Source organism: Strongylocentrotus purpuratus, unplaced genomic scaffold (assembly GCF_000002235.5).
Source record: "Strongylocentrotus purpuratus isolate Spur 01 unplaced genomic scaffold, Spur_5.0 spur5_scaffold_21, whole genome shotgun sequence".
Classification (NCBI taxonomy): Eukaryota; Metazoa; Echinodermata; class Echinoidea; order Camarodonta; family Strongylocentrotidae; genus Strongylocentrotus; species Strongylocentrotus purpuratus.
In genome coordinates, this window is record NW_022145607.1 from 12,284,803 (window position 1) to 12,428,981 (window position 144,179).

Below are 144,179 nucleotides of genomic sequence, written 5' to 3' on the forward strand. Positions count from 1 at the left end.
TGAATGCATTTCAATGAGCAATGAAGATGCTACATGTACATGTACTGTAGTTTTTAAAATTCATGCAGTTCCCAACCTGGCATCTTTGTTTGTGTGTTCTAAATAAATTAATAAATCATGACTAAAGCAGTAACAAGCACTGTCCAGCGCCACAGGTGTACTTGTTAAAGGCTTTCTCTGGCACTGTCATCCATTATTACAACTGTAGTTACCACGTAAATTCTTATCGAAATCGCAGAATACTCAGTTAGTTTCTTTGAAATTTATTTATTCTAGGACATTCTGAGGAAATGTGGTGTTTATTGATACATGTAGTCTAATCATGCAGTATATCAATTGTTTGGCTCAGAACAAATAAATAAATTATTCTTAAAATATTTTCATACTGAACAGGAAAAGCACAGAGGTTGTGATGAATGTAGAGCTGATCTTCCCTAAAGGCTAAATGTGTGTTTGTTGTTTATTGCACATTTTTGTTGTTGCTTTTTACATAACTTAAATGTATTTCCTAATGAAACAATCATGTTTGGCAAATAGAAGTAATAAGTACATTTACATACTGCCATTTGATGACGTTATTCATATTTTTATTCTTTATCATCGCTAGAACATTAGTTTACCTTTAACTGCACCAGCTGTCAATATCAATATAAAGGTACATTCACTAATGTGTTCTCTTGTGTGTAAGCATACAAAATACATGTATTGGTTGAAGCTAAAAGCTGTTTCTTTTTTGTGGTTCAGTACATGAAGGCAATGCAATTTATGCAAATGTTACCTCAGTAGGCGTTGTGACTAGCAGCCTTTTCACACACAGCTAAAATTCATTGTATCCAGAGATGATTAGTATAAACGTGTTTAACTCAACAGTTTTAAACATGTTTATAGAAAATTTTCCCAGTGTGAACATCGTTTATATACGATGTTGGGATAGATACGAAGTCGCGATTCATACGCCCCTAAAAGCAGGCTGCAGATACGAAGTTCGTATCTAGAGAGCTTGACATTTTGTGTGAAAGGTTATTCGTGTTTAAACGCGTTTCAGACGTGTTTAAACTGGATGGAGCGTGCACTTTGATTGATATGGCATGACCTTCAATGCGCAATGGCACTACTGCGCATTTTACGAGCAGTAGTTAATCACGAAACGATTAACGATCGCACCGAAATTTCTGTGTGTGAAAGGCTCGTGATTAGTTTAAACACGTTTCAAACACGTTTATAAATACTAATCATGTTTATAGAATTTTAGCTGTGTGTGAAAAGGCTGTAGTTGTGACACAATCACGATTAAGAAAATGCTCTTGCAGATTGTGGTTTGGTTGGATATTAAACTTACAGGTGTGTTTATAACATAATCAGAGAAATATGTGGTGTTGAGGCTGTGTGAACAGAACTTACATTGTAGTTGAAACTTGAAAATTCATGTGATAAATTACTGAAAATGACACATGTGTCCAAAACCTTTGAAGTATATTAAAGTTGCGTGACCCTCAGTGCAATACAGTATTGTAGGAAATATATCTAATGTTGAGTTTTCTTATCCTGTACATGTATAAAATAATCATGAAGGAATAATTTCAAGCTGAAGATATTGACTACAGGTGTATATGATCAGTGAGCATACATTGTTGATTCCAGGACCATTCTCAACATTGGAAGGGCGTAAAATATCACTCAACATGTATTGCAGGAAAATAGGAAATCCCTCAAAATTTTGTTTTGTTAGGCTGGTGTACATGTACCGGTATACAAATACTCATCAAGGAATGATTTCAAGTTGAGGGTCTGAATAATGAGTAACGATAGACTGCGGGTACATTGATAACAACAGGACGGAGGGTGTTAATTCAAATTAATCAATATGTCCTTGGGTTAGTCCAAGGTACATGTGTACTTGGTCTTTTTGTGTCCTGTACGTTACTACTGTTGGCCTTGTGTTGGTCTCAGCGGTGTATCTAGGGCATTAACGCCGGATAATACAATGTCATATTACAGGGCCTGATCACTTGACAGGAATGTGCATGTGAAACCAACCAACCCACCAATTTCACTGACCTCATTTTATTAAATCACACTTGTATAAGTTTAATAGTTTATGATCATTCCAAATGCTGTTTCCTCCTGAAGAAACTACATTGTTTATTAATTTCATTGTTTGACAAGTCAAGTGTCCAGGGATTCACTGTCTATGGTCAGAGCCCCAGAGCCTTGGGGCCCTTAGGGGTACCTGTAGCAATTGTATTTGTAATCAATTTGTATTAACAGAAACTTTTTTGTAATCATGTTTATAAATAGTGATTATCTAATCCAGATAGCTATGAGCAGTCTACCGGTATGTAAATAGTATAGAGGATAATGTCTTGTGCAAACCATGTTGTGAGTCATTGGTGGGATGTGGCCCTTACTCTTTGCTGTGCCACTCAAAACCGAAAATATAGACTCGACAGCTTTGATCAGGACTCTGCATCCAGCTCCTTAAAATGCTTCCAGCTTTGTGGAGTCCTGAGAAACAGTGGCAGAAATGAAGGGGGGGGGGGAGCACTTTAGTTCTGTAAAGCTCTAAATAGAGCTGCATACACTGTATATGTACATTACATTTACGGTAATTTGTGGTCCTTTTTCTGTGCATTCTGTAACCTCTTTGCTCAGAGATTGAAATCTAACTGTTATTTCTGTATTCTTCTTCTTGGTTTGCTTATTCCCCGTATTCAAACATGGAAAATGAAATCACAATACCAGTGAATTCATGCATGATTGTATTTTCTGTACATGTACATTGTAGTATGGCCTACTCTTTTTCTGTTAAAAAAAACTTGGAGGGGTGTAATAAACTAATAATTGACAGGAAGACTACCAATCTACCACAGAGGCCATGTACATCATATTCTGATTGATGTTATGCTCTAGAGATAACATTGTGCAATTGTCACCATTCTGAAAACTTATTTGCAAGTTGGTCTATTCAGAGCCAGAAGGTCATTACGATAAAATCACCTCTATGTTCAAGAGATTTAACACCCTTGTGGTTCCAGAGTCCGAACAGACAAATTGTAAGTTTGTGTAGTTTCTCTGCCCTACTAGGGCTACAACATGTAGGCTATACAATGTACATGTTCTTTGACCTTTACTGTAAAAAATAAAACATTCAACTTTGGTGAATACTTTATATGATACGTCTAAACTAAGATTTTTCACTCAGGAAGTACACGTACAGTGTGGTTTGCATTGGCAACTGAATTCCAGATCTTTGTTTTACATTTCAGAATAGATCCATCTGTATTCTCTTATTCTGCTTACTCTACATGTATATTTCATGGATCATATTGTGGCTTACCAGCATGTCGAGTGTTTTTTGAGAATGATTTCATGTACATTTTTATTTCCTATTTAATTATTATCATTAATATTATTATTTATCTTCTGTATGCATTGAATTATAGTAAGGGAGACTACATACAAAAATGTTTAGTGTCTCGAAAAGATGATACTTTCATTGGTATATTTCAAGAAGTTTCTAACATTATGTTTACACTAACTTAATAGACAAAGTTTTAAGAATTTACTCTGTAATGTCATACTGGTACATTTACAGGGTGTATGACATTCAAGCACTCTTTGATTTGGGTAATAATTGGTTGATAATGCGTGATTTTTTTTCTCTGAATCAAACTAACCAGTATTATTTACTTGCCAGGGATGCATGTAAACACTTAAAGAAGTTACTTTGCAGAGCCCTCAAAGAGAAGAGTAGGAACACTAAACATAGCTACTCTGGGTATAAAATAAGAATATATTGGTATTATTGTTATTATAATTTTGAAGATGCTGCAAAGTGTAGTTTAGTGCAATTGGAACAGGGACCTTTCTTTCCAAAGAAGAAACATGTACTTTGCTATACTAAAACCGAAAGCGATATAAAATCGCTTTGCCATTTACAGGAGTGCCGGCACGTTGGAGCCTACAATGTAGACCAGAATTTGATTAGATTTTAATAGCATCATGGTAGGATATTTGTCATGTAAATTATGAGTGATGATTTATGCCTTAAATGAGCTGGTTATTTCTTCCAAGGTTAAGGAGCATTGCCACAATTCTGTTTTTGCAATGCATGTTGTCAAGTGTAAATGGAATCCAGGGATGTAACATGTGTACTTTCATTGCATTAAAAACTTGGAATTTATAAATAAATTTGGCATATAGTACTGCTTGGTGTGTGGTAAGAGGAATGGTATTGCCAAAACAAATATTATTTTTGTGCACAATGATTTTTATCTTGTAACTACCTTCAAGAAAGGAAGAAATCAAAAGTTGTGATTATTGTGATTTGTAGTAATAAATGAACTAATTAGCCTAACGATTTGACTATGAGCATTCTTTTTTGTGTGTGTGTGTGTACTGTAATGTATGTATGTACATGTAGGGCACTGAAATCAATGAGGCCCTACATGTTTATATACAGTTGACTCTGCATAGAACTCAAAGTTGCACAAGTCGATTTCCCCCCAAGTCAAACTCAGCTAAATGTGTTGTTCTCACTTTGTAAGTCTGATTTTGCAGTCCCAATAGATTCAACTTATGCAGGGTTAACTGGGTGTATAGAAAGTGGATTGTAAAGATGGCATACAAAACAGCTTCTGAAAATGCAATACATTGTACTTCATTAATAGTAGATACAATCTTGAAAGCATGCAGCAACTTCATTATGGCAATGCATTGACCTGTATCACAAGTACATACCGGTAGACGTAAACACCGTCCCCTCCCTTTTCTCTCTCTCTCTCTCTCTCTCTCTTTCTCTTTGTCCTTGCATATCTCCCTCACCATATTGATATCCCTGTACATTTATAATAGAATGAACTCGACTGGTAAGAAATGAATACCAGAAGGTAATAAAGGCTCACACATATTCATCAAGGCATGACAAGTACCAATACACAGGTTCAGCATCAAATTTGGAATGGACAATGATACAGAGACACAAGTAACAAAGAACTATGCCCTGGAATGTCATTTGTTTGAAAACTATCCTTGCAGCTTATCATGTCTGCTTAATTCTAGTCCTTTTCACAACCACACTGAACAAACCAAGCCATTTAGTGCAGGAACATATGGCCAACTGGCCTGTGAGACCTGTAGGACACGATGGTGTATTATACTGTAGGATCCATAATTGCACAGTGGTTGTCCCATTTTATTAAAGGCAGGCTTTCACTATGAACATGACAGACAATGAAAGCGGACAAAATATACAGTTCCTCAGGTAGACAAAGGAACATCCCTTCACCGCTATTATGTAAAAATGTGTAGAACAGGTGAATATGCATGTGACACCTGTTCTACACATTTTGACATAATAGCTGTGAAGGGATGTCCCTTTGTCTACCTGAGGAACTGTATATTTTGTCCGCTTTCATTGTCTGTCATGTTCATAGTGTTTACTACTTCAGCCAGAAGGGATTAGACCACACAGCGAGCCAGCGAGGTTACTGTGACAGGTGGCTATCGATCTCATTAACTCAGCTCTCATTTAACATAAGAAAAAGAGGATCATGGGGGACCAACAGGCACCGATTGGGGAAGTTTTCTATATAGAGGGAGCAAGTAGCTACAAGTAGGACAGTGTGCCTTTAATACAGGGACATCTGACTGATGTGTGGGCATACAATACATTGCATTGTGGCAGCCATAAATGGCATACTGTAGTGTAGCGGGGGGGGGGGGGGGGGGGGGGGGGGGTGTGAAGAGGAGAGAGAGAGAAGAAAAAAAGGATGTGTGAAGAAGGAACGAGAAAAAGTTGCTCTACATTTGTAACTACACAGCACTTCTGATTCAGTGAATGTTAGTAATTCCTCTCTCCCTCTAAAAGATGAGAGAAAAAAATGCCCCTCCTGATCCTCAGAAAGCGAAAGATAGAAATGACACCTCTGTTTGCAGGAATAACTAGTCTGGTGTTATTTGACATTCAGTGATCCGCCCAAGTTCAACATTTCTTACAGAGACAAGGAAGTACATACTACATGTTTATATAGTCTTGTGTGCATACTTCCAGTCGAGTCGGGGAGAAAAATGATGGGATTTTTGTATCTACGTTTTATTGTACTTGGCTAAAACTCTAAAAATGTTAATACGTCAAATTAAATCATCAGTCTGATAAACAGACAGTTAATGACTAAATTATTCTTACACCTTGTAAAATTGAAGTATTTAATTTGTTTTTGTTACTCAGGAATGAAAGGTGAACTGTTTGAATTACAGCCTTTTTTTAATTTGTTAGATGTAAGCTTTCAAGAAACAAGTCGGAACAAATCACTTTTCATCTTACTTATAAATTTGCAAAACTTGGGAAAATTTTAGGTTATGAATAATTAATTCACTGTAACTATTCCTACTTGCATCAATTTCTCCTTTTTTTTCCTTTTTTTTTTGGGGGGGGGGGGGGGGGAGGGGGGGGAGGTCAATTGATCATTAAGAAAGATTAAAAAATTTACCTGCGGTCTGTCCCTGTAAGATAGCTTCCAATAGGAAAGTAAAAATATCACCAATTTTACCATCTTAATTAAGATGCTGTGTGAAAATTATGCTGTGTGAAAATTATGCTTTTAAACAATTATTCATTTCTATCCAAGCATATAGAAGTTTGAAGGACACAACATGTATCTGAAATACTTCATCATATTATGTACCTTTCAAATTCTTTGGGAATCATGATATATAGTATTGAGTTTATTGACCATCAGTAAACACTATCATCAAAATAAAACAAGAGGAACAACAAAAACACCTGCAATATTTCATAAAATTCACCACAGAGTTGTTATCACTCACTTTAATCAATTGATTGATAGATTTAAATAACTGTAAAAAAAAAATCAATTTCATTCTCCCTTCAAATAAGACATGAAAAGTATATAAAATATATAAATATGAACATGAATGTATATGATATTTACATTTTGATTAACTAACAAAATTTCTACATAACAATTACATGCAAGGCACGTATTAGATTAGGAATGCTAGCTTTATGAATACAATATTCTGGAATAATTCAATTACATTGTATATAATTTCTAGAAAATTCATTCTCGAACTCATTATACATGTACTGTCGAAACAAGACCTTGCTCATTTTGAATGATCGACATATGGATACATTATATACAGATACCCAATACAGTCAAATTTGTGCAAGTCGTATCGACTGGGACTTAATATCAAATTGCTTCTCCTTAGATAAGATTCAATTTACATGGGTAAAAAAAACACAGACGAGAAGTTTTGCGATTACCTTTAACATATGCGAGTTTGACTTTTGCATGGTTGACTGTATGTATAATGAGTAACATGTGATGGGAAGCAAGAATATACTTGAATATACAATATATTGTTCCAGTACTGATTTAATTATGATTGAGTACAATCTTGGTCTAAATACAGAAACTATGGGTAAACGAAATACATATGATATAGACAGCGTTTACTTGAAACATTCCCAAATATAACTTAGAAAATATATTCATAGTACTATAATTTTTGGATAAGTAGATTTTACATTAAATATTCACTACATTGCTCTTAATTTCATTGAGTAAATAAAGTTATAACTTAATTCGCAGAAGCAGCAAATGTCAACAGAGGCACATCGGGTACAGAATCACAATTATACATAAAGCACCATTTTTTTCCTTCATATATCCTATATAATACCTTTTAAAACAAAGTTCCAAATCAACACAGCCCATCTTTAATAAAAATGAACATCTGTAAAAATGTGTGAATATACAACTTTCTATAATTTCATAAAATGAAGTTGTATAGGTCATCAGAATACAAAGTTCATAGATAGAGATTTTATGTTTAATTTGACTATGTAAACAACCCCCGCCCCCAAGAAGAAAAAAATTGTATTACTAGTTTGCTTGCTTGTTTGCTTGCTTCTTTGTTTTGCTTCTTTGTTTTCTTCTAAAAGAAGATACTATTTTCTATCTCGGTAGCCTTGGCTATAGCTGGGTTACTATTAGAGCACCTAGAGCATCTTATATGATGAGTATGAATGCTGAAAGCATCATAGTAGCAGTTTTGAATAATACCATATCAGTCTGACCTGGGGTTCATTTTTTAGGTTTTCAGCTGTTTATTACCCTTTCAGAGTTCTTTTTTTTTGTGTGTCAGTAAATGAAAAGTACAAAGACAATGTTGAGAAAGTCGCAGGCATCACAATAATTTAATTTTGCATCAGTCTATCCATTCTAGTAGAATAAATGAGATCATTATATGTTATATCAATCCCGCATTTAGAGTAGATTTCATAAATGTATCTTCCTTCATTAAGTTCATTTCCTTTCCAACATTAAAGCGATTAATTTGCCTAATTCACAACTTTCAAATTTTGACAAACACTGCTTTCATTTATAAGGAGTTTCAATCCAATCTAAAATCAGTATCGATGGAAGATCAATCATTACAGTGAATTAAACCTGAAAAATAAAAATAAAAATAAAAATGCAACAAAAGTATGAAGAAATCTCTCTTTCTCTCGTTTAAATAAGCACTTGGAATCTCCTGGAAACTGTATCATTCATTAGTTTTAGATTTAGTGTGCGGTGATGTTATTTTATACAAAAATCTCTCTCTCTCTCTCTCTCTGTTTATCCTGAAAAATAATATCAAATGTATTAGAATAGTAAAACAATTCAAGACCTTTCTTACAAAAATTTAAGTAGAGGTAATTCTGTTATTTCCATTCAGTGCATTTTGCAGCTTCTACTCCATTTGCAAACCTTCGCTATTGGCAAACCAGAACGATAAGTACAAGAAATGAATGTTAAATGTATGTCCAGCATACCCTTATAAAAGTATCAATAAATGAAGAATAAAGTCTCCTAAAATGCAAGCGGTACAAAAGATCTACACTGCAGCATACACTCTAGACCTGAACGGCAAATAACAATATAAAATGAAACTAAAAGCACCAGAAATATACACATTTTTCCCAAAACGGAAATCATTTTAAAAACAAAAATATATATGACTATAAAATGGAACTAGAATGGAAATTAAATATCAAACCTTGTCTGGTAGTCATGTACAAGCATATTGTCTGTCTTGTCTAAATAAGCAAACATTATGAATTTGAGGGAATGCTGTGGGCAAAATGCTGTCATTATATATGTCAACAGGAATTTTATGCAAATATTCAAAAGATAAATAGACATCTTCTTTCTGCATTTCTCACAAGTTCCCCCTTGCCTCTTTAATAGGCTAGATCTGAACGGATGGAGCACACAAACATAGTAGTGATTCAATTCCAATTCATTCCCATTTAGAAGCTACGAAGATCAATTTCAACATTAAATATACACATCAATATTTCATCACTTCTTGATATTAAATATGGAAGGTCTGATAATTTTTTAAAGGCCTCTTCACTTAAATACGAGATGTTTCATTCAGCTGTCTAAGATACATTGCTGTATTCACTATAATAAAATTGAATTCATATTGGCATTTCATCACATTAGCATAGTTTAAATCATACACACACTATTTCGCTGGATGTATAGTTCAAAGTTTTATGTTATATCATTGAGAGATCAGCTCCTTCAGAAATTTTCTAGTCAACCCACTGAATACATAGCCATAAAAAACTGGGCCTGGGCACTATTAATTCAAAATGCACGTTATGCCAAAAATCAACATTCATTCAACAGAATAAGGTGAGCGTGGACAGCTTCTAACCTTGCATACGAGCTTCCTGCATTTCAAGGCATCCAAGAATCTTCACTTTTGATGTTGATGAAGATTATCTCAATGTGGTAGCCTCGAAAAACATGTCTAACACGGATATGATCAAAGAGTTTTGTGCTATAAATAGCTTGAGATGGCTATCAAGAAAGCGTTATACATTGGCATAGTCCGTTGCTGTGATATCCCCCGTAACAGAGATGCCTCCGGATGGCTTGGCTCCTCCTGATGCCTTAGCACCTGATGAAGCAAAGGAAAGATTATCGTACCCATCAAGCTCCTCCATTGAGTTGGCGCGAAACGGGTTTGGATGCCGCTTTCCCGCCTGCGCGTAATTTGACAGGTCAGTCCTGTTTGGGGCGTCACCATTCATGGTCGCGCCCGCGGAGTACCCAACCGCGCCTTCCGCACTGCCATCGTCCACAGCTGGGCCCGTTGCGCCCCCAACTGCTCCATCTGTTGCATTGGCCACGCCCGCTCCTGTTGCCTTGCTGACAGATCCTACAGGATACTTGAGGTATCTCTGATCATCAATGTCCCGCCCTCGCTCACGGTTGTTCTCTAGATCATGGAGCGCCGCCTCAAGGCGTGGCGTCGGATCTGCCGCGGACGCTCCACCGGGTAACCGCCCTCTAAGGCTGCCTTTCTTGCTGCCTTTCCTTTTCTCCTTCTTCTGTTCCTCTTTAAAGGATGCACTGGCGAGATCCTTCTCGGCGAGGTCGTAGTCAATGTCGGGCGGGAGCTCGATGTTGGGTTTGTCCTTGATGATGTCTCCCTTGCTATCAATCGGTAGCAGGTAGTCTTCCATCTCTGGAGGGATATCCTTGAGACGAGAGTAATCCACTTTGCCATCTCCTGCAGACAAAATTAAATATCATTACAGATTTCTATTTCCAACCAGCTCAAACACGTAATGTCACTGAAACAGCTCTTTGTCATTCCCAAACTTTCAATTTGAATAAAAATTAAACAAATATTATTATAGAGGAATCCTCGATTTTTCCAAATCACCAGATGTTACTCTCCATATTCTATGAAAGCATATGAAACATAATATCGAAGAGGATAGCACTATATATATGCTATGAACAATCTCATGTTATGTTAATATGCTATGTAGTTTAAAATTCATTGGTGCCCTGAATTCTATGTACTGAGCATTTATTTGTATCCATTTGTATGATAATCTTGAAGGACTGATATCTCATATACACTGCGTATCCAAGAATATGTACAATTCATGAAATAACAATGTGTCAATATTAAATAGCAACATGTTTTATTGTAATTACCTCTTACATCAAAACCTCATTTGTCACAATTTAAAACTGAAGGCAGTGTAGGTGCAACATCCCTACAAATTATTTCAATATACCAGTAACACAAAATATCCTCACCTTCAAATGCAAAGTTATCAGCTCCATTTGGTCCAACTGATTTCCTCCTGTAATCTTGGATCATCTCCTTCAGCATCTTGAAAGATGGCCGATCTTCAGTTGATCGCTCCCAGCATCGTCTCATCATCATGTAACTATAGCAACCAAAGATAACATTCAAATTAGTCAATTTATTCATATTCATGTAAATCCTCCTGAGTGCCTGATGCTCTAAAATAAAATATACATGAAATGGGAAGGTTGTATACTACTACAAAGTATACTTCTAGAGAAACTGTCTTTATATCACTAAACAAGATTCTCCATTTATTATCTCTGTCCAATGAGAACAGAAGTACATGTGCATGGTTGGTGAAGTTTTATACAACAGGGTCCTGTCTTTTATAGAGACAAGATTGATTAAAATCAATAGCAACTTGAAACGAATCGCAACTTCGTATCTCGTACCGGAGTGTTGGCTCAGTCAGTAGAGCGTCCGCCTCACAACCGGTAGGTCGTGGGTTCGGCCCTCGGCCGCGTCATACCAAAAGACGTTAAAAGATGGGAGTTGTTGCTACCTTGTTTGGCGTTCAACAATAAGGGATAGAGCAACGTCGATCTGGCGCTGCTCAGTGGCTGCCGGGCTCACGATCAATTGGGCAAAAAGAATTTCCGTTTCGGTTTAATAAAATTTGGAGTGGACTATTATTATTATTATTATTTCTTAAGTACACAGTTTGGGTCAATTTCAGGTTGTGATTTATTTGAATCTATCGCAATTCTTTATAACACAGGGCCAAGATAATAGTTTTCCTGTCACAAGCGTTGCAAGAAAGACTTAAAATAGAATACATCTATACATAAAACTCTACAGCCTAGTGGTGATACCCCATTTGAACATTGCAGAGTATTCATCATATGTGCCACCAAATTAACAAATATGTATCAAAGATTAAATCTCAAAAACAAGGTTTCAATCATGGCATCTGTTTTCAATGCTCAATTTGATGCAACACATTGTTCTGTGATACCATAAATTTGTAACTCATGAATTTGTTTTGAAATGTATTGGAATGAAAACTATAATTCACCATGAAAGGCAAGCTCTTCTTTCTCTGTTAAGATACTATTCAACATCAAATTGTCAGTGGTTCAATCTGCCTACAGCAGGGAAGGAGTTACCGGTGTCATGTACTTACATTTCATCAGGGCATTGATCCGGTTGACTCAGCCTTCCACCAGCCTCTACAAACCTTAGGACCTCTACGTTTGACCTGGCAGGATATGGTTGCTGACCTCTTGACATGACCTCCCACATCAAGATACCAAATGCCCTGCAGAACAACAACAAGGTATATAAACATTAGCAAGTTACATGTACATACATGTACTAATGTCCTTTGGCAAGACATTGATCTACATTTGCCACTCTCCACCCAGGTGTTAAATGGGTACCCGGTAGGATGCGAAAGCTAATGTGGTTAGATTAGCAAGTGTGCGCTTGTAAAAATGACGCCTGGCTGGAATGCTCCCCAGGGAGTGGAAAATGTGCATACATTGTGTGCGGGTAAGCCTGAATCCAATATGACCGGGGTAATAATATACTTATCTGTAAAGCGCTTTGAGAGGGCCTCCGGTCCTGAAAAGCGCTATATACATTAAGAACAAGCTATTATTATTATTATTATTATATAAATATGGAGAGCCAGAAGGGCATTGACCTCTATTTACTGTTGAGGAAGAATTAATCACTTCTGGTTCTTATCAGAAGACTCTTCAGAAATTGAAATTCAGTTACCAGATTCATTTTAAGACTCAAAACAACCCCACATCAACTGTGTCTGTTAAAACTCTTATAATGTTGCCCTGATTTCAAGATGAAGAAACTAATGAACCCTGTATGATGTGTTGTATACATATATAGAGTGGTGAAGTGTGACGTTATCAAAAGTGTATTTTTGGAATTTCAGAATTTTTTCTTCATTTTCCGAAAGAGCATAAAAAATAATATCCAAATGGCGAAAACCAATTTAATATGTTAAGTATTGGCTGAGATATGACCATCTGAATAAATAGATTTCCTATAGGAACACATAAAATTACGAAGTGAAGATGATGCACACATTACCTGGACCAGGGCACAAATACATCCAATGACCTTTATCATAGTTTTTAGTTAACAAATAGCACTTTTGCTACATAAAGCCCCAGTTATTACCATCATCATGATTTCAACTCTTTCAAAATAAAACAGATAAGACAATGTCATTCACTTACCAGACGTCAGACTGGACACTGAAGTAGCCGTCCATCAGGCCCTCTGGAGCCATCCAGCGGACAGGGAGGAGGCCCTCGCCCTCTTTGCGGTAGTAGTCATTCTTGTAGATGTCTCTGGCCAGGCCAAAGTCACCTATCTTGACCACTCGCTCGTGAGCTTCGTAAGACTTGGTGGACACGAGACAGTTCCTTGCTGCAAGATCCCTACAATAAAATCAAAACAAATTGTGTGCATGAATGTCAAGATCTTTACAATGTACAGCAAATTTTAATGATCCCTTGAAATAAATATATAAATACACTCCACGGTGACATTTGATTGCCAGTCGAATGCTCCACAGTCAATCCTACACTGGTCAAATTCATAACTTCAACCCTGGACCAAATACCATACATAACTCTTAGAGACTTTGGTGGAAAGAGCTTTATAAGATGAAGATGATGATGATGATGATGATGATAGTGATGATGATGATGATGATGATGATGATGATGATGATGATGATGATAATGATAATGATGATGATAATGATGATAGTGATGATGATAGTGATGATGATAGTGATGATGATGATGATGATGATGATGATGATTTATCATCATTACCCTTAAATCCTAACCCAGAACTTAAACTTACACCCAGGAGCAACATAACTCTAAACCATTTATCTCTGACAAAATAAAGTTTTGAGCAAAGGTCACTATAGAAAGTGTTGGGTCACCCTAGAAATAGCACAACCCCAAGTTTCAACACAAATTTGAAAGCCAATGTGAATTCTCATTGAAACATGTCAATGATAGTCTCCCATGAAATTGTCTTTTGTGCTCATTTATACAATAGGACACAAGTCAAATTGACTTTTTTCTCTGTCATTCCTTAATTCTTAAAATATTCAAAACAAGACATAAATGTACCAGGAGATAACGTAAGTTTACAAAGATGAAAACACATGAGAAGTAGTGCTCACCTATGCACAAAATGCAATTCTTCCAAATGCTCGCATCCTTTGACCGTATCCAGAATGATCTCAATTTGGTCCATGAGTGTAATCTTGCTATTGGTAGGAGCTGGCATCCTCGCTGCTCTGATGTAACAGAGAAGATCTCCGCCTTCCATCAGCTCTTGGATGATGTATTGTGGGTCATTGTCGAGGCACACACCCATCAGTAATACAATGTTGGGATGCTTGAATTTTCTGATAAAAATGGGGGAAAAAAGATGTTATAAATAATAACAATAATACATAAGATTTGTAAGGCGCCAAATCCACTCGACAATCAAATGCTCAAGGCGCAGCTTGTGCAAAATATGAAATACATGATAAATATATACAAAAGTGCAATAGGAAAGGTACGGACATGAAAGGTACCGGTAATGGTAATCGATTATAGGCTAAATCAAACAGATATTTCTTAAGAATATTTGTTAACACTTCACCAGAACTGCTACATGTATTTTTAATCAATGGAAAAACAAATCTCAATACAAGATAAATAAAAAGATAACAAAAATTTTGACTACGATTTTATTTTTACTTTTTAATACCAGATAAATATACTTTATCTTGAATTTCATATTTCATGGGTTGAGGAGTTTTGTCAAAAAAGGAAAAGATAATTATAACTGAAATGGTGGATGAGGGGGGTTACAGTTCTTGACATATGTGTGACTGCCGTTACTTTTATTTGTACCATTACCAGTCACAGTAATGGCTAATCTTGAAGATCATAAAAGACGATGTTGATGGCAAGATTTTGCATGAAAAAGAACAATGATTAACATTGTTTTGTACTTTTTCCTATCCATCACATACATGTACAGTATTTCCACATACTAGATGTGTACATTTTCAAGCCGTTTCAAAAAGGACTCTGATTTTCAGACAAGTATGCCAATAACCTTAAAATCAACCTTTTTATTTCTTAGTTACTATGCTTTACTTGTGACTCCTCTTATCATACCTAAGTTCAATCAGTGCAATATCAATCTAATTCCCATATCTGGAAATTATCTTGCTCAAAAATGGGTTATCACACAGCTACCGTCATTGAGTACACATTATGTCACGTCTCATTGTACTCCAAGCATATGAAGACATGACCTTAAGATAATGGGTCCTCTCGAGACTATCAAGTCCTTTGACAAACCGTTATGTCAACATTATGTCAGAGGGACCCGTTTGGTTCTGGTTGAAATCAGGAAAACAGGCGCTGCCATGATATTTATTCACTTTAAATTATCTGTTATATAAGTTCCAGGGAAAGAGTTAAAATATATAGAAACAAGGGAAGTATGAAATGCCTGCAACTAGTGCCCGAGGAAAGCCCAAAGTATCTTGTTCCTGTCATAGAGCCTTTCCTCAATAGTCAGTCGTTTACAAATGTATACATGTACAGTTATCATTGTTCCTCAGCAGAGAGGCACATACAGAAGCAAGAAATGTATACAGATATTTAAAGACTACCTGCACTATTTTGGCCAGGAGGGATTAGACCTCCCTGCGTGGTCACTAGCACATGGTTATCTCATCAAATCAGCTCTCAATTAACATAAGAAAAAGAGAACCATGGGGATCAATGGGTACCGCTTAGGCATTGTTGGCTATATAGAGGGCGCAAGTATAGCTACAAGTAGTTTAGTCCCGCATTTAGACAAAATCATAAAAAGCGGTTTATTTTGGGTCCTAACAAAGACATCTTGCACGCCCAAAGAAAGATAAAGCAGAGCTCCACACTATTGTTTTCGAAAGGGGTCCAAATTGAACTACGTACCCTGAACTTAGAGTCTGTATGCACAAGTGCTTTGTTAAAAATTCCAAATTTTGGGAGGTCCAGTCTTAGATTTGGGGCACCCATGTTTCCCAGGTATACAGTATGTTAGCTCTGTATAAAGGAAGGCTATATAACACACTTACCCCATAACAGTGGCTTCCTTCAAGAATTCCTGTTTATCTTCATCAGTAGCTCCCTTTCGTAAAGTCTATAAGAGGACAAGAAATATTTTTTAACAATAAAATAAGATAATAATATGTTTATACAGTGAAACCTGTCTGCTAAGACCATCCAAGGGAAACAGGAAAAGTGGCCGCTGTAGACAGGTGGCCTTTGCACACTGATCCTACAATACACATTTCTTCGTAGAAGGATGGAATATACATGCAGGTGGCTAAAAACCCTTTGATAAAGACGTAATGTACGTTAACAATTTGTAATGTTAACATTTAAATATAAACATATTAAGCAGGGTGTTTTTGGCGGTTTAATGCATCCAATCAGAATAAGCCTTTAGAGTGAGAAAGAGTGCTATGTCTTGATATGTCCGGACTTAATTCAACACATTTATTCTGAAAGGAAGATAATATTCATTTAGGTTAGAATTCATGCTTTTCTCTTCATACTGAACATATCCCTCAGAACAGAAGAATAAGAAAATATGCAATATATAAAATCTACTCATTTATTGCTTCCCAATAAACTAGACTGCAAATATCAAAGTGACTGTCACCCAATATGACCCAATACACTTTGGAGGTTGCTACTGAATTATTGACACCACTCGACCTTCGCACCCTGTTACGAGGGAAGAATATATTTGACTTTCTACGTACGTACCACACAGGTATTTATTTCTCGTTTTAAACCCATTTCACAATCTCGAAGAAAAGCAATGTCTATATTTGCTTTTCATAAATTCAGATTTAATATGATATGATATGGATTGATATTACAGCCATGAAAACTAATTCTGAGAAACATGTGTAACATGAATCACGATTAGAAAGAGCCAACCGTTAGTCATTGATGACATTTTTCTTGCCTTCTGTTTCGAAAGTATGAAAAAACTTTTGTACTGGGAATTATAGGAAAAATTGAGCTGTATTCAATTCATTTTTTTTTGTCTTAAAAATGCCTTTTGTTGTATAGTTGCTAGACATACTTCCTTGATAATCATAATTGTCATAAAAAAAAAGAAATATGAAGGTTGAAAAGGATATAAATACGCCCCAGGTCATTATATACCATGGACAATATAGGGTTATCATGTTACATCGTATAACGTGGAAAGAGATATGGTACAAAATGAAATCCTGTTTATGTACTGGGTTTTAGAAAGGTCAAATATATCCTCAATGTCAGTTGAGTACACTGTAGTTATACAAGCATCCAGTTTCTTTGTTACCTACATGTGGGTCTACAGGTCTACTTGCAATATCTACATTCTTTCTCTGCCATGACTTTGGCAATGACAACAACAAAAAGAGATTACTTTAATTGATGAATCGGCAAACTATTTGTTTTGTGGCATAACCGTCAACCTTCTATCTGTGTATGACACACTGTTGAAGATATTGAGATAATTTAACAATACGATAACGATATTAGTCTTAAACAAATCATTGAATTGTACTTCATATTGAAGATACTGATATTACTTAACAATATAATATCGGTTCTGAACAAATCATTGAAATGTACTTCAAATTTTATAATCACTGTCGAGGGTTCAAACTGATACCAATTAAATGACAAAGCCCTTGAGTACTGATATAACCAGTAGCCTTTATACACAGCAAACTCCTAGGTCAGGGGTTCTCAAACTTTTTTCTTGGCGGTCCAGATGTGATTTCCATGGAAGCTAAAAAGGTCCTAATCAATGGGCAAATTTAGTTTACTTGATCAATTATTTCCATTGATATAAGTTTACATACATGTCTTTACAAGAAAGAGAGTCAAAAGTGGAAGTTCTGGTGAACATGTAGAGTATATCAGTGAGAAAAATAGCACTGTTTTCCGGCAATAAGCTGCTTAAACATTGACACAAGTGGAGTGATTGCAAGACGAAGGCAATGATGCAAATGTTCAGACAATTGACTCCTAAAATTTACAGAAACGGCACTTGTGTACTGAAGAAAATGAGGCTGGTTTTTTTAGGCCCATATCTGATCTCAGCGACAAAGGGAAGGGTTGCCCCCTTCTAATTTTGGGCATGGCATGACAAAAAATGGGGGGTATTTCACAATCCAATCAATTACTCTGAATCTCTATGACATCCAATTTCTACCCCTGTAGACTAAAGTCACTGACAAGACACCAAAGCCTCCCCCCCCCCCCCCTCCCAAGAAGATGCCTTGAATGAGACTTACCTTCACCGCAACTCTAGCTTCGCCAGTCCCGTCTCCAAGGATATCAAGGGCAGATCCCTCAAACACCTCACCGAACGCACCACTCCCAAGGAAGGTGATCAACTTGAGTCTCTCTCTCTGGAATATAGGAAGAAGAACTTCCTTGCCATCATGTCTGTGTAAATAAAAAGAAAATAAAGGAAATAGTAATTTTTTTCACTTTGATGTAATGTGAATGTAAAATATAGCCTGAGAATATGAAGAGTGAGAGAGAGAGAGAGATACATATATATATATATATATATATATATATATAACCCTACATGGTACATTAAGTGGACATCATAAAAATCCTAACCCTAACCCTAACCCTAACCCTAACCCTAACCCTAAAGTCTACTTAATGACTCATTTTTTCACTCCCAATGTCCTTCCAATGACGCCTTTAGTAAAATTACATATATAGAGAGAGATATATAACAAAATTGGGCCTTCCACAACAAATAAAACGTAAAAAATGTTAAGAGGACACCAAATTGTCCTCCTAATCACAATGTCTACTTAATGACTCATTTTTCACTCCAAATGTCCCTCTAATGACGCCTTTAGTAAAATATATATACACCTGTATATATATATATATATATATATATATATATATTCAATGAAGAAGATAGAGAGATGGGAAAAAGAACAAAAAGAAATCCAATAAGACAAAGACAAAGGGCCATCTTTTATTGATCTCAAGGTGACCTATACAAATTCAGTATGTATTCAGTAGATGTATGTATCTCTCATAAGGAGCAATAAGTTCATGGGTACTTGTGGGGAAAAAAGTCCTTCACCTCATAAGCTTCTTGTCAAATTAAAAAGCTCACCATGAGCTGGAGAATTATCATATTCATCATCTCATAACTGCCATGCTCAGACATATGCTCCAGGGACAATTTCTCTGAGCTTTATATTGTCGAAAATATAGGGTTAGGGTTATGATTGTAATAGGGAATTTGGGTTAGGTTTAGGTTCAGGGCAAGTTATATCGTTTGGTCCAGAGGTGAGGTTAGGAATCTAGTGGAGTGTTTCACAAAGACTAAGCTCATGCCACTGTTTGCTCTCACCATTATGATCTTTAGATAATATTTTTTACTTAAATAATGAATTATCAAAAAATGTCAATTCTGTAGATTTGTGACCATGATTTGTACGTCCCTTGAGAGACCAATGCCAGTAAATGGTGAGAGCAAAAAGTGGCATGAACAGCCTGCCATAATTAGGTCTTAACACCCCCCCCCCCTCCAGTTAGTCATGATATAGAATGCAGCGATATTGGAGCATGTGCCATACAACCTTTCCTTACATGAAAAGCACTTTCAAACAACAATTTTTAAACTGGGAGAGACATATCGTCGGTGGGGTGACAAAACCTCATATCTCAATTTTTTTAGATTTTGATTTGTTTGCATAATATTGTACCTAATGGCCTACGACACCACCTGATAAATCCATGGAACGCCTCATGTCTCAGTTTTTTCACAAATTCCAAACAAAGGACGGTGTCACAGCACTAAATCTGTTGAGACAGGAAAGGTTTTTTGCGCTCTCCTGAAAATTCATGATTTTTGAGATACAAGGTTTTGTCACCCCACCGACGATATACATGTATACAGACACACACACAGAAATGTGTACACCAATAAGTTTTTTGACAAACAAGAAAAGGGTTCAAGTCAGGCAAATACGCAATCATTGAGTGACCTTCTACTTACATTTCAGTTCTTTTTTTCTCTCTCTCTCTCTCTCTCTCTCTCTCAGCCACCCTTTATCAAACAATATGTTCACTCATGAAAGATATGTTTGTTCTTCAGCTATTTGTTCATTCACAGAAAGTCGCTTTGTGATTGCTGCTCATAAACTCTTTGACATTGTTGACTGTGCGACGTTGTATTTGCGAAGACAGAACAAATTCCAGAGCATTCATTTTTACTATATTACAATCGGTTTAACAACAGATGTGATAAAGTACATCCACACCTTCATTTTGTCTGTTCATCATATTACTCTAGCAATATGACCTACTATATACAACTGTATGTTGCTGGTACATGGTGCATTTATAGATCTTGATACTTTACCCCAATACAGAGTTAATCTATATAAATATGCACAAGATACTGGATAATGCAGGTAGGTTGATATGAATTAGAACTAAACAGACCCTCCCCCCCCCCCCCCCCCCCCCCCCCCCCCAATTTGAAAAGATGAGTTTGAGGGATATGGGGTGATAGTCTTGCTGGTTCCAGACCCAAATCAAATCAAACAATTTTTTAATATCACAAGGAATGGAAAACCAAGTCAGCCAAGAATCTATGGCTATGCTACTGATAAGCCTGTGTTTTATCTCGGAACATTACAGAGTAGCCGCATGTTCACAAAAGTGTATCGACTTGTGTAGCTTTTGATTCATATTTACTTAATTACATGTGTATTCATCACAAACTAATGAACCCCTTGTACACACAAGTAATGATAAGAATTAAAGGATAAGATGATATTCACATGTGTAGTCATGTGCTATCAGCTGCTCATTCTACATTACTTATCCAAGGTGACTGGTTCTTTCTGGTTCATTCTGGCTCATGACACTAAAGTCTTGTATAGGCATATACAGTTAACAACTAAATTATTCATATCCTTATTAAGTTATGTAATTTGCTAAGTATTCATACAAGAGGATATGATATATAAAGTTCATGTGAAGAAACATCGTACCTAAACTAAATAAGCAAAAGGGGGATATGTACAATGTAGGAATGTCATAATTTTGGGAGGTCTTTCCTTCAACAGCATGAGATATGTGACTGCTAATATAGGCATTGCTCATTCAAATGATATAAAGGCTTCTCTCTCTCTCTCTCTCTCTCTCTCTCTCTCTCTCTCCCTAAATCTCTCAATGAATTTCACCATTGAAGCATACCGGTATGCAAGTATCAATATAGCCTTGAATATTACAGTGTACATGTACATACAGTACCTGTACACTTACTTGATTCCATGAGCCTTGAGCACATAAGTCGAGGTGGTAAATTATAAATACATTATATTATTATTATCATTATCATTGAAAAGAAAACTGATGATTATCATATTAGACTTACGTGACAGCATAGTTAGAGTTTCCCTGACGTATTGCCATGTTGGGATAATTCCTGAACTGAGTCAGCTCGTATCATTATGAGCTGATATTATCATTATCATTGAAAAGAAAATGAGGATTATCATATTAGACTTACGTGACAGCATAGTTAGAGTTTTCCTGACGTATCGCCATGTTGGGATAATTTCTGAGCTGAGCGAGCTCCACGTCTTCCTGGAACTGCGGCCACTTGCCCCCATCACTCTTCCGATGACGGCAAACTGATGAGAACAGAATTTAGAGAAATTATACATTGTAGCTCAACATTACCAATATCTAATTTCATATTTCATTATTAAAAATATACTGGGATTCATAATCATAAACAATAACTACCAGCCAACCTTCCACAGAAAATGAAACATACCTTCCACTAAAAAAATATATATACAGATGTATATATTAGTAAGTAAGTAAAGTTTTATTTAACCATAAAATGAAACATGTACATACAAATGAGTAACATAGTAAACATAATACGGTAAAGGACACCCTTAGAAGCAAATTGCTTGTGGTGGGGCCTTAACAAGAAAAAACAAACTACACATAAATTATACAGTTTAAAAAACTTTAAAATAACATGATACAAACACACAAGCACGCTCACACATATACATACACACATACATTCAAAATATCCTCCTCTGCTCAAACTTGTTTACATAAATCATTAAATAATAACTGTGTACATCGTACTTTAAATCGAGATAGAGTTGTACTTTCCTTAATATCATTACTCAAATTATTCCATTCCTTAATGCCATTTAAATAGAAAGAATTTTGTGCATTTGTCGTACGAACTTTAAATAAATGTAAATGATTTTTCTGACGAGTAGAATACGAGTGAATATCACTATTAATAACAAAGTTTATATTAGGAATTTCTGGCAATAGGCGATTTTGAAATTTAAACATAAATATGCGAATATTAAATTGAATCAATTCAAAAATTGAGACTACGTGTGTTTTAACAAGAAGTGGCCGTGATGGGGCTAAATAATCAGATTTAGTAATAATACGCACGGCTCGTTTCTGTAACAAATAAATCTTATCTATATATGATGCATAAGTATTTCCCCAAATAATATTACAATAATTTACATGTGGAAAAATCATACTATTATACAACATAAGCAAAATATTTGATGGTAAAACATGCTTTAGCTTTGACAAAACTCCAATACTTCGAGATAATTTCAACGAAATGCAATCAATATGAGGTTTCCAATTAAGTAATTCATCAATTATAATACCAAGAAACTGAACACATTCTTTCCTTTTTATAATATTTACATCAATTTGTATAGGCAATAAATCACTAGGGATCTTCCGATTTCGAGAATGAAATATTACATAATTTGTTTTATCATAATTGAGAAATAATTTATTACATTTGAACCAATTATCCAATTTTATCAATTCATTATTCATAATATCAACTGAAGTATATACACTACTATGTGATGTAATAACGGAAGTATCATCTGCAAAGAGTGTAAAATTTAATACATTTGAAGATTGTTTAATATCATTTATATAAATTAAAAACAAAAGGGGCCCTAGAACAGATCCTTGAGGAACACCACATATTACATCCCTTTTAGTCGAACAGACACCGTCAACCACCACATACTGCTTTCTATCACTCAAATAGTTTTCAATTGATTTCAATGGAAGGCCGCGAATACCATAATAATTTAATTTTTTGAGCAGTATGTGGTGGTCAATGGTGTCGAACGCTTTTGACAAATCCATAAACACACCCAATGAATAATTACCCTCATCCATATTCTTAATTACATAATCTGTTAAATGAAGTGCTCCCAAACATGTAGAATAAGTCTTCCTAAATCCAAATTGCTCATTTATCAATAAATTGTTTTTAACCAAAAAATCATAAATTCTTTTTTGCAGGATTTTTTCAAATAATTTTGAAAAAATTGATAAAAGAGCAATTGGTCTATAATTTTGTATATTTTCTTTTTCATTTTTCTTATAAATGGGTATAATTTTAGCTAATTTCAAACTGTCGGGGAATACTCCAGAAGAAATTGATTTATTAAATATATTACATAATGGATCAACAATAAAGTGTATACATTCTTTTACTACTCTGGGAGAAATACCATCTGGGCCACTTGCTTTATATGGTTTCAATGTTTTACTAAGTTCAATTATTTCAAATACTGTAGTAGGTTTTAAAAACAATGTAAAATCATTATGAGTTTTTAAATAATCATTAAATGAAGTATCTACAACAGGAATGCCACGAGCTAGATTACTCCCTACATTAACAAAGTATGAATTGAAACATTCAACAATCTCTTTTCTATTATTGTAACTAATATTTTCAAAATACATATTACATGGCAAATCATTCTTCTTGCTCTTTCCTAGTAATACATTAACTTGTGACCATGTTTTCTTGCAATCATGTTTATACTTAGCAAACATTTTATAATAGTACTGTTTCTTAGCTGTTCGTAATAAAGAAGTTAATTTATTTTTATATATAGTATACTTAGTTCTATTATTATCATTACGTTGTTTCAAGAACTGTTGATGTAATTTTTGTTTCTTTCGTACTGATATTAAAAGTCCTTTACTCATCCATAGTTGCTTGAATTTGCACTTCTTGTTCTTTTCAAAAATGGGTAACAATGGAAAACAATCATTGTACAATAATGATAATTTACATATAAATTCATTATAACAATAATTCACATTATCAACATTATACATATTTGACCAATCTATTTTTTTCAACTCATTCTTCAATCGAGATATCCCGTCTTTTGTAATTTTTCTTTTCTTCATACTAGCAAATTCAGAACGATGTCTATACTGATTATCTTTATTATTTTTACAAACATTAATACAATACACTGGAAAATGGTCAGAGAAGTCGGAGTATAACAAACCTGAATGTACATTATCATTTAAAGTATTTGTAAAAATGTTATCAATAAGTGTTGCAGTTTTTGTAGATACTCGAGTAGGTTTCGAAATTAGTGGAAGCATATAAAATGAAAGCATTTTTTCTAAAAAATCATTTGTTTTATCATGAGAAGCACAATTTAATAAATCAATATTAAAGTCGCCCATAATATATATTTCTTTTCGTTCACTATCCAATAATTCTAAAACAGAGTTCATCTTTTCTATAAAACATGGTATATCAGAGCTTGGTGGGCGATAAATACAAGTAATTACAATAGGTTTTTTTAAAGGTTCATTTGTTTCAATTGATACAATTTCATAATCAGGTGTAATGCATGTCAAATCATTGCGAATTTTATACTGGATATTGTGCTTAACATAAATTGCAACGCCCCCACCGTTTTTATTGTCTCTACATTGTTGTATCAAGGAATACCCCTGCATAGAATATATATCAAGATCAAGATTTGGGTGGAACCATGTCTCAGAAACAGCAATAATATCAAAATCAAATTTCACTGAACTGAGTAGTAACTGAAAATCATCAAAATTCTTTTTTAAACTTCTTGCATTTATATGTATTAAAGACAAAGATGGTGTACATAAGCTATATTTCTTTCCAAAATCTTCACAAAACATATAATCACATTTGAGTTGAGTTACATCATAATCATTATCCAAAAATGGTGTTTCACTGAATTTGAGTTCTTTATTCATAACAAATGGATTTATTTTCAAATTTTGGAGTCTTTCAATATTAATATTTTGATTCAATTGAAAGAAACTGAATACATTCCAATAAAAATCATTGTCACTAAGAAAATGATTAAAAGGTAATATACTTGAAATACATTGCGTACAGATGAATGATTGAGCAGAGGATAAAAAATCAGCACAGTTCACACACTTCATACACACTCACCCAGATAAGTCAAACAAGTTACAATAAAAAAAAATCACAAAATCACAAATTAAATCCCCTATTAGGGAATACTGAGTTCTATAATAAAAGTTCAAAGTAAAAATGTCTATTGAGAGGGTCGGGAACCTCCCAGGGAAATATTATAGTTCTGTCGTCTTACTTTCTCTTTCTCTCTCTAGCTGTCTATCAGTCTATGTGAGTTTTTCTTCACGTTCTATTCGTGTTAATGTGGTTACCTTAATTTTCTTGCCTCTTCTATGGTACCGATAACTTTCCTGACCGATTTGCCGTTTGTCGCAGGGAGTGCTACCAGGATGCGGCCATCTGACGACCAAGCTGCGGATACTCTTGGTGACGATCTTGCCACCTTGAGTATTTCGTAGTTATGGGAGGTCAGGTCCTCCGCTATAGTAATCCCGGAGTTTTTGAGCCGGCGTCTAACCGCCATCAGTGTCTGCTTCGCGCGGTAGGTAGCAAATTTGACGATGATCGGTCGGTGGTGAACCTGTTCCGACCTCCGCGTCGCCCTATCCGCCACAGCGGCCCACGATGTCGGTGTCGATGCGGCTGTGTTCTCCGGTCCACCCGGAGTCGAGGTCGGTGTCGCTGGTAGTCTCTGCTGGTGAACTGAGGCTCCTATGCCCTGAGTGTGTGGTCTCCAGATCGCCCCGATCCGGTGGCTTCGGTCGAGGTCCTTTAGTTGTAGCTCCACTCCTAGCTTCTCCTTGGCAATGTTCATGATGACGTTGTCGGTCTGTTCTCCTGTGCTTTCGGGGACTCCAAAAACTCGTATACAATTTCTCCTCGAGTACTGCTCGGCGTCGTTGCACTTGTTTTGTAGTCTGTTAGTTGAGTCTTCCTGTGTTTTGAGTCGTTTTTCAAGATCGTTTATTTGTTGGCTTTTACGTTCAGTCTCGATCTGAAGTGAGACAATATTTGACTCGTTTGACTCTACTTGCTTCGAGAGTTTGGCGAATTCTTGTTTTAGTTCTTGCATTTCCTCTCGTATTGTTTTCTTAATCGTTTTTTTGATCATGTCAAAGAAGTCTTTATTGTTGAGAAGTTCAGGGATCGGAATTTGCGTGATTTCGCTTGACTGTGAGTTTCGCGTTGCTCTCCCTGCCATAACTCGGGCTGATTTCCTTTCATTAGATCCACTGTTTAGACCCTCCATTGTGTGGAGGGGTACGGCGATACAAAGGAGGGGGGTAAACTGTATTGTTGTTCAAAAAATAGTTCGAAAGCTTTGAGTGGACTAGTGATCACGTCGCGATAGTGTCACTGAGATATATTTCGGCCGACTCTGGCCCGGTGTTGTGAACTGCGATGCCGTTTGAAGTTATATGTTTAGATATGAGAAACTGGCTCAATACTTTCAAGGCATATTTTGCCCTACAAAATGTCAGGAAACTCACTTATATGTCCTGGGAGGTCCTCATGGTATATGTAGACACAATCAATAAATCACATGTAGATGTAGATTGACGAAAAGGAAGAAATATCCGTGATATATATATATATATATATATATTTTTTTTTTTTTTTTTTTTTTTTTTATAAAAATCTCCCCACTCAAAATAACAAATACTGTGTCTTTTATGTTTCAACACTGAATTTTTCATAAAGAAAGTTATTTCAGGTTGATAACTTTAGTTTGAATGTCAGAGGACATCACTAATACAAATAAATGGCTAGCAGCTACATGTAGGTATAATGTACACACGGTACATGTCCAAAAGTTGTTTCAGGGCAAATGAAAACTAGTTATGGACCTTTAAACATGAAGCTTTTGCAATATACTGGGCAATCATTTGCCTGTGCAAATCTGCAAACATAGCACTTCAATGGTGTAGTGTTGTCGTTTCAGAGATACCATACATGTACATGTGTTCGAAATGATAACAAGAATACTGTTTGTCACTAATGCACACAAATTAACATATTAACATTGTGAGAGAGTGATAGGATTAAGAAAGGTTTGTAACTTTAACAAATTGGAGGTGTTTATACTAATTGATTTTACTGAAAGAAAAAGTATAACTTCTGTCAACATACTGATATTTCTTTATACTATTCACACAGAGTTTTATCTCTGTTAGATGTTGATATTTCCTCATTGCAAACTGACATTTCAAGTATGTTTTGCCGAACTAAATTACAGAATACATGGTTTGAATACAAGGCTCTTTGTTGAAACAAATAACCATTTACCTCTATGCCACTTTATCATGTTCGTCATATACTGTACAAGAATACAATGTAAGACGTTTCCCCTCATCAAAAGAAAGGGAGGGATGTAGTGTTGTGGCTTCAGAGATACCATACATGTAAATGTGTTCGATGGCGATAGGCAATAACTGAGTTATAGAATAAAACATGGAAAGTATAAAGTCCTAAGAATCGTGTCACCTTTTACTCATTTTTGTAAACCAGATTAAATGGATGCGATTAACATGCCTATTCAGAATACAAAGAGTCAAAAAACCTATTCTTTTTATTTTAAGGATGACAGGGCAGTAGGTACATGTAGTCTGCTAAGAGCCAATCAGGCAATAACTCTATGTGAAAGAGTTAACACAAGTCTATTAAACTGGCTCACAGCAGATAAACGATATTGTTTTTTCACTCACCTAGAACAATAATGATGATGGCTACAATGACCAGAACGCCTACCACGGCTCCTATGATGATATATACTGTACTGTCAGCTGTGGAGCAAATCAAAAAGAGATAACAGAATTAAATCAGTATCCAGTGTTTTCCATTTATAAATTGGCAGCTTCTCATAGAGTACCGAAGTGTGACGTCATATTAGCCAAGTTATCGAGGGAGCTGGTTCCAAACAATTTTGTGCTAAACAATGGCGTGGTTATCATACCAGCGACAAACAATGAGTTCGTTGCTTGAATTATGTTGCGGTGAACCTCATGTGCAGGCTCTGTTGTTTGGAACCAGTAACTGATTCGACGAAATTAGGAAATAAAGATCACTGTCTTTCTTGGGGGGTCTTCATAGACAGGTATCTCTGTAATAATAATAAGACTGTACATTCTTTGGTCGCTGAACTGGTTTATAAAGAAGCAGTCATTATTATTATTATTATTATAAGGATTCCCAATGCCATTTCATAACCACTAAAGCAAACTCTGACATAACTTATAATAATAACTTACTTGAAGGATTGGGTAAGACCGCAGCGTCGCTGGTAGGACTGTATGGTCCCTCATAGTCATTATTCCTGGCCTTGACCCGAAAGCTGTACGAGTCGCCCACCAGGAGGTCAACTATGATCCAATTGGTATTAAGACCGTCATAGACTTGGTTCCACTCTCCCGTAGACATAGCTCTGAAAAAGGAACAAGAATTGTTACGAAGAAATGACTATGTTGAGTAACAACACTGATTATGCAACAAAATTATTTCCCAAATTTAAAACAAGAGGTTAACTAAGACCAAGTAAAGGACTGGATCCTTGGTAGACTTGGTTCCATACTCCTGTACCCATACCAGTTCAGAAAAATGAAACATGAAACAACGATTATGCTACAAATGTACTTTGAAAGGCTGAGCAACAAAACCCTTGTATATTAATAGAGCAGTATTCAACTGGCAAAATAGACAAAATAAAGTATTCTCCTCAGCAAAGCCACCTTATTTCTCCTATCGATCCCTTCCTCCCCCTTCACAGCCCCAAACCTTCCCCAGGCATGCATTTCAATTGTCAATTGACATTGGTAAATTTCATTGCTCGGATCTGCAAGCGCAAGTACCGTGTTTCAAGTGTATATTGAAGACGTCCAGGTCCATTAGCTCTGTTCGGTTCTGTCCATCGAACCACGTAAGTTACTGGATCTGTTCCTGTCTCTGTTACTGTGGGGACCCCTGGGGCATCTGGGCTGTCAGCTGATCAACAAAGATAAAGAAAAACAAAAAATAATTAAATGAGCAACAAAACACAGGATTTTTGTTCAGTATTCTTGATAGGAATTCATGAAAAATTATTGTTCATGTATAAACACCAACAGTCCTTTTTCAGGACTACACACCCTCAAGAAAGATTACACAGAGCTCTTTTCAGGACTCCTCAATACTCCCTCTCTCTCTCTCTCTCTCACGTGGTGCATCCGCAAGCCTACTGTATTAACACAATAATGTTAAAGCTTTATAACAAATAGGCCATTTTCATAAAGTAACCAAATTTAATGCAAATGTCTTTGAGAAGTGCCTCAATATGAATACTTTCTCTCCCCTTTTACAAACACTTGTGTTTCATAGTCAGCCGCAAATTCAAACATTATGTGTTGCTCAGTTTCATGGGCCATTGATAAAAAAAAATCTACTTACCTTCAGTTCTTGATGATAATAAAAGATCTTCATTCCCAGTGTAGTCATACTCCTGACCAGATCTATAAAGAACCCTGGAGCGCACCTGATAGTCAGTGTAGGGGAGGAGGGGGTCTATCTCCCCCTCACCGATTGTTACGTTGTACCGGACCCCTGAGGTTGTGTTGCTTGTGAGAGCATCCTGCCATTCGGAAGAGGAATCCTGAAGAAAAAGAACAGATGTTTGTCATCATTGGACAGGTTATTGGACAGATGGTCAGATCTTTGTTTTTCTGTCATTTGTTGATAAGTCTAAAAAAATGATTACCTCTAAATATCAATATAGGAAACAATACTTAAATGTACAAGAATTTGAAATGAAAAATTTCTTTTCCAACTTTCAAAAAATATTTATGATTTGTGAAGTCAGATCAAAGAACAGACTAACATTTAAGAAGGGGGCACAGTGATTCTAAACTTGTCTCACACAATTATACATGTTACATATTTTAGTAAAATTGATAGCACTGTAATTATTAAGTAAGGTAAGACTGCATTATTAGTGCTATCTTGCGTCTTTCTCTACTGCTACTGTTTTTCATCTACATTACCTCTTTTTTTCAGGAACCTATATTATACAAGCATTGCTTTTTAATAGGTTCCTCACATTCTACTTAATCTATTATATGAATTGAGGATTATTGATATGTGCTCATTAATACTACAATTATATTGTATCATTTTTTATTTTATATGTATGTTTATATTTTCTGTAAAATATGGAACAAATAAATCTTGAAACTTGAATAGAACAGACAACATACCTCTCTATACTGGATCCAATGGAACATGACACTATCATCATCAGGAGCCAGCCAGGAGACTGACAGGGTGGTACTGGTCTTGGACGTCTCTTCCACCATGGCTGGCTCCTGGAAGGTCGTCTCTGTCTCTGGCTGACTCATGCTGAAGGAGTCTGAAGATATTGAGGCTTGGTAGGACTCAACCTGATGAAGAGAACGTAAAAGAGTTCCTTTAACCTGTTGACATCTGAATCCTCTCCTTGCCATAGGATTAATAGAGGGGCCATCAGGGGCCATCTGGACCCAGTAGGCTAGGCAATGGGTTCACTGCTATTTTACAGTTTGGTTGTACTTATCAAAGTGAATTTAAATATCTAACATGTTTATACCTGTAAGCTTGCAGAGAAGTTGGTAGTGCGTGACCTAAACTCATTCACACATGATTCAATAAACCGCCTCAAAATCAGCCAATGTTTTTACAAAAATATAAAAAACTATGTAAATATTTGGCAAGAGGGTGTAGAAAAAATTAGAAAAAGAGCACAGCTGTATGCAACAAAGGCCCCTATACTGACTCAGAGTCTATGATCTGTGTGTTATAACAAAGATATGTGAGAGGCATTCATGTACAATGATTATTTTACTTCAATTTGCCACAGCGTAAGTTTTCAATCCATGTACCAAGTCATGTCTGAATGAGGGTTTTTTTCTGTTTCAGTTTCTTAATATCATAATTTCACAGCCTGGGCTGAATTGCATGACAATTTACAATTAAAAACATATCATATTTGGTCTTTAATTTTGTTGGGAGAGAAAGAAAAAAAGTAATTGAATCACCTTGGGCACCCTCTTCTTCCAGAAAACCAGACTATCTGAAGATATCATCACATCATCTTAACCAGTTGACTACTGAATATTCTAATTCCCATAGACATAACTAAGGATCAACCCGGCTCCCATTGACAATGGGTTAAAGCCCCACTGCACTTCTTGTAGCTACTTCCGCCCTCTATACAGCCAACAATGCCTTAGCGGTAACCGTTGATCCCCCATGATGCCTTTTTTTTTAATGTTAATTTAGAGCTGATTTGATGATATAACCACCTAACAGTGACCTTGCAGGGAGGTCTAATCCCTCCATGCAAACTAGTGCAGAGGGGCTTTAAGATTCCCTATAAAGACTCAAAATCTATATATATCTCCAGCAACAAGACATCACAATCTCCTACATAAGGAGTATTTGTGTCATGAGAAATGCTTTCATTATTATTAAACTCACAATGAAAGTATACTCGGTGGCAGCAGCAAGCCCATCACTTATAATCAGTGAGTATTGACCATCTCCACCGACTGGACTATCAACATAGCCTGTCCTGAATTCTGTAGTTTCCGTAGAGATCTTGACCCTGAACCGAAGCTCCTCCAGCGGCCCGTTGACCTCTAGAGGTCGCGACCAGGTCACGTTTACTTCGGTCGGGGTGAGGACAGCAACAGCCACCATCAGTGCAGCAGTTGGCACTAGAGTCAAGAAAGAAGGCCATTAAGAATTATAAAACTAAACCAATTTACAATCAAATCTTGTTCTTTGCATGATTTCATCTGTCTTGAATAATCAAAGTATATACTGTTGATCCATAGATTTATATTTGTAAAAGAGTTGCAGTAATGAAATTTATTTCGGAATAAAACCTGAGGGATGTATTCCAATTGTGCTTCATATCAATGAGGGCAGGGGTGTGCAAACAAAATTGATTCTGTTTGGATCTTGCATGAATTTTATAATAGGGAATAAACGTTAGTGTAAATCAAAAAACAGTTATCTGGAATGTTCTCTGATCAGGGCTGAACATGGCTCTATAATATCCATGTACAGTATCTCAGAACAAACATTCAACCAAATGGGAGACAAAAGCTGATTCAGTCTGCCTTGGAAGATATGAAACAAGTCATTTTTACCTCCAGGACTTGTCCTATGGATAGCCACAGGTCCAAGGACAGGTGTTCCCATGGAGTAGAGGTTCCTTACAGAGACCTGGGTCACATAGAAGGTGTAGGGTTCCAGGCCATCCAGCATTGCCTGGTTTGATGTGGTCTCCTGGGTGAAGACGGGGTGAAATGATAAAAGTGAGGTTCAAATATATATCTCAATGCAAGTACAATCATTATCATATTCATTATCATTATATCTACATCTACATCATCATCATCACCATCATCATCATCACTATCATCATCATCGTCACTGTCATCATCATTATCACAATCATCATCATCATCACTATCATCATCACAATCACTACAATCATCATCATCACTATCATCATCATCATCACTATCATCATCATCATCACTATCATCATCATCATCACTATCATCATCATCATCACTATCATCATCATCATCACTATCATCATCATCATCACTATCATCATCACAATCATCATCACAATCACTACAATCATCATCATCATCATCATCATCATCATCACTATCACTACAATCATCATCATCATCATCATCATCACTATCACTACAATCATCATCATCACTATCATCATCACTATCATCATCATCATCATCATCACTATCATCATCATCATCACTATCATCATCATCATCACTATCATCATCATCATCACTACAATCATCATCATCACTATCATCATCATCATCACTATCATCATCATCATCACTATCATCATCATCATCACAATCACTACCATCATCACAATCACTATCATCATCACTATCATCATCATCACTATCACTATCATCACTATCACTATCATCATCATCACTATCACCATCATCATCATCACTATCACCATCATCATCACCATCACTACCATCATCATCATCACTATCATCATCATCATCATCACAATCACTATCATCATCATCACTATCATCATCATCATCACTATCACTATCATCATCATCACAATCACTATCATCATCACAATCACTACCATCATCATCATTTCTTCCTCCTCCTCCTTGACATCTATATCAACAGCAACAGCATCATCACAACAATGTAAACAACAGGCCTTTACCTCTGAAGAGCATGTAAGGTTGCTAGTAGTGCAGTTCAGATCAGAGCTCTCGCTTTCCACCATGGCATAGCTTACAGCATAGATAGCTGTCGCCGTACTCACTCCCTCGCATTCTGACACAGGGTCAAAGGTCACGGTCAAACTATCACTTCTTGCAGCTGATAGCTGTGTTGGGTCTGTGTAGTCGGACGGTGCAAGGCACTCAGGAGCTGCAAATTGTGGGAGGGATGAAAATAGAGACTAATGCAAGTAGCTTACAACTAGTAATCAAAAGCCTGACTTCAATTTCTTTGTTTTCAAACGAAAACCATCTATCATTCAAATGCAATGAATGATCGTTCTCAGTCTGTATACCATAAATATCACATGTAGTTTGGTGTAGTTTGGTGAAATTTATCTGCTGTTTAATCTTGCAACAATGGGAATTCAGCCTCTAAAGAATTGCAGGCTTTTATGAGATACTGTATAACACATTAAATGCACTTATATAAAGTCTATTGGAGGTAATACAAAAGTTAGGCAATGGCGATTTTGTTTACAAGAACTTCCTATCAATACGTCTTTACCAAGACAAACTGAATACCTGGATAAGGTTGAAGACTGGTACCATACGTCAGCACAAAATTCACATCAGTCTGGTCAGTCTGGCCCTGAAAATCTGCACCAGTCTGCTTGTCAATACTGGCCACCACACCCTGAGCTGTGTTGGACCAATAGACCCGGCTGCTGTCTACGGATAGAGAGTCTGGTGGGAGGCCTGTGGTAAACAGAACAGCAAGGAAAATATAAGTGTCAAGGTAGTGGTACAAAAATTGTTAAACTAAAAGGTATGGTGGAAACCAAAGTGGTACCAAGAGCCTGGCACATGGCAAAGTGATAATATATAAGTAACATTCATCAAAGTTAGATTAAATTCCTCAGGAAGCTTTGCATGTTTGGTCTCTAGTTTTCAGGACATTTACACTATATATGGCCATTTCCTAACAGTTCTCAAGTATTGCAATTAGCATCAAACTAATTGTTTCATCGACCTCAGTCCTCTGTTTTGTGGCTGCTCTAAAGCCATTCAAAATTCAATTCATGCATCAACTAAATCTATCTGAGAGTGCCTGGTTTCATGTAAACTAGACACCCTTCGAATGAAAAGTCTTATCTTCTTCCCATGAAGACCAAGACTTGTAAAAATAGATCAGGGAGGTGTTTGGAGCCAGAATGGCATTAACTCATATACTCTAACACAGAGTGAATGCCCTTATGACTCTGAACAGATGAAACATGAAATACTCCGATCTCTGAGGTCACTCTACCTGATTGGGCTTGTGACGCTGCCTCAAAGAGCCTTTCACACTGGCATCCAGCAAGGTCAGAGATCCAAAGGTCATCAGAGGTCGCATCAACAAAGAAGAGAGTTGGAGCATCCGCGTTTGAACTGTCAATGTACACCGCCGACCCAGGGGTCAAGGTGTCTGAGCATGTGCAGTTCTCTGTAGCCCGTCTTTTCCGCTGACTGTTGGTGGCACCAAACAATGGGGTGGGAACCCACTCGTTGAGGTCAGAGGTCATCAGTATTGATGTTGATTGGGTGTTCTCAGCCCATACCAGAGAGCTAATCATGCATCATGGACAAATAAGAAGAACATTTCATCAATTCATGTACATGTATGAAACACTTCTTGACAAAAAGCATGTTGTCATAAGACTCTACAGATACTGCAACATGTCTGCAGACATGTAGTACATGTATGTATTTGACATGTACACAAAAACAATATATGTTGTACCAAACGGTGAAGTGTAATTCAAAGACTAAAAACATTTATTGATTTTATTCCTGGCGATATTTTCAGCATAGATGATAACATCTAAGAATGTAAGGTGAATAAACACCATTACAAATAAATATAGGGGGAGAGACTGCTTGGATTGCAGTTGGGTTTGGGTTCTATAATACCACAATTGCAGTCTTACAACTGAATTGACATGGACTACAATCATATGATTAAAATAAAATGTACACAAAATAACCAAGAATGGAATACATTAAATTTATGTAAAATGGAAGTGGAGCGGTGTGTGCAGCGCTTTGTAACCGCAAGGAAAAGGCGCAATATCAAATATCTTTTAGATTGGATTGGATTGGATTTCTGCTCTACAAATGTGCACAAGGGAATAAAAATACATGAAATAAATGAATAAACTCTCACTTTCCATGCGGATTCACACTGATTCCCTCGACTGTGTTTCCCTCTGGTGCTTCGTACACCTCCTCCATAATTGCCATGGAAACAGGTAGAGTGGTATCGAAGCTATAGATGGCACTATTGTCACTCCAGTACAATATCTGTGAGACCCAGTCGATGACGAAACCTGCCTGGTATGGCTGCTGATTGCCCAGCTCCAGAAGCTAATTTGTAAAATAAATTTAATTAAGATAATAATGTTTGTGGTGTATTGATTATAAATACAGTTTCAAAGAAATTGAGAATGTTCTTCTTCTTAACATGACTGTATAAATGCACTTTGATCAAGTGTACCTTGAGTATCAACCCAAATTCTGTCAGACTCTTTCTTCAACAATTGGAAGACTGTACTTTGCTGGACAATGTAATATAGATTTGACAAACAAATTCTGCTTCAGTAGTATATTTTTGTGTAGATTAATTTAAGTATATACAGTTAACAAGTGATCATGAGTACCCTTACAAGTTCTGTAATTTTTTAGTAACTGGAAAATCAATTTGTGTTTCTTGAGAATGTAAACTATTGAAGCTTAATTCTCAAAGTATTCAACAATGGACCTAATTCAACCAGTCCACCTTTCATTCTTGAGTTATGAAAAACACCCAAAAATAAATAACTTACAAGGGATATGAATAATTTAGTTGTTAACTGTACATGTAAATGTACAGTCTGAGAAGGCTCCTCCAATATCCTCAGAAATTGTTCAGAAGGAACAGGTTTAATGGAAGGCTACAAACTCAACTGAACATCCTCAATAGACCATCTCACCTCCTCACGATCTGACCCATCCAGTTTGCTCCTGTAGATCTCTAGATCCCCTGAAGTCTCTACGAAGAAGACCTTATCCTCGCTAGCAACAAAGGCAACGACTGAGATGGCTATGCCTCCAAGCAGTGGGATCTCTTCTTTGGTGTCCGGATCAGTCAGAGTTACTCCTGCGTTTCCTTTGCTCACCACTATGGTCGGTGGGGGAGGAGACACTATGAATGAAAAAGGAATGGGAATTTGAAAAAAAATTGTATTACCTTGAATGAAAGGAAAATGAATTTGGATTTAAATTTGAATAGAATTGGAATGGAATCAGAATGGAATCATTCAAAGTCACTTCTTTATTTCCTTTGCTCACCACTATGGTCGGTGGGGGAGGAGATACTGCAAATAATAATAATAATAATTCCGCTTTTATATAGCGCTTAATACATCTATGATGTCTCTAAGTACTTTACAGATATACTATTACCCCGGTCATTGGATTCAACACTTGCCTGCACACACTGTGTGCACAATCTCTACTCCCTGGGGACCATTTCAGCAAGGCATTACCTGACGCTCAAAAACTGTTTGAACAACAATGACGGTCGCATCCTACCAGGTACCCATTTAACACCTGGGTGGAGAGTAGCAAGTTCAGGTTGATATCTTGCCAGAGGATATTAGTGCTGTGTCAGGATTCAAACCCTCGACCTTCACATCTCCAGTCAAGCGCCTTAAACCACTCAACCACGAAACTCCTACCTAGTTCATACTGTTCAGTAAAGGATATTGAAGGAGACGATGGCTTACCTCCTGTGGTGATACTGACAGGGTCTGTAGCTGGTCCACTACCTACAGATGTAAAGCCTTCCACCTGAAAGACAGAAACAATAGCAAAGAAATACATTGAGTAGATGTCCACCTCTTCTACCCCACGTTTTTTTCCGGCAGTCCATGACCAAGAGAAATGATTATTCACATGATTTTTCAAGGTTTTTTTTATCCTACATTACGTTATGATCCATATCATAGGCCATATTGCAAACTGGTATTCGTTTTTCAACATCATCCATCTCTCTCTCTCATTCTCTCTGTCTCTCTTTCTCTCTCTTTCTCTCTCTCTTTATCTCTATCTCTCTGTATCTCCATCTCTATCTCTCTCTCTCTTCAAATGTTGTTGAACTTTTGCATGCTCTAAGCAGCATTTATGTCATCTTATTGATGAATCCCATCTATTGAATCCCATGTATCACTTCAATATCTTTGGATATATCTTGCCAAATATATTGACAAAACTTTCTAGTTGAAAAATTGATTAGGGAAAGTTATCATCACCATCGTATCGTACTCATCATACATCATTATTCCATTTAGCTGAGGAACATTCAAATTAAAGTATACCATTAAATCTCAAGAACATTCCGGTCAATAGTCTACGGAGGATTAGAAGATGATGAAGCGGATCCTAATCAAATGATTGGTTGAGAGCATACACGTGACTAGGCATTTATTTTGCCTAACACGTAATTTTACTAATGACCAGTCATTAGTAAAATCATGTTATAAAACATAATTTTATAAGAGTATAATAATGCATGCTTCTGTACTCCATCTAAAAGCAAGTTTAGTCTTATCTTCTCACCTGAAAGAAGTATGTGGTGTTAGCTGTGAGGTTGGCGAATGAAAACACATCTACATCTACGCTGACATTGAACACCGTGAGCTGCTCCACGTCTGTTCCCCATGACACATTATACCCTTCAAAAACACCATTGATCTCTGCAGGCTCGGACCAGCGAAATTCAGCTGAATACATGGTGGTTCCTGTCATGATGTCTGTGGAGTCTATGGCGAAGGCTCTTGGGTTGAGAGGAACTGAGGGAACTGCAGAGAGATTTGAAGATTAAGTCCATAGTCAGAAATGTACAAGTAAATCGATGGAGATGACATCTACAGTTCTAGAAGAACAATTCTTCCTTTTTTTTTTGGGGGGGGGGGGTATTGCATTTGTTTCCTACATGTGTCGTTCTTAAATTCATGTATAATACAAAATTTGTCTGCTTTTCTAGCATTTGTTTTTCCTGTTAGCACTAAAACCCTGTGACATATCACTCAGGGTCTACAGAAGCACCTATTCAAACTAAAAGTTGACTTTCTATGTAATTTAATACTTGATTACAATGTCGAGTACAATGAATTTAAGACCAATGAGTGCATCTCATGTTTCACTCTGTACAAACTCAATTATTCTATTTCTCTCTCCCTTCTATAGAAAGTTTGATGCACTTCTTTCATCGTTGGAAGGAAAGGGTGTAGTTCTAAAGCAACAGCTCAAGCCCTATACCGTCTGTATTACAAACAATTCTCTATCTTTATGATACAACAGCACAATGCTATGACATATGGAGTTCTATGTGTACATGTATGTTCTTGACAAACCTGACATAGGTGACATCATCTGGGCAGCCGTTTCTGGCGTCGTGGCCCAGTAGGTGTAGGGACTGATCGTGATGTCAAGGGATTGAAACGGTGTCAGATTTTTGATGTTATAGGAAGCGCTCTGAAAGAGATATAAATGTACAAGGACATTATTTAAAATGAGTGGAAGGGGCATGAATATTGTAAACGTAATATATGTAAGTGTGTTCTTTGTAACATTGCTTTATATTCACAAGCAGTTTTGCTATCTAGCAGTGTCCTATTACCAAAGACTTGTATCTCTAAATCACTCATTCAAAACTCGTAGACATTTTCAACTGGAAATTCTTTTTTTACAGTTGAATAATGTCAATTTAAATTATTTAGACAGCTCAAGAATGACGAGCAACTTGATAAAGGTGGTTGTAAGTAATTTGCCTGGTTGGAATTGTGCACTTAGATTAAAGAAAGAAAACTTTTCAATTTAGAGTTAGTGGGCTCACTCATGTCTTATCCACACAACCCAGGCCTAGCAATCACAAGATAAAATAAAAGCCGATTTACAGAACAAGGTACAACATAATCACCTGTACAGTCTCTGTATACGTTTGTTCAGGAGCCGTCACAGCTATGGTGTAAAACACAATCCCGTAGTTGACCTCTGTGCTGGCCTGCCATGTGATGTTAAAGTCATCCCATGTACCTGTGACCTGGATGGAGGAGGGCGAGATTTCTTCGGCCACCACAGTTGGGCGCTCACTGTAACCCTCTGTGAATAAGGAAGGAAAATTTATCCATGAGTTGTCAAAAATGATGTAAACATGTATATGAAGATCAACCTACATGTACATGACAGAGACAAAGTAAATTCACTAACTGGATGCTTTTCTAACAAGGTATTATTTAGTCTGTAAATCCAACTGAAAATCAACTGCAATAATGGGGACTATTCTGAACACATTTCGATATTTCACATACATGTAATACTTTTTTCGATTTGTTTTCAATTTGTTTTTTTTTTTCTTTTTTTTCCATGACTTGCACAACTGCATTACATGTACATACATGTATTTGTGCTCATAGACAGCTGCAGCATTCTGGTCCTTTAAAATAAAAAAAAACAATACAGATGTTTTACACCAAGGTAAAAGTAATTTTCTGTCCATGTAAGTTCTTTTGCGATCTGTATTTCCTACAGCAAGTTCAATGTATTGTTTTGCTATTTTTTGAGAATTTGTTCTCTTGAAACCAGAGCTCTTACAGAGCTTTTCAAATTTAATGTATTGTTGATTTATTTTTATTATGACAGGTCTTTTTTAATTACCAAGAGCTCCCTTTGAGCTTTCCAAAGGTAAAGTACCTGAAGCTCTGACGCATCATTTCACTGATGTTCACTGTACATGTATGTCTATATTAACACAGGTACAGCTATTAAAACAAGCATCACATAGACTTCATTCATTCAAATACTACCGGTATACATCTTACCAGGTAAAGGTTTGAGTGTCTCCTGTACAATGGTCAATGCCTGGACATCGGTAGCCGGTAGCAAGGCTTGTCTCTGGCCACGGTCATCGCTGACCTCTACCCTCGACTGGCTGTTGATCCAGAAGAGTTTGGAGCTGTAGAAATGCAGCGCCAGGCTCCTGATAGAAAAGTCAAAGTGAAATTGATTGTAATGACGTGAAGCAGGGTATTAAAAGTCCTTTCATATGATTGGATGAAGTACCCGTAATGCCATTACTTGGTTTCAAGCACAGAACAATCTCAATCCATCTTATACATACATAACTTATTTACAAACACAATCCAGTATGTATTCTTTGATGATCATCACATGCGCTTCTGGCTGTTCACCCTGTAAACATGAATACATATAGGACCAGATCCTTCATGGCATCAGGTCCTGCTCTGTGGAACTCCCTTACCTTATTAAAACAATTAGGAATATATATCTTCCCTTGATACCTTTAAGAATGTCCTTAAGACCTATCTTTTCTTAGAGAAATGTTTGTATTTTCTGTATTATATGTATGATTTATAAAGTGTTATGTACTATAGTGTAAAGCACATAGAGAATTAAATTGAAATTTACAAATTTAACATTATTATCATTATTATTATTATTCCATCTACTTGTTTGTACTACAGCCAACAATTTTGCAAAAATTTCGTTATAAAAAAATATATAGTGGGAGGTACATCTACAATGTACAAAAAGAAATATCCTTTGCAGGAGGGTGTTCACTTGACAATTTCTCAACTTGGGGTGAATATCAAAGAAAGGGAGAAATTATATTATTGAAGCACAAGAATGTACATCATACCAACAAAAAACAGCCTTCAAACTACATCTGGTGATGAAGGGAAAAAAAATGAGAGCATTACTATTTTTAAATATATTTGACTAAACTCGAATCTAAATAAGCATCACGAGCAAGAAGACATAAGATTCTACTCACGTTGTCTCTGACAGCACTTCACCAATCTCCTCTGTCGTTGACATTGGATCAGGGCTGAGGGATCATGGGAAGGGGTAACCATGGAAACAAATACAAAACAGGAGGGAAATGGAGGTTCAGGTGAAAAACTCAAAATAAACTCAAAATATGAAATTGAAATGAGATAAGCATGCATGGCAGAATGTCAGTGCGTATATTGTAGAGATCAAACTTTGGGCTATGTTTAACGCAAAAGTGAATTGGGAATAAATACAGTGAACGAAAATCATAGAAAGTGCAAATAAGGGTAGGTAAAATGGGAGTAGAAAAGAGATAACAGGTTATAAATATGACTTACAGGATGAACAATACATAAATTTCATACTTATGTTTTTATCACATTCATATGTGCATTACCTGCAAAAGTAAAAATATGAATTTAAATCATAAAATTGAATTTCTAAGAAAATTTACTTACATAATTATGTGTATTTCACACTCACTAAAAGAGGTTCATTTTTGGGGGGTTTCCTGTATTTTTTCTTTATTTCCCCTTCCTTTTCTTCCTTTTCTACTCTTATCTTGCACCTCTTTTCTGTTGTTATTTCTCCTTTCCTTTTCTTTTCTTATTACTCCTCTCCTTGTACTTCCTCTTCTCCATCTCCTTCTAAATTTACTCCTCTTCCTTCTTCTCTTCCTCTCTTCTCCTTCTTCCTATCCTCTATTTTTCGCTCTCTACGCTCCCTTCCCATCTTGTTCTTCTTCTCTGCTCCTCATATCCATCTCAAATTCAGTGACCAATACCTTATCCCTGCCAGCCGGGCCCGAAACAGCTTCAGCTCCTCGGTGACGCCTTGCCTAGACACCACAAACCAATAGACGTATCCCCCTCCCAGGTCAAGGGTCAACCCTGCAACAACATCCAGCGAGAGGTCACCGATCTCATAGAACACCAGAGGGCTCTCGCCGTTAAGTCGCGACCCCTCGACGGACGAGGATGATGTCCAGTAGATGTAAGCCTGGACCGAGTCGATGGCTATGTCTTGGACATCATTGGCGAAGGCGTTGATGGAGGTCGGGGAGGTCACGACGGAGGATTGATTTGATAATCTCCCTCGGATAATCTGCAGAGAAATAGTCACTCTGAATTAAATTTCCATTTCGGAAAGACAGTTTATACCAATCACACACAGCTATTAAAACTCACATATTCAGCAATATAATCTGCAGAGAAACAGTAACTCTGAATTCAATTTCCATTTCGGAAAGAAAGTTTGTCATTTATTCCATACCTGATTTTGGTCACGGTCAGCCCAGTAGATAAATTCACTTAGCCAGTCCACAGCTATAGCATCCACGGAACTTCTGACCCCAGGAGGGACAAAGGTCAACTGCTCCTCTATTACGTCGCCCTCTGCTGACCGATAGAGGTCACCCATAGTTGAACTCCAAATATAGTAGCCTTGATACCACTCAATATCTAGAGATGAGAAAGGTAATTGAAAGGTCACCAGAAACGAGAAAGAGGGAAACAACAATTTATTTCATTTGACGTACAACATCAAGCAATGAATATGACTTTGCTACAAAGAGATCAGCAAATGAACTGCTCGATGCATAGCTGAAAACCTCCGCCTTGGAACAGCACCTGATGACTGACGATATTCTATCACACCTGTCTTGAGTTTGATGGTCATCTGTCCAATTGTCGTAATGATAATGCAATCACAAGCTATTTTTGCATACATGTACATAATGAGCCCAGGGACCTTTGACTGCATGACCCCAAAATCTAATCAGTTCATTGGCTCTGCAAGATACAAACATGTCTTGAGTTTGATGGTAATCCGTCAATCAGTTCTTGAGATATAACGCGATCACAAGAATGGGACATACGAAAGGACGTAGAACCTGAAAACAAAATGCCTTCGGCTACTTTGTTGCGGAGGCATAAAAATGAGGTGTCTTTCCCAGGAATATGACTAAGGGGTACCGTAATCGGTGATTATAAAATGAATCAGGACTAACAATTTGACTTCAGTAAGTACATTCAATGTTTGTAGACCATAGTTGTACATTAGGGGTTAAACACATAAAGCAAGCCAACAAGAGATATCAATTATAATGTGAGTCAGTCATCGTACCTTTAATGGTTGCCTGGGGGGATAAGAGCCGAGATTCTGCATTGCCATCTAGCTGGCTCCTCCAGACATCAGTAGCATTAGCAAGTATCAAGTATGGCTCCACATCCACTGTCAAGATAAAACAGGAAAACAAAATGCATAATATGGAAGTGTCATGGTCTAGTGGATACGCCATCGCCGGGACTGTAAATCATAGGGTTTGTGGTTCAAGTCCTGCCACGGCAATAATGTCCTTTGTCAAGCCAATAATATGCATTTGCCGCTCTCCACCCAGGTGTTAAATGGTTACCGTAAGGTGCGAGCACAAATCGGTAACCTAGCAGAGCCGGGGTAATATCAGAGCTCCTTGTGCACCTTGAGTGGTGGATATATGTGCTATATAAATATCCAAAATTATTGTCATTATTATCATACCTTTCACTATTCTTCTCAAACAAGACTTTCAGTATTCATCTCAGACAATAATGCAGTTACTATGACTATAGCTCTATTTATCCAGACGACGTATATCTTTTAGATTTTCATTTTGTTCCCACAACAAGCCTTGGAAGCAAAAAATAAGCCCTCAAAACCTACCTTCAATGAGAGTAGATCCAGAGAAGGTCTCAGACAAGGGGCCAAGACCCCCTATCGAATAGGCCCGGACTTGGACCGAGTACTCTGTGCTTCCGTTGAGGTTATCAACTAGAGCTGAATCTTCCTGGAGACCGGTCAGGGTGACTGTGTTGCCAATTTGAAGATTGGTTAGAAGGATTTCATAGAGCCACTCCTCCCAAGCCTCCTCTCCTGTTAGAAGGATATACATGTACATGTTAACATCATGGTAATTTAATCATTTTATCCTATTAGTAATAAGATTATGAGATACCTTCAAAATGTCTCAGGGCTGAAAAAAGCACAATATTGGGTCCTCCAATTTCCTGCCAAAGTAACAGAGATAGAGGTACAAAAGCCATTTAATGATTGATGCTGTAAAGAGAAATAATTCAAGATGTAGGGACACTGATTTTCCGTTTCAAAAAATTGCCTTTTCCATTTCAGAAAATCTGGAATTCCGTTTTGCCATAGACTTTGTACACATGAAAAAACTAAAATTCTGTTTACATAAGATTTTCATTAAAACATGAACTTGTAGGGTACAAATGTTCTATTAAAGCCGCCACCTTTGACAAGCCACTGATAACCACTCAAAAACATACGGACGGGACTGGATAAACTTGATGCAAAATACTAGTGAAAATATAGACCCCTACGGGCCCTAGAGTCTAGGCTAGACCTACAAAAAATTATCAAATGTTTAGATTTACCAACTTTAAATTCGAACTTAGACAAGCAGACTAAAGTCAGCGGAATATGTCAGAACACGACATATTCCTGACGGAAAGGATGAGTACCGACGTCGACGAAAACATTTCAGTCTTGGCTGTCATGTCCGCAATCGATCGATTTTAGGCGCACATGCCAGCCCCTTTTTCGAATTGTACAACAGCGTGTGTACAATCTCGCCGCACGTAGCGCCCGCTGCTGGCGTGTGTGTGCCTAGTATTACGTCTACGTAATACTAGGTGCCTAGCAGTCATAATAGGATCGTTTCGCTGCTATTTGTACCGTGTTTTGTGTCACGATCTCTATTGGTCCAGCGAAACAAAATGGCAGCGCCCGGTCTCCTAAGAATCTGACGAATATCGCTAAATATTCGGAATTATTAACCATGATTTGAGACCCAAATTTTTTCCCTGCATAACGAGTCACAAAAATAGTGTAAGTTTTACGATTTTCTTCTTGAAAAATGAAAAGTTTTGAGGTAAAAGGGGTTTTTCCGTGATTTTCCGTTCGAAATTGCATTTTCCGTTTCAAATGGTCAATTCCGTGAATTCCGTCCGTTTTCCGTGATCGCGGAAAATCAGTGTCCCCAAAGATGGATCAGACTGAAGAAAAAAAATATATTAAAAGGAGAGGAAGACGTAGAAATGGGAACAACAGAGAGCCTGACTGTCAAATGGCCTGCCAGGCTGACAAATACATTTTCGTTTTAAATGGTCTGAATGTGTATGTTTAGTTCCCCCACCCCTTCCCTTGACAACAATTTCTAGAGGATGTTGAGGTGTTGTGGTCCAGTGGATGAGCCTCCGGACTGTGAACCACAAGGTATGAGGTTAGAATCTCTGCCACAACACTATAGCCCTTTGGCAAGAAGTTAATTTACATTTGCCACACTCCACCCGGGTGAGGTAAATGAGTAACTTGGTGGATTCTTCCTTGAAATGCACTGTGCGCTGATAAAGGCTGCCGGAGCTTTAGCTAGGGTAATTATTTCCAATGCTCTATGAAAGCGCCGTTATATAATGTGTTATGCGCTTTACAAGAATGCATCATTATTATTAGAAGAAGATTACATTACATGTAAGAGGGGTAGGACTTGCCTTTGCCTGGAATACTGAGCGGTCTGGTCCATGTGATGTCTGCCGTACCCTCAGTGAAGAGGACCTGCAGGTCTGTAGGAGGGAATGCTGGGATAGGTATCGGCTGGTAGGTCGGGTAGAAAACGTCTAAGCCATGGTATCCATCCACGCAGAGAAACAAATCCCCTTGCGTAAACTGTCCTGGATTCCCTTCAAAAAAGATTCGCTCGGTGTCCCGATAATTATAGTTTGGGTCACCTAAAAAGCATGATGCCACGCTGCCGGTCTCTCTTGCGAAGGTCCAGGTGAGAGAACTGTTGAAGTATACGATGCTGGTGACGTTGATGAACTGATGATTCGATGTGTCTTCAGCAACATGCATAGCCTTCTGGTTGCTGCCATCCAGTGAAGCACTGTGCATGGAATTGCCAGTCGAGTTGGAGTAGAGTATCTGGAACGTTTCTGACAGGACAGTGAACGATGACTGCCCTGACAGATTAATGATGATATCAACACTGCTAGCCTCGACGGTGGAAGATGTCAGAGACGTTCGCCGGATTCCAACATCTTGCTCACTCCAGAACAAGTACCTAGCAAGGAAGAGAAAAGGGTTATAGTATTCATAAATCATTAGATATATGGTTCCAACTTTAATGAATTGCTTTCTTTGTTCAGCAACCAAAAATCCTAAAGGTAGGACATATATGTAACACTTTCCAGTAAAAAAAAATCATTTTAAACATCAAATTGAATGATATTAATTATCAGGACTCCATACTTAATTTTTTTTCATTGTTGGTGTGGACTGCAATTCTTAGGGTCTGCATGCATGATGCTTATATCAACAATTTGAAATTTGAGGGGTCCAGTCTGAAGATTTTTTGGCACCCACGTGTCCAGGATGCCTGCTTGTGTCGACTCCTAAGATATTCTTTATCATAGATATACACATGCAGCCTGTCGATCAATCTTTTCAAGAATACACATAGTTTGTAACTATTTGCCAAATTCTTCCTCAGATTTACATTTTTGAAAAGGAGAGCCAACACATGTTGCCAGGAACAGTTAAAGAAAATCAGGAATTTTAGTCTTACCCACTAAACGGATCAACCTTCATTTCCACAGGCACCGACCCTAGGTTAGCCACAGCAACAGAACAACCAGAGACATTCAGATCACAGCGTAAAATCTATGAAGAGAAAAGCATGAAATTAAGATTTATCCCATCACTCCTATTAATGTTGCAAATCAAATTAGATATCACCTAGTACATATTTGTCATTGTGGCGTTGAGGACAATGAGCTTTCAACAGATATAACATCATGTAGGAGAACCATGGTATAGTGGTTCATTTACTTGACTCTCAATTGAGAAGTTGAAGATTCTAATCTTCTACCAATGTATCCTTAGATCAGGCATTAAATCCACAATTCTTTCTCCTACTAAACCGAGATGTGCGTTTGTGTGTGTAATCTGGGTTTTTATAGACGTGTATCAATCAGATATGATTATTTTACGTCTGGTAACCGACATTTAACGTCACTATCTGAAAGACGTGACTCGGCCTAAAACCGGCTTCGGTTTGTAGGCAAGGACAGAGAGTTGACCGTACCACGGGCATTACTGCCGGATCAATTCACTTCTCACCTCTCCCGAGTAATGGATACTTTCCTCATTCTTCATTGAAAATGTGCCACAAACTGCAGCTAGAGCCAACTGGGGTGATAATTTCTGAAAGCACAGTGAGACGTTGCTTCAAAGTGTGGTATGAACTATACAAACACAAATTATTATGATCACTACATGGATTTAAGTGCATAATTTCTTTTAAAATCGCACTAAAATATGAATATTCTTGAACATGATAAACATTGTCAACCTCTGTCCCTTGAACAAAGTACAGCTGCTCGTTCAGCCAATCAACATCAAGCTTTGTAGGAGCTGTGCTCTGATCGGTGTAAAGGACTTCCGAAGGTGCAAGGGTCAAGTTTGCAGGGTCAATGGTACGGCGATGGATGCGTCCGTCAGAATCACTAATGAAAATGAAGTTCTCCCAGTAGTCCACAGCAACATCTATTCAAATCATCAACAAATTAAAGTTGAATATGGGAATATACATACATTTAAAATATATTTGAATATCTACCCTATTCTAATAGATTAAATTGATAAGTATTCCTTCATTAAATGGTGTATAAAAGGTTGTATATATGGCAAAGGTTAGGGCAAGTCAAACCCATTCTTTTCTGCAACGTTTCCGACCAATTCTAGAATTTTAGTAAACTATATGTATGATGACTATGTCATACCGACAGCCCTACTAGATCTAGAGCTAAATCAGAGAAAACATCGTAAAACATCAATTTATATTAACAATTTCATCTATTTCGAAATATATCTTTAATATATGGTTCTTGAGTTAATAAGTAGTCATAGGGGGAAAAAGTGTTTCACTTCTGCAATGCCTTCTATTTGTGCATTACCCTTTTCATTTTGAAAATCATTATACATGTGGCATAAAAAAACATTGATACTCACCAGATATTGTGGAGTTTTCGTTATCCACGGTGTGTATGTCATTCAGTAAAGGGTCAGAATCTATAATTCGCTTCCCATACTCAACCAATGATACCGAAGACATTTCTGACAAATTGGTAAAGCTCAAACTAGTGACACCAATGACAAGGTATGGGACCACACCAAGATCTGCACATGAAGAAATGAAACAATGTGTGTCAAATTTTGTGTATTAAAACATTTTGTGGAAAATGCTTTTTTCCTATGCTATTTTGAAAGAAATGTGATGCTGTCTTTGACCTTTCAATTCAATTCAATTCAATTTATTTGACCAAAAACACCAACAAAAATCAAATTGGGGTATACTGAAGAATGGCTAATAGTTGGAAGAGGGCCATGATGTTGAATAAAAAGAACTTTGTAAATCACATACATGGTGGTCTGTAAATACATTTTTATATCTATATTAGCTTTTTAAATCAGCAGTTGATGGAATAAGGTTTAACAGATGTAGTTTATATATACTGAAAACGATTATTAATATTTAATCAATTTATTCTATCAACGATTAATATCGTGACCAATGATTTATATACAATTTTTTAATTTACTACTTCACTCGTGAAGAAAATGATGTAGCAGCTTTAAAGCCCCACTGCAATACATATAACTACTTGCGCCCCCTATATAGCAAACAATGCTGTATCGGTGCATGTTGATCCCCCATGATCCCCTTTTTCTCATGTTAATTGAGAGCTGATATGATGAGATAACCACCTGTCAGTGATCTTGCAGGGAGGTTTAATCCCCTGGCCAAACTGGTGCAGACAGGCTTTAAATCAGCAGTTGGTGGAATAAGGTTAACAGAGGCAGTTTATTTGTACCAAAAAACGAATATTAATATTTAACCAATTTATTCTATCAACAATTAATATCGCGACCAATGATTTATAAACAATTTTTTTATTTATTACTTCACTTGAGAAGAAAATGATGTAACAGCTTTAAAGCCCCACTGCACTACTTATAGCTACTTGTGCCCTCTATATAGCAAATAATGCCGTATCGGTGCCTGTTGATCCCCAAAGATCCCTTTTCTTTAAATGTTAACTGAGAGCTGATTTGATGAGATAACCACCTGTCAGTGACCTTGCAGGGAGGTCTAATTCCCCCTGGCCAAACTAGTGCAGAAGGGCTTTAATAAATCTGTATCTACATGAAGCTATTCATCAACTGATTTGTAAAGGTTCTTAAGATTTGTCCAATGCTGTTAACATGTATCAAAACATTGCACAGACTTCAATAAATGATTTTCAGTTTACTTTGGGGCTCAGCTCCTGTGGTGATGTTGACCGTATCGCTTATTCCCTCGCCTTCCATGTTCCGCGCTCTCACGGACACCGCATACAGAGTCGACGCCCTCAATGAAGAGTCTACTACGGTGGCCTCCGTCGTCGACCCGCCTACGCCCAGCACGATCCTAGCCTCGTTGAAGAAGTTCTGGACGGCGATGGTGTAGCCTATGATTGGTCCGTTGGGGAAAGGGGGCGGATCCCAGGTAAGGGAGATGGTCGTAGGGCTGGAGCTCACGATGCTTGTGATGGTGGGTGCGGTAGAAGGGACTATGGGTAGAAAATAAAAGTAGGCAAAATGTACAATCATGGGTGTCAATATTTTCCCACTTTTACTTTGAGGGATAATATTGATGGACAGGAAATACATGTGCATGTAAGCTCATTACTTTTGCCATGTGTTATATGAGCGCAAGCAAACAGTTTCATTTGACTCCCAATCCAAGGGTTGAGGGTTCAAATCCCAGCCCGGGCACACACGTCTTTTGGCAAGACATCAATTCATATTTGCCATTCTCAACCCACGTGTCAAATGGGTACCTGGCAGGATTAGTTCCTTGAAATGCACTGTGCACTGATTACAGCCGCCGGAGCTAAAGCTAGAGTAATAATATCCAAAACTTCTTTGGAAGTGCTAAGGGATGTTATATCATCATGTTATATGTGTTGTACGAGAACGGTTTAATATTATTATTATTTGAAATATCTGGAAATTCCTCAAGTTCAGCCACTTACCCAAGTGAAATTATTTTGACACATTGTGAGAAATTAATACCTACATGTGCACCATTCATTTGTTCAAAACAAATTATGATATTCTCAGGCTTTTATCAGCGAGATGTCTCAAACACCGCTTGCAACACCTGGGGATGTTTCACAAAACTTGTCATCAGTGACAAATGACAGTTTTTGTTATAAGCTACTGAAATCCTTGCTTCTGATTGGTTATCAGCAGATTTGTCACTGATTTTTGTAATTTGTCACTGAAAAAAGGCTTTGTGAAATGGGCCCCAGTATTCCATTTCGTAATTCATTTCTTACCTCCAAAGGGCAGTGTCTGCACACTACTGGTTGCCTGTGACGTGAGGGTGTGTCTGGGGGTGATTACCCAGACGACTCGGAACTGATAGAGAGTGTAAGGAATCAGATCAGTTATGTCCAGAGTGGTTTCTGATATCGGCTGCAGATGTTGGAAGAGAGATTATAAACAAAAATGGGTAACAAAAAAGGAATAGAGCACAAACTTCTTGTCCAAAACATCTAAAAAATTACAGGTGAAAATATACTGATCAAAGTCATATGTTTCATACCAATTTGTTCTTACAGCATACTTGTGCTTTTTCACTAAAATAACATTTTATTGACTTATTATTGACTGCAGAACAATAATCTATTTGTTAAGAATTAAAATAGAGTTAACAAAAACTACTTAAGAATTTTAATAGACCAGCTGAACAAATTAGTATAATCTTATTTTAATTGACATGTACAATATCCCATGGATACTTCTATCTCTACCTCTTATAATTCTCACACTATATATATTTTGTTCCTTATGATCAACTCTACCTCTAATATGCAAGGAGTCTGTAGCTAACGAGGTCTGAAAAGATGGATCACATTGTCCATATGGAGCTACATGATTAATGCATATACTTAAGCACAGAGATAACACCATTGTGGCTTCAAACAGATGACATCACATATATGTATTTATGATCAACAAAATAAACACAACGAAAGATGTACAGTCAAACCTGCTTTAGTGACCACCTGTCTACAAAGACCACATTTTCTGTTTCCCTTGAAAATGGTTTCTCATTGAAAAATGAACTAAAGGAAACCTGTCTACAAAGACCAACTGTCTACAAAGACTACATTTTTTATTTCCCTTGAAAATGGTTTTTCTCATTGAAAAATGAACTAAAGGAACCTGTCTATAAAGACCACCTGTCTACAAATACCACATTTTTGTTTCCCATGAAAATGGTTTCTTATTGAAACATGAACTAAAGGAACCTGTCTATAAAGACCACCTGTCTACAAAGACCACATTTTTTGTTTCCCTTGAAAATGGTTTCTTATTGAAACATGAACTAAAGGAACCTGTCTCCAAAGACCACCTGTCTCCAAAACCAATTTTGTGTTTCCCTTGTGCAGTCGCTATCGACAGGTTTGACTGTATCTCTAAAATTGAATAATGTGAGCTCACCTCTCCTGACCCAAAGTAGTTCCATGCCTCGCCCCCTCCCTCCACGTATCTCCATTGCACCAGGTACCTCACATCCTGATGACTGGCTGCCGTCCAGGACAGGGTCAGGGATGTTGTTCCTATGTTGCTCGGCTGAGGGGATGATGGCTGCCCTATTTCATCTAGGAAAACAAAATATATATGAAAAAGGAACAATTGTTATTATTTACATGAAGTCAGGGCCCTGTCGCACAAAACTTACCATTGATGGTATTTTGCCATCAATGGTAACTACCCTGGAAACCTTGATTTTTGATTGGCTGTTGAGCCCTGTTACCATGGAAGTTACCACTGATGGCAAAGTTACCATCAATGGTAAGTTTTATGCAACGGGCCCAGATCTAAAGAGTACAGACATGTAAATATCAATAACATAAAAAATATGGATGATGAATAAAATGTGATCTGTAAAAATTCTTCATAAAAAAAGAAGATCAACATTTCATCCCAAATGGGAAGGATTCCTTATACTAATCTGTATTCCCTCCCCCCCCCCTTCAGACAACAAAATAAGAATGACAGATACATAGTGGAGTGTGATAGTATGAAGCTGCATTATGCAGTGTTTTTGAGGAAATATTATTTGTAGTGTACACAGCGTTATGTGTTTTTATGCTCAATATACAAAACAAACAATGCACACAAAAAAGAAGGTGAACATATGAAATTTGGGGAAAATACTTTCATGAAAATGTCATACACTGTGGTATATATTCGAGTTTAAATGCTTCATCAAAATACATTCTAGGACAATAAATAATGCATAATTCATTAACATCTGGTATGTAAACTGAAACTACTTTCATGCATGTACACAAACGGTTCATCGTCATGGAAACTTACCGATCACTGCTTTTGCGTATTCATTTTCTGCAAACAGGCAACCCGACTGGCAATATTGCACCTGTTGAAGATGATTGATAGAGGGGAGATTAGACGCAAGATTTATCTATGTCACAAGGTCATTGGTTCACTTCAGGAACAACACAAGAGGTTTGAATTTCAAAGTTTGATGCCACTAGACCCTTCTACGGTGTATACTGTGGGTCTGTGGGTGTGGGAGTAGTACTGCAAGATACCGCATATCCTGGGCCTTTCATTTTATAGCTCTATATATCCCAGGTTCAGTGGTTCACTTTAAGACCAAAAAGTTTGCCTTTTCAAAGTTGATAATAATCTACCGGTAGAACCATCCACAATGTACAATTTAGCAGAAGTGTAGTATTGGAAAAAGTAACATTAAAATTGTAAAGCTCTACATGTACGTGTATGTATATCTCAAGGTCAGTGGTTCACTTCAGAAACAACAAATACAGGTTTGAATTTCAAAGTCAACACCCCTAGATTCATCCACAACATGCAGTGTGGGTGTAGTGGGTCTGTGGTGCATTTCAGAAAGAAAAACAAGTTTGAATTTCAAAGACAATAATAGACATAAAACTATCCATTATGTGCAATGTGGATACCGGTATGTACAATACTGCATTCATATTTCATGCCATGTCGCAGTGCTGCAATGTAAAATGGTCTTGCTGTGCAAATAAAGTAAATATAAATTTTTGAAGTAATTTAAAGTAGTGGAATTCCTGCTTCAAGACAAAGACTTTTCAAGCAGGATATTTTTTATCAGCATGCAGACATTTCCATCCAATCACCTTTATGAACTTGAAAACAGCTAGAAGTTCTTTCCTTTCCATCTACCTGATTCCATAGTGCTGCTAACATACATTCATAACTTCAAAATTGTTTTCTAGTACAAATAAAGCAACTCTTTTCTTTGAAAGTAATCTTGCTGGAGTGAGAAGGGTATAGGTACGAGAAAAGCATTGGCGCCAAAACATGATTTAGGTTTCCAATCATTCAAACTTACAAAAAGCATGAAAACTACACTTACCCTGAATGGTTCTGATGTGTATGTCTCATTCTGCAACAGAAAACAAAAAATAATATCATACATTCAGAAGATGAAGGTGATCGTCTGCAGATTACTGCAAAATATTCCACAGAAAAATACAGTTTACATTTTGGACCACTTGTGTATTAAGACATGGGGTGTTTCAAAAAGACTAAGATCATCTTAAGTTGGACTTAAACTATGGTAGGCGATTTATGCCCTCAAAAAGTCTTGAAATTTAGAAATGATGAATTTTAGATGTTTTTTCCTTCAATAATAAAGTATCCACAAATGTGAATTCTGTAGATTTGGCCTGCCATACTTCAAAAACAACTTGAGTCATCTTAGTCTATGTGAACCCATCGACTACTGAGTTATTTCATACCCATAGGCTTTTATACAGGAACCACCCAGTCCCAGTAGGCAGTGTGTTAATACTACTTCATAGAAAGCATGATTCTCTTAGAATGTCATTCTCTTGCCAGAATGAAAGATAATCTTTAGTCTAATCATTTACTTGACATCCAAAAAAAATTTCACTAAGAGCCAGAAGGGCACATCATCTTTGCATCTAGAGGTAGAGTTAATCATTCTCTATCTCTCATCAGAAAGTGAAGTATATACTTACACACACTGCATGGCACTGTGAAAGTGTGGAGTTGTCCCAGGATGAACATCCCGTTGAACACTGCAAAGGAAAGAAGAAAATGAGCAAATATATGCAATTCTTAAATCCAAGAATAGTAATAAAATTGTTATATTCACTTCTAACCTACATGTACTGTACATAATCAAACATAACACATGATTCCATTTTTAAATCATAGAATTTTCTTTTGAAACTGACGATGAAGTAGTTGTAGTTCGCTGATGTCTAACAGATGAGTTTTCATGAGTTTCTTCATGAATGAAAGATGAAGCCAGTTTCACATACTGTCAAGGTTTATGAAGCTCTTGATTCCTTCATGCAACCATGGTAACCTGTGTAGCCCCATCGGTTATATTTATATTCTAATACTTGAGTAATAGGTGTATATATTTTCAATATTCAGAACAGATCTAGAGCATTGCATTTCCTTTTTTTTATGGGGAGGGGGTAGAGTTAAAATACTACTCTTTGATTGTGATCATTCTTTACACCTGTAACATTTACTATAAAAATGGTTCGACAATATAAAAAAACATTGCATGAAAATGTATAAATATATCTAAGTCTACATCTCAATAAGTATATAATTCTGGCAACAGGAAGAAAAATTCAACAGTCACATTTTTTTAATGGAGAATAAAGGAATTTTGTGAGTCACAGACATTTCTGACTTTTAGACATAAAATGTCAATAACATAAGAAACCACATGTTTGCAATGTAAAGTGGTTTTCAATCGAAATGTCACTTAGGTCATATACATAAATCAATCAGTGACAGTGACAAGTACATTTACTCACTGAGCTATTTCTGCATGGTGCGTCACATTGGCCGGTGTCTGATATGATGCTTGCCTGTATTGGGATATATAACAAAAAATGAAAGGACAAACAGATTGATATGTATGTACATGTACCATGTTAACTTGGGAGTAATATTAAATCAAACATGAGAGAGGGGAAGACAGGGAATTAGATAGGAGGAGGTTCAGAGGAAGAGGGGTACATGTAGATCTGAGACAGAGAATGGGATAGAGTATAGGAAGGGAGGGGAGACAGTGGCAGACAGACAGACAGAGAGGGAGAGACTGAAATAGAGAGACTGAAAGAGAGAGACTGAAATAGAGAGACTGAAAGAGAGAGACTGAAATAGAAAGACTGAAAGAGAGAGACTGAAATAGAGAGACTGAAAGAGAGAGACTGAAATAGAAAGACTGAAAGAGAAAGACTGAAAGAGAGAGACTGAAAGAGAGAGACTGAAAGAGAGAGACTGAAAGAGAGAGACTGAAAGAGAGAGACTGAAATAGAAAGACTGAAAGAGAGAGACTGAAATAGAGAGACTGAAATAGAGAGACTGAAAGAGAGAGACTGAAAGAGAAAGACTGAAAGAGAGAGACTGAAAGAGAGAGACTGAAAGAGAGAGACTGAAAGAGAGAGACTGAAATAGAAAGACTGAAAGAGAGAGACTGAAATAGAGAGACTGAAAGAGAGAGACTGAAATAGAAAGACTGAAAGAGAAAGACTGAAAGAGAGAGACTGAAAGAGAGAGACTGAAAGAGAGAGACTGAAAGGGAGAGACTGAAAGAGAGAGACTGAAAGAGAGAGACTGAAATAGAAAGACTGAAAGAGAAAGACTGAAAGAGAAAGACTGAAAGAGAGAGACTGAAAGAGAGAGACTGAAATAGAAAGACTGAAAGAGAAAGACTGAAAGAGAGAGACTGAAAGAGAGAGACTGAAAGAGAGAGACTGAAAGAGAGAGACTAAAAGGGAGAGAGATAGAGAGACTTTCAAAAGGAGGAACAGAAGAATTAAAGACAGAGAAAGAGTGGAGCTAAATGTAGATGAAGGGAGATCTTAATTACTTAATAGGAATTACAATAAGAAAAGTAGAAACAGATATATATATTATTGAAGAAGGAGGTTTAACCACATGAAGAGAATAATGAAAACAGATAAATAACAACTGTTTTTTGTTATAACCGACAAGAATTAATAGAGGTAGAATTGGATCAAGAGAAGTAAACATCTTCAAAAAGAAAGAAGGTGACAAAAGATGTAAAGAAGATAACACATACATGTCAAGGAATCTTTTTTTTTAAATGAAGAGTAAAATGATAGTATTAAGTAAATTAGAAAGACAGAAACTACCATGCATAATATTCTTAATTTTAAAAAAGAGAAAGGGAAAGGGGAAAGTGGAGACAAAATAACAACACATAATTGTTAAAAGTGGAAATAATATGAAGAGTAGAAAGAGATGGCACTGAGTCAACACAGGAATGTTTTATCAACTTGAGTCACACATTTCAAAATATTTGTAGATGTTTCCAAAAACATCTTTAAAGTACTTTGACCTCAAGCACCAGTATCCAAGTGCTGCTACATTGTACATGTACATGTACTGTATATTATGATAGCCAATTCGAAAATAATAAAGACATCTCCATTGTTTAACAATCTTACCATTTTCTTTCTGTTTCTTTAATTGCTTTCTTTTTATCTAGCTATTTTCCTATGTTTGTTTTGGTGATGCTTAATACTGCTACTTTCTGTGAATCATCCTCTTTATGTGTCTCTTTTCTTCTTTTTCTTTGGCTTTCCTTCTTTTTATTTCTCTTTCTTTCTCTCTCTCTCTCTCTCTCTCTCTCTCTCTCTCTCTCTCTCTCTCTCTCTCTCTCTCTCTCTCTCTCCCCCCCCCCCTCTCTCTCTCTCTCTCTCTCTGCCTCTCCAACTCTTACCCTGTATACTGTCATGAATCTTAAAAGCAGACAAAATCTTTTACATATTGTTTTTCTATCTATATTCTATTTGGATATAAGAGCTTGTTTTTCTATTTTGAAATTATAGACCATTTCAGTATAAACCACAACGTTTGTATACCGTATATACCAAGGTATATATCATTACAGCCAAATGAGCTAATATAGGACAAAGCACTACCATTGAAAACTCTCTCCACTTAAAGTGACTGTGATAAACATTTACCGACATGTTTGCACACTCTACTCTACTGCTAGTAATGTTCTACTGAATGAGTACACATCTTTGCCCTCAGTCATCCAAGCTTTATTCTGTCAAAAACCTTGTGTGGGCTAACAGATCATTATTTCAAAAACTTTTTGGGTTTTACTATTATTCATCCAGAACCTTTCTCTGGCTTGATCAATTATATGCCATAGTGTTAAAATGGTTTCATATTAAATTAGAGGTCACATGGTCAGTAAGGAAGATTAATCACATTCTTTCATAAAGCCAAAGGGCATTGTTGGGTGTCCATGAAGGTAGACCCCGACACAGGAGCGAAAGCCAGATGAATGCAACTCAAAGAGGATGTCCTCAGAAAAGGAACAAAGGATTCCTGTGCTCACTGGACAGACACAATAGAGAACCTGAGTGACCTAATTCAACCAACTGACCACTGATATAAAGGTGTGTCCTCACCACTGACCAACACAATAGCTGGACAGTGTCCATTCATTCAGATTTATAGCTTCCTCCTTCACACATGTTTGTATACAGTCTATCTTTTCATCATGTACATGTAAAAACTTTTGTAAAAATATTGTACAATTCAGCTCCTGAGCTGCAATGCATATTTTTGAATGAATAAACCATAATGATTATTATCATTGTAATTTTTATCACTGCCAAATGCGGTTGCTATTAAAATTCAAATCCATTAAAATTGGTATTTGGGACAGGGGACTGACGTCACAATTCTTTTTCTGTCCAAGTGTGACGTTCTAACAATAATGGTTGTTATTGTCTGATTTTGAACAACTGTTTATCAATAATTTTAAAATGTACACAATATTCACTTCTGCAGCAATCACCAACAAGATAAGATATTGTCAACTGCAAAGTAAACAAAAATGTCTGGATGAAAATGCCTTTACATTGATGGTCCAAATATATACATGTACAGTATCTAGTGATTTGGTTTCTAAACTTTACATTGTTTCTGACCACTAATTATTCAGCAATAAAATGCATCAGAAACGTCAGCTAGTCACGACTATTTTGACATCATTCCTTTGTTTGGCAATGACAGCTAACCATTCCACATAATCTGTTGTTTACCATTCACAGAAATACACAGAAATATGATGACAGCATTGTTTACTAGCATTCATGCATTAAACCATACCCATCTGAACTGGTTTACATCCTAATTAGGAGATTCCCAGAACAAAGCATTTACGCGAGCGAAAAGTTCAATAACTTTTGATACGCAGAAATATGACGATATCATACGTACTGTAGTTGAAATATTATATATCCTAATAGTCATTTACAAACCCTAAGACCGAATGTATTTGGGGAATTCCAGATTGAGTAAACAGCATAATGGGAACAAAGTCTTCATGTTTACACACAAATCAGAATACAAACACATATACATGTATGTCCTGCTTTCATTTGTTTCAATTAACCCACTGTTTACTGAATTCTCTCATCCTAATAGGATTATTACAGGAACCATCCTGTTCCGGTAAGCTTTGGGTCTTTATTACAGTAAAGACTAGTAAAAATCAGGGAAATATATCTACCGTACGCACATGAATACGTCTGCCAGAATAAACTATCCCAATCTTACTTTAATTTTCATTACAAATTTGAGAATTTTAATAATTCTTCTCTCTAATGCCATCTGTGATTCCTGATATGGAGTAGAATCCAGTTGGCTGAAAAGTTTACACAACTTTAAATGAGGTAAATTTAAGTCAATCAACAACCAATTCTAAGATCAATTAACTTTCAAGTGGGTTACATAATATTGAGATCTATACTTTAGTTGATGCAAATACTATATTTTGACATTTTTGTCAACATACAATAATACATGAACATGATGTCAATATGTGCATGACATCAATTTTTTATGGCAATCTAAATAAGTCTCAAATGTCAAATTATGACATGCAAATTCATATTTTTTAAAACCTGAAACAATAAAACAAACTATGGTGCCATTATTGCTACAGCTGAATTTAAAAAATTACGTGAAAGTTCAACGAGTTCATAAAACTAATAACCAACCCAATTATTCTAAAGTATTTTTGATAAACAGCTTTGTCATCAAAACACCCACGGTACAATGCATGGATAGACTTGAATAACACAATACAAGTTACCCCAAAATTGAACTTGACTTGGTGTGTGGGTGAATTCATCGATTTGAGCAAACACACAAAAAATGTCCAGAGGCAAATTCATGTTTAAAATAGAAATATGATTTTCAATAGGAAAAAACATCATACATGTAAATATGATGTATCGTACAAAGAGTTAATTATTCCTGATGACAGAGCACAATAACTCCATAACATTTAGCACTTTTTCAAATGAATATTGTGTGAGTCAATAATAGTTTTGATCTCATTTTATATGATCGAAGAAAAATCTAACACTGTATGTACATGTAGTGCATTATAGGCCAACTTTATTACAGAGCAAATATTTACAAGAGGAGATAATTTATTGATGGAATTCCTATTTAAACAGTTACACACCCATGTGTTATTTGATACACTCCTTTGATAAACGCATTCGAAGGTTATCGTTTTACTCAGAAACAGTGCTACATGTACATGTACTTGTATCGTACATGTAAATAGGCTTAGTCAAAACAATTATCATACTGTAATTTGTACAAGAAATACATTTTTTTTTCTATCTTTAAATTCTCATTCCATAAATTGGTTTAACAGTGTATACAATGTATAATGTACACAAGGCCTACTGGTACATGTTTGTCGGATTTGTCCACAAATCACAATTAAAACAATTTCCCACTGGATTTGTAATACTGAAGAGGAATAGTATACAAGTAGGCCTACATGTATATATGCATGTCCAAAATACCACAAATATATTATTAATAATAATAATAATAATAGCTAGTTCTTATATAGCACTTTTCAGGACCGAAGGCCCTCTCAAAGCGCTTTACAGATATATATATATATTATTACCCCGGTCATAGGATTATTATACAACAGGCCTACCGGTATATATTTATGTACCGGTACTGTATATGTTCACCTGTAGAGTCTAGACTCTTATTGGTACAATGTGTCGTTGTGTACATGTATAGATAAGTAGTTTTTCTTGCTGTGTACATTATTACTGTCATTCCAAATCAAACCTGAAACTGTTATGTAATGGCATCTACAATGTATTCTACATGTATTTAAAGTCTTTTCACCAGTCGGTACTCGTCCCTAAATAAATAAAAGATAATCCAAGAGGCTTGAATGATCATGGAATGCTAGGTTGATCTATATATTGGTATCACTTGAAGGATAATAGTACGATATTAAACCTGTTAGATATTCACAGGATTCTAATACAACTTGTTTGATCTTTCAGTTTCAAGCTCTTTAAAAGTGTAAGGCTCTACTGATTGATTGGGTATTAATATAGGCAGCTTTTACAATTCTGTAGGCATGTATGATGTGGTGATTGATGTTTGTCCTGAGTGGATAAAAGGAAAAAGAAGAGCAACAAACAAACTAGACAAAAATGGTGTAATATTTAATAGGAAAGATATCTACTCCCAATACTTTTAAGAAAGCCCTGAAGACTTATCTTTTCTGGCAGTATAGTGTTTAATACCGGTAGTCTTTTATATGCTTGTGTTTTTAAAATAACCAATTCGTAATGTAAAGCGCAAAGAGAATTAACTAATATGTTACCAATATGATCATCTTTGACTTTATCACTATATCAGCAATTCCTAAATAAATTTCTATTTACAATATGGGCTCATATAGTTGTGATCTGTAGGTCCCAAAGACTCTGGGTTTGTTACTGTACATGTACAATGTACACACGTGACTGCAATAACTTGCTGTTGCTAATTTATAGAAAAATCTAATCAAATCAAATCACAATTATGTATGCATATGTACATGTACACACAATCATACACGTTTTACAGTGTACATGTACATGTAGGCCAACATGTATAGACCTACACCTGTACATGTATCAATAATTAATTATACCTTGTACATGTACTCGTTCATGTAGGTACATGTACATGTATATGTTTGTCTGTGAAATGAGTTGGTCCCGCCCTGACTACATGTACGGTACTTTTTTATATTTGCATCTTTTATAACTAGTGCATACAGTGTAGGCCTACATAAAATCATATAAACACCAAGCGAATCTACACCCTTTGACCTGCTTGTTTATTGGGTCACATTCCACTGAACCACTCAAGTAATTCAAGCAGAAAGGCTGTACAGGCTTCCAATTCATAAAGCACTTCAGTCTTCATGCCCTAGATTTTGTGTCCTACAGTGTAGCTGCTACATGTTCATGTACATGTAGGTGTATTGTGCAGATTTTAAAATACCTGTAAAAAGTACAAGCACAGGTTCATGTACAATTTGCTCCAGTACATCATTCACATTCATTCACATTATGTATGAATGATTTTATTGCAACTGCATATGAGCCCATTGCCTACAAGAACGTGATGGTTCCTACACTGTATATAACCCTATGAGAATGAGAGAATTTGGTAGACTAGCTAGTAGCTACAGTATATTGCATTATTAAAGCCTAAAGTATAATGGGGCAATTCCACGGTAACGGAAGGACACTCAGACAAGATTTTTTAACTTCAGGTTCATACTAAAAGAAATGTTTTATTAGTATGTATTAAACTATGGGGAACAAAATGTGTTTCAGTCAAGTGGAAAGCTTCATCAACTTCACAAAGTTTGGATAAACACTAATTAACTGGAAAAACCATGTCCATTTTTATGTCCTTCCGTTACCGAGATAATTAATATGCACATTCTTAAACTACTTAACTATAATGACAATTTTTTGGGGGAGAATTAAAGGCACTTATATAGGTATTATATCTGTACTGTTTCACATCTTATACTATTACTAATAAAACAGTTCTTTTAGTATGAACCTGAAGTTCAAAAATCTTGTCTGAGTGTCCTTCCGTTACCGTGGAATTGCCCAATGGCACATCTTTCCTATCTTAATTGATCATTTGGAAAAATCCTACCTGATGTACGTCAAGGACTACAATTTACAATACTGTCTGAATTGACAACTTTAAAAGGTATTGATCAATTAAACCAATGATGCCTGTAAATAAAAGCCCTGTCCAACACTAGAATAGTATGCCACTAATTATGGTTTTACACATTATTCACAACCATGTTGCCCTACTACACATATGTACATGCCTATCATCAGGTATCAACAGAGTGAACTGATTAAATAAATTTGTGAGCTCAACTTTCAACTGGTAAATGTCACTTTCTATGCAATCTACAGTGTAACTTGATCTGAATTACATGTAGCCCCTACATTTTAGCCATTTAGGCATACATGTACTGTATGTTCCTCCAATGGATCTGCAAACTAAAATGTATATAAGCCCTTTAAATAGTAGCCGGCTAGCCACATCGAGGAGCCAGATACATGTAACAGATTAACGACAGACTGAAGTACAACAAAATTCTTTTATCAAAAGAAAATTTGCTAATAACTATAGTGGCCCTGAAGGGACATCGCGAATAGACTAAATCGTGAAAAATATGCGATAAAATTCACGATATCGTCAATTTTATCGCATATTTTTCACGAAGAAATTCACGAAATTGACGATATCGTGAACTTTATCGTGAACTTTTCACGATGAAATTGACGATATCGTGAATTTTATCGTGTACTCTATCGTGTACTCTATCGTGTACTCTCCTGACGGGCGCTTCGTAAACAAAACCAGCCCTAGCTGGGGGAGACAGAGAGAAGGAAAAAAGGGAAAGGGAAAGAGAAGATAAAAGGAAAGAAAGAATAATAAGAAGAAAAGAGGGAAACGGGGGGGGGGGGGGGGGGCGAAGGGCTCTTGCCTCCTCCTCACTCCCCCCCCCCCCCCCCCGCCAAAAAATAAATAAGGAGAGAGAGAGAAGGGAAAGGGAAAGGGAAAGAAAATATAAAAGGAAAGAAAGAAGAGGAAGAAGGAAAGAGGGAAACGGGGGAAGGGCGAAAGGCTCTTACCTCCCCCCCCCCCCCCCCCCCCCCCCCCCCAAAAAAAAAATAAATAAGAGAGAGAGAGAGAGAGAGAAGAGAAAGGGAAAGAAAGAAGAGGAATAAGAGGGAAACAGGGGAAGGGCGAAGGGCTCTTGCCTCCTCCCCCCCCCCCCCCCCGCCAAAAATAAATAAGAGAGAGAAGGGAAAGGGAAATAAAATATAAAAGGAAAGAGAGAAGAGGAATAAGAAGGAAAGAGGGAAACGGGGGAATGGCGAAGGGCTCTTGCCTCCTCCCTCCCCACCCCCCGCCAAAAAAATAAATAAGAGATAGAGAGAGAAGGGAAAGGGAAAGGGAAAGAGAAGATAAAAGGAAAGAAAGAAGAGGAAGAAGAAGAAAAGAGGAAAACGGGGGCGAAGGGCTCTTGCATCCCCCCGCCCAAAAAATAAATAAGAGAGAGAGAGAGAGAGAAGGGAAAGGGAAAGAGAATAAAAAAGGAAAGGAAGAAGAATAAGAAGAAAAGAGGGGCTCTTGCCTCCTCCCCCCTCCCGCGCCAACAAATAAATAGGAGAGAGAGAGAGAGATAGAGAGAATGGAAAGGGAAAGGGAAAGAAAATATAAAAGGAAAGTTAAGAAGAAGACGGAAAGAGGGAAACGGGGGAAGGGCGAAAGGCTCTTACCTCCCCCTCCCCCCTCCCGCCATAAAGGGAAAGAGAAGGGAGAGGGAAAGAAAATATAAAAGGAAAGAAAGAAGAGGAAAAAGAATAAGAAAAGAGGGAAACAGGGGCGAAGGGCTCTTGCCTCCTTTCTTTTCTTTCTTTTTCTTTCTTTCCTATTCTCCCTCTTTTTCGTTTTTCTCTTTCTTTCTTCTCTTTCCCTTTCCTTCTCTCTCTCTCTCTTATTTATTTTTTGGCGGGGGGCGGGGGGACGAGGCAAAAGCCCTTTGCCTCCTTTTCCCTCTTTTCTTCTTCTTCCTCTTCTTTCTTTCCTTTTATCTTCTCTTTCCCTTTCCCTTTACTTCTCTCTCTCTCTCTCTCTCTGATTTATTTTTGGCGGGGGGGGGGGGGGAGGGGGGGGGCAAGAGTCCTTCGCCCTTCCCCCGTTTTCCTCTTTTCTTCTTCTTCCTCTTCTTTCTTTCCTTTTATCTTCTCTTTCCCTTTCCCTTTCCCTTCTCTCTCTCTCTCTGATTTATTTTTTGGCGGGGAGGGGGGGGGAGTGAGGAGGAGGCAAGAGCCCTTCGCCCCCCCCCCCCCCCCCCCGTTTCCCTCTTTTCTTCTTATTATTCTTTCTTTCCTTTTATCTTCTCTTTCCCTTTCCCTTTTTTCCTTCTCTCTGTCTCCCCCAGCTAGGGCTGGTTTTGTTTACGAAGCGCCCGTCAGGAGAGTACACGATAGAGTACACGATAGAGTACACGATAAAGTTGACGATATCGTGAACTTTATATCGTGAACTTTTCACGATAAAATTCACGATATCGTCAATTTCATCGTGAAAAGTTCACGATAAAGTTCACGATATCGTCAATTTCGTGAATTTCTTCGTGAAAAATATGTGATAAAATTGACGATATCGTGAATTTTATCGCATATTTTTCACGATTTAGTCTATTCGCGATGTCCCTTCAGGGCCACCATAAATAACCAATAATTGGTTGGTTTTGAGTCAGTTTAGAATCGGTTTGGGGATGTGACAGAGACGTCAAGATTTAATAATGTACAGTACATCATGTATACATCTTATTCTGAAATTGGAGCCCATATAATCCTTGCCAACCACTGGGATAAATCTACAAACTTGTATGATTATAACTCATACTGTACATCTATCCTTTTGTGATAAAATACTTCAATGGTGTCCTTCCCTTTTATCTATCTGAACCCACTTGAGGTCAAGCCCCCCTTGTACGCAGTGGGTCACTGTTGCCTAGCAACCAACAAGGCTCTGGAATGTCACCAATGTGAAACCTTGGTGAAAGTAACTTAGGTTTTATGTGCTCAACATTTTATCTCAAATTATGGTGATAATGACGCACATGTGTGTTGCATGTCACAAGTAGTTTTTTGTGAACACTTTGATGGAATACCAGAAGCAGGCATTAGTATTGGTCTCCATCTACATAGACCGTACATGTAGGAGCAGGCCTATATTTACGCATCAACTTCAGAAAGATTTGGGCATCCTCATGCACAAGAAAAGAAATACCTAAATGAATCAATTAGGAATCATCTTTTAATTCCACAATATATCAAGAAATAAACATGTTTGAAGATCATTTATAAATGCACAAATCAAGGTGCCAACAAGTGGTCTACTTTTTTTCCAAAAAAAAGATAAAGGCCAGGACTGCTGGAAACATGCAAACTGTTATTCTGAATCCACATTCAATTCCCTAAAATCGTGCAATCTTCCAGAGTACTGATCAATGAATAAAAAAAGAATAAAAAGATTTATTTATTTGGTATTCATTATACTGAATATTGAAAAAATTTAAATTTGTAAAATTAATTTAATTTCTAAAATCTTGAAATCTTATAAATTAAATCAAGTTGTATATCTTCCTTAATAGTTTGTTAGTTTCTTTCTTTTTTCTTTCTTTTCTTTTTTTTTCATTCTATCTTTTTTTTCTCTCTTTCTTTCATTTTATTTTTAACAATGAAACTAACTTCATTCTGAGACAAAGAACACAAAACATGAAGGTTAAATCTAGTTTTATACCCCCCTTTCACATTCTAACTAAAATTGTCATTCATGAAGGCCTAATCTTTTCTTTTAAAACCACATGATCCTGACTCATTCTTCCCACTTTTAATAAACACAAAGAGAAAATTCCTAGACGACAGATGACATTGATTAATCCCCGCATAACATAAATAGACCATTAGTCTGTTAAGTTCCCCCTCTGGCACTCAAGGGCATTGAACTTTACCAGGCTCTGAGTGACATTGGAGATTAGGGAATACCAGAGGTGTGTCAATTGCGCCATTAGACAGGAGACAAGGTCCCCTTCAACTTGTCATGTTTAGACGGGTAGAGATCATTGCTTTGAACTCTTACGGCCGTTTCACAATCATGAGAGCAACATTCCCATTAGGCATATATACATAGCCTTTGTACATGTAGGACATATTCATACACCAAAACAAATACTTTGATTAGTTCTGTAACTTTGTTTACAGTTACACAGTAGGCTTTTAAACCTCCATGTAAGAGCAATGCACATTAATTAAAAGTCTGAATAGAGATTTTCAGTCTCAAGACTTGCTTGTTTTTGGATGACATCAATTTGGAGGCAAAGTTTTTTACTGAAATATACCGGTACATGTATAGGTAAAGAGACAGTGGCTTAGCGAACGCAGAGCAATTTCTGCATTTCACTACCTAATGATCTGCCATTGGTGTCTGTAGAAGTTTAGTCTTTAGACCCTTCATTATCCTTATTCATGAACTTTCTGAAAAGTTGACCAACTTCTTGGTAGTTATTAATCTCTAGAGTGCATTGAAAGTGACCTTTTTATTTATGTGCTCATAAAAACACACTCTGAATCATCCACCCAGTCACTCAAGCCATAATTGGAAATTCCCAAAATACTTGGGTTTTCCCATAAATCTGTTACTCCCGTGATCAAGGTGAAAAGACTCTCCGAAGAGGGACCCTGTTCATATGACGCAAGTTCTTCAGGTCAACCCTCAGAATTTATAGTGAGGCACTTTATATGACCATTTATAGCACAAGAGGAAAGGTTGTGGTTTTGTTACCATGGCAACAAAAGTGCACAGAATTTTAATAACTCTGCATCCCATGCTGAGCAGAGTAGAATAGTCTGGTTTAACATGTACTGTACAGTACTTGTCTACCTTAGGAGCTTAGGAATGCATCTAATAAAAAAAGTGACCATAAACTTGATACTGGAGGTGACTGCTCATTCTCATTTACTTGTTCAATATGTCAAACAAAGAAACTGCATCTAAAACATGTGGAAATTTCATTCTGCTTTAATAGTATACTGCACAGAAGTAGAAACCATTGTAATCCAGAACACTATCTTTTTTCACAGAAAATCTATTAAAATGAACAAATGTCCCAACATCTATTTCCATGATCTGCAATCTTTAATACACATGCAGTGACCAGGCCTACACTATTGCATCGTCTGAAGCCAAAAACAATTAACCTGATACAGCCCTCTCCATCACCTCACCATAGGGGGCCCATTCCTCCGAGCATGCAACCAAGCTACTGAAGCAAGATGGCAAAACATGTACCGTACTGTATTGGTCGCTATGGTCACTCATATATGTACCAAGGGGTGCTGGTACCTCCTTGCTCATCCATTACATTCATTTTTACATCAAATTTACATACATACAGTGCAAAGCCTACTATGACAATGCTCCCCAAACAAGTACTGTCCCATCACATTTTATACAAAACTTGGTATACAACATGAAGTACAACCATGATTACTACATGTACAATGTACATGTAGAAGAACCCAGACTGTATTATAAGGTAACTTCCCATGTGTTTATTCAAACCAAGAGGAAATATCAATGACTCTGAAATATCATACTTATAGTAAGTATTCATATCCAGGAGGAGAAGCTATCTTGGCAGGAAATATACTGCGGCTTTTGATATCACCACTGCACTTTCAAAATTACCCCCCCCCCCCCCCTTTGACCCATTGTGGCTAAGGTCAAAATGTTAATCTGAAAACAAAACTCGGCTTTGCATTACAGTGTATACCGGTAAGTATAATTGAGCATTCCATTCATATGATAGATTTCACCACAGAGGAAGTTAAATTTTTTCTGTCTCTCTCTCTCTCTTTCTTTTTTTTATATTTTAGTGAGGAGGAAGTTATTGATATTGTGAAAGGCTTTATCTTGCAAGACCACTAGTCATGAAACTCATAAACATTTTTTGATACCAACTGCAAAAATTTGTGCATATTTGATTTTAATTCCCCGCTAAGTACTACTGAAAAGTGAAAACTACTAGCCTTTTCTACTCCCATGTACAGTGTAGGTCTATTATCTACATATACTTATCAGGACCCGATATCAATTGCTAAGCATTTGGTCTTGTGTAAATTTATGCAAATTGATTTTGACTCGTACTCAGAAGGATGTGAAAAATATCATCCTGAAACAAAAAACGCCATAAAATTTATGGAAGATAAAGTGAGTCACAGAGAAGTAACAGCTGTGGTTGAAACAGAATATACATAAAGGATGACTAGGATGTCCTTCTCAATCTCAATGACAAACCAACAAGTTTAGACTACTCGTAGATCTTCTTATCATTATCTCCTTTTTTTTTTGGGGGGGGGGGGGTCAAGCAGAGCTGCCAACCCAAAAAAGGAACCATGATGGCAAAAAAAAGGAATTCTTCAAAACAAAAATTACAACCATGTGCGACACATGTCCAATGCAGAAATGTTCATTCCTCATGCTGTTATTTCAAATTTTCAATATTGCTATTAAAAGGACCTACAGTATAGTTTATTTACAAGTACTTTTGTTAGGAAGCTTTTTTTTTGGGGGGGGGGGGGTATTATCGGCATTTCATTCTTTTCTATTCTGGTATTAGTGAATGTAGTAATGTACAATGTGAAAATGTTCAGATATAGAAATAAAAAAACACTTGTTCTTATAAAGTTTTTAAACTAAACACATCCCATCTCCAAATTAATCCACCCCATCTGCACCTCCAGTTAAAACTCAGACAAGTATTTTGGAGGACCAACCAACCAAGTACCAAGTATCATAAAATAAATGACTGTTCCTTGGCTAGACGGAAAGCTTCAGTCTCTGATATCGACGGTTGTTCCGCTGAGATTGCATCTGGCTCCTCTGAGTCTGATCGCCTCTATACATAATATCAACAAATGTCAGTTTTATTAAAGAAATGACCCATATCAGACGGTTATTTCTGTCTATTCCTTGGCATGCGCCAGCATGAACTTATCCTCCCTTGGTCCTGGACTCTGGATCTGGAGGAACATTATTTATTTCATTCACAATAAATCTAACATCATTTCTATTTCTAAATCATGCAAAGTCATTCACTGAAATTATTTCCCAACAATTGACAAAGACAATACCTTTACGTATACATGTGAATATCTTAAAACATGCTACATCATTGATTGACATAATTGTATTGTGCATGCGAGTCACTTGTACAAAAGTCATCTGCAGTCAATGACATTTCTGAACAGCTGATGCACGAGCGAGCGAGAACCACACACATACAGCGATCCACCCTTCCGTCCTCCCGAAACCTTGGGCGGAAACACAGGTAGTGGATCCGCTCCCCGAAACATCTACCACTGAGCCCCTCACCAAAAACAACCGACACCACCGACTTCAAACAATCACGAAAATTGAAACAATTTACCCGAATCACACTTACCACTGAACTTGAACATCTTTCATTACATTCTGACACAAGGTTTCCGTTAGTAATCGTCAATAAAATTGTTCCAAAAGCGAAAAAACAGATGTGGAATTGATGTGTTTTCCAAAGTTTAGCCATTTTCTGTCATTCTCATCAACAGCCGACCATCGACAAATGTAGGCGTGGTTGTAAACCCAATATTAGATATGCATATAAACATGATGTCACTTACTTTGGACGTTTCCAATTGGTCCAAAGTGTGAATGGAATGCAGAGCTAATGAGTCATAATGAATATTCAACATTCAAGATGGCCGCGTGCACTGCATTTCTCTAGGTGATGCAAGTTCCGTGAAAGAACCGGACTTAATTAACAAGATCCACGTTCAAATTACAAGTTTCATTCAACCATTAATAGGATACATGTGATATATGATCTCCTGTAGAATTTGGAAATCATTGTGTCGGTCGTTAAGTGGAAACGTTACCGAAATCTGGAAAAACATGGCCAATGTTGTTCAATTAGGTGAGAAATATTTCAGTCCCAGCCATAGATATTTGTGTGTGGTATTTGTTCGTTATTCGTGGATGGCGTGACATGACGTGAGGCGTGAACTTGATATCAACTTTGTTGTTGTTATTGCTGATAATGATGATGATGATGATAATGAATAATGATCATGTCAATTCAATGCTTCTTTTTCATATATTTTTATAAAAATTTAAAACTGTTGACCAACACAACCCTCAACATGCAACAGTGTCAGTGATCAAAGTTGTGAGACTGAAAAAGTGAAAGTCAATTTGTCAAAAGGAAACATTGGTTGGAATTTAAAAGTAAACACCATCCTCCACCCAGTCCATGAAAGAAATCCTGGCGCTAGTTCAGAAGTGTATCCAGACTTTGACCCGTAACTCCGGCGTGGTGATACCCTACTAAAGCATACCGAAAATGGACAGTAAAATTGTTCAAATAATGGTCATGAAAAGTTGTAATAGGCTGTCTAAGTCTATTTCTTTCTGTTTTGTGTCAATTTTCTTATCTTTTTTTGAATATTTTTCCCCAAAACAAAGACTTATAATATACACTTTCTCACGGGATTCACGGCAAACTGCTGCACAATACAATTGGTTACCGTCGCGTCGATACGGTGGGGCGCGGGAGCACACATATGTGTTAAGTTAGCGACTGTAATCTAAACAATTCATCATTTCATTATTATTCATCCTTTTTAATATTTTTCACTATTCTTTTATCTTTCAGGTAGCAATTCAGATTGCCTAGGGGGTGTTGTAGCTCTGGCAGCAAACAGTTTGATGAGTGGCAATGTCATCTCAGTTCCCACTGACACCATCTATGGCCTGGCAGCCTTGGCTCAGAGTGCAGAAGCAGTGGAGAAGCTCTACGAAGTGAAAGGCAGAAATGGGAACAAGCCCATTGCTATTTGTATCAACTGTATTGAAGACATTCACAGGTAAGTCTAAGTGATCAGAAGTATAGAATACTTGGGCATCAAAACATCTTATGTTCAAATCTCGTTGAAAAAACCCACTGAAAAAGCGTAATAATAAAGACAATTGTTTCAAAGGAATGTCTTATGATAGTTTTGTGGAAAGATTCCCAAATTCTTAATACAGACTTGTAGGCCTACAGACTTGCCACCTAATATGAGAACCAGAAGATTGTGATCACTTACATTTTTAAGTCATTCACTATTCAGTCTTTCAAATGTGATACTTTTTTGAAAGCATCTTTGATAGACACATAGAAAATGAATTCAAAATCAATATAGGCTTATTTTTCTGTAAATGAACCCATCATGAAAACCTCACAGCATTAAATGTGTTATACATTTCCCACTCAAAATATCTGTTCATGCAGAAATTTGTCCTTTGAATGCTTCTTTCACCATAGTAGACTTATCTAAGAAATTCATGAAAAGGCTGATAGTATCTTTAAGCCAAGTACATGAACGTAGACTCAATTTGAACTTTCTTTCTTTATCCTTCCAACCATCAGATGGGGCTACGTGACCGTCTCTGACGACATCCTCAGAGACCTCCTTCCTGGACCTGTCACGGTCCTCTTCAGGAGAAGATCCGAGCTCAATCCTGAGTTCAACCCCTCCTCCGAGCTTATCGGCCTTCGTATTCCCGAGTACCCCTTCATCCAGCAGCTAGCTGCAGCAGTAGGTGAACCCATAGCGCTGACGAGTGCCAACCCCTCGGCCCAAAGAAGTACTCTCTCTGTCAAGGTCAGTTCTGTTTAAAGACATCTTGTATGTTTAGAGCCAAAGGGGCATTAACCTTTTGCTCTCAGCAGATAATCTGGTAGCATTTTCATTCACCAACTATACAAAAGCTTCTATGTTGATCAAATCGGTTAACCTATTTGAAACGCTAGAAAAAATAAGTTTGAAAGTTTTGATGCATGTAGATGGATATTTACCTCATACAAAAGGGAAAACTTTTCTGATTTTTTATAGTGACAAACCAAAAGGCGTGGTACATAACCATATGTTCTCAATCAGAATTATATAACAGAAGAATGGATTTGAAAAAAGAATACCGCAACAGTTTAACGCAACTACATTGCTTGGTAGGCCTACTTACAATCAACAACAAAATACTACAATCACATAATATGTAGATTGGAGCAAAGATTGCTTATTGCATTCAAAGGCATTAACATGTGTGATATCAACTTATTATACAGTTGTTAGGTGATAATGTTTAAAAACCTGATGTGCTAATTTGAGCAGATAATACAAGATGCTTTTTTATGTAAGTAACCAACATCCCTAATACCTCTGTGATGCTAAATGTAGCAAGACGGACACAAGGCTGATTACAGACCATACAAAGAAGCACTGTATTCACAATAGCAAAATATCAGTTGGTTTGGACTTCTGTTTTTGTTTTACGTTTTTTTGGAGTTAGTTTGTGTCTAAGTTATAAATTTTTCCTTATTCTCTTCTTTTTATGATGCAGGAGTTTGAAGACCTATGGAGTAAGATTGATCTTGTGTTTGATGGTGGAGTGTTGAGTGATTCCGAGGAATCAAGACAAGGCTCTACCGTAGTTGACCTGTCAGTCATGGGACGATTCTCTATCATCAGACCGGGAAGGTAAGGTTTAGTCAGATTGATTTTGGTTTTTAAATGTCACTTCAGCTGGATGTTTGTCCTACCATTCATTATTGTATAATGGTTCCTCACAAAATATCTGCCAATGTACTGATAATTTTAATCTATATAAGGCTTTCAAGTGGTACAATATATCAGTGTACTCACTATCTGTAGCGCAGTACCCAGATGACTGACCAATAGTGTTTCATATTGCTCAGTCATCCAGGAACTTCAACTATCAATATCGCACAAAAACAAAGCCATATTTACCAAAGTCAAATTTTGTTATTTCGCTAGTCATGCAGTCTGATATAGATAATAATATTAACATTGTATGTCTTTGTTTTTGTGTGATACAAGAATATATTGCTCTCGTTATGGCGGCTATGACAATATTGGACTTGTCTCTGACTCATTCAATAGTGTCATAGCTCAAGCAATATATTCTTGTATCACACTCAAAGCCATCCAGTATTATATAAATCTTCCCTACTCTTTACCTACATCATTTTACTTTATTACACTTCTATTTTCAATCTTTCATCCGATAGTACATTCTTTCTTTAAAAATCTGTTTGTATCTATATTTCTACTTTTTCAAATTCTTTTGATTACGTCAATCATTTTGTTTCTCTGCCATAGAATGCAACATGATTTTTTATAGATAATTAGTCCCACTATATTGTGATTATGATACCTGACAAGCAATGTGAAATATGGACTAAAAATTTTTTTTATTTCTTTTCTTTGTTGTTGTTATTGTTCTGAAAGAGAATGATTTTAATTAGTAATTTCTTTTGAGCTTTTCAGTATTCAGTATTCAGTATTAAGTTAATTTCTCCTTTGTTTTGCAGAATGCTGTTTACATGTATTGCCAGTTTCGTTTAACGACCTGTATTGCATGTCATCATGCTAAAAATGCCTAACTTTCTTTCTCACTAATATTTCCTCCAATTTTGTTTTTTGTTTGTTTTGTTCCATATCAGTGCTCAAGAGAAAACCGTCAAGATTCTGAACGGAAAGTACCACCTGAAGGAGAAAACGAGATAATACACACAGGTTATCTACGACAGAGCTTTTATATCAGGGACCCTTGTTGATTCCACCTTTCAAGTACAGCATTCCCTCCATGTGGGACTGAGTATTTGAACTTTGACCTCGCACTATCGATCCTGTACCCTTCTGTAAGGTATTTGATGACTTTCGATCAGACTTATTCATGAGAAGATTAAGCTTCCAGAATGAGCGGAACCATGTGAAAGATATACAGGGAAAGAATTAATTGTTTTACTTTTATCTTGAAAAATGGTGATATTAATCTATTGAGGGTGCTTAATAGGCTGTGTCCATTTTCTCCCATGTAGATGAAGTTATTATGATAATAATAATTGTCACATTTGTATAGTGCTTTATGTTTCTAAGTACTTTACATTGTGATTATTATTATAAGCTATCATTTGAAGACCATGGAAAATCACCTTCTTTTTTTGTTTAGATGATTTTGATCTCCATACTATCTGTGATTTGTATTCTGTGGTCTAAGAAGCTTATTCACCATCTATGGACACATGCCTTTTACAACAAGCCATCAATTTGAGTCATTTCCTGTATTCTTTGAAAGGTCTTTGCCCTTGATATCTCTCTGAATACTTGTATTTATTTTCCAATGTAAAGTCAAAATGGCAAAAAGATCACGTTTAAAAATTCAATCATGTTATTAGGCTGTTGGAGGGCTGATGTGAGGTTGATGTATAGATATCCAACATTTTAATTTGTATAATTGGACATAATTATTATCCAAATGGATTTGGAACTTGTGTTGGTGCCCCAGAGTTCTTTCGTTTAAAGTCATTCCGCACAAAGCATAGGAAACATAGATGGCTATGCATTATGAAGGCGTAATCATGTATTTAATATCCAGGCAAGAACATTGCTTTGTTATTTCTTATATGAGATGCATGTATGTACATGTACTTATAACAGTAAAATCAAGTAGGCATGTATTCATCCACTCGTATTGACTTTGTCAAAACCGAATGAATTTTTTAGACAGTTTCTTGCTGCCTGCTGTGTAGAGATTACATGGGTGAAGATAGAAGACAATGCATGTCCATAGTCCTTATGCAGATAAATAACTTGTTAAGGTTGGTAGGAACTTGAACTACATAGTATGAATACCCGAACCAATGAAAGTTTTCTATGTCCTAGCCTAGAAGTGGCATAGACAGGGCTTCACTTCCAACTTTTTTCCTAGGGTCGGTTCCGCCAAATTTGATGAGCCAATCTGCCCCCAGTTGCGTTTTGAGATACTGGGAACTTGAGTGAACATTTTGAGATCCATGTTTACTATACCCATGTGAAATTTGGAGCCCCAATATACACGAGTGGACAAATTTTACTTTCATCCGGTCTGGTACATACAATGTATCTTTTGTATTACTCTCTACTCTTTTGAGATACTTATATTCTTCGATATTTGCTTAAGTGCCATGAAGTTGAGATCAGAAAGATGGACATTAAGTTGACAGAAATGCTGACACTGTATTGGAAGTGGTTTTGCAATCAATTTTGTGATTTATTCTCTTGCCCATTTTACTTGTAATATGAATACTAAATCATGTGGAGTAAACTACTGCTCCATTGAAATTAAAATTTAATGATAAGGAGAATGTTTTTTATGTACATGTACTGATCCTGTAACCATTTTAGATCACACATATTTTAGGCATTATTCATAGACAGGATTAGTGGGTTTTGAAAAAAAATATTTAGTGGAATTCAATTCAGTATATCTCCACATGTTTATTTGAATTGTATTATAATATGCTGGTGATGGGATGCCCTGCAGTGCTTTAGATTAGCAATATATTATGCTTTTGATATCAAATACTTGTAAAACACTTATATAGTTTCAAATTTACCAATCTAGTTCATTGAAAAAATATAGTTTCGTCAGATGAATCTCTATAACGGCAACAGAATCATGCACAACAGATGTACGGTAACTGGAATTTGTTACATCAAGAGTTCAAGGTATGTCCCATTTGTTACCAAGTATCATTGAAATGTATTATTAATGAAATTGTGAACATAAATTAACAGCAAAATATCTTTCTATTATATGATTTACTCCAAATCAAGCTCTAGTAGGGCCTTCGGCTTGAAACAGTCACCAGATTTACTGAATTCTGAGATGGGGTCAGTACTCAGTAACATATGGCACAATATAAATGTACACCCTGTAGATTGGACTTGACCATTTACTGATCATGTGTATGAGCATTGCACACTTAGTATTGTAGTAAGCCAAAGACTTAGCACTGCCATCATGTCTTAAGAGGTTTATTTTGTTTGTGATATACCTGTATGCAACTGGTATTATAGGAGTTGTCCAATACACATTCAGACCATTTGCATCATATATTCACTCTTAGAGATGAGAGCAAATTTTTCTTGACATAGAGTTCATACAAAAACTTGCAGCTAGGCAATTGTGTGCCAGAACTCAAGCTTTCAATCTACATGATGATGTTAATACATGTATCAGTACTGGGGTAGATTAAATTACAGACTGTAGAATAGTGTAGATATACGGATGCTTGGATGGATCAATACAGGGTTAATTCACTTGAATTAGTATTTTTTATTTCTTTTTACTCACTATGGAAATTGATTTTGATACATGTTTGACCTTGTACAGGCGTTAAGGTGATTTGTAAAAAAAAAAAAATGATTAAAATACTAGTTCACTCTAATTAAATATATTCTGATTTTCACAACAAGACATTGAGAACACCTTGATGGTATTCTTTTAAAATTCAAGATATATAATTTGTAGAAAAACATAGACTACCACAATTTTTTCATTCCATATGCATTTATTATACCTACAAAAAAAAGATGAACAGGACTATTGATACATGCATCAACTTTCATCATTTAGCGCACAAATAGTTTCACTGAGACAATATGTCATGCAAGTTATTACACTAGTATTGAAGTAAGGAAAATATGAACAGTAAACATTGTAACATGTACATGCAGGTACCAGTAAAAGTATCGAGTCCATAAGTTGATTATGTAAAATTGCACTGATAAATGCAGTGCATAAGTACTTCCAATAGAGAAAAAAAACAGATTTTTATGGACAAAGTGCTACTTATGAAGAATGTGAAGTATAGCATGATTATTTTTCCTTTTGTAAATTTTTTAAATAAAATTTTATATATATATGATATTGGAATAATTAATCATTTTCAGGGCTACTTATTGAATAACTGTTGGATACCTAAATGGTTTGTTATTGTCTGAAGAGCTGGTTGAAAGTGCTTTAAAAGTTTTGAGGGAAAAAAATACATGGAAGGCATTGAAGATGATCAAATTAATAAAGGTGTGTTTTGAGGAGCAGTGGGAGTTGGAGGAGGATGCTGATGATGATAATGATGACGGTGATGAAGATGATAATGATGACAGTGATGAAGATGATAATGATGACAGTGATGAAGATGACAATGATGACGGTGATGAAGATGATAATGATGACGGTGATGAAGATGATAATGATGATGACGGTGATGAAGATGATAATAATGATGACGGTGATGAAGATGATGATGGTGATGATGATAATGATGATGATGAAGATGACAGTGATGAAGATGATAATGATGATGACGGTGATGAAGATGATGATGATGGTGATGATGATAATGATGATGATGAAGATGATGATAATGATGATTATGATGATGATGAAGATGATGATAATGATGATTATTAAGATGTGGACGAGAATGATGTTTGGAAAAATCAATGGAGGCACCACTTTATTTATATCATCAAATCTGTTATTGATCAAAAATTACAATGGTGTCGATTATGATAATGCTGATGATTACAATATTAAGAATATTCTTGGTAATTGATGAAGATAAATGTGGTGGTGGTGGGATTTTTAATAGTAGTGGCGTTGGTGGTGGTGGCCTGGTGATAGTGGTGGTAGTGCAAATATAGACTGAAAATGACAAATCAAAACATGCTTGGAACCAAACATTAAAAAAGATGCTAATATGTTGGTGATTACACGTATGTTTTCATGATCATTTCGATAATGGCAAAATGTGGAAGAATGGTAGACAGGCAGTTATTAATCTAAAAAGGGAGGAAACAAGATTTAATGGAATGAAGAGGCCAAGTCATTTCACCGACATTAAAGTGATAATATTTCACGAGATGGCGCTCTTCAAGTTCCAACGTTGCATTACATTATTTCTCTTGATCTCTTCTAGCTACTCGAGCTTAAAAGAGCCATATAAAAGTAACAAGAACAAATCTACCATATCGCCAAGACAAACTTCTATAGATGAAAAGAAATCTTTTCCTACCGTCTCCCTGTCTTTCCGACATATTAATACATTAATCCATTCATTTTTATCAAAGGTTTTAGGTCGGTTATTTACTTCTTCTTCGTCTTTCGTTTTTACTTTTTCATTCAGTACTTAGTGTAAAAGCGCATAACATGAAATAATATACAACAAGCATTGTCAAACTATTATGACTCGATAAATAATTTGTATACGTTAATACCATTACATAACAGCCAGTGTGCGACAACAACAAATATTTTGTCACTATTATTATGATATAATTTTCTGATTTTCATTTCGAACAGAAGAATCATTTTCTAAAATGAGGCTAGGCAACAGTTAGCAGACATTCGTATTTCCGAGTTTTAGAGTTTTCATTGTTTTCGACAAAGTCACCATCTCGGTCTCTGGCAAGCATCTCAAATTCACAATTGGTGGTGCTATGTCGGGTAACTTCTTGTTGGAGTCGCCCTCTATTGAGTGAGTGGTATCATACCCTTCGTCACTCGTTGAGAACCGCCTTGGCAACTTCGCCATGTCACCATCATCGTTCTCCGGACCGTCGACGTTTCGATTGCCTTTCGTCCGCGAGCAACTACAACTGCCTTTGACTGTTGCCTCTTTTATACAGTTCTGTGTATCTTGTAGGCTTGCAGTGCAAGGTCGTCCAGACATCGTGACTGTTGTTGTTGCGGCGGATCGTTCTTGCTTTTGTGGATTTGGCTTCCCTTTGGCGGCTTTAATAGGTTTACGGGAGAGTGTAACCGGGGGTTTCCCGACAGGTCTTCGTTTGATCGGGTTCGGAGGTCGGCGTTGCTTACGAATGTCCGAGAACTCGCGTGGGACTTCACCTGTTTTGCGTGTCGAACGGTAAACTTTGACGGCTTCCTCTTGTTTTCTATCGCGATTGCCTTTGCCGTTTCCAGCCTTCGTCACCGTCTGCGCTTGCACACCGATCGTGTTTGCGACAGTTCTCTCTTTTACAGCTTCCCGCGGTTTTGTGTCAGCCTCTAGGTTGAATCTATTTCGTCGAAAAGTGACGGACTTTGGTGGATCTAAAAGTCCATCGGGACCCCCTGCAGCCCTGTCTGCAATGAAAGGATGCTTTAGATTTGATCGCCTCAATAGCCGATCAGGTAGCTGGTTGTGTCGGAAATGATTAACGAATGTCGTCACTGTAGGATCAGTCGATTGCTGGAATGTTAAATTGACCGCCCTGCCGTTAGAAAGGGAAACCCGTCCATTTGTGCTGCCATGTTTCGCAGACGACTCCCAATTCCTCCTCTGGGATTCAAACCTTTCAGTTCTAGATTGACTCTTATCGTTTTTCTTATTCACTTTTTCTCCTTGAAAACACGCTGTCGTCACATCATATTGGTGCACATTTCCGTTCTCAACGTGCGTATCGGGGCCGCCGATGCCCGACCGAATCGTACTCGTCGTTCTTTCTCGCCCAAGCATAATGATCCATGGGTTGCCACTAGCTGCACTTGTGGCGCGACTATCATTCACAGAGCTGACTCGATTCCCATGTCCGCGGCGCTGCGGTTGACCGAACGGTGTTCCCGTGCGTTGTCCGTCTTTAGAAGATGTGGATTTAGTAGGCGACGACGGTGATGACGATGATGCTTGCTCCGAATGGATTTCCCCAAGAACCTCGCGGTAGATGGCGCTTGTTTCTGTCGCTTTGGAGCTCGAGGAGACGTTGGCTGGCGATCGTGCAGCTCTCTCTGCCTCTTCTTCAATCACCATCGCCATCTTGAAATGGAAACTACCATTTTTCTTGCCAGCGATCTGAAGAGCAGTCTGTACAAAAATAACAAAGAAATGGAAAATTATCATAGAGCAAATAAAACAGAAACAGTGTTAACCCTTACTGTACTGGGGGGGGGGGGGCTGGGAGGCCCCCCCCCCCCCCCCCCCTCGACATTTTCGGAGATCGCGCCACAACCGCTTGGAATTTTGAATTGTCGTTTCATGACTTTTTCCCTCAAGTCTTGCACACATTTTGATACCATTTTCGTCAAAATCCGATATACCTGTAAGGTGTTACATAACAATTAGTATGCGCATGTCATCAAAAAAGTGCTATAATTGCATATATTCATGTACAAGCAGAAATGTGAAGATAAGAATTCATATCAAATTGCTTTTATATGTTTCTCAGAGTAACTTGATGTATTCCAGAACAAAAGAATACATAAGAAATAAAACAATAGATATAATAAGAAATAAAAAACAATAAAATACATAAGAAAATAAATGGTTGAAAATCGCATCAAATTTGCATAAATTATCATTATTGATTACATCAAATAACTATTTTGTGTTAGAAAAGAAGTTTCATATAAATAATGAGATTCAACATTCAAAAAGTGGAGTCTGACAATTTTTGTAATGATTCTAGTTCCCTAAATATAGTTCCAGATTTTATATTCATGAATGCGCAATTTGCGTATTCATAATTTATGCAAATTAACCTATGCATTTTCAAATATCATAAAAATAATGAAACCTCACGAATTTGAGATGAAGGAAACATTTATTCAATACATTTTCAAGATTCTTCACAAGTCTACGGACAATTATGTAGATTTTTCTGTAAAATGCATAAAATTAGCATTTTGCATAATTAATTAGGCTATAACGACAAAAGTTTGCATATTAGGAAAAAAACTAATTATACCATTTTGTTCCTTACGTAAATATCTACAAATATGCAAATTTTCGTGTTCATCGGACATTCGACGGCCGAGATCATAGGGGGGGGGGCCTCCCAGGCACCCCCCCCCCCCCCCAATCAGAGGGTGCTCAAAATAGCCCAGTACAGTAAGGGTTAACATGCATCTTCAAGGATAGCGTATTATTGCTCTTTACCATTAACGTTCTTGGTTCATGAAGGAAGACTTGATACATTGAGTATTTTTATTCAAAATTGTCAAACGCATAATTCTCTTTCAGTGAAGTGCGGATTCCGTTTTTTCATTCCGTAGTTACTCTGTATGCCTTCATCACAATGTTGGATTCGCCTTTACAAATTTATCAGAATTAATTAAGATGTCTTCAAGAAGTCACTCGAGTCAATACATTTTTAATCTATTAATTTTGGTTCGTTAATCACCTCTTCGGCCACCGTCTTCATGTCATCGTCATCATCGTAATCACCCACCGGCCTTCGTTGTCTTGGAGATCCTTCTCGTTTCTTTGTCGCACCACCAGCCTCTGTCACACCATCAGCTTCATCGTCCAGATCGACGTCCTCGTCATCCTCCTGACGGGAACATGCCCGAAAGGTTTCCCAATTCTCCTGCAGCCTCTGAGCAATCTTGGGCACCTCGTCCCGCTCGCGTTGCTTGGCCAGGAGATGGTAGATCGCCGAGTACTCATCGGCGCGCCCTGCGAGCACGGACTCGCTCACGTGCGTCGATTTGATCCCCAGGGTTTCCCGGATGTAACTGATGATATCGTGATCGAGCAGCATGCGACTGACCCTTCGCCCCGGAGAGCACGGACTAGAAGGGGGCGTGGCGGTGAGGGCGTAGCTAGGGGCTGTACTAGGACTCAAGGAGCGGAGTGGCTCGTAGACACCTGCCAACCAGGGGTGGCATAGGACGTCGTAAATTGTCGGTCGCTTGTCCGGGTCTGGTTCAAGAAGATAGCGGATAAAACTCTTGCAGTCTGAAGAGAAGAAAAAAATACGCGTACCCTTAATGATGTTAGCTTTAGGGGTCTAATTCCAAGAACATTACAATTAACTAATAGTTGTTGCAAACTGTAGTCAATCTTGACAGGAAAACATGAATAGCCTCGATTAAGGGACTCATGTAAATATTGTAATATGTTTAATGATAGCGTTATCTTTATTCTCTTTGTCATTTGGGAAGATAAATTCGTGATGCATTGGTCACGTTAAAAACATGCCTTTTATTTAAAAGGTCCTTCAATGGGGCGGTGTATACCTCATCGGATATATATATATTTCAAATTACTGACTCCTTTCTCAATATTACAGAGAGTGACACTTATGAATTCCTTTCAAATGCCCTTTTTTTTGGGGGGGGGGTTGATGCAATCATCACGACATCTTGATAAACACATTATATGCAGCCCAATCAAACCATCCCCTTTTTTGTCGTTCACAAATCCACGTCATATAGTGAAACATGGCTGTTTCCCATGCTAGTGTAACCGTGTTTATTAGCTTGGGAAACGATACACCTGGGTACAAGGCTGCCAACATAGTCTCGCTTCTGTAAATCTTCCAACTTTCATCACAAACGTGACGTCTGTTTTCTAAACCTTGCAATGTGAGAATGTTTACGTAGGCAGCTGACCAAAATGAACTTGATCCTGATTCTACAAAGAAAGGGAGTTTTTTTTCAAGCGAAGGTCGTGCTTCGGTTAATATGTTTATGCGCTATAGTGAAACACAATCAATGTGCGGTAGAACTCAGCTTAATACTGAGTCAACTCATCTGGCCCAAAATAGGTATAAACTTTATAGAACATTTCGTTTAAACGCACTCGGAAATTCATGGAAACAATGTCTTTCAATAGTTTTCAACTTGGCGTGCGTCGACGTTGTTCCAAACAACGTAAATCTAAAAACTTACATGACCATTACCACCTCTCCATTCTCTCTCTCTCTCTCTCTCTCTCTCTCTCTATCTGACTCTCTCCCTCACACATACTCTCTCTCTCTCTCTCTCTCTCTATCTGACTCTCTCCCTCACACATACTCTCTCTCTCTCTCTATCTATCTGACTCTCCCCCTCACACATACTCTCTCTCTCTCTCTCTCTCTAAGTTTCTCTTTCACTCTCTCGTTCTCTCCAAACCGTTTTGCCGCAAAATTTGCCGACCAAGATCAATATCTGTTTCCAAGTTATACAAGATTTCATTTTAGCAAAAGACATTATATGAGATTCTTTAAAACGTGAAAAAAACACATCTGAGTATACTAAACGCGAACTGTCCCACGTATTTCCGACTTATGCCGAAGTATTCCGACTTCTCTACGAGTTGCGCCGAGATCGCCCGAGGTGTGGGCTTAGTGAGGAAGGGGTTAGTATCCTCTCTTCATACTCTCTCCCCACGATCGTAGAGACTTCGAGAATCATCTCAAGGACAATGTCTATACCCTACTAGTATATACCACATAAATAATAATTTATTCAGATTACGTAATGTCAGGGTAATCTCCGCACATTTCAACAGGCGATGCCCAAGGCCTCTGATTTTGCCTAAAGTTCATATTTCGACAAAATAAGTTTCGATCTTCTTATTAGAATATAAGCTAATTATCAACTTTCATAGATTATTCTGGCAATATATATTCCTTTCAATTTTATACGATATCTTTAAAGCCCGTCTGTAATTTGGCCAGGGGGATTAGACCACCCTGCAATGTCACTGATAGGTGGTTATCTCATCAAATCAGCTCTCAATTAACATAAGAAAAAAAAGATCATGGGGGACCAACAGGCACCGATTAGGCATCGTTTGCTAGGGGCGGGGCGCAAGTAGATATACGTAGTGCAGTGGGGCTTAAACATGTATACGCACAATGAATCACATCTAGTCCAAAGCAATCAAAATGTCTTTATTTGTTGGTATTCCGTACCTGATGAGAGGCCGGAAGGCAGTGGTCCCGCCTCGCCTTTCTGGATCTTGGACAGTAACTGACGGAGATTGAACGGCTCTACGATGAAGGGAAGAGTCCCAGTCAACATCGCATACGCGTTGACCCCACTGTATGTGACAACGATAAAAGAATATATGGAATTGAAACTCTTAATTGACCATCCGCTCTTGATATAGGGATGTGTTAGAGGGAGGGGAGAGGGAGAGAGAGAGAGAGAGAGATGGAGAGAAGAAGAGAGAAAGAGGGAGAGATGGAGAGAGAGAGAGAGAGAGAGAGAGGAAGAAGTAAAGAGAATAAGAGAGAGATGGAGAGAGGAAGAGAGGAAGAAGTAAAGAGAATAAGAGAGAGATGGAGAGAGGAAGAGAAAGAGAGAGAGAAAGAGAGATAAGGAGAGAAATATATAGAGAGAGAGAGAGAGAAAGAGAGAGAGATGCAGGGGACTAGCTGATAGAGCAGGAGATAGCTATAGGATGAGGAAGCGAGAAAAGATGCATGATAAAAATGGTCTCGAGAAGAAGAAAAAATTATTCCTGCGCATGGTGGGAGTACTTTATAAATCAAATCTTTCAACATTTATCATTTTAGAAAATGATTACGAAAGGTACGATAACATGAACAATTAGGTTATTTTATTAATGCATACAACGAATATAAAAGGAAATAACATTTGCTAATCTCCATATTTTTCCGTATTTACAGAAATTATCTTTGTTAAATGTGATAAAAGAAACTAATACTGGTAAAAAGTTACTTTGTTATTGAATTGTTCATATTAAACAGGGTCAACGTAAAAGTTATATCACGACACTTTCAGCTTACGTTAAATAAACTATCCTCAAAGTTTGGTATGTATTTAAATTGAAAAAAGGCCTTCGTCAAACAAGTCCTGTATAATTATAAAACATCAATATTATCTTGAAAACAGACAGGGATCATAAAAAGTAATGTCAACAAAATATCAATTGTGATATTTGACCGACGACTAGATAAAGCCATCCTTCGCGTCAAGCCGATATCTAAATTACTCTAATGTACACACAAAATATACCATCCCTGGGGTCCATTTATGTCCATTAATAACCTAATTGTATGTCAAGATTTATTCTGCAACACCGTTGTCATAATTTACAGTAATTAGGCAATATTAGGTGGACAGATAAACGTCTAAACATTGAACGTTACCATAGTCATAAATGACCAAAAATTGTGATCTTTGTCCAAAGACAGACAAATATTGCATTGAAGCCATTAGGTGATTATAACTATTGTATACTTGCTTTTTTATGGGAGTGTGTGTGTGTGTCCTGTTTGAATAATTGTGACCCAGTTAAAGGTTTTATTCATTGTGAAAGGTGTTTTATTAAATCGATTGTGTATTGGCTGTTTTTCGCCTTGGACAAAAGAATGTGCCAAACATGTGGGTTGTGCTATAACAGCAGAATATATTTGCTCTTGAGACTTGAATGCAAATAGAAAAATATACATCTATAGCGAACAATGTCAATTGAAAGCAATGGCATTCTCAGGGGAAATCTTTCTGACATTTTTTGTGTATGAAATCTATATCTATCTATACAATTATGTTCCCAATCTCAAGTATGAAAACTTAACAACAGAGTAAGATGCCATCTCAAATATGTACATGTGATTTAAACAAAATCAGAAAAATATATCCCTTGATTGCAATTGGAAATATATTTCCTTTAACACACACATAAACAAGTTTATATATATTTAACAGTGGTACATCCTTATATCTTGTCGACTCCAAAATTATGATAGCTCACACACATAATCCTTCATTAAACAACTGAATTACTCATGCTCCTATAGTAAATTTGATATCCATAGTGATTTTCGTAACTCAAGAAGGAAGGTGGACTGGTTGAATTGGGGCATTTGTTGAAAAGTTTTAGACGTATGCCTTTAGATGTGAGCTTTAATAATTATGTCACACTTCTATAACGAAACATAAATTTGGCAAATCAATTTTGCATGTACTTTTAATGAATACCAAACTTGGTAACTGTATGAACAATTTAGTTGTTAACTGTATATGTAAAGAAATAACCAATACATTAGGTTTGGCAACTTTCGTGGAAATAAATACATTGCGAAAGGAAATGACAGAATATTGGTTGCGTAGCTTGAACCAAAGTTTCCCATTGCCCCCCCCCCCCCTCTTTCTCTCTCTCTCTCTCTCTCTCTCTCTCTCTTTTTGGTTTTTCCTCTCTCTCCATATATACGATTATCCAGATTCCAGCGCATAAAATGTTTCTACGTATTCTATATTTTCCTCCTTTAATTTTACCCAATACAATCAGACATTAAAAGTTAATACAAGAAGATAATAAGAGATTTTCTTACATGCTCCAAACATCCACTTTGGGGCCATATCGCTTCCTGGCAATAATCTCAGGCGCTGCATAAGCGGGACTCCCGCAAAGCGTTCCCGCAAAATCCCTAGTCCCGAATACATCCAATGTTCTATTCCTCAGCATATTCCGTCTCTTTTCTGGCGAATCCTGCTCCTCGGCGCCCATCCGACGATGTATGTCTTGGCCAGGAAATCGAACATTCCCTCCATTAACTCGGACGCCATTTTGTTTCGGGTTGGATCTAGTCATGTTCGGGTGTTCCTTGCTGCTTTTCCGCTGCAGTCCCGCTCTTTCGCGCCACGTTTCTTGGCCGTTGTCCTCTCGAAGAGAAGATCCTCTGGTCCTTCGTTTGGTCCCGTCATCAGAAGGAAGCCGCGCCCTGGCCACGCCCTTGGGCTCACCTGGTCTACCTGGTCCCCCACCATCATCACCCGTGGCGCCATTCCTTCCTCCGACGGTTCGGCTCACTCTACGGCTAGCGCGTACGTCTGCCTGTTTGCGGCTTGAGAAATCCCGTTCCCTCTTCTTAGCATCTCGAAGATCGGTTTCTCGTTCCAGATTCCCGATGAAATTACTCAGTCCAAAATCTAGACCAAAAATTAAACAATAAAAATAATATAAGTATCATTTCAGTAATTGAGATAGGAAGCAATATTAAAGCATGAAATTATAAGTGTTCAATTTTCCAAGTGATTCCTTTCCATCATCAAAATATTAATTTCCCTCCATCATTCTGTAAGCCTCGATCCGAAATCCGAATTCAGAACCGTCTGATTAAGAGTTAAAATGGTGATGCAACAAAGAACGTAGCCTAACCCTTCGCCATATTATTATTGAAAGTTGAACTTACCTATTATTCGAATTTTGTCGTTGTCGTCAAGAAGAAGATTCTCGACTTTCAGGTCTCTGTCGATTGTTTTTTTAAAGACATGAAAGAAATAATTATAATTTGATTACACTCACAAATGATTATGTAGGACAGCAAAAAAAAAAAAACTACATACATACGTGCAGTGCAGTAGTTTTAATGCTTGCCATTTTCTATTGGAGCAGAAAGTGTTAAGGGTAAAGACCAGTATTGGAAACGCCCCAATTTCAAAAAATGAAATGGAAGCTCTCATTACCAATCATGTGAAAGAATATGTTTTGACTAATACATGATGATCAAAAATTTGCCGGGAAACCGTCTACTTATTCATATATTTGGTAAATTTGTTTCTCTCATGGTCTGTGAGAAATATAGGGTAGTCCCATATACATCTTTCTGTGTATAGTGCTTGTAACTTTACGAAGAATGTGCCAAATTTCTTATCATTTTGATGATTCCAGAACCTTGCAGATGCTAGATGCTAGATGATCAACCTTTTCTGATCGATTCCACAACGTTTCTTTCACAATGCAATCGCATGACCATAACTGGTCTTTACCTTTAAGAACCTTCATATAAACCATAACCATAACCCTGCTAATCGCTACATTTAGTTCTTTAACTAACAAGATAATGATCATTATTTTGCAATTACAAATACAACCCTCAAGATTACAATTAACATAAATTTGCAAATGAATGGGTATTTCAACTTTAAATGGAAAGAATCCCTGCAATTCAATTTACCTAACATTTTGACACAACTATTTATACCCCGCCTCACTTATTTTATTCTATAAAACTTATCAAAATCATCTTACCTATGTACCACGCCCATTTGATGCATGTGGTACACGGCCGAAGCCACCTGTTTGATGTACCGTCTGGCCACGCCCTCTTCCAATCCGCCCTTCTCACACACCTTATCCAACAAGGGCCCACCCCCACACAGCTCCAGTACCAGGTAAAGGTTGTTGTCCGTTTCCATGACTTCAAGAAGGCGTACGATGTGGGCGTGGCCAAGAAGTTGGAGAAGCCCCGCCTCTCTACGGAGCGTCTTGTGGAGGTAGGCGTCCTCCCTCGCAGCTTTCTTGTCAATTATCTTGATGGCAACCTAGAAAACAAACATTGACGAAAATACCATTAAAGATTATGAAAATGATGAATATGCTAATACTGATCGGGATACCAATAACAAGCATTTTGCTTTTCGGTGTTCCTCACCATAATTTTATTTACTGTTTTAAACTGATATACTGTTATTGTTTTCATTTGATGTTATTTTATGGTTGAATCAATAAATACAAAAATAAAAGTGATACTGATGATGGTGGTGACGGTGGGGGTGGTAATGATGGTGATGATGATGAGGATTGCGATACTGGTGACAACGTTAAAGCCTAACAATATTAACTTAGTACAATCGAATGCCGCTACACTGCCGCTGCTGTTTTCTGTGCAACTACTGAATTAACGATTTAATAACGCTAATGATTTTCGAACCCATAAAACGTTCTTGGCAAAGAGCCCCTACGTGTTTAAAAGATATATTTATATCCAATAATGCAAAATCCTAAATCCTTGTTTAAGTGGGTTAACGTCTTTTATCAGTAATACGGAATACATAAAACTTAGCATTGCAAAACAGAAGAAGATTGAAGGAATGCACTTTACGAAATGGTCCCCTGTGGAAGAATTATTTTGATTATAATCCTTTGATATACACTGTAGAAAAGGAAGTGTTAACCACTATTTCTGTATGGTTTGACGTTTTTCTTCTGTTTTTACCTTTTGTAATCATTGTGCAGTGATTTATATGATTATTTTTATCATGATGTATGTACGAATTACTTGATAAATACAAGTTTTTAAAGGATTTTTTTTGAATAAAAAAGAGCCCCTACGCATACGTTTATATCCAAATCATTTTTCGATTCCATTTAGATTACAGTATATGTTTCACGGCCTACCAATCTATGTCAGTGTTTGTCGAACTGGCAACAACAGTATGTATGCAGTTTGGGTTCTGTCTATTGAAATACTATTATTCTTATCAAGTGAATGAAATAGTTTGTATCGAGGCACTTCACAAAGACGTATGCATTAAATTTGGTTACATTACGAAAATTGCCTAAGATTGGCAAATGCATTGCAATACCTCCGTACTATACGTACGCGTTCACCGAAAAGCGAAACCGCATATTGTAACGAGGGCGGTCTGTGTGCGACGGCCGTAACCCCGAGTGCTCTGCGTCGTAGAAGGTCTGTCTGTCGCTGAGCGAAAACTCGCTCTGCGACGCAGGAGCACTCAGGGTTACGATCGTCGCACACAGACCGCCCTCGTTACAATAAGCGGTTTTCGCTTTTCGGTGAACGCGAACGTATAACATGAATTGTTTTAAAACTTGATGATAAATTGTTGAAAAATTATAAAAAGCCGTTTTGCGGCTTGGTCGAGACAGGGATATGTGAGTCACATATCCCTGGTCGAGACAAGTTGTGCTAGTCGTGTAGTCCCGTCTGTATTGTATTGCGTGGCAGGAATAGGCAATTTTCGTAATGTAATCAAATAGGCGAAGCCATTTTCGTAATGTAACCAAATTTAATGCATAAGTCTTTGTTAAGTGCCACAATACAAATTATTTCATTCACCTGAAAAGAATAATAGTATTTCAATAGACATAATCCGAACTGCATATATTAATTGTTGCCAGGTAGGACAAACATTATGGCTTAACCTACCTAGCAACACTTAATATATGCAGTTTACATTCTGTTTATTGAAATACTATTATTCTTATCTGGTGAATGAAATAATTTGTATTGAGGCACTTTACAAAGACTTATGCATTAAATTTGGTTACGTTACAAAAACGGCATATTTAATACAAAAGTCTTTGTGAAGTTCTTCATTACACATTATTTCATTCACCTGATAAGAATAATAGTATTTTAATGGACAGAATCCAAACTGCATACATTATTTGATCTAGGTTGAGTGAATTCTCCCGCCCTCTTTGCCTTCCGTCGCGTTACTAATCAGCCTTAGTGTCCATGAGAAAATGGACATCGTGTCAAGCTGAGATCATTAAGGTACAGACATGTATGTCGGTCAATAAGAGCTTTTTGCATAACTAATTTTTGAAGAAAAAACAAATCAGTGTTCTGTTACTACTTCACATTGTCTTTAATTCAGTTTAGGTTGTAAACCAGATAGTCCTCATCTTAAACATCAGACCTCCTCTTATAAAGAGTTGATATTAATCGCAACTAATTTGCGATTGATATCAATCGCATCTATGTACATAAGAGATAGGAGATGCGAACTTGCGATTGATTTGGATCAATCGCAACTCTTTATAAGACGGGGACCAGATCTACAGCTTAAAACCGAAGTTCGAAAAAAAACGAAATATTAAATGTGATATAATACTTTCAAAAGGTCCATCCCTCGACTCGAATTAAGAGAATGAGATACTTGAGATAATTAAGTCATATCATCCTAATCTGAAAATGTATATAGCCCACACAAAGAGACGTTCTAAAATTAAACTGCTTTCGTGAATGCCGCGCTCATCTCTCTCTCTCTCATCCTGCTCTTTGTGACATTTTTAGTCCAAGAAACTGGATCTGGAAATCAAAGACGAGCGTGGTCACCTCGGCCCTAATTTAGACCAAACTGACCGATGCGAATGACTTGTTTTACATAATTATGCGCCTTTGTCCAAAGTTCGCCCGTTTCTTGATGTTGTTCTAATCTAAATGACCGTGAACAATCACCCCTAAATATAGCACCCGTGGTCTGTGAATACTGGTTGTGGCAAACGGTTCGTTCATCTTGCCCAATATAATTCTTGTTTGGTATAATGGGCGTATGTTTCATGTATAATATAGTTAATCAAAGTGAGAACAGATTAGATCATAAACAACACGATAAAGGGAAATCATACTTAAACATTGTTCAATGTTTACGTTGGATTAAAACAAAAACGTGTGTCTATATAGTATATTCGCCCGTCAGATCCAAATTCCACCAGGATCACTCTATCACCAGAAAGCATCCACAGGCCGAACATTGCGAAGACCAAGGAGGGAGTGCAAATGACAACTGCCGATGTCTTTTCTTTGTGATTTAATGTTCTTAAATAATGTAATGCATAAACGAGGCATAAGAGCATAAAAGAAATGTGCTGAAACGACTTTTCGCATTTGCTCCCGTATTCTACTCTGTAATGTTTAAAGATCCGTAAAATAACATTTGATTCTCTCTATTACATTTTTTTTAATTCATAGATTCTGGAGGTCTCGCTTTTCACTTTATCTCATTTATTCAAATGTGATTTTGTTTGATTGCTGCTTGTTCCCTCATACTACGCATTCAACGAATAGAAAATCACAATCTCCGTCTTATGAAGTAGAATATTCTACCTCATATATTATTTGGCATTGTAATAAAGACAAAGACTGGTACAACTGAATCTAATACGATAAATGAATTAGACGTGCTGCAATTTAGGAATAAGCTAAACTCGTTGCAATAGTACGACCATTTTTAAATCATCAGTAACTGACGAATTATGTTTTTTAATGGGTCTATGGTTGTCATGACAACAAGTTCAATGCGACAATGACAAGGTGACGGTATAACAAAAGGTGACAGCTAATTATCAAGTTATGATCGACTTATGATATACATAACATTATTCATAAAACTTAGAAAGGGTGTCTTAACCAAAGTATCGAAGATATAATACGGAATAGTCCGCACTACAAAATGAACTCTTACTGTAAATATAATTACAATAAAACACATTAAACTATTATGAACTTTTGTAAAATAAATTCCCTGCTAAACTATAGCATTAACAAATTTAAACCTTGTATGTATTTCAGAAATAAAGTTTTTAAAATTCATATTTGACATTTTCTAATGATAACATACAACGAATGATAAAAACCATAATAGTTTCAACATAAGTGGATTCGTCCTATATGTTAAAGTGTTCATGTTAACTTGAAAACATGAAATTGAAACGATTACATTTTAGAAACCATAGCCGGCCCGGTACCAAAGCCAAGGAAAACATGATCAAATTAAAACGCAAACAATTACTTTGCGCTCCTTAGTTTTTAATACATATCTGCTATTAACTATTTTTCCTACATATTAATATGTTGTAAATTCAACACCAAATTTCCACTGTATGAAAATTAAAGGAAATGAATCAACAACTCACCTTTTCGCCAACGAGAACGTGCATCGCCTCTTTCACTTTCGCGAAGCTTCCCTCGCCGATGGTCGGGCCGAGGAGATAGGGTCCGAGCCGTTTCGTGTGCTTGTAGGAAGCCATCAACTCTTTCGACAACGCCGATCGCCCGACGACCGTCATGACGCCCTGCAACTGAGGCCCGTAATTCCTCCTCGTGGGCATCGACGATGTCCGCTTGGTGATCGATGACCTCGGCCTGGTCGCGACGTACTGGAGGGGCTTCAGAGTCGTCATACCGCGACGATGCGGTGTTGGCAAAGGTTGATGGAAGCAATCGCCTGCCCTTTCCAAACGGCCGATCGTTTCGCTACTGCGATCCAACAGCAGACGACAGGTCAATGACACAATGCGTGGCGTGTCGTATACAAATTGATATCGATATCATAAAATAATCTCATTAATATGCAATATTTACAGTGGGTATATTAGGTGAGGGTTTCGCCCAGAAAACAATGCGATATTGCCAGGAGTTTTTATCTAGAACAGGAAGACCTTTCAGATCATTCGACGGGGGAGAAAAAAAAGATTGAGACATAGATAAAGAAAGGGGGCATAGATTGACCATGGATTGACAGAGGAAGAGAGAGAGAGAGAGAGAGAGAGAGAGAGAGAGAGGGGGGGTGAGCAAAGGAGAGAAAAGAGAGAAGAGAGAGAGGGGAGAGAGAGAGAGAGAGCTGGGGAAATGAGAGAAGAGAGGAAGAGAGAGAGAGAGAGAGAGAGTGGGTGAGAGAGAGGGGGTGAGAAAAGGAGGGGAGAGAGAGAGAGAGAGAGAAAGATAAAGGGGAGGGGTAACGGTTTCGGAAGACTGAAGTGAAAGAGATGTCCATAGCAACCGGATCACTTTCAAGTTTGGCGACAAGGTTGTCATTGTATCGGGTTTTGAGCCAATCTTTGAGGTTTGCTATCAAAGCAATAGGACCTATCTCATTACCAAGGTTTCATTACTTTACTAATAATCAGGAGATTGTAACGAATTCGACCCTTCCTTGTGTCCAATAAGTGGCAAATACGTACCCTTGTCCTTGTTTCCTCGAACTGGTAGAGCTGATGGTGAGATGTCGGTATACTTATACATTCCAATTTGTCCAAGTTCATGAAATTGAAATAGAACACATTTTATTTGAACAAAAATGAAGAGATGATGGGTATATATTTGATTAATTGATTCGAATTTATTCAATTTCTTATTTTAATTGTTTGCACACTAAAGAACATAGTTGACAATGGTCAAAGTAAGTTGAAAATTATAAAATGAAACAGGAACCTTCTGAAAAGCATAGCTTGTTTTTGTAGGTTCCCAAGAATAAATATAATGTGAACAGTATTTTCATAACTCATTTTAAAGTGTCTTAATAATCACAGTAAAATGGATATATTATAATAACATAATTTCATTAAAAAAATTAAAATGTCTAAATAATCGAAATATACAAAAAGAACAGAATCTAAAAAAACGGGACACAAAAGACAGGAAACCGACATAATAAGATAAGACAAGACATAACGAAACAATTCATAACAGGACAAGATAATCAAGACATGACAGGACAAAACAAGACAAAACAAGACGAAAACAAAGACAAGGCTGCACACTACAGGAATGTAACCATCCTCACACCGAAAATGTGAAACAAACTTCGTTTCATTTGACGACAAACAGTGTTTCACATAGTACTGATCTTGTATGCATTTTGTTGATAAAGCAGATCCATATTATTTTTTGGAACGATTTTAGAGAAGTGTTGAGCGTGTACACCCAGAGGGCGTCAATCCTAGCCGGGGTTCTCAGTCATGTACTGTAAGCATGTGTGACCACAGGTTTTCCCGACACCCTCTAAACGAGGATTTCTTCTGAAACCAAAATACATCCATCATAATGAGGATTTCGCATGGTTTTTTCCCCCGATTTCACACTCTAAACGGGTTTTAAAAAAAGTGTACTCCTTAACAAGTATTGTAAAACTGTAACCACTTGAGCATTTTGAAGTGCGATAGGGATTACCATTTAAGTTGTTGACAGTGTAAAATAAACCAAATTTAAAATTCACAACGTAACAATTTATTTCAATAGAGAAGCAATAACATCAACCTGTACACTTCAAAATAGGTTTAATGCGCAGACATCATAAGTCCTTTCTTTAAAAAAAAAGAATTGCCTTTCAAGTTCGATCTAAAGTGCATGTAGTGTTTACAAAAAGTACACAATGTACAATGAACAGTTCCTATTCTACTATGCAAAACGAAGTATAATGGACCAGCTATGTGCGTGAGGCTTGGTAGGTCTGGGTCGGTATCGTGAGCATCCATCTTGATCTACTGAAGATCTAAAGACCGGCAGGCGCAGGCGGTGGCCGGAAGTCTCGCCAATGGGCATAATCACCACTCCCCTCCCCCCTTTTGTTTTTCCCCTCCGGTCTGGCCCTGGAGGCTAGAAAATTACCATAAACGCGTATACCGGCGCGTACAAAAGAAAACCGAGAACTATCGATGTTTTATCATAATTTAATCACAATTATGATCAATAAATGGCACATATTTGTAAAGCTTAGATCCTACTCTTTCATTTGATGCAACTCATATTTCACGCCTGAGTGATAACAATTTATTTGAAGAGAGGGAACCAAAAAGTCATTTGGCGGACGGTATCAGAATTTTCAAAAAGAAAATCACATTTTCTAGAAAGTTCATTTTTTACCCTTTCATATGACACCTCAATCAGGAAAAAACGAGCTAGGAATAACAAAGTTCTGTTTGCTTAAAATGATGCTTGCATTTTCATAATATTATTAAACGAATTCGTTTTCCCTGGTTGCCTGCCGTAGCAACAAACAGAATTGACAAATGACTTAACTCTATTTCGTTGACGATCAGACATAGACGAAAGACATCATGGGGAAGGGGCACTTATTAAAGATGGTAAGCGGCGCTAATAAGAATGTGGTTTCGGTTTACGCCCCTCCTCCTCCCCTCCCCAGGAAAAAAATAATTAATTACATTTATTAATATATAAATAAGTAAACAAATAAATGCACAGAGGAGGCAGCTTGAAAGAAGAACTTATCAGAGAAGTGCAGTTTGATTGGAAAATATAACCGAATGATAAAAGTGTTTCATATTGCGTTATGCGCAGCTAATTGTTTTTATGACTTGTTGTATTATCTTTCCAAATACACAGTACTAAAGATCGTCACATGCATGATGGCTTTCATTTATTGTCTCGTGATCTCTTCGGAGTAGAGGGGGCGCTAGACCAGTACAATGTACAGGTGAGGGCTTTAAACACGTATTAAAAGAGCCGATTTAAAACTTTGTAAACAAGAATAGAAAATTTATCTAACACGGAAAACAGGTAGGCTTCGGGGATTGAATTGTGTATGCGTTAATTCGTTTACAGAGCCAAGTGATTTTCAACATATTTTGAGACGGTCCCTGCTTGATCTGTCAGTCATAATGGAATTTCGTACAGGTGTTCGTACTGGTATATACACTAGCCCGATATTAACATTAATGGAATTCATGTTATCTGCAGCCTATTCATAGTCGCGTGGCTTATGTATATTTCTTTTTGGGTCCCCGGACATATTTCTGGCCTTGTAAGCCACGCCTATTGTTGGAGGCTGAAAGCACGTGCTATTTTGTTCTTGCACATATTGATTGGCTACGGTAAAGACACGTGATAATCAAGGTACAGCAGATTAAAGCCGATTGGTTTGCACCGATAAAATCAGGGTAGTTGATTGGATGCAGTCTCTTTTGTTACGTGTCATCGTGTAGTGACTTTAGTCGAAATCGTCGAAATCGTCCTTGCAGTCAGTGTCGTAATGAACAAAACCTTGGGGATAGGAAGTTGCACGTTGATCTGTTCAAGTTCTTACTTTAATTGCTAACTTTAAAATTATTTCAATACATTATTTTGCAAGATAAACAACAGCGGTAGTTAATGAATCGTTAGTTATTCTGTTTACGGTTACACCTCATTCATTGCAGGGCCGGGAAATTTGGGTGTTTTTCAAAAACACCCAAATTTCCTTTAAAATTACAATTTTGAGACGGATGTATTTTTTAAAGTGCGTATATGTTAATGTGTTAATTTGTACGTTTCAGAATACTTCAGCTTTATTTCAATTTCATAATGACATCATTAAAAAAAAGTTCAACCGATCTTGGAAAATTTTTTTTGGGGGGGGGGGCACGTGCCCCCCCCCCCCCCCCCCCCCCCCGTGGCTACGTGCCTGGAAAGGGGAGAGATAGAGAAGGAGAGATGGCATAATTTCCAATCATAATGCATGACAGAAAATACATCACCATAGTACTGTAGAAAAAAAAATCAGCAACAGAGCTAAACAACGGATGTGTTTGACCCACAGAGGTGATAAGGTGGAAAACTTTCCAACCCAATCCCTACAAATTTATTTTACTGGGTGGGTAGAGAAAAAGTTAACAAATAATCATAATCGCTATTATCGCTATTATTTCGCCCAAAACTGAGAACTTCGTGTTATTTGTGCAATATAGATGTGCATGGAATTTGGAATAAAAGAATTTCTGTATCTGGCTCTACGGGTTATTGGTACACGCAGGCGGATTCATGAGCGGTTAAAAGTAAAACAAGAAAATAGTGGATGTGATGGGTCTGTCATGATAGAAGATATTTTAGTCAATAAGCGATATTCAAACAAAACTGATAGGGGTGGTAATTCAATTCAATTCAATGCCGATAAGACGTTGAGCAATTTGCCTAGGACGTTCGAGTTTAGTTTTGTCTGCTTGTGTGAGATTTCCATAAAACAAATGAGATTGAATAGAATAACAATTTGAATGAAAGACTGATAGAAAAGATGCAAGATCGTCCTGTCAACGTTATATTTGTTGAGCTTCCTTAGAAAAAATATCCGTTGATTAGCTCTACTGTGTACAGCGTTGGTGTTCTTATTAAATCGTAGCTTATCATCAATCAAGGTACCAATATACTTATATTCATGTACGTGTTCGATTGTCTGTTCTTGAATATACAAGGGGATATGATTAACGTCATCACGTCGAAAGTTTATAATAATCTCTTTGGTTTTTTGAACATTCAAATATAGGTTGTGGCGATCGCACCATTCAACAAACTGATTAACTTGACAAAAATACTCATTCTCACTATTTCCTTTCTTAAAGGTAATACAAAGTTTTGGTATGGGGTCATGAAATTCGTTCAAATGAACATATTCGAAGCATATGCGATCCTACAATATTCAGTGATCGTTGTCGCGGTTGAAATCGAGTCTAAAGTTATGAAATTGTAAATAATATACTAATTATGTTGTACAGCTCCCTCTGAAGGCCAAGATTTAATTAAGCCATAAAACAATGTTCTTGACTAAAATCGACGGATTGGCTATTCCCGTTTGGACATTATATATCACAACTACAAATTATGGGATTTTCATGGTCGTAGCTACCATTGTTTGGCCGTAAACCTTATTTGAAATATATTAAAATTTACCGGGAGCACCGGTAAATTTTGATATTCAATTTTTCTCGAAAGCAGAAGTGTTTTGGGAGCTAAATTTTCTAGTGCTTATAATACATTCACAGGGGCATCCAAATATATCAAAATTGTAAAGAAACACTATCCAGCGAATTTTAAAATTTCCCAAAACTTTGTATTACCTTTAATGAAACCTGTGATAGCAGTGTCATCAGCATACTTTATAAGAATAAAAAGGGGCTCATACTGCAAAATAAAAGGGGCACCTCTTAGATTTTAAAGGGGGAAATTAATCAGAGGTGAAGGGGTACTTATCAGAGGTGATAAGGGCACTTCTTGTACCTGAAAGGGGCAGTCATCTGAAATGAAAATGGGTACCCACCTGAGATGAATATGGACACATAATGAGAATGGAAATGGACGATTATTACAAAGAAAAATAAGCACTTGTCGAAGGAAAAAAGGCACCTTTCAGATTTTAATAGAAGCATTAATGAGAGATGTGAGAAGAGGCATTTATTGTAAGGGTAAGGGACTCTTGTTAGAAAGGAAAACTGGGCTTGCGTCAAAATGAGTAGGGGCAACTATCATGGGGGAAGAGGGCGCTTATCATAGATGGTAAGCGGCACTTATAAGAATGTTGAACATAGACAAGATAATGTAGGTTTCGGTTTTACGCCCCCCCCCCCCCCGTCCACCCTTCCCTGGGGGAAAAAAGCAATTAATTAAATGTATTAATATATAGAAAAATGAATAAATGAGTAAAAATACAAATGAATAAATAAATAAATAAACAAATAAATGCACAGAGGAGGCAGCTTGAAAGAAGAACTTATCAGAGAAGTGCAGTTTGATAGGAAAATATAACAGAATGATAAGAGTGTTTCATAATTATTGAGTTGTCTGCAGCTAATTGTTTTTATGACTTCTTGTATTATCTTTCATAATACTAAAGATCGTCACATGATCGATATTTTTTATATTGCCTCGTGATCTCTTCTGAGCAGAGGGGGCGCTAGACCAGTAAAATGTGAGGGCTTTAAACACGTATGAAAAGAGATTTGGAACTTTGCAAACAAAAATAGAAATTCAACTAACACGGACAAACAGGTAGGCTTCGGGGATTGAATTGTGTATGCGTGAATTCGTTTATAGAGCCAGGTGATTTTCAACATATTTTGAGACGGTTCCTGCTTGATCTGTCAGTCACAACAGAATTTCATACAGGTGTCCGTACTGGTATATACACCATCCGGATATTAACATTAATGGAATTCATGTTATCTGCAGCCTATTCATAGTCGCGTGGCTTATGTATATTTCTTTTTGAGTCCCGGACATATTTCTGGCCTTGTAAGCCACGCCTATTTTGGGAGGCTGAAAGCACGTGCTATTTTGTTCTTGTACACATTGATTGGCTAAAGTAAAGACACGTGATAATCAAGGTACAGAAGATTGAAGCTGATTGGCTGATAGATGCAAAATCAGGGAAGGTGATTGGGTGCGGGCTCTCCGTTAAGGCTCATCATTCAGTTACTTTAGTTCACTGGAACCCTTTACTTAGGCTTTAAATTTCGTTGTTCTCGTCGAAGTCGTCGTTGAAGTCATTGTCAAAATCGTCAAAATCAGAGCTAGGATTATATTTCATCGTTCCCGGGGAGCATTTTGTTATGTTTTCGATGAGGTAAGTCATAGGACAACCAGCTCTGAAAACACTTATTTTTAATAGTAGAGGGTTAGGTCTAGATCTAGTTTCTCATCGCATCGTTTGCTACATATTATTAAACACGTTTAAATTGATACGCAGTAGTCTACTCTCATTGGATTTGAAACTACTTTAATTGCACAAGACAGACTAGTCTAGTTTCGGAAAATTAAAATTAAGTTGATTGATTTCTGATGGGGACTGCGATCAAATTGTTATTAATATATTTATTTTTTGTTCAGCTCAGTACAGATCAATGTTTTGGGAAAAGTGATGTTCTCTTTGAGATGTTTATAATTAGATTTGAGAATTGATGTAATTTCAGAGTGTTTCTGTTCAATACTGCCTTTCAGTTCTAATGCTTATCTGAAAAATTTGTTTAGATTTTTAACAGATTCATGAATGTTGGATTTATAACGATTTATTTTTAATAGGTCATATCATAATGCAATCAATTTAATGCACGTATATTTGTTAAGTGCCTCGTTACAAATTATTTCATTAACCTGTTACGAATAATTTTATTTAAATGCTTAGTCAGAATGCGAATTGCATGTAACGTATTGTTAGGTAGGACGAGCCATAATGTTTGTCATATCTAGCAACAATGGTCTAGATCTATTGTATTTGTTTGTATAACCAGAATTGGATAAATTGGCCAAATCATAAATAAGAGTTTTTTTTGTTGAAAAAATATAATGCCTGGGAATCCAATAAACAAAGTAGGATACATTGTTCATTGTGTTTGGAAATGGATCTTGGGAAAGGAAATTCTTTAATTGAATTCAAAGTTTAGAATGGAGTTTATTTGAGTATCTTTTTCTTCTCAATACACTTTTTCCTTATCAGTGCTATCTATAATGATAGAAAAACTGAAATAAATATATGAATTTTCCGTTCAAATGCTTCATAAATGGCATACCAAGTCCGATGACCCACTCACCCATAGCTGCATTACTATCCTGGGCTCCTAGCTGTGTATTAAAAGCTATGCTATTGATTCTCAACAGTTCAAATACCACTGTACAAAACTCAACTGATTTCACTAAAAATCGGTGCTTTGTGACAATTTATTGATGAAACCTAAATAGTAGTAAAATACAATTTTTTCAACTTACCGATGCTAGAAAGAATAATTAAAATTCAAATTGTAAGTCTACTGTCAAACTTTGCTTACAGCCGCATCGGCATGATTGTGTGTATGTGTGGATTGACTATTCATGTGAGCAAATGCTGCCTATTTGCAGTGCTAAAGATCAATACGTCATGAAATCTTTTTCAAAAAATGTGGCATACTTTGCTTACTTTTCAGATTTTCTGTTCGACAGAGAAAAGGGCAAAACGTTTTCAATCTTCGTCTATCCCAGAAACTGACAAACATGGGCATCATGAGGAAAAACATCTGGGGCGTCCAGTTTGGTAAGAAAATGATATAAACGTATCAGTAGTATTTAATTTGTATTTTTCAGGCTAACCTTAATCAATATAAAGGTTTAACCGTTGCGTATCCATGATTTTCTCAACGGTTGGGGGGGGGGGGCTGGCCTAAATACCTTTAGGGGGAATATTTCCTGGGGAATAGGGCGGAGGAGATACAATTAGGGCCATGTTCTCTTGTATTTGAATATACTGAAGATATATGAGATTATGTTTTCCAGGGGGTACGTGCCCCTCAGCCCCCGTGGATCTACCGCTGTAGTTTCAAGAGCGTGTTACTGTTAGCCTAATACTTTAAAAATCACTCTTGGATAATATCCTAAAGGTTATAACTTATGTAATTTTGATATTTTGTACCTTTTAAAACGGTAAAGGGAACATTTTTCTTTTCCTATATTTCTTACTCTTTTTTCAAAATATTAATTCTTAATTTCAATATATCCTTTTAGTTTTTGACTAGTCAAGGCCATAATACTTATGTGATCATACTACTCATTTAGTTTTCCACCCCCATACCCTTATGTTTCCCCGTGTAAAAGGCCATCGTCGTTATGTAACCACGCTTAATGCACATGTCTTTGTGAAATGCCCCGACACGTATTATTCCATTTACCTGTTTACGAATAATTGTATTTCAATAGTAAATTACATGCATTACTTGTTATAAGATAGGGCAAGCTATCACTATGAACATGACGGACAAAGAAAGCGGACAAAATATACAGTTCCTCCGGTAGACAAAGGAACATCCCTTCACTGCTATTATGTAAAACTGTGTAGAACAGGTGAATATGCATGTGACACCTGTTTTACACATTTTAACATAATAGCAGTGAAGGGATGTTACTTTGTCTACCTGAGGAACTGTATATTTTGTCCGCTCTCTTTGTCTGTCATGTTCATAGTGTATAATGTTTGTCTAACCTGGCAACATCTAACTATGCAATTTGCATTCTGACAATTTCAATACATTACATCATTCGTGACAGGTGAGTGTAATAACTCGTCTCTATATAGATATAACTTAATTTGAATGCATACATTTGAATTTTGTAAATGGTCAATTAGAATTTGTTTCTTTGTTGTGTGTGTCTAATGATAAATTATTACATCCACATCTAGTTTTAATAATCAGAATACAAACTGCACATATCGATAGGTTTTATGAGGCCAGACAAACCATTGTGTACTGTTTGTCTGACCTAGCAATACCTCGTATTACGTTCATTCTGCCATATTCTGGCATGTATAACAAGATTGACGTTGACGTATATCTGCATTTCTGTTTGCTTCTCCAGATTTTCTATTCGCCCAAGAAAAATGGAGTACAGTTTGGTTTGTCGACCCCCCGCCCCCCCTCCAAAAAACTGACATCCAGGGGACAGCTTAAACCTATGTGAGGCACTCAATTTGGTAAGTTCAGTTTGTAAGATATACTTTTCCTCCTTAGCATTTGTCAATAGATCTGAAAAAATGATCTAGATATAATATTAAATGTTGATAACATCATATAGGTTCAGACGTTTAAGTATTCAAGGGGGAAAGGCACCACTAAAAGCAATTCTGACAAAGACGAGAAACTTTTACCTGACTCTACAGTTAATTAAGAAAACTATTGATAGATTAAATTAACGTAAAAACCTTATAAATCATGGGCAGTTTCTCTGAATTATCTGACAGTTCTAGGTTACGGAGCCACATCGAATTGGGTTCACGTACATTCAAGTAGCTAAAGCCTGATAAAGAAAACTGTAATTCGGAATATACTTTAAAATCACTCGATACCCATGTTATCTTGCGAACCATTCTGTCAAAATAAAATGTCACCAATTCCTTATCTTGCAAATAATCATATCGAAATCTATCTCAAAAATGTACAAACAATACGAGATAGAAAGTAGAATGTGCACTGTTCTGTATCCTCTCCTTTCAAAGTTTGTGGTACCTTGAGCGGTTTTTCTTTCTCCATAGTGCATTGAAATGCTTCTTTATAACCCCCAATAGACATATTCTTGGGGGCTACCTCTTCCACACCCTAGCTCCCTCATAAAGTGCCTCCAACTTTTGAGAGCCTGTTGGCATCATTGTTATAGACCGGTTACTAACATATTCAAATGTTATGCATACTTTATAAACAAACGTTGTTTTAGCAACCAGAAAGCTTGTCCGACAAAGCAACAAGTAATGTATGCAGACTGAATTCCAAGTATTGTAGTTCATTTATTAATAACAGGTTAATAGAATAATTCGTCACTAGGTCCCGGACTAGGTCCCAAGGAAAGAAACATCCATCAGTTAAAATGTGTAAGTAAACCGGGGGGAGTTTCATAAAGAGTTCGTTAAGTTACGCATGACTTAACGAACGACTTTTATATGAAGCGCCAGATAGGATGCCCAAATTTTTTTCTGATATTTCCAATAACCTCAATTAAATTATGGGAAAAAATATACTTTGCATTAAAATTGTTTGCTATAATAAGAAGGTTAATCTACATCTACACAGTCCAACTTAATAAATAAAAATCAAAAATGATTGAGCATCCCATTTGGCTTTTCATATACAAGTCGTTTGTAAAGTCATGCGTAACTTTACGAAAAGCTTTATGAAACACCCCCTGGTCTATTAAATTTAAACATTTTAATTTTCGATTAAATATATTATATGAATTTCATTGGCTTTTATTACATTTTCATTGGCTTTTATTATATTTTTCATGCCATGTATACAGGTAGAGGATGAGGCCGAACTGATATACAGGAACATCTTCGTCAAGCCAATGGGTCGCCACGCACATCGGGAATGCAATGCCCAAACCTGGGACTTCCATCTCGAGTTTAACCTCTTCGCCGTACTTTCTGGATATGAACTTCTTGTTATGAAGAAAAGGATGTCCCTTGGACAGTGCATGGTTATTGACACAAGTGGACTTGCTGCAACGTGAAGACATTAACCTGTACTAATTCAAGACACTGGGCTTTTTGTGACTTCATTCAACCAACTTCGGAATCTATCATCTATTCGGCACAAATATATCAAGTTGAAACTCTTTTCTGGACAATGTGATTAATCCCGTGTCCACTGTATATGTTATCGTAACGATTGGATTTTCGACAACGATGATTGGACTTTTCTGCAACACAATTCTCAGGACTCTTTTCGACATTCGGGACATTCGGGACACATGTTGCATGTTTCAACCGTCTTTGAAATCCAAACGCCATCTCTGCAGCTGAAATATACAGTTCGAAGGTCCTGTGACTTAATAATATGTTCAAATCAGGAACAAGCCCTCAAACTTGATGAACAGCACCGACGTAAATTGCGTATTTGCTAAATTTTCAATCTATCTCCATGTGAACATTTCGACGCGTGCTTCAGAAGCAGACAGATATCGACAGATATGGAAACCGATGGTAATAAGATGAACCATTCTTTCATATATCACCATTAACTGAGGAAAGCATAACTAAGAAGGACCTGATGTCAAAATCGTCTACAGTATTCGTCAAAGCCAAATATCGTCCTGACTGATTCGAACCTTGCAGAAGGTTTGTTGATTGGTCTGTGACGCGCAGAAAGGCTTCAAGATTAAATGCAAACTTTGACGATTGCTACTACCAAGAACACGATATGGAATAACATTGCTGAACACTTGTGAATATTGTATATTGGACCTGAATCGACGATTGCCTGAGGAATTCTATTGGATCCTATTTATTGTGTGTGCAAGGAAATATTTTTTGGATGGATATTCAATCATTTGGATTATATTCCTGCCAGACTGAACCGGAGAATGCTGAGACTGACCAAATAGATGTCGGGGTAAGTGAAGTTGTCTGCAGAGAATTCAGCAATATCACTTGTGATCTTAATGGAGCTCTATAATTTACTGAGATGGGTAAGGATGGGTTTGAGCTTGGCCAAATCTAAACGTTAGGAGAACATTGATACACATAGGCCCTTAATTAATATTAAAGTAGTGTAAGGGCCAAGTTTTAATCTACCCTTACCCATCTTAGAATATTGTAGATTCCATTATCACGAAGATTGTTGGGTTGGAAATGGACAACTATAAACTTCTTATTCCTTTGCGAACACGTCACATCGCGGGAACGTTCTTCAAGCGATTGGAATCTGTGTGAGAAGAAACATCCATCAATCTTCAACTAAGATTCAAAATCCAGAATATCTTCTATTGTAAGTATGGTAAGATATTATTATACTTACTTTGGAATTTTAACATAAATATTTTCGTCTTCATATTTGATTTCATTTTTATTAAATTACTTTTATTGGTATATTTATCGTGATATATTACGGTGGATTTGGTGAAATAAATATTTTTAGACCTAATGGATATTATTAGATTATTACTTTTTAGAAATACTGTTAAATAGCATCGATTTGCACAGTCAATTTATGAAGGTTTTGCGATCCGCTATTTTACTCTGGTCTTTCCTGATTATAAGCAAATCAATACCTACACAATACTGTACCGATATCAATAGATTTGTGTACTATTACACAATAAAGTAAGGCATAAGATATTGTGTTATTGTTTCAGTAAACTATGCTTTGACCTTATATATGTATCGATTTAATTTGAAATATAGAGTAAAAGAACTATACAAAAAATGTATTAAGGCATAATTTTAAGCGGTAAAAATGAAAAATTCCCGTTGACATGAAGTAAAATAATATGTCTAAATGACAAAGTAGATATTTTATAGAGAGATTGATAACCTAGCCTTAGGAGCTGATAATTTAGGATTGATAATTTGATAAATGATTAGGTAATGGGTGATTAATGATAAAACGAAGAAGCATAGATTTATGATTAGAATTAGAAGATTTTTAAAGATAAAAACATAGTATGCTATCCCAGCATTAGACATGGATAATTAATTGATTAATAGGTAATGACTGATTTGATAATAATTGTATCAGAAATTGTATCATTAATGGTAGGATTGATATCGGTACAGTATTGGGTAGATACATTTTTAGTATCAACTGCAGAATACCCTATACCACGCATCAGTAGAATATAGTTTTCAGGCTAAGCTTCCCTCCTGGTTAGAGTTAGGGTTAGGGTGAGGGTTATGATTAGGACTAGATATCGGATTAGAGTAGTGTTGAGATTAGGGTTAAGATTAGGCCTAGATATAGGATAAGGGTAGAGTTATTTGTGTGGCGGGGTATTCAGCAGTTGTTCCAAGCAATATTTTTTTTACATGTACTTGCAAAACAAAAATATTTGCAAGACAAGATAATGCAAAGAAAAGCAATATCATATCGGAATTGCTGAAGTGAAATCAAAAGGTCACGCCTTTCATTACACGTCTCAAGTCTGGCCAATATTTATTGTTTTCAGATCTCTGTATCAGCAACGAAGTCTTGCCAATATGGATATTGTTTTCAGATCTTCGTATCGGCAACGAAGTCTCACCAATAGTTATTCTTTTCAAATCTCAGTGTCGGCAACGAAGTCTCACCAAAAACTATTGTTTTTCAGGTCACCGTGTCGGCAACGAAGGCTCACCAATAATCATTGTTTCCAGATCTAAGTATTGGCAACGTAGTCTCACCAATAATTATTGTTTTCAGATCTCAGTGTCGGCAATGAAGTCTCACCAAAAACTATTGTTTTTCAGGTCACCGTGTCTGCAACGAAATCTCACCAATAATTATTGTTTTCAGATCTCCGTGTCGGCAACGAAGTCTCACCAATAGTTATTCTTTTCAGATCTCAGTGTCGGCAACGAAGTCTCACCAAAAACTATTATTTTTCAGGTCACCGTGTCGGCAACGAAGTCTCACCAATAATTATTTTTTTCAGATCTCCGTGTCGGCAACGAAGTCTTACAAATAATTATTGTTTTCAGATCTCAGTGTCGGCAATGAAGTCCCACCAATAACTATTGTTTGCAGATCTCCGTGTCGGCAACGAAGTCTCACCAATAATTATTGTTTTCAGATCTCCGTGTCGGCAACGAAGTCTCACCATTAATTATTGTTTTCAGATCTTCGTGTCGGCAACGAAGTCTCACCAATACTATTTTGTTTCAGGTCACCGTGTCGGCAATGAAGTCTCACCAATAATCATTGTTTTCAGATCTCCGTGTCGGCGACGAAGTCTCACCAATAATAATTGTTTTTCAGATCTTCGGGTCGGCAACGAAGTCTTACCAATAATTATTGTTTTCAGATCTCCGTATCGGCAATGAAGTCTCATCAATAATCATTGTTTTTCAGATCTCCGTGTCGGCAACGAAGTCTCACCAATAATAATTGTTTTTCAGATCTTCGGGTCGGCAACGAAGTCTTACCAATAATGATTGTTTTTCAGATCTTTGGGTCGGCAACGAAGTCTCACCAATAGTTATTCTTTTCAAATCTCAGTGTCGGCAACGAAGTCTCACCAAAAACTATTGTTTTTCAGGTCACCGTGTAGGCAACGAAGTCTCACCAATAATTATTGTTTTCAGATCTCAGTGTCGGCAACGAAGTCTCACCAAAAACTATTGTTTTTCAGGTCACCGTGTCGGCAACGAAGTCTCACCAATAATTATTGTTTTCAGATCTCCGTGTCGGCAACGAAGTCTTACAAATAATTATTGTTTTCAGATCTCAGTGTCGGCAACAAGTCTCACCATTAATTATTGTTTTCAGATCTTCGTGTCGGCAACGAAGTCTCACCAATACTATTTTGTTTCAGGTCACCGTGTCGGCAATGAAGTCTCACCAATAATCATTGTTTTCAGATCTCCGTGTCGGCGACGAAGTCTCACCAATAATAATTGTTTTTCAGATCTTCGGGTCGGCAACGAAGTCTTACCAATAATTATTGTTTTCAGATCTCCGTATCGGCAATGAAGTCTCATCAATAATCATTGTTTTTCAGATCTCCGTGTCGGCAACGAAGTCTCACCAATAATGATTGTTTTTCAGATCTTCGGGTCGGCAACGAAGTCTTACCAATAATGATTGTTTTTCAGATCTTCGGGTCGGCAACGAAGTCTCACCAATAGTTATTCTTTTCAAATCTCAGTGTCGGCAACGAAGTCTCACCAAAAACTATTGTTTTTCAGGTCACCGTGTCGGCAACGAAGGCTCACTAATAATCATTGTTTCCAGATCTAAGTATTGGCAACGTAGTCTCACCAATAATTATTGTTTTCAGATCTCAGTGTCGGCAATGAAGTCTCACCAAAAACTATTGTTTTTCAGGTCACCGTGTCTGCAACGAAGTCTCACCAATAATTATTGTTTTCAGATCTCCGTGTCGGCAACGAAGTCTCACCAATAGTTATTCTTTTCAGATCTCAGTGTCGGCAACGAAGTCTCACCAAAAACTATTGTTTTTCAGGTCACCGTGTCGGCAACGAAGTCTCACCAATAATTATTGTTTTCAGATCTCCGTGTCGGCAACGAAGTCTTACAAATAATTATTGTTTTCAGATCTCAGTGTCGGCAACGAAGTCTCACCATTAATTATTGTTTTCAGATCTTCGTGTCGGCAACGAAGTCTCACCAATACTATTTTGTTTCAGGTCACCGTGTCGGCAATGAAGTCTCACCAATAATCATTGTTTTCAGATCTCCGTGTCGGCGACGAAGTCTCACCAATAATAATTGTTTTTCAGATCTTCGGGTCGGCAACGAAGTCTTACCAATAATTATTGTTTTCAGATCTCCGTATCGGCAATGAAGTCTCATCAATAATCATTGTTTTTCAGATCTCCGTGTCGGCAACGAAGTCTCACCAATAATAATTGTTTTTCAGATCTTCGGGTCGGCAACGAAGTCTTACCAATAATGATTGTTTTTCAGATCTTCGGGTCGGCAACGAAGTCTTACCAATAATTATTGTTTTCAGATCTCCGTGTCGGCAACGAAGTCTCACCAATAATCATTGTTTTCAGATCTCCGGTGCGGCAACGAAGTCTCACCAATAATTATTCTTTTCAGATCTCAGTGTTGGCAACGAAATCTCACCAAAAACTATTGTTTTTCAGATCTTCGTGTCGGCAACGAAGTCTCACAAATAATATTTTTCTCAGGTCACCGTGTCGGAAACGAAGTCTCACCAATAATTATTGTTTCCAGATCTCCGTCTTGGCAACGAAGTCTCGCTATTTTCAAATGTCCGTATCGGCAACGGAGTCTCACCAATAATAAATGTTTTCAAATCATCGTATCGGCAAAGTATGCCAACAATTATTGTTTTCAGGTCTTCGTATCGGCAACGAAGTCTCACCAATAATAATTATTTTTCAGATCTCCGTTTCAGCAACGAAGTCTCACCAATAATTTTTTTTCTTCAGATCTCCGTGTCGGCAACGAAGTCTGGCCAATATGTATTGTTTTCAGATCTCCGTGTCAGCAATGAAGTCTTGCCAATATGTTTTGTTTTCAGGTCTCTGGTTCAGCAACGAATTCTTGCCAATATGTATTGGTTTCAGATTTTCGTATCGGCAACGAAGTCTCACCAATAATGATTGTTTTCAGATCTCCGTGTCGGCAACGAATTCTCATCAATAACTATTATTTTCAGGTCTTTGTATCGGCAACGTAGTCTCGCCAACAATGATTGTTTTCAGGTCTTCGTATCAGCAACGAAGTCTGGCCAATATGTATTGTTTTTAGATTTCCTTATCAGCAACGAAGTCTCACCAATAATTATTGATTTTAGATCTCAGTGTCGGCAACGAAGTCTCACCAAAAACTATTGTTTTCAGATTTCCGTATTGGCAACAAAGTCTCACCAATAACTTTTGTTTTCAGGTCTCCGTATCGGCAACGAAGTCTCAACAATAACTATTGTTTTTAGGTCTCCGTATCGGCAACGACGTCTCTCCAAAAACTGACATCCAGGGGACAGCTTAAACCTTTCTGAGGCACTCAATTTGGTAAGTTCAGTTTGATATACTTTACCTCCTAAGCCTTTGTCAATAGATCTGAAGAAGAAAAAAAAGTTCTAGAAGATAGCATCAAATAGGTTAAGGCGTTTAAGTAGCATATTTCAAGGGGGCAAGGCACCACTGAAAGCAATTCTGACAAAGACCAGAAACTTTTACCTGACTCTACAGTCACGCTTAATTAAGAAAACAATTGATAGATTAAATTAATGTAAAAATATTATAAATCATGGGCAGTTTCTCTTGATTATCTGACAGTTCTAGGTTATGGAGCCAGATGGAATTGGGTTCACGTACATTCAAGTAGCTAAAGCCTGATAAAGAAAACTGTAATTCGAAATATACTTTAAATTCACTCTATACCCATGTTATCTTGCGAACCATTCTGTCAAAAAATTATGTGGCCAATTCCTTATCTTGCAAAAAATCATATCGAATTCTATCTCAAGAATTTACAAACAATACGAGATGGGAAGTAGAAACGTACACTGTTCTATATCCTCTCCTTTCAAAGTTTGTGGTACCTTGAGCGGTTTTTCTTTCTCCATAGTGCATTGAAATGCTTCTTTATAACCCCCAATAGACATATTCTTGGGGGCTACCCCTTCCTACCTCTAGCTCTCTCTTAAAGTGCCCCCAACTTTTGAGAGCCTGTTTACATCATTGTAATATACTGGTTTACTAACACATTCAAATGTTATGCATACTTTATAAACAAAATATGTTTTAGCAACCAGAAAGCTTGTCCGACAAAGCAACAAGAAATGTATGCAGACTGAATTCCAAGTATTGTAGTTCATTTATCAATAACAGGTTAATAGAATAATTCGTCACTAGGTCCCAAGGAAAGAAACATCCATCAGTTAAAATGTGTAAGTAAACCGGGGGTGTTTCATAAAGAGTTCGTTAAGTTACGCATGACTTAACGAACGACTTTCATATGAAGCGCCAGATAGGATGCCCAATTTTTGTCTGATATTTCCAATAACCTCAATTAAATTATGGGAAAAAATATACTTTGCATTAAAATTGTTTGTTATAATAAGAATGTTAATCTACATCTGCACAGTTCAACTTAATAAATAAAAATCAAAAATGATTGAGCATCCCATTTGGCTTTCAGTCGTTCGTAAAGTCATGCGTAACTTTACGAACAGCTTTATGAAACACCCCCCCCCCCCCTGGTCTATTAAATTTAAACATTTTAATTTTCGATTGAATATATTAAATGAATTTCATTGGCTTTTATTACATTTTCATTGGCATTTATTATATTTTCATTGGCATTTATTATATTTTCATGCAATGTGTACAGGTAGAGGATGAGGCCGAACTGATATACAGGAACATCTTCTTCAAGCCAATGGGTCGCCACGCACATCGGGAATGCAATGCCCCAACCTGGGACTTCCATCTCGAGTTTAACCTCTTCGCCGTACTTTCTGGATATGAACTTCTTGTTATGAAGAAAAGGATGTCCCTTGGACAGTGCATGGTTATTGACACAAGTGGACTTGCTGCAACGTGAAGACATTAACCTGTACTAATTCAAGACACTGGGCTTTTTGTGACTTCATTCAACCAACTTCGGAATCTATCATCTATTCGGCACAAATATATCAAGTTGAAACTCTTTTCTGGACATAAAGGACCGAGTGTGATTAATCCCGTGTCCACTGTATATGTTATCGTAACGATTGGATTTTCGACAACGATGATTGGACTTTTCTGCAACACAATTCTCAGGACTCTTTTCGACATTCGGGACATTCGGGACACATGTTGCATGTTTCAACCGTCTTTGAAATCCAAACGCCATCTCTGCAGCTGAAATATACAGTTCGAAGGTCCTGTGACTTAATAATATGTTCAAATCAGGAACAAGCCCTCAAACTTGATGAACAGCACCGACGTAAATTGCGTATTTGCTAAATTTTCAATCTATCTCCATGTGAACATTTCGACGCGTGCTTCAGAAGCAGACAGATATCGACAGATATGGAAACCGATGGTAATAAGATGAACCATTCTTTCATATATCACCATTAACTGAGGAAAGCATAACTAAGAAGGACCTGATGTCAAAATCGTCTACAGTATTCGTCAAAGCCAAATATCGTCCTGACTGATTCGAACCTTGCAGAAGGTTTGTTGATTGGTCTGTGACGCGCAGAAAGGCTTCAAGATTAAATGCAAACTTTGACGATTGCTACTACCAAGAACACGATATGGAATAACATTGCTGAACACTTGTGAATATTGTATATTGGACCTGAATCGACGATTGCCTGAGGAATTCTATTGGATCCTATTTATTGTGTGTGCAAGGAAATATTTTTTGGATGGATATTCAATCATTTGGATTATATTCCTGCCAGACTGAACCGGAGAATGCTGAGACTGACCAAATAGATGTCGGGGTAAGTGAAGTTGTCTGCAGAGAATTCAGCAATATCACTTGTGATCTTAATGGAGCTCTATAATTTACTGAGATGGGTAAGGATGGGTTTGAGCTTGGCCAAATCTAAACGTTAGGAGAACATTGATACACATAGGCCCTTAATTAATATTAAAGTAGTGTAAGGGCCAAGTTTTAATCTACCCTTACCCATCTTAGAATATTGTAGATTCCATTATCACGAAGATTGTTGGGTTGGAAATGGACAACTATAAACTTCTTATTCCTTTGCGAACACGTCACATCGCGGGAACGTTCTTCAAGCGATTGGAATCTGTGTGAGAAGAAACATCCATCAATCTTCAACTAAGATTCAAAATCCAGAATATCTTCTATTGTAAGTATGGTAAGATATTATTATACTTACTTTGGAATTTTAACATAAATATTTTCGTCTTCATATTTGATTTCATTTTTATTAAATTACTTTTATTGGTATATTTATCGTGATATATTACGGTGGATTTGGTGAAATAAATATTTTTAGACCTAATGGATATTATTAGATTATTACTTTTTAGAAATACTGTTAAATAGCATCGATTTGCACAGTCAATTTATGAAGGTTTTGCGATCCGCTATTTTACTCTGGTCTTTCCTGATTATAAGCAAATCAATACCTACACAATACTGTACCGATATCAATAGATTTGTGTACTATTACACAATAAAGTAAGGCATAAGATATTGTGTTATTGTTTCAGTAAACTATGCTTTGACCTTATATATGTATCGATTTAATTTGAAATATAGAGTAAAAGAACTATACAAAAAATGTATTAAGGCATAATTTTAAGCGGTAAAAATGAAAAATTCCCGTTGACATGAAGTAAAATAATATGTCTAAATGACAAAGTAGATATTTTATAGAGAGATTGATAACCTAGCCTTAGGAGCTGATAATTTAGGATTGATAATTTGATAAATGATTAGGTAATGGGTGATTAATGATAAAACGAAGAAGCATAGATTTATGATTAGAATTAGAAGATTTTTAAAGATAAAAACATAGTATGCTATCCCAGCATTAGACATGGATAATTAATTGATTAATAGGTAATGACTGATTTGATAATAATTGTATCAGAAATTGTATCATTAATGGTAGGATTGATATCGGTACAGTATTGGGTAGATACATTTTTAGTATCAACTGCAGAATACCCTATACCACGCATCAGTAGAATATAGTTTTCAGGCTAAGCTTCCCTCCTGGTTAGAGTTAGGGTTAGGGTGAGGGTTATGATTAGGACTAGATATAGGATTAGGGTAGTGTTGAGATTAGGGTTAAGATTAGGCCTAGATATAGGATAAGGGTAGAGTTATTTGTGTGGCGGGGTATTCAGCAGTTGTTCCAAGCAATATTTTTTTTACATGTACTTGCAAAACAAAAATATTTGCAAGACAAGATAATGCAAAGAAAAGCAATATCATATCGGAATTGCTGAAGTGAAATCAAAAGGTCACGCCTTTCATTACACGTCTCAAGTCTGGCCAATATTTATTGTTTTCAGATCTCTGTATCAGCAACGAAGTCTTGCCAATATGGATATTGTTTTCAGATCTTCGTATCGGCAACGAAGTCTCACCAATAGTTATTCTTTTCAAATCTCAGTGTCGGCAACGAAGTCTCACCAAAAACTATTGTTTTTCAGGTCACCGTGTCGGCAACGAAGGCTCACCAATAATCATTGTTTCCAGATCTAAGTATTGGCAACGTAGTCTCACCAATAATTATTGTTTTCAGATCTCAGTGTCGGCAATGAAGTCTCACCAATAGTTATTCTTTTCAGATCTCAGTGTCGGCAACGAAGTCTCACCAAAAACTATTATTTTTCAGGTCACCGTGTCGGCAACGAAGTCTCACCAATAATTATTTTTTTCAGATCTCCGTGTCGGCAACGAAGTCTTACAAATAATTATTGTTTTCAGATCTCAGTGTCGGCAATGAAGTCCCACCAATAACTATTGTTTGCAGATCTCCGTGTCGGCAACGAAGTCTCACCAATAATTATTGTTTTCAGATCTCCGTGTCGGCAACGAAGTCTCACCATTAATTATTGTTTTCAGATCTTCGTGTCGGCAACGAAGTCTCACCAATACTATTTTGTTTCAGGTCACCGTGTCGGCAATGAAGTCTCACCAATAATCATTGTTTTCAGATCTCCGTGTCGGCGACGAAGTCTCACCAATAATAATTGTTTTTCAGATCTTCGGGTCGGCAACGAAGTCTTACCAATAATCATTGTTTTTCAGATCTCCGTGTCGGCAACGAAGTCTCACCAATAATAATTGTTTTTCAGATCTTCGGGTCGGCAACGAAGTCTTACCAATAATGATTGTTTTTCAGATCTTCGGGTCGGCAACGAAGTCTCACCAATAGTTATTCTTTTCAAATCTCAGTGTCGGCAACGAAGTCTCACCAAAAACTATTGTTTTTCAGGTCACCGTGTCGGCAACGAAGGCTCACCAATAATCATTGTTTCCAGATCTAAGTATTGGCAACGTAGTCTCACCAATAATTATTGTTTTCAGATCTCAGTGTCGGCAATGAAGTCTCACCAAAAACTATTGTTTTTCAGGTCACCGTGTCTGCAACGAAGTCTCACCAATAATTATTGTTTTCAGATCTCCGTGTCGGCAACGAAGTCTCACCAATAGTTATTCTTTTCAGATCTCAGTGTCGGCAACGAAGTCTCACCAAAAACTATTGTTTTTCAGGTCACCGTGTCGGCAACGAAGTCTCACCAATAATTATTGTTTTCAGATCTCCGTGTCGGCAACGAAGTCTTACAAATAATTATTGTTTTCAGATCTCAGTGTCGGCAACGAAGTCTCACCATTAATTATTGTTTTCAGATCTTCGTGTCGGCAACGAAGTCTCACCAATACTATTTTGTTTCAGGTCACCGTGTCGGCAATGAAGTCTCACCAATAATCATTGTTTTCAGATCTCCGTGTCGGCGACGAAGTCTCACCAATAATAATTGTTTTTCAGATCTTCGGGTCGGCAACGAAGTCTTACCAATAATTATTGTTTTCAGATCTCCGTATCGGCAATGAAGTCTCATCAATAATCATTGTTTTTCAGATCTCCGTGTCGGCAACGAAGTCTCACCAATAATAATTGTTTTTCAGATCTTCGGGTCGGCAACGAAGTCTTACCAATAATGATTGTTTTTCAGATCTTCGGGTCGGCAACGAAGTCTTACCAATAATTATTGTTTTCAGATCTCCGTGTCGGCAACGAAGTCTCACCAATAATCATTGTTTTCAGATCTCCGGTGCGGCAACGAAGTCTCACCAATAATTATTCTTTTCAGATCTCAGTGTTGGCAACGAAATCTCACCAAAAACTATTGTTTTTCAGATCTTCGTGTCGGCAACGAAGTCTCACAAATAATATTTTTCTCAGGTCACCGTGTCGGAAACGAAGTCTCACCAATAATTATTGTTTCCAGATCTCCGTCTTGGCAACGAAGTCTCGCTATTTTCAAATGTCCGTATCGGCAACGGAGTCTCACCAATAATAAATGTTTTCAAATCATCGTATCGGCAAAGTATGCCAACAATTATTGTTTTCAGGTCTTCGTATCGGCAACGAAGTCTCACCAATAATAATTATTTTTCAGATCTCCGTTTCAGCAACGAAGTCTCACCAATAATTTTTTTTCTTCAGATCTCCGTGTCGGCAACGAAGTCTGGCCAATATGTATTGTTTTCAGATCTCCGTGTCAGCAATGAAGTCTTGCCAATATGTTTTGTTTTCAGGTCTCTGGTTCAGCAACGAATTCTTGCCAATATGTATTGGTTTCAGATTTTCGTATCGGCAACGAAGTCTCACCAATAATGATTGTTTTCAGATCTCCGTGTCGGCAACGAATTCTCATCAATAACTATTATTTTCAGGTCTTTGTATCGGCAACGTAGTCTCGCCAACAATGATTGTTTTCAGGTCTTCGTATCAGCAACGAAGTCTGGCCAATATGTATTGTTTTTAGATTTCCTTATCAGCAACGAAGTCTCACCAATAATTATTGATTTTAGATCTCAGTGTCGGCAACGAAGTCTCACCAAAAACTATTGTTTTCAGATTTCCGTATTGGCAACAAAGTCTCACCAATAACTTTTGTTTTCAGGTCTCCGTATCGGCAACGAAGTCTCAACAATAACTATTGTTTTTAGGTCTCCGTATCGGCAACGACGTCTCTCCAAAAACTGACATCCAGGGGACAGCTTAAACCTTTCTGAGGCACTCAATTTGGTAAGTTCAGTTTGATATACTTTACCTCCTAAGCCTTTGTCAATAGATCTGAAGAAGAAAAAAAAGTTCTAGAAGATAGCATCAAATAGGTTAAGGCGTTTAAGTAGCATATTTCAAGGGGGCAAGGCACCACTGAAAGCAATTCTGACAAAGACCAGAAACTTTTACCTGACTCTACAGTCACGCTTAATTAAGAAAACAATTGATAGATTAAATTAATGTAAAAATATTATAAATCATGGGCAGTTTCTCTTGATTATCTGACAGTTCTAGGTTATGGAGCCAGATGGAATTGGGTTCACGTACATTCAAGTAGCTAAAGCCTGATAAAGAAAACTGTAATTCGAAATATACTTTAAATTCACTCTATACCCATGTTATCTTGCGAACCATTCTGTCAAAAAATTATGTGGCCAATTCCTTATCTTGCAAAAAATCATATCGAATTCTATCTCAAGAATTTACAAACAATACGAGATGGGAAGTAGAAACGTACACTGTTCTATATCCTCTCCTTTCAAAGTTTGTGGTACCTTGAGCGGTTTTTCTTTCTCCATAGTGCATTGAAATGCTTCTTTATAACCCCCAATAGACATATTCGTGGGGGCTACCCCTTCCTACCTCTAGCTCTCTCTTAAAGTGCCCCCAACTTTTGAGAGCCTGTTTACATCATTGTAATATACTGGTTTACTAACACATTCAAATGTTATGCATACTTTATAAACAAAATATGTTTTAGCAACCAGAAAGCTTGTCCGACAAAGCAACAAGAAATGTATGCAGACTGAATTCCAAGTATTGTAGTTCATTTATCAATAACAGGTTAATAGAATAATTCGTCACTAGGTCCCAAGGAAAGAAACATCCATCAGTTAAAATGTGTAAGTAAACCGGGGGTGTTTCATAAAGAGTTCGTTAAGTTACGCATGACTTAACGAACGACTTTCATATGAAGCGCCAGATAGGATGCCCAATTTTTGTCTGATATTTCCAATAACCTCAATTAAATTATGGGAAAAAATATACTTTGCATTAAAATTGTTTGTTATAATAAGAATGTTAATCTACATCTGCACAGTTCAACTTAATAAATAAAAATCAAAAATGATTGAGCATCCCATTTGGCTTTTCATATACAAGTCGTTCGTAAAGTCATGCGTAACTTTACGAACAGCTTTATGAAACACCCCCCCCCCCTGGTCTATTAAATTTAAACATTTTAATTTTCGATTGAATATATTAAATGAATTTCATTGGCTTTTATTACATTTTCATTGGCATTTATTATATTTTCATTGGCATTTATTATATTTTCATGCAATGTGTACAGGTAGAGGATGAGGCCGAACTGATATACAGGAACATCTTCTTCAAGCCAATGGGTCGCCACGCACATCGGGAATGCAATGCCCCAACCTGGGACTTCCATCTCGAGTTTAACCTCTTCGCCGTACTTTCTGGATATGAACTTCTTGTTATGAAGAAAAGGATGTCCCTTGGACAGTGCATGGTTATTGACACAAGTGGACTTGCTGCAACGTGGAGACATTAACCTGTACTAATTCAAGACACTGGGCTTTTTTGTGACTGCATTCAACCAACTTCGGAATCTATCATCTATTCGGCACAAATATATCAAGTTTGAACTCTTTTCTGGACATAAAGGACCGAGTGTGATTAATCCCGTGTCCACTGTATATGTTATCGTAACGATTGGATTTTCGACAACGATGATTGGACTTTTCTGCAACACAATTCTCAGGACTCTTTTCGACATTCGGGACATTCGGGACACATGTTGCATGTTTCAATCGTCTTTGAAATCCAAACGCCATCTCTGCAGCTGAAATATACAGTTCGAAGGTCCTGTGACTTAATAATATGTTCAAATCAGGAACAAGCCCTCAAACTTGATGAACAGCACCGACGTAAATTGCGTATTTGCTAAATTTTCAATCATCTATCTCCATGTGAACATTTCGACGCGTGCTTCAGAAGCAGACAGATATCGACAGATATGAAAACTGATGGCAATAAGATGACCCATTCTTTCATATATCACCATTAACTGAGGAAAGCATAACTAAGAAGGGCCTGATGTCAAAATCGTCTACAGAATTCGCCAAAGCCAAATATCGTCCTGACTGATTCGAACCTTGCAAAAGGTTTGTTGATTGGTCTGTGACACGCAGAAAGTCTTCAAGATTAAATGCAAACTTTGACGATTTCTACTACCAAGAACATGATATGGAATAACATTGCTGAACACTTGTTTATGAATCATGTATATTGGACCTGAATAGACGATTGCCTGAGGAATTCTATTGGATCCTATTTATTGTGTGTGCAAGGAAATATTTTTTGGATGGATATTCAATCATTTGGATTATATTCCTGCCAGACTGAACCGGAGAATGCTGAGACTGAACAAATAGATGTCGGGGTAAGTGAAGTTGTCTGTAGAGAATTCAGCAATATCACTTGTGATCTTAATGGAGCTCTATAATTTACTGAGATGGGTAAGGATGGGTTTGAGCTTGGCCAAATCTAAACGTTAGGACAACATTGATACACATAGGCCCTTAATTAATATTAAAGTAGTGTAAGGGCCAAGTTTTAATCTACCCTTACCCATCTTAGAATATTGTAGATTCCATTATCACGAAGATTGTTGGGTTGGAAATGGACAACTATAAACTTCCTATTCCTTTGCGAACACGTCACATCGCGGCAACGTTCTTCAAGCGATTGGTATCTGTGTGAGAAGAAACACCCATCAATTTTCAACTAAGATTCAAAATCCAGAATATCTTCTATTGTAAGTATGGTAAGATATTATTATACTTACTTTGGAATTTTAACATGAATATTTTCGTCTTGATATTTGATTTCATTTTTATTGAATTACTTTTATTGGTATATTTATCGTGATATTACGGTGGATTTGGTGAACTAAATATTTTAGACCTAATGGATATTATTAGATTATTACTTAATAGAAATGTTGTTACATAGCATCGATTTGCATAGTCAATAATTTATGAAGTTTTTGCGATCCGCTATTTTAGTCTGGTCTTTCCTGACCATATGCAAATCAATGCCTACACAATACTGTACCGATATCAATAGATTTGTGTACTATTACACAATAAAGTAAGGCATAAGATATTGTGTTATTGTTTCAGTAAACTATGCCTTCACGTTATATATGTATCGATTTAATTTGAAATAAAGAATAAAAGAACTACAATAAATGTATGAAGACATAATTTTAAGCAGTAAAAATGAAAAATTCCCGTTATCATGAAGTAAAATAATAGGTCTAAATGACAAAGTAGATATTTTATAGAGAGAGTATAGTAATATTGATAACCTAGCATTAGGAACTGATGATTAATAATTGATAAATGATAATTGATGAATAACAATTTGATTAATGATAGTTGAAATAATGAATTATAATACGAAGAAGCATAGATCTATGATAAGAGAATTAGAAGATTTGTGTAGATATAAACATAGCATGCTATCCCAGCATTAGACATGCATTGGATAATTAAATGATTAGTAGGTAATGACTGATTTGGTAATTCATAATTGGTAATCGGAGTTACGACGAAGAAGGTTAGATATATAATAGGAGAATAAGAGGGCATTTTTTTAAAGAGATTTTTGCCTTATTTTGGCATTAGTAATTATTGACGATGCCTATCATACATACCGATCTAAGAAGAAAAAACGACGGAAAAAAGATAGCTGATATATTTGGCATTGCTATCAAATGTTATATGTCATGCCTATAAATTCCGATCTTACAAAAAAAATATAATACGGCGAAACAGAAAGGAATAAGACAGCTTGGCCCTACCAATAAATTGACCAAGAAATAAAAAGGAAAGGGGTAGTTTTAGTTCGTTTTTGCTTAATTGTATCAGAAATTGTATCAGTAATGGTAGGATTGGTATCGGTACAGTATTGTGTATTTACATTAATCAACTGCAGAATACCCTATACCACGCATCAGTAGAATATGTGAGTTTTAGGATTAGCTTCCCTTCTTGTTAGAGTTAGGGTTAGGGTGAGGGTTATGATTAGGACTAGATATCGGATTAGAGTAGGGTTATTTGTGTGGCGGGGTATTCTGCAGTTGTTCCAAGCAATATTTTTTTTACATGTACTTGCAAAACAAAAATATTTGCAAGACAAGATAATTCAAAGAAAAGCAATATCATATCGGAATTGCTGAAGTGAAATCAAAAGGTCATGACCTTCATTAAACGTCTCAAGTCTGGCCATTAAATATTATTTTCAGATCTCCGTGTCGGCGACGAAGTCTCACCAATATTTTTTTTTTCTTCAGATCTCCATTTTAGCAACGAAGTCTTGCCAATATGTATTGTTTTCAGGTCTCCGTATCAGCAAAAATGTCTGGCCTATATGTATTGTTTTCAGATTTCCGTATCGGCAACGAAGTCTCACCAATAATAATTGTTTTCAGATCTCCGTATTGGCAACGTAGTCTCGCTGTTTTCAGATCTCCGTATCAGGAACGAAGTCTTACCAATAACTATTATTTTTAGATTTCCGTATCGGCAAAGAAGTCTCACCAATAATTATTGTTTTCAGATCATCGTATCGGCAACGTAGTGCCAACAATTATTGTTTTCAGATCTCCGTATCGGCAACGAAGTCTCACCAATAATTATTGTTTTCAGATATTCGTGAGGGTAACGAAGTCTCACCAATAATTATTGTTTTCAGGTCTTCGTATCGGCAACGAAGTCTCACCAATAATAATTGTTTTTCAGATCTCCGTTTCAGCAACGAAGTCTCACCAATAAATTTTTTATTTTCAGATCTCCGTTTTAGCAACGAAGTCTCACCAATAATAATTGTTTTTCAGATCTCCGTGTCGGCAACGGAGTCTCACCAATAATAATTGTTTTCAGATATTCGTGAAGGCAACGAAGTCTCACCAAAAATTATTGTTTTCAGATCATCGTATCGGCAACGTAGTGCCAACAATTATTGTTTTCAGATCTCCGTATCGGCAACGAAGTCTCACCAATAATTATTGTTTTCAGATATTCGTGAGGGCAACGAAGTCTCACCAATAATTATTGTTTTCAGGTCTTCGTATCAGCAACGAAGTCTCACCAATAATTTTTTTTTCAGATCTCTGTTTTAGCAACGAAGTCTCACCAATAATAATTGTTTTTCAGATCTTCGTATCGGCAACGAAGTCTCACCAATAATAATTGTTTTTCAGATCTTCGTATCGGCAACGAAGTTTTTACCAATAATTATTGTTCTTCAGATCTCCATTTTAGCAACGAAGTCTCACTAATAATAATTGTTTTCAGATCTCCGTGTCAGCAATGAAGTCTTGCCAATATGTTTTGTTTTCAGGTCTCTGTTTCAGCAACGAATTCTTGCCAATATGTATTGGTTTCAGATTTCCGTATCGGCAACGAAGTCTCACCAATAATGATTGTTTTCAGATCTCCGTGTCGGCAACGAATTCTCACCAATAACAATTGTTTTCAGATCTTCGTGTTGGCAACGAAGTCTTGCCAATATGTTTTGTTTTCAGGTCTCTGTTTCCTCAACAAATTCTCACCAATAACTATTGTTTTCAGATTTCCGTATGGGCAACAAAGTCTCACCAATAACTTTTGTTTCCAGGTCTCCGTATCGGCAACGAAGTCTCAACAATAACTATTGTTTTTAGGTCTCCGTATCGGCAATGACGTCTCTCCAAAAACTGACATCCAGGGGACAGCTTAAACCATTCTGAGGCACTCAATTTGGTAAGTTCAGTTTGATATACTTTACCTCCTAAGCCTTTGTCAATAGATCTGAAGAAGAAAAAAAGATCTAGAAGATAACATCATATAGGTTAAGGCGTTTAAGTAGCATATTTCAAGAGGGCAAGGCACCACTGAAAACAATTCTTACAAAGACCAGAAACTTTTACCTGACTCTACAGTCACGGTTAATTAAGAAAACTATTGATAGATTAAATTAATGTAAAACTATTATAAATCATGGACAGTTTCTCTTAATTATTCTAGGTTCAGTTCTAGGTTATGGAGCCAGATGGAATTGGGTTCACGTACATTCAAGTAGCTAAAGCCTGATAAAGAAAACTGTAATTCGAAATATACTTTAATTTCACTCGATACCCATGTTATCTTGCAAACCATTCTGTCAAAAAATTATGTGGCCAATTCCTTATCTTGCAAGAAATCATATCGAATTCTATCTCAAGAATTTACAAACAATACGAGATGGGAAGTAGAAACGTACACTGTTCTATATCCTCTCCTTTCAAAGTTTGTGGTACCTTGAGCGGTTTTTCTTTCTCCATAGTGCATTGAAATGGTTCTTTATAACCCCCTATTGACATATTCGTTTGGGTGTTACCCCTTCCACACTCTAGCTCTCTCTTAAAGTGCCCCCAACTTTTGAGAGCCTGTTTGCATCATTGTAATATGCTGGTTTACTAATACATTCAAATGTTATGCATACTTTGTAAACAAAATATGTTTTAGCAACCAGAAAGCTTGTCCGACAAAGCAACAAGTAATGTATGCAGACTGAATTCCAAGTATTGTAGTTTATTTATTAATAACAGGTTAATAGAATAATTCGTCACTAGGTCCCAAGGAAAGAAACATCCATCAGTTACAATGTGTAAGTAAACCGGGGGGTGTTTCATAAAGAGTTCGTTAAGTTACGCATGACTTAACGAACGACTTTTATATGAAGCGCCAGATAGGATGCCCCAAATTTTTCTTGATATTTCCAATAACCTCAATCAAATTATGGGAAAAAATATACTTTGCATTAAAATTGTTTGTTATAATAAGAATGTTAATCTACATCTGCACAGTTCAACTTAATAAATAAAAATCAAAAATGATTGAGCATCCCATTTGGCTTTTCATATACAAGTCGTTCGTAAAGTTATTCGTAACTTTACGAACAGCTTTATGAAACACCCCCCTGGTCTAATAAATTTAAACATTTTAATTTCGATTAAATATATCAAATGAATTTCATTGGCTTTTATTACATTTTCATTGGCTTTTATTATATTTTCATGCCATGTATACAGGTAGAGGATGAGGCCGAACTGATATACAGGAACATCTTCTTCAAGCCAATGGGTCGCCACGCACATCGGGAATGCAATGCCCCAACCTGGGACTTCCATCTCGAGTTTAACCTCTTCGCCGTACTTTCTGGATATGAACTTCTTGTTATGAAGAAAAGGATGTCCCTTGGACAGTGCATGGTTATTGACACAAGTGTACTTGCTGCAACGTGGAGACATTAACCTGTATATTCAAGACACTGGGATTTTTGTGACTGCATTCAACCAACTTCGGAATCTATCATCTATTCGGCACACATATATCAAGTTTGAACTCTTTTCTGGACATAAAGGACTGAGTGTGATTAATCCCGTATTATGTTATCGTTACGATTGGATTCTCGACAACGATGATTGGACTTTTCTGCAACACAATTCTCAGGACTCTGTTCGACATTCGGGACATTCGGGACACATGTTGCATGTTTCAACCGACTTTGAAATCCAAACGCCATCTCTTCAGCTGAAATATACAGTTCGAAGGTCCTGTGACTTAATAATATGTTCAATTCAGGAACAGACCCTCAAACTTGATAAACAGCACCGACGTAAATTGCGTATTTTGCTAAATTTTCAATCATCTATCTCCATGTGAACATTTCGATGCGTGCTTCAGAAGCAGACAGATCTCGACAGATATGGAAACTGATGGTAATAAGATGAACCATTCTTTCATATATCACCATTAACTGAGGAAAGCATAACTAAGAAGGACCTGATGTCAAAATCGTCTACAGAATTCGTCAAAGCCAAATATCGTCCTGACTGATTCGGACCTTGCAAAAGGTTTGTTGATTGGTCTGTGACGTGCAGAAAGGCTTCAAGATTAAATGCAAACTTTGACGATTTCTACTACCAAGATCACGATATGGAATAACATTGCTGAACACTTGTTTATGAATAATGTATATATTGGACCTGAATCGACGATTGCCTGAGGAATTCTATTGGATCCTATTTATTGTGTGTGCAAGGAAATATTTTTGGATGGATATTCAATCATTTGGATTATATTCCTGCCAGACTGAACCGGAGAATGCTGAGACTGAACAAATAGATGTCGGGGTAAGTGAAGTTGTCTGTAGAGAATTCAGCAATATCACTTGTGATCTTAATGGAGCTCTATGATTTACTGAGATGGGTAAGGATGGGTTTGAGCTTGGCCAAATCTAAACGTTAGGACAACATTGATACACATAGGCCCTTAATTAATATTAAAGTAGTGTAAGGGCCAAGTTTTAATCTACCCTTACCCATCTTAGAATATTGTAGATTCCATTATCACGAAGATTGTTGGGTTGGAAATGGACAACTATAAACTTCCTATTCCTTTGCGAACACGTCACATCGCGGCAACGTTCTTCAAGCGATTGGTATCTGTGTGAGAAGAAACACCCATCAATTTTCAACTAAGATTCAAAATCCAGAATATCTTCTATTGTAAGTATGGTAAGATATTATTATACTTACTTTGGAATTTTAACATGAATATTTTCGTCTTGATATTTGATTTGATCTTTATTGAATTACTTTTATTGGTATGTTTATCGTGATATTACGGTGGATTAAGTGAAATCAATATTTTTAGACCTAATGGATATTATTAGATTATTACTTACTAGAAATACTGTTAAATAGCATCGATTTGCACAGTCAATTTATGAAGTTTTTGCGATCCGCTTTTTTACTCTGGTCTTTCCTGATCATATGCAAATCAATGCTTACACAATACTGTACCGATATCAATAGATTTGTGTACTATTACACAATAAAGTAAGGCATAAGATATTGTGTTATTGTTTCAGTAAACTATGCTTTTACGTTATATATGTATCGATTTAATTTGAAATATAGAATAAAAGAACTACAATAAATGTAAGGCATAATTATAAGCAGTAAAAATGAAAAATTCCAGTTATCATGAAGTAGAATAATAGGTCTAAATGACAAGGTAGATATTTTATAGAGAGAGTATAGTAATATTGATAACCTAGCCTTAGGAACTGATAATACGATTGATAATTTGATAAATGATTAGATAATGCATGGGTAATTAATGATAATACGAAGAAGCATAGATTTAGAATTAGAAGATTTTCATAGATACAAACATAGTATGCTATCCCAGCATTAGACATGGATAATTAAATGATTAATAGGTAATGACTGATTTGATAATAATTGTATCAAAAATTTTATCATTATTGGTAGGATTGATATCGGTACAGTATTGGGTAGATACATTTTTAGTATCAACTGCAGAATACCCTATACCACGCATCATTAGAATATAGTTTTCAGGCTAAGCTTCCCTTCTGGTTAGAGTTAGGGTTAGGGTGAGGGTTATGATTAGGACTAGATATAGGATAAGGGTAGGGTTATTTGTGTGGCGGGGTATTCTGCAGTTGTTCCAAGCAATATTTTTTTTACATGTACTTGCAAAACAAAAATATTTGCAAGACAAGATAATTCAAAGAAAAGCAATATCATATCGGAATTGCTGAAGTGAAATCAAAAGGTCATGACCTTCATTAAACGTCTCAAGTCTGGCCATTAAATATTATTTTCAGATCTCCGTGTCGGCGACGAAGTCTCACCAATATTTTTTTTTTCTTCAGATCTCCATTTTAGCAACGAAGTCTTGCCAATATGTATTGTTTTCAGGTCTCCGTATCAGCAAAAATGTCTGGCCTATATGTATTGTTTTCAGATTTCCGTATCGGCAACGAAGTCTCACCAATAATAATTGTTTTCAGATCTCCGTATTGGCAACGTAGTCTCGCTGTTTTCAGATCTCCGTATCAGGAACGAAGTCTTACCAATAACTATTATTTTTAGATTTCCGTATCGGCAAAGAAGTCTCACCAATAATTATTGTTTTCAGATCATCGTATCGGCAACGTAGTGCCAACAATTATTGTTTTCAGATCTCAGTGTCGGCAACGAAGTCTCACCAAAAACTATTGTTTTTCAGGTCACCGTGTCGGCAACGAAGGCTCACCAATAATCATTGTTTCCAGATCTAAGTATCGGCAACGTAGTCTCACCAATAATTATTGTTTTCAGATCTCAGTGTCGGCAATGAAGTCTCACCAAAAACTATTGTTTTTCAGGTCACCGTGTCTGCAACGAAGTCTCACCAATAATTATTGTTTTCAGATCTCCGTGTCGGCAACGAAGTCTCACCAATAGTTATTCTTTTCAGATCTCAGTGTCGGCAACGAAGTCTCACCAAAAACTATTGTTTTTCAGGTCACCGTGTCGGCAACGAAGTCTCACCAATAATTATTGTTTTCAGATCTCCGTGTCGGCAACGAAGTCTTACAAATAATTATTGTTTTCAGATCTCAGTGTCGGCAACGAAGTCTCACCATTAATTATTGTTTTCAGATCTTCGTGTCGGCAACGAAGTCTCACCAATACTATTTTGTTTCAGGTCACCGTGTCGGCAATGAAGTCTCACCAATAATCATTGTTTTCAGATCTCCGTGTCGGCGACGAAGTCTCACCAATAATAATTGTTTTTCAGATCTTCGGGTCGGCAACGAAGTCTTACCAATAATTATTGTTTTCAGATCTCCGTATCGGCAATGAAGTCTCATCAATAATCATTGTTTTTCAGATCTCCGTGTCGGCAACGAAGTCTCACCAATAATAATTGTTTTTCAGATCTTCGGGTCGGCAACGAAGTCTTACCAATAATGATTGTTTTTCAGATCTTCGGGTCGGCAACGAAGTCTTACCAATAATTATTGTTTTCAGATCTCCGTGTCGGCAACGAAGTCTCACCAATAATCATTGTTTTCAGATCTCCGGTGCGGCAACGAAGTCTCACCAATAATTATTCTTTTCAGATCTCAGTGTTGGCAACGAAATCTCACCAAAAACTATTGTTTTTCAGATCTTCGTGTCGGCAACGAAGTCTCACAAATAATATTTTTCTCAGGTCACCGTGTCGGAAACGAAGTCTCACCAATAATTATTGTTTCCAGATCTCCGTCTTGGCAACGAAGTCTCGCTATTTTCAAATGTCCGTATCGGCAACGGAGTCTCACCAATAATAAATGTTTTCAAATCATCGTATCGGCAAAGTATGCCAACAATTATTGTTTTCAGGTCTTCGTATCGGCAACGAAGTCTCACCAATAATAATTATTTTTCAGATCTCCGTTTCAGCAACGAAGTCTCACCAATAATTTTTTTTCTTCAGATCTCCGTGTCGGCAACGAAGTCTGGCCAATATGTATTGTTTTCAGATCTCCGTGTCAGCAATGAAGTCTTGCCAATATGTTTTGTTTTCAGGTCTCTGGTTCAGCAACGAATTCTTGCCAATATGTATTGGTTTCAGATTTTCGTATCGGCAACGAAGTCTCACCAATAATGATTGTTTTCAGATCTCCGTGTCGGCAACGAATTCTCATCAATAACTATTATTTTCAGGTCTTTGTATCGGCAACGTAGTCTCGCCAACAATGATTGTTTTCAGGTCTTCGTATCAGCAACGAAGTCTGGCCAATATGTATTGTTTTTAGATTTCCTTATCAGCAACGAAGTCTCACCAATAATTATTGATTTTAGATCTCAGTGTCGGCAACGAAGTCTCACCAAAAACTATTGTTTTCAGATTTCCGTATTGGCAACAAAGTCTCACCAATAACTTTTGTTTTCAGGTCTCCGTATCGGCAATGAAGTCTCAACAATAACTATTGTTTTTAGGTCTCCGTATCGGCAACGACGTCTCTCCAAAAACTGACATCCAGGGGACAGCTTAAACCTTTCTGAGGCACTCAATTTGGTAAGTTCAGTTTGATATACTTTACCTCCTAAGCCTTTGTCAATAGATCTGAAGAAGAAAAAAAAGTTCTAGAAGATAGCATCAAATAGGTTAAGGCGTTTAAGTAGCATATTTCAAGGGGGCAAGGCACCACTGAAAGCAATTCTGACAAAGACCAGAAACTTTTACCTGACTCTACAGTCACGCTTAATTAAGAAAACAATTGATAGATTAAATTAATGTAAAAATATTATAAATCATGGGCAGTTTCTCTTGATTATCTGACAGTTCTAGGTTATGGAGCCAGATGGAATTGGGTTCACGTACATTCAAGTAGCTAAAGCCTGATAAAGAAAACTGTAATTCGAAATATACTTTAAATTCACTCTATACCCATGTTATCTTGCGAACCATTCTGTCAAAAAATTATGTGGCCAATTCCTTATCTTGCAAAAAATCATATCGAATTCTATCTCAAGAATTTACAAACAATACGAGATGGGAAGTAGAAACGTACACTGTTCTATATCCTCTCCTTTCAAAGTTTGTGGTACCTTGAGCGGTTTTTCTTTCTCCATAGTGCATTGAAATGCTTCTTTATAACCCCCAATAGACATATTCGTGGGGGCTACCCCTTCCTACCTCTAGCTCTCTCTTAAAGTGCCCCCAACTTTTGAGAGCCTGTTTACATCATTGTAATATACTGGTTTACTAACACATTCAAATGTTATGCATACTTTATAAACAAAATATGTTTTAGCAACCAGAAAGCTTGTCCGACAAAGCAACAAGAAATGTATGCAGACTGAATTCCAAGTATTGTAGTTCATTTATCAATAACAGGTTAATAGAATAATTCGTCACTAGGTCCCAAGGAAAGAAACATCCATCAGTTAAAATGTGTAAGTAAACCGGGGGTGTTTCATAAAGAGTTCGTTAAGTTACGCATGACTTAACGAACGACTTTCATATGAAGCGCCAGATAGGATGCCCAATTTTTGTCTGATATTTCCAATAACCTCAATTAAATTATGGGAAAAAATATACTTTGCATTAAAATTGTTTGTTATAATAAGAATGTTAATCTACATCTGCACAGTTCAACTTAATAAATAAAAATCAAAAATGATTGAGCATCCCATTTGGCTTTTCATATACAAGTCGTTCGTAAAGTCATGCGTAACTTTACGAACAGCTTTATGAAACACCCCCCCCCCCCTGGTCTATTAAATTTAAACATTTTAATTTTCGATTGAATATATTAAATGAATTTCATTGGCTTTTATTACATTTTCATTGGCATTTATTATATTTTCATTGGCATTTATTATATTTTCATGCAATGTGTACAGGTAGAGGATGAGGCCGAACTGATATACAGGAACATCTTCTTCAAGCCAATGGGTCGCCACGCACATCGGGAATGCAATGCCCCAACCTGGGACTTCCATCTCGAGTTTAACCTCTTCGCCGTACTTTCTGGATATGAACTTCTTGTTATGAAGAAAAGGATGTCCCTTGGACAGTGCATGGTTATTGACACAAGTGGACTTGCTGCAACGTGGAGACATTAACCTGTACTAATTCAAGACACTGGGCTTTTTTGTGACTGCATTCAACCAACTTCGGAATCTATCATCTATTCGGCACAAATATATCAAGTTTGAACTCTTTTCTGGACATAAAGGACCGAGTGTGATTAATCCCGTGTCCACTGTATATGTTATCGTAACGATTGGATTTTCGACAACGATGATTGGACTTTTCTGCAACACAATTCTCAGGACTCTTTTCGACATTCGGGACATTCGGGACACATGTTGCATGTTTCAATCGTCTTTGAAATCCAAACGCCATCTCTGCAGCTGAAATATACAGTTCGAAGGTCCTGTGACTTAATAATATGTTCAAATCAGGAACAAGCCCTCAAACTTGATGAACAGCACCGACGTAAATTGCGTATTTGCTAAATTTTCAATCATCTATCTCCATGTGAACATTTCGACGCGTGCTTCAGAAGCAGACAGATATCGACAGATATGAAAACTGATGGCAATAAGATGACCCATTCTTTCATATATCACCATTAACTGAGGAAAGCATAACTAAGAAGGGCCTGATGTCAAAATCGTCTACAGAATTCGCCAAAGCCAAATATCGTCCTGACTGATTCGAACCTTGCAAAAGGTTTGTTGATTGGTCTGTGACACGCAGAAAGTCTTCAAGATTAAATGCAAACTTTGACGATTTCTACTACCAAGAACATGATATGGAATAACATTGCTGAACACTTGTTTATGAATCATGTATATTGGACCTGAATAGACGATTGCCTGAGGAATTCTATTGGATCCTATTTATTGTGTGTGCAAGGAAATATTTTTTGGATGGATATTCAATCATTTGGATTATATTCCTGCCAGACTGAACCGGAGAATGCTGAGACTGAACAAATAGATGTCGGGGTAAGTGAAGTTGTCTGTAGAGAATTCAGCAATATCACTTGTGATCTTAATGGAGCTCTATAATTTACTGAGATGGGTAAGGATGGGTTTGAGCTTGGCCAAATCTAAACGTTAGGACAACATTGATACACATAGGCCCTTAATTAATATTAAAGTAGTGTAAGGGCCAAGTTTTAATCTACCCTTACCCATCTTAGAATATTGTAGATTCCATTATCACGAAGATTGTTGGGTTGGAAATGGACAACTATAAACTTCCTATTCCTTTGCGAACACGTCACATCGCGGCAACGTTCTTCAAGCGATTGGTATCTGTGTGAGAAGAAACACCCATCAATTTTCAACTAAGATTCAAAATCCAGAATATCTTCTATTGTAAGTATGGTAAGATATTATTATACTTACTTTGGAATTTTAACATGAATATTTTCGTCTTGATATTTGATTTCATTTTTATTGAATTACTTTTATTGGTATATTTATCGTGATATTACGGTGGATTTGGTGAACTAAATATTTTAGACCTAATGGATATTATTAGATTATTACTTAATAGAAATGTTGTTACATAGCATCGATTTGCATAGTCAATAATTTATGAAGTTTTTGCGATCCGCTATTTTAGTCTGGTCTTTCCTGACCATATGCAAATCAATGCCTACACAATACTGTACCGATATCAATAGATTTGTGTACTATTACACAATAAAGTAAGGCATAAGATATTGTGTTATTGTTTCAGTAAACTATGCCTTCACGTTATATATGTATCGATTTAATTTGAAATAAAGAATAAAAGAACTACAATAAATGTATGAAGACATAATTTTAAGCAGTAAAAATGAAAAATTCCCGTTATCATGAAGTAAAATAATAGGTCTAAATGACAAAGTAGATATTTTATAGAGAGAGTATAGTAATATTGATAACCTAGCATTAGGAACTGATGATTAATAATTGATAAATGATAATTGATGAATAACAATTTGATTAATGATAGTTGAAATAATGAATTATAATACGAAGAAGCATAGATCTATGATAAGAGAATTAGAAGATTTGTGTAGATATAAACATAGCATGCTATCCCAGCATTAGACATGCATTGGATAATTAAATGATTAGTAGGTAATGACTGATTTGGTAATTCATAATTGGTAATCGGAGTTACGACGAAGAAGGTTAGATATATAATAGGAGAATAAGAGGGCATTTTTTTAAAGAGATTTTTGCCTTATTTTGGCATTAGTAATTATTGACGATGCCTATCATACATACCGATCTAAGAAGAAAAAACGACGGAAAAAAGATAGCTGATATATTTGGCATTGCTATCAAATGTTATATGTCATGCCTATAAATTCCGATCTTACAAAAAAAATATAATACGGCGAAACAGAAAGGAATAAGACAGCTTGGCCCTACCAATAAATTGACCAAGAAATAAAAAGGAAAGGGGTAGTTTTAGTTCGTTTTTGCTTAATTGTATCAGAAATTGTATCAGTAATGGTAGGATTGGTATCGGTACAGTATTGTGTATTTACATTAATCAACTGCAGAATACCCTATACCACGCATCAGTAGAATATGTGAGTTTTAGGATTAGCTTCCCTTCTTGTTAGAGTTAGGGTTAGGGTGAGGGTTATGATTAGGACTAGATATCGGATTAGAGTAGGGTTATTTGTGTGGCGGGGTATTCTGCAGTTGTTCCAAGCAATATTTTTTTTACATGTACTTGCAAAACAAAAATATTTGCAAGACAAGATAATTCAAAGAAAAGCAATATCATATCGGAATTGCTGAAGTGAAATCAAAAGGTCATGACCTTCATTAAACGTCTCAAGTCTGGCCATTAAATATTATTTTCAGATCTCCGTGTCGGCGACGAAGTCTCACCAATATTTTTTTTTTCTTCAGATCTCCATTTTAGCAACGAAGTCTTGCCAATATGTATTGTTTTCAGGTCTCCGTATCAGCAAAAATGTCTGGCCTATATGTATTGTTTTCAGATTTCCGTATCGGCAACGAAGTCTCACCAATAATAATTGTTTTCAGATCTCCGTATTGGCAACGTAGTCTCGCTGTTTTCAGATCTCCGTATCAGGAACGAAGTCTTACCAATAACTATTATTTTTAGATTTCCGTATCGGCAAAGAAGTCTCACCAATAATTATTGTTTTCAGATCATCGTATCGGCAACGTAGTGCCAACAATTATTGTTTTCAGATCTCCGTATCGGCAACGAAGTCTCACCAATAATTATTGTTTTCAGATATTCGTGAGGGTAACGAAGTCTCACCAATAATTATTGTTTTCAGGTCTTCGTATCGGCAACGAAGTCTCACCAATAATAATTGTTTTTCAGATCTCCGTTTCAGCAACGAAGTCTCACCAATAAATTTTTTATTTTCAGATCTCCGTTTTAGCAACGAAGTCTCACCAATAATAATTGTTTTTCAGATCTCCGTGTCGGCAACGGAGTCTCACCAATAATAATTGTTTTCAGATATTCGTGAAGGCAACGAAGTCTCACCAAAAATTATTGTTTTCAGATCATCGTATCGGCAACGTAGTGCCAACAATTATTGTTTTCAGATCTCCGTATCGGCAACGAAGTCTCACCAATAATTATTGTTTTCAGATATTCGTGAGGGCAACGAAGTCTCACCAATAATTATTGTTTTCAGGTCTTCGTATCAGCAACGAAGTCTCACCAATAATTTTTTTTTCAGATCTCTGTTTTAGCAACGAAGTCTCACCAATAATAATTGTTTTTCAGATCTTCGTATCGGCAACGAAGTCTCACCAATAATAATTGTTTTTCAGATCTTCGTATCGGCAACGAAGTTTTTACCAATAATTATTGTTCTTCAGATCTCCATTTTAGCAACGAAGTCTCACTAATAATAATTGTTTTCAGATCTCCGTGTCAGCAATGAAGTCTTGCCAATATGTTTTGTTTTCAGGTCTCTGTTTCAGCAACGAATTCTTGCCAATATGTATTGGTTTCAGATTTCCGTATCGGCAACGAAGTCTCACCAATAATGATTGTTTTCAGATCTCCGTGTCGGCAACGAATTCTCACCAATAACAATTGTTTTCAGATCTTCGTGTTGGCAACGAAGTCTTGCCAATATGTTTTGTTTTCAGGTCTCTGTTTCCTCAACAAATTCTCACCAATAACTATTGTTTTCAGATTTCCGTATGGGCAACAAAGTCTCACCAATAACTTTTGTTTCCAGGTCTCCGTATCGGCAACGAAGTCTCAACAATAACTATTGTTTTTAGGTCTCCGTATCGGCAATGACGTCTCTCCAAAAACTGACATCCAGGGGACAGCTTAAACCATTCTGAGGCACTCAATTTGGTAAGTTCAGTTTGATATACTTTACCTCCTAAGCCTTTGTCAATAGATCTGAAGAAGAAAAAAAGATCTAGAAGATAACATCATATAGGTTAAGGCGTTTAAGTAGCATATTTCAAGAGGGCAAGGCACCACTGAAAACAATTCTTACAAAGACCAGAAACTTTTACCTGACTCTACAGTCACGGTTAATTAAGAAAACTATTGATAGATTAAATTAATGTAAAACTATTATAAATCATGGACAGTTTCTCTTAATTATTCTAGGTTCAGTTCTAGGTTATGGAGCCAGATGGAATTGGGTTCACGTACATTCAAGTAGCTAAAGCCTGATAAAGAAAACTGTAATTCGAAATATACTTTAATTTCACTCGATACCCATGTTATCTTGCAAACCATTCTGTCAAAAAATTATGTGGCCAATTCCTTATCTTGCAAGAAATCATATCGAATTCTATCTCAAGAATTTACAAACAATACGAGATGGGAAGTAGAAACGTACACTGTTCTATATCCTCTCCTTTCAAAGTTTGTGGTACCTTGAGCGGTTTTTCTTTCTCCATAGTGCATTGAAATGGTTCTTTATAACCCCCTATTGACATATTCGTTTGGGTGTTACCCCTTCCACACTCTAGCTCTCTCTTAAAGTGCCCCCAACTTTTGAGAGCCTGTTTGCATCATTGTAATATGCTGGTTTACTAATACATTCAAATGTTATGCATACTTTGTAAACAAAATATGTTTTAGCAACCAGAAAGCTTGTCCGACAAAGCAACAAGTAATGTATGCAGACTGAATTCCAAGTATTGTAGTTTATTTATTAATAACAGGTTAATAGAATAATTCGTCACTAGGTCCCAAGGAAAGAAACATCCATCAGTTACAATGTGTAAGTAAACCGGGGGGTGTTTCATAAAGAGTTCGTTAAGTTACGCATGACTTAACGAACGACTTTTATATGAAGCGCCAGATAGGATGCCCCAAATTTTTCTTGATATTTCCAATAACCTCAATCAAATTATGGGAAAAAATATACTTTGCATTAAAATTGTTTGTTATAATAAGAATGTTAATCTACATCTGCACAGTTCAACTTAATAAATAAAAATCAAAAATGATTGAGCATCCCATTTGGCTTTTCATATACAAGTCGTTCGTAAAGTTATTCGTAACTTTACGAACAGCTTTATGAAACACCCCCCTGGTCTAATAAATTTAAACATTTTAATTTCGATTAAATATATCAAATGAATTTCATTGGCTTTTATTACATTTTCATTGGCTTTTATTATATTTTCATGCCATGTATACAGGTAGAGGATGAGGCCGAACTGATATACAGGAACATCTTCTTCAAGCCAATGGGTCGCCACGCACATCGGGAATGCAATGCCCCAACCTGGGACTTCCATCTCGAGTTTAACCTCTTCGCCGTACTTTCTGGATATGAACTTCTTGTTATGAAGAAAAGGATGTCCCTTGGACAGTGCATGGTTATTGACACAAGTGTACTTGCTGCAACGTGGAGACATTAACCTGTATATTCAAGACACTGGGATTTTTGTGACTGCATTCAACCAACTTCGGAATCTATCATCTATTCGGCACACATATATCAAGTTTGAACTCTTTTCTGGACATAAAGGACTGAGTGTGATTAATCCCGTATTATGTTATCGTTACGATTGGATTCTCGACAACGATGATTGGACTTTTCTGCAACACAATTCTCAGGACTCTGTTCGACATTCGGGACATTCGGGACACATGTTGCATGTTTCAACCGACTTTGAAATCCAAACGCCATCTCTTCAGCTGAAATATACAGTTCGAAGGTCCTGTGACTTAATAATATGTTCAATTCAGGAACAGACCCTCAAACTTGATAAACAGCACCGACGTAAATTGCGTATTTTGCTAAATTTTCAATCATCTATCTCCATGTGAACATTTCGATGCGTGCTTCAGAAGCAGACAGATCTCGACAGATATGGAAACTGATGGTAATAAGATGAACCATTCTTTCATATATCACCATTAACTGAGGAAAGCATAACTAAGAAGGACCTGATGTCAAAATCGTCTACAGAATTCGTCAAAGCCAAATATCGTCCTGACTGATTCGGACCTTGCAAAAGGTTTGTTGATTGGTCTGTGACGTGCAGAAAGGCTTCAAGATTAAATGCAAACTTTGACGATTTCTACTACCAAGATCACGATATGGAATAACATTGCTGAACACTTGTTTATGAATAATGTATATATTGGACCTGAATCGACGATTGCCTGAGGAATTCTATTGGATCCTATTTATTGTGTGTGCAAGGAAATATTTTTGGATGGATATTCAATCATTTGGATTATATTCCTGCCAGACTGAACCGGAGAATGCTGAGACTGAACAAATAGATGTCGGGGTAAGTGAAGTTGTCTGTAGAGAATTCAGCAATATCACTTGTGATCTTAATGGAGCTCTATGATTTACTGAGATGGGTAAGGATGGGTTTGAGCTTGGCCAAATCTAAACGTTAGGACAACATTGATACACATAGGCCCTTAATTAATATTAAAGTAGTGTAAGGGCCAAGTTTTAATCTACCCTTACCCATCTTAGAATATTGTAGATTCCATTATCACGAAGATTGTTGGGTTGGAAATGGACAACTATAAACTTCCTATTCCTTTGCGAACACGTCACATCGCGGCAACGTTCTTCAAGCGATTGGTATCTGTGTGAGAAGAAACACCCATCAATTTTCAACTAAGATTCAAAATCCAGAATATCTTCTATTGTAAGTATGGTAAGATATTATTATACTTACTTTGGAATTTTAACATGAATATTTTCGTCTTGATATTTGATTTGATCTTTATTGAATTACTTTTATTGGTATGTTTATCGTGATATTACGGTGGATTAAGTGAAATCAATATTTTTAGACCTAATGGATATTATTAGATTATTACTTACTAGAAATACTGTTAAATAGCATCGATTTGCACAGTCAATTTATGAAGTTTTTGCGATCCGCTTTTTTACTCTGGTCTTTCCTGATCATATGCAAATCAATGCTTACACAATACTGTACCGATATCAATAGATTTGTGTACTATTACACAATAAAGTAAGGCATAAGATATTGTGTTATTGTTTCAGTAAACTATGCTTTTACGTTATATATGTATCGATTTAATTTGAAATATAGAATAAAAGAACTACAATAAATGTAAGGCATAATTATAAGCAGTAAAAATGAAAAATTCCAGTTATCATGAAGTAGAATAATAGGTCTAAATGACAAGGTAGATATTTTATAGAGAGAGTATAGTAATATTGATAACCTAGCCTTAGGAACTGATAATACGATTGATAATTTGATAAATGATTAGATAATGCATGGGTAATTAATGATAATACGAAGAAGCATAGATTTAGAATTAGAAGATTTTCATAGATACAAACATAGTATGCTATCCCAGCATTAGACATGGATAATTAAATGATTAATAGGTAATGACTGATTTGATAATAATTGTATCAAAAATTTTATCATTATTGGTAGGATTGATATCGGTACAGTATTGGGTAGATACATTTTTAGTATCAACTGCAGAATACCCTATACCACGCATCATTAGAATATAGTTTTCAGGCTAAGCTTCCCTTCTGGTTAGAGTTAGGGTTAGGGTGAGGGTTATGATTAGGACTAGATATAGGATAAGGGTAGGGTTATTTGTGTGGCGGGGTATTCTGCAGTTGTTCCAAGCAATATTTTTTTTACATGTACTTGCAAAACAAAAATATTTGCAAGACAAGATAATTCAAAGAAAAGCAATATCATATCGGAATTGCTGAAGTGAAATCAAAAGGTCATGACCTTCATTAAACGTCTCAAGTCTGGCCATTAAATATTATTTTCAGATCTCCGTGTCGGCGACGAAGTCTCACCAATATTTTTTTTTTCTTCAGATCTCCATTTTAGCAACGAAGTCTTGCCAATATGTATTGTTTTCAGGTCTCCGTATCAGCAAAAATGTCTGGCCTATATGTATTGTTTTCAGATTTCCGTATCGGCAACGAAGTCTCACCAATAATAATTGTTTTCAGATCTCCGTATTGGCAACGTAGTCTCGCTGTTTTCAGATCTCCGTATCAGGAACGAAGTCTTACCAATAACTATTATTTTTAGATTTCCGTATCGGCAAAGAAGTCTCACCAATAATTATTGTTTTCAGATCATCGTATCGGCAACGTAGTGCCAACAATTATTGTTTTCAGATCTCAGTGTCGGCAACGAAGTCTCACCAAAAACTATTGTTTTTCAGGTCACCGTGTCGGCAACGAAGGCTCACCAATAATCATTGTTTCCAGATCTAAGTATCGGCAACGTAGTCTCACCAATAATTATTGTTTTCAGATCTCAGTGTCGGCAATGAAGTCTCACCAAAAACTATTGTTTTTCAGGTCACCGTGTCTGCAACGAAGTCTCACCAATAATTATTGTTTTCAGATCTCCGTGTCGGCAACGAAGTCTCACCAATAGTTATTCTTTTCAGATCTCAGTGTCGGCAACGAAGTCTCACCAAAAACTATTGTTTTTCAGGTCACCGTGTCGGCAACGAAGTCTCACCAATAATTATTGTTTTCAGATCTCCGTGTCGGCAACGAAGTCTTACAAATAATTATTGTTTTCAGATCTCAGTGTCGGCAACGAAGTCTCACCATTAATTATTGTTTTCAGATCTTCGTGTCGGCAACGAAGTCTCACCAATACTATTTTGTTTCAGGTCACCGTGTCGGCAATGAAGTCTCACCAATAATCATTGTTTTCAGATCTCCGTGTCGGCGACGAAGTCTCACCAATAATAATTGTTTTTCAGATCTTCGGGTCGGCAACGAAGTCTTACCAATAATTATTGTTTTCAGATCTCCGTATCGGCAATGAAGTCTCATCAATAATCATTGTTTTTCAGATCTCCGTGTCGGCAACGAAGTCTCACCAATAATAATTGTTTTTCAGATCTTCGGGTCGGCAACGAAGTCTTACCAATAATGATTGTTTTTCAGATCTTCGGGTCGGCAACGAAGTCTTACCAATAATTATTGTTTTCAGATCTCCGTGTCGGCAACGAAGTCTCACCAATAATCATTGTTTTCAGATCTCCGGTGCGGCAACGAAGTCTCACCAATAATTATTCTTTTCAGATCTCAGTGTTGGCAACGAAATCTCACCAAAAACTATTGTTTTTCAGATCTTCGTGTCGGCAACGAAGTCTCACAAATAATATTTTTCTCAGGTCACCGTGTCGGAAACGAAGTCTCACCAATAATTATTGTTTCCAGATCTCCGTCTTGGCAACGAAGTCTCGCTATTTTCAAATGTCCGTATCGGCAACGGAGTCTCACCAATAATAAATGTTTTCAAATCATCGTATCGGCAAAGTATGCCAACAATTATTGTTTTCAGGTCTTCGTATCGGCAACGAAGTCTCACCAATAATAATTATTTTTCAGATCTCCGTTTCAGCAACGAAGTCTCACCAATAATTTTTTTTCTTCAGATCTCCGTGTCGGCAACGAAGTCTGGCCAATATGTATTGTTTTCAGATCTCCGTGTCAGCAATGAAGTCTTGCCAATATGTTTTGTTTTCAGGTCTCTGGTTCAGCAACGAATTCTTGCCAATATGTATTGGTTTCAGATTTTCGTATCGGCAACGAAGTCTCACCAATAATGATTGTTTTCAGATCTCCGTGTCGGCAACGAATTCTCATCAATAACTATTATTTTCAGGTCTTTGTATCGGCAACGTAGTCTCGCCAACAATGATTGTTTTCAGGTCTTCGTATCAGCAACGAAGTCTGGCCAATATGTATTGTTTTTAGATTTCCTTATCAGCAACGAAGTCTCACCAATAATTATTGATTTTAGATCTCAGTGTCGGCAACGAAGTCTCACCAAAAACTATTGTTTTCAGATTTCCGTATTGGCAACAAAGTCTCACCAATAACTTTTGTTTTCAGGTCTCCGTATCGGCAACGAAGTCTCAACAATAACTATTGTTTTTAGGTCTCCGTATCGGCAACGACGTCTCTCCAAAAACTGACATCCAGGGGACAGCTTAAACCTTTCTGAGGCACTCAATTTGGTAAGTTCAGTTTGATATACTTTACCTCCTAAGCCTTTGTCAATAGATCTGAAGAAGAAAAAAAAGTTCTAGAAGATAGCATCAAATAGGTTAAGGCGTTTAAGTAGCATATTTCAAGGGGGCAAGGCACCACTGAAAGCAATTCTGACAAAGACCAGAAACTTTTACCTGACTCTACAGTCACGCTTAATTAAGAAAACAATTGATAGATTAAATTAATGTAAAAATATTATAAATCATGGGCAGTTTCTCTTGATTATCTGACAGTTCTAGGTTATGGAGCCAGATGGAATTGGGTTCACGTACATTCAAGTAGCTAAAGCCTGATAAAGAAAACTGTAATTCGAAATATACTTTAAATTCACTCTATACCCATGTTATCTTGCGAACCATTCTGTCAAAAAATTATGTGGCCAATTCCTTATCTTGCAAAAAATCATATCGAATTCTATCTCAAGAATTTACAAACAATACGAGATGGGAAGTAGAAACGTACACTGTTCTATATCCTCTCCTTTCAAAGTTTGTGGTACCTTGAGCGGTTTTTCTTTCTCCATAGTGCATTGAAATGCTTCTTTATAACCCCCAATAGACATATTCGTGGGGGCTACCCCTTCCTACCTCTAGCTCTCTCTTAAAGTGCCCCCAACTTTTGAGAGCCTGTTTACATCATTGTAATATACTGGTTTACTAACACATTCAAATGTTATGCATACTTTATAAACAAAATATGTTTTAGCAACCAGAAAGCTTGTCCGACAAAGCAACAAGAAATGTATGCAGACTGAATTCCAAGTATTGTAGTTCATTTATCAATAACAGGTTAATAGAATAATTCGTCACTAGGTCCCAAGGAAAGAAACATCCATCAGTTAAAATGTGTAAGTAAACCGGGGGTGTTTCATAAAGAGTTCGTTAAGTTACGCATGACTTAACGAACGACTTTCATATGAAGCGCCAGATAGGATGCCCAATTTTTGTCTGATATTTCCAATAACCTCAATTAAATTATGGGAAAAAATATACTTTGCATTAAAATTGTTTGTTATAATAAGAATGTTAATCTACATCTGCACAGTTCAACTTAATAAATAAAAATCAAAAATGATTGAGCATCCCATTTGGCTTTTCATATACAAGTCGTTCGTAAAGTCATGCGTAACTTTACGAACAGCTTTATGAAACACCCCCCCCCCCCTGGTCTATTAAATTTAAACATTTTAATTTTCGATTGAATATATTAAATGAATTTCATTGGCTTTTATTACATTTTCATTGGCATTTATTATATTTTCATTGGCATTTATTATATTTTCATGCAATGTGTACAGGTAGAGGATGAGGCCGAACTGATATACAGGAACATCTTCTTCAAGCCAATGGGTCGCCACGCACATCGGGAATGCAATGCCCCAACCTGGGACTTCCATCTCGAGTTTAACCTCTTCGCCGTACTTTCTGGATATGAACTTCTTGTTATGAAGAAAAGGATGTCCCTTGGACAGTGCATGGTTATTGACACAAGTGGACTTGCTGCAACGTGGAGACATTAACCTGTACTAATTCAAGACACTGGGCTTTTTTGTGACTGCATTCAACCAACTTCGGAATCTATCATCTATTCGGCACAAATATATCAAGTTTGAACTCTTTTCTGGACATAAAGGACCGAGTGTGATTAATCCCGTGTCCACTGTATATGTTATCGTAACGATTGGATTTTCGACAACGATGATTGGACTTTTCTGCAACACAATTCTCAGGACTCTTTTCGACATTCGGGACATTCGGGACACATGTTGCATGTTTCAATCGTCTTTGAAATCCAAACGCCATCTCTGCAGCTGAAATATACAGTTCGAAGGTCCTGTGACTTAATAATATGTTCAAATCAGGAACAAGCCCTCAAACTTGATGAACAGCACCGACGTAAATTGCGTATTTGCTAAATTTTCAATCATCTATCTCCATGTGAACATTTCGACGCGTGCTTCAGAAGCAGACAGATATCGACAGATATGAAAACTGATGGCAATAAGATGACCCATTCTTTCATATATCACCATTAACTGAGGAAAGCATAACTAAGAAGGGCCTGATGTCAAAATCGTCTACAGAATTCGCCAAAGCCAAATATCGTCCTGACTGATTCGAACCTTGCAAAAGGTTTGTTGATTGGTCTGTGACACGCAGAAAGTCTTCAAGATTAAATGCAAACTTTGACGATTTCTACTACCAAGAACATGATATGGAATAACATTGCTGAACACTTGTTTATGAATCATGTATATTGGACCTGAATAGACGATTGCCTGAGGAATTCTATTGGATCCTATTTATTGTGTGTGCAAGGAAATATTTTTTGGATGGATATTCAATCATTTGGATTATATTCCTGCCAGACTGAACCGGAGAATGCTGAGACTGAACAAATAGATGTCGGGGTAAGTGAAGTTGTCTGTAGAGAATTCAGCAATATCACTTGTGATCTTAATGGAGCTCTATAATTTACTGAGATGGGTAAGGATGGGTTTGAGCTTGGCCAAATCTAAACGTTAGGACAACATTGATACACATAGGCCCTTAATTAATATTAAAGTAGTGTAAGGGCCAAGTTTTAATCTACCCTTACCCATCTTAGAATATTGTAGATTCCATTATCACGAAGATTGTTGGGTTGGAAATGGACAACTATAAACTTCCTATTCCTTTGCGAACACGTCACATCGCGGCAACGTTCTTCAAGCGATTGGTATCTGTGTGAGAAGAAACACCCATCAATTTTCAACTAAGATTCAAAATCCAGAATATCTTCTATTGTAAGTATGGTAAGATATTATTATACTTACTTTGGAATTTTAACATGAATATTTTCGTCTTGATATTTGATTTCATTTTTATTGAATTACTTTTATTGGTATATTTATCGTGATATTACGGTGGATTTGGTGAACTAAATATTTTAGACCTAATGGATATTATTAGATTATTACTTAATAGAAATGTTGTTACATAGCATCGATTTGCATAGTCAATAATTTATGAAGTTTTTGCGATCCGCTATTTTAGTCTGGTCTTTCCTGACCATATGCAAATCAATGCCTACACAATACTGTACCGAT

The 144,179-nt window shown here is 36.8% G+C and overlaps 4 protein-coding genes across 4 annotated transcripts; 1 reads left to right on the forward strand and 3 right to left on the reverse strand.

The window, feature by feature from the left end:
• Positions 1 to 6,792: 6,792 nt before the first annotated feature.
• Positions 6,793 to 39,321, reverse strand: LOC587032 (proto-oncogene tyrosine-protein kinase ROS). The gene is made up of 23 exons (XM_030994947.1): positions 39,194 to 39,321; positions 38,397 to 38,638; positions 37,565 to 37,628; positions 36,770 to 36,981; positions 35,965 to 36,164; positions 35,068 to 35,366; positions 34,344 to 34,517; positions 33,761 to 33,969; positions 32,661 to 32,799; positions 31,984 to 32,222; positions 30,726 to 30,908; positions 29,923 to 30,124; positions 29,349 to 29,481; positions 28,752 to 28,924; positions 28,209 to 28,286; positions 21,814 to 21,937; positions 18,545 to 18,698; positions 16,316 to 16,380; positions 14,369 to 14,596; positions 13,401 to 13,604; positions 12,323 to 12,457; positions 11,145 to 11,278; positions 6,793 to 10,602 (listed from the first exon to the last, which is right to left on the reverse strand). Exons 1-23 carry the CDS (start codon positions 39,210 to 39,212, stop codon positions 9,902 to 9,904), a joined length of 4,311 nt encoding a protein of 1,436 aa, XP_030850807.1. The 5' UTR covers positions 39,213 to 39,321; the 3' UTR covers positions 6,793 to 9,901.
• A 396-nt stretch (positions 39,322 to 39,717) lies between these two features.
• On the reverse strand, positions 39,718 to 70,431 carry LOC588763 (proto-oncogene tyrosine-protein kinase ROS). The gene is made up of 19 exons (XM_030994150.1): positions 70,249 to 70,431; positions 55,622 to 55,675; positions 54,803 to 54,862; positions 54,175 to 54,204; positions 53,124 to 53,184; positions 52,242 to 52,402; positions 51,071 to 51,209; positions 50,000 to 50,299; positions 48,699 to 48,866; positions 48,040 to 48,233; positions 47,254 to 47,348; positions 46,181 to 46,749; positions 44,334 to 44,543; positions 43,758 to 43,865; positions 42,906 to 43,093; positions 42,418 to 42,737; positions 41,635 to 41,688; positions 40,661 to 40,818; positions 39,718 to 39,941 (listed from the first exon to the last, which is right to left on the reverse strand). Exons 1-19 carry the CDS (start codon positions 70,369 to 70,371, stop codon positions 39,733 to 39,735), a joined length of 3,201 nt encoding a protein of 1,066 aa, XP_030850010.1. The 5' UTR covers positions 70,372 to 70,431; the 3' UTR covers positions 39,718 to 39,732.
• An 87-nt stretch (positions 70,432 to 70,518) lies between these two features.
• On the forward strand, positions 70,519 to 77,604 carry LOC588740 (yrdC domain-containing protein, mitochondrial). Its single transcript, XM_788409.5, has 5 exons — positions 70,519 to 70,758; positions 71,497 to 71,707; positions 72,253 to 72,487; positions 73,224 to 73,360; positions 74,347 to 77,604. The coding sequence occupies exons 1-5, from the start codon at positions 70,665 to 70,667 to the stop codon at positions 74,408 to 74,410; spliced, it is 741 nt and encodes a 246-aa protein (XP_793502.2). The 5' UTR covers positions 70,519 to 70,664; the 3' UTR covers positions 74,411 to 77,604.
• A 489-nt stretch (positions 77,605 to 78,093) lies between these two features.
• LOC105436613 (serine/threonine-protein kinase SIK2-like) lies at positions 78,094 to 93,172 on the reverse strand. The gene is made up of 8 exons (XM_030995530.1): positions 92,854 to 93,172; positions 88,438 to 88,730; positions 87,599 to 87,654; positions 87,309 to 87,335; positions 86,738 to 86,846; positions 84,350 to 84,477; positions 81,848 to 82,404; positions 78,094 to 80,532 (listed from the first exon to the last, which is right to left on the reverse strand). The coding sequence occupies exons 1-8, from the start codon at positions 93,118 to 93,120 to the stop codon at positions 79,066 to 79,068; spliced, it is 2,904 nt and encodes a 967-aa protein (XP_030851390.1). The 5' UTR covers positions 93,121 to 93,172; the 3' UTR covers positions 78,094 to 79,065.
• Between the last annotated feature and the right edge of the window lie 51,007 nt (positions 93,173 to 144,179).

Bases quoted from the DNA above. Each gene is read 5' to 3' on its own strand.
- LOC587032 (XM_030994947.1), bottom strand. The intron at 36,982-37,564 runs GTAAGCCATCGT...TTTCATTCATAG, and splicing joins TGTCAGTATCACCACAGGAG to TGTCTCCTCCCCCACCGACC. The intron at 13,605-14,368 runs GTGAGCACTACT...ATTTTATTGTAG, and splicing joins GAATTGCATTTTGTGCATAG to GGATCTTGCAGCAAGGAACT.
- LOC588763 (XM_030994150.1), bottom strand. From the start codon at position 70,371: ATGGCTAAACTTTGGAAAACACATCAATTCCACATCTGTTTTTTCGCT. The intron at 43,866-44,333 runs GTAGGTTTTGAG...TTATCTTGACAG, and splicing joins TGGATCTACTCTCATTGAAG to TGGATGTGGAGCCATACTTG. The intron at 40,819-41,634 runs GTGAGTAGAATC...CTTTTCTATCAG, and splicing joins GAAGTGCTGTCAGAGACAAC to GAGCCTGGCGCTGCATTTCT.
- LOC588740 (XM_788409.5), top strand. From the start codon at position 70,665: ATGATCTCCTGTAGAATTTGGAAATCATTGTGTCGGTCGTTAAGTGGA. The intron at 71,708-72,252 runs GTAAGTCTAAGT...TCCAACCATCAG, and splicing joins TGTATTGAAGACATTCACAG to ATGGGGCTACGTGACCGTCT. The intron at 73,361-74,346 runs GTAAGGTTTAGT...GTTCCATATCAG, and splicing joins TCTATCATCAGACCGGGAAG to TGCTCAAGAGAAAACCGTCA.
- LOC105436613 (XM_030995530.1), bottom strand. From the start codon at position 93,120: ATGACGACTCTGAAGCCCCTCCAGTACGTCGCGACCAGGCCGAGGTCA. The intron at 84,478-86,737 runs GTAAGAAAATCT...TGTCACATACAG, and splicing joins AAAGTGGATGTTTGGAGCAT to TGGGGTCAACGCGTATGCGA. The intron at 82,405-84,349 runs GTACGGAATACC...TCTTCTCTTCAG, and splicing joins GCCTTCCGGCCTCTCATCAG to ACTGCAAGAGTTTTATCCGC.